The 118,022-nt window shown below is 35.9% G+C and overlaps 1 protein-coding gene and 1 non-coding gene across 29 annotated transcripts; one reads left to right on the top strand and one right to left on the bottom strand.

Annotated features, from left to right (window-relative positions):
* Nucleotides 1-23,133: 23,133 nt before the first annotated feature.
* On the bottom strand, nt 23,134-23,239 carry LOC124962467 (U6 spliceosomal RNA). Its single transcript, XR_007104485.1, has one exon. It is a non-coding gene; the product is annotated as a U6 spliceosomal RNA (small nuclear RNA).
* A 20,117-nt stretch (nt 23,240-43,356) lies between these two features.
* Nucleotides 43,357-117,347, top strand: Crem (cAMP responsive element modulator). 28 transcript variants are annotated; one of them, XM_047521629.1, is made up of 11 exons: nt 43,357-43,574; nt 51,917-52,014; nt 63,304-63,427; nt 81,828-81,974; nt 84,680-84,777; nt 85,130-85,272; nt 95,269-95,457; nt 107,153-107,188; nt 111,550-111,706; nt 114,877-114,908; nt 116,216-116,348. In XM_047521629.1, the coding sequence occupies exons 2-10, from the start codon at nt 51,971-51,973 to the stop codon at nt 114,878-114,880; spliced, it is 942 nt and encodes a 313-aa protein (XP_047377585.1). In that variant the 5' UTR covers nt 43,357-43,574; nt 51,917-51,970; the 3' UTR covers nt 114,881-114,908; nt 116,216-116,348. The 28 variants fall into 28 exon arrangements, with proteins under 28 accessions (XP_047377585.1, XP_047377586.1, XP_047377580.1 ...); XM_047521630.1 differs by lacking the exon at nt 116,216-116,348 and adding an exon at nt 115,597-116,209; XM_047521624.1 differs by lacking the exons at nt 114,877-114,908; nt 116,216-116,348 and adding an exon at nt 116,628-117,347.
* Nucleotides 117,348-118,022: the final 675 nt, after the last annotated feature.

Raw genomic sequence — 118,022 nt, 5'->3', positions numbered from 1 at the left:
TCAAATGTGGTAAGTCTGGAGAAAATCCTATACTTTTCTTTTAGTGTCCTTATCTTGTTTTGGTATTGGAGTAAAATGAGGTGGAAATTTCTTCTTGAATTTTTTGGAGGAGCTTGAGAAGGATTGGTATTAGATATTTTCTCTTTTTTCTTTCTTTTTTAAATCTTCTCTTTTTTTCTTTTTTTCTTTTTACAGACTGCATTTTGATTCATTGTACAAAAATGGAGTACAACGTTCCATTTCTATGGTTGCACACAATGTAGATTCACATCATTCATGTAATCATACACATACATCAGGTAATACTGTTTCATTCTGCTATTTCCATTCACCACCACCCCCACCCCATTTTCCTCTACACCATCCAAAGTTCCTTCATTCTTCTCTCCCTCGCCACCTCCTTATATATCGTCATCCACTTATCAGAGGAAACTTTCGGCCTTTGGTTTTTTGAGTTTGCCTATTTCACTTAACATGGTAGTCTCCAGTTTCATCCATTTACCAGCAAATGCCATAATTTTATTCTTCTTTATGGCTGAGTAATTCCATTATGTATATATACCACAATTTCTTTATCCATTCATCAATTGAAGGACATCTCTTTTGGTTCCACAATCTAGCTCTTGTGAATTGAGCTGCTATAAATATCCAAGTGACTGCATCACTGTAGTATGCCGATTTTATGTCCTTTGGGTATAGGCCAAGGAGTGGGATAGCTAGGTCAAATGGTGGGTCCATTCCAAGCTTCTGAGGAATCTCCATACTGCTTTCCAGAGTGTCTGCATCAATTTGCAACTCCACCAGCGATGTATGAGTGTGCCTCTTTCCCTACATCCAGGCCAACACTTATTATTGTTTGTGTTCTTGATAATAACCATTCTAATTGGAGTTAGATGAAATTGGTATTAGATTTCTAAATGGTAGAATTTAGCAATGAAGCCATCAGGTTTTAGACCTTTCATTGATGGGAGAGTTTTTATTACTGATTCAATCTCTCTATTCATTATTGGTCTGTTTTTATTAGTGCATTATAAATATACATAATAGTGGGATTCATTGTTATAAATGTTCATTCACACAATATCACAGTATAATCTGGTCAGTTTCATTCCCTAGCACATTCCCTTTCTCTCCTCTTCTCCCTCCCTTTGGTCCTCTGCTCTACTGGTCTCCCTTCTATTTTCTTGTCTTCTCCTTCTCCTTCTTCTTTTTATTTTTTTGGTACCGGGTATTGAACCCAGGGGCACTTAACCACTGAGCCACATCCCCAGCCTTTATTATCTTTTATTTCGAGACAGAGTCTCCCTAAGTTGCTTAGGGCCTCACTAAATTATTGAGGATATTCTCGAACTTGCAATCCTCCTGCTTCAGCCTCCTCAGTCACTGGGATTATAGGCATGTACCACCACATCCAGCTCTGTTATTTGTATTCTTGATGGCTACCATTCTAACTGGAGTGAGATCAAATCTTGATGTAGTTTTGATTTGCATTTCACTAGTTGCTGAATATGTTTACCATTCTTTCATATGGTTGTTGACTATCTATACTTCTTATTTTGAGAAATGCCTGTTTAGTTCATTTACCCATTTATTAATTGGAGTGTGTGTGTGTGTGTGTGTGTGTGTGTGTGTGTTGGTGTTAAATTTTTTGAGTTCTTTAGATAAACTGGAAATTAATCCTCTCTCAGAAGGGCAGCTAAGCAAAGATTTTTTTCCCCCTTCTGTTGGTTCTCTCTTTAGACTTTTTTTTTGAGTGGTGGGTACCAGGGATTGAACTCAGGGGCACTCAACCATTGAGCCACATCCCCAGCCCTATTTTTTATTTTATTTAGAGCCAGGGTCTTACTGGGTTGCTTAGCACCTTGCTTTTTACTGATGCTGGCTTTGAACTCTCCATCCTTCTTCCTCAGCCTCCTGAGCCACTGGGATTACAGGTGTGCCCAGCTCTCTTCAAACTTTAGTTTTCTTTGGAGTGTAGATTACTTTTTTAAAAATTTGAGGCCATGCCATTTATTTTTTAATTCTTTTTACTATTTCCTGAGCTTTAGGGGTCTTATTGAGGAGTGACTACATACTGGAGTGTTGACCCTGTGTTTTCATCTAGCAATTGCAAAGTTCTGGGTCTAATTCTCGGTCTTTGATCCATTTTGGGTTGACTTGTGTATAAAGTGAGAGATTAAGATCTTATGAGTGTATGAGTGTGCCTCTTTCCCTACATCCAGGTCAACAATTATTATTGCTTGTGTTAATTTTTCTACATATGTATATCCAGTTTCCCAGCACTATTTATTTAAAAGTGCTTGCTTAGCATGTGTGAGGCACTGGGTTTGATGCTCAGCACTGCATATAGATAAATAAAACAAAGGTCCATCAACAACTAAAAAAATATTTTTAAAAAAAGGGCTGGGGATGTGGCTCAGTGGTTGAGCACCCCTGGGTTTAATCCCTAGTATCAAAAAAAAAAAAAGAAGAAAGAAAGCAAAAGAAAAGAAAAAAAGCAGGTAGAACTGGGTAGTAGGGTGCTTACCAAGCATGAGTAGGAAAGATCCTGGGTTCAATTGCCAGCCCTGCAAGGGAGAAAAATAAATAAATAAATAAACTCCAGGGCAAATAACAAGATTTAATTTCAGTATATCCTAATATGGCCACTTTTTGTGCGTGCCCTTTGTCACAGTATTCTTAACTCTTCTCTTTCAGAATTTTTTTTTTTTTTTTTCCGGTGCTGCTGGGTATTGAACCCAGGGTCTTGTGTTTGTGAGGCAGGCACTCTACCAACTGAGCCATATCCCCAGCCCTCTTTCAGAGTTGTTTATAGATAAAAATTTTTTCAATACAGTATAATTATTGTTTTATGGTTAATGCTTAGGTTACAGCTTAGCTAGAGATACCTCCTTACCTGGTTCCTATACCTGTTCAGTAGTACTCCAGAGGTTTTTTTTTCTAGCAACAAAATGTTCAATGCCCATCTTAAGATTTCCTTGCATGGTGAAAAAGAATCAGAAACTTCCCAAGGATTCCTGGTTCTTTATAGTGGTGATTACTATGAAAGATCAAAATTTGAATATTAAGTATTATTTATTAAAATAAAAATTTGAATATTACCCATGCTAGATTGTTCTAACCAAACACTAGTGGGAGCTGGGGTGGTTTCATTCAAGGACAATTTAATGACAAAGCTAGATCATCTCGTGATCTTTCTGCTCTCCCCAAATTTCTTAATTGGCAGACCTGAAGTTCGGTGATAAAGTGAAGAAAAAACAGCCCTTCTAAAGTAACCAATGTGGTGCTGGAGTTGTGGCTCAATTGCAGAGCGCTTGCCTAGCACGTGTAAGGCACTGGGTTTGATTCTCAGCACTACATATAAATAAATGAATAAAATAAAGGTCTATCAACATATAAAATAAAACAAAAAGTGCCCAAGGGAAGAAAGACCAGGCAGAACATGTTTTCTTAACTTCTAGAAAAGACAGATAAAGTTCAGAGTATAAAATAATGAACATACAAACAAATGCACTTAAGAGAGATTCAAGAACAGCATTTATTAATAATTTTTCTGGCTTGGGAATATAGCTCAGTGGTAGGGTGCTTGCCCGGCATGTGTGAGGCTCTGTGTTCTATCCCCAGTACTACCTAAAAAGTAAAAAAATAACAATTACTTTTCAGTTAAAAATTTCAGTAGAACTTTTCCATAAACAGGACTGGAGCAATTATACTTCTACAGGCAAAAATAATAATATGCCTCAACATAAATCTCATACTGTTATGATTTGGATGTGAGGTGTCCCCCACAAGCTCCTGTGTGAGAGAGAATGCAAGAAGGTTTAGAGGAAAAATTACTGGGCTATGACAGCCTTAAACCTGTCATTGAAATTAATCCCCTGATGGAATTAACTGAGTGGTAACTGAAGGCGGGTAGGGTGTGGCTAGATGAGATGGGTCATCGGGGTTGTGCCTTTAGGGCACTTTGTATTTGGTGAGTGGAGACTGTCTCTGCTTTCTGATCATCACTCAAGCTGGTTCCCTCTGACACACTCTTCCACCATGATGTTCTGCCTCACTTTGAGCCCCAAAGAATGGAGCCAGCTCTCTATGGACTGAGACCTCTGAAACCTTGAACCCCCAAATATATTAACTTTTCCTCAAAATTGTTCATGTCAGGTCTTTTAGTCACAGCAGTGAAAAAGTTGGCTGAAACACATGCCTTATACAAATATTAACTCAAAAATGGGTCACAGAATAAAAAATGGTTTTGAAAAGGTGAAAATCGTCAAGATTTAGGACTAGGCAAAAAGTTTTTAGACTTGACAACAAAATAGGAGAAAAAGAAAAAGTGCTATATGTATTACCAACTTGGTGACAGCTGGGTTTCATAAAAACTAAAAATATGAGGGCATAGGGAACTGAAAATTTGGATCCAGGCATGGTGGTGCACACCTGTAACTCCAGCAACCTGGGAGGCTGAGCCAAGAGGATCACAGGTTGTAGGTCAAACTCAAACTGCAAAACCCTGTCTCAAAATAAAAAACAAAACTATTTATATGTACCTGGGAATATAGCTCAGTGATAGTGCACTCCTGCGTTCAATCTCCAGTCCCATCAAAAAACAAACAAAACAGTAAAAAAACCCTACATAATCTAAAAATTTGGGCTGGGGTGGTAGGGCTATTTGTGAAGTCCTGGGTTCAATCCCCAGTTTTGGGAAAGAAGAACAAGAGGAAGAGAGGAAGGGGGAGGGGAGAAGGAGGAGGAAGAAGAGAAGGAGAAAAGAAAACCAAAACATCCAATTAAAACATCCAATCTTATAAGTTATTAAGAAATATTTCATTAAAGAGGATATATAGCAGGAAAATAAATACTTGAAAAGTTGCTCAATATCATTAGCTACTAGGGAAAGGAAAATTTAAAGCACAATGAGATATTACTACAAAACTTTCAGAATCACTAAAATAAAAATACAATGGTAACACCAACTACTCGTGATAACACGAACTACTGGTGAAAATGCAGAGAAATTCAATGGTTCATACATGACTGATCGGAAGATAAAATGGTTCAGTCACTCTGGAAAATAGTTTGGTCAGTTCTTTAAAACTAAACATGCAACTATCATATAACCTAGCAATCGTACTCCTTGGCATTTATTCAGAGAAATGAAGACCTATAGTCACACACACACACATGCATACAAACTGTGCACAAATGTTTATAGCAGCTTTATTTGTAATAGTCCTGAACTGGAAACGATGCAAATGCCCTTCAATCAGTGAGTGAATGGTGAGACTGTGGTACTAAACTTTATGAACTTGGGACTTGAAAAATGGAAGGGGTAGAGTTAGAAGAGTCTGGGGCAGAGAGAAGAAGAGGATATAAGGGAAATCAAAGTACTCTATAAGTCCTATTTTATTGGGGTGAAAGGATACTCCTTTTGGGGGAAAACTTTTGCTGCACTTACGTAAATAATCAGGTCAAATCTAAAGAAGTTGACCTTATTTTGTGGCGAAGAATAATTTTTCTTCAAAATTGTTTTGATCACAAGATGGAAGAGTGCAGGTTTAAAAAAAATGTTTCAGTGGAAAATGAGGCCTTGTGTAGAACACATTTTTCTTGTTTGTTGGTTTGTACAGGAATTTTATGCTTTTCAAGGTCTTTGTACTGTTTTTTACATTCGGTAATTTGTAAATAATCAATAGCACACATTATAGACATACAAATAATTTCCCTCTTCCTCTTGTTTCTATTCCCTTAAAAAAGCCAGTTTTGAATACATTTGCATGTTCACTTTACTATTCCTGATCTACATGTGTCTGCTCTTTGAATTCTCCTTTGAACCACGAGTAACATCTTCCTGGTTTTCTCATTATTTAATTAATTAAATAAAGCCATTGACACACGTTTATAGGAGAGTCACAATTTTACTTATTTTTCTCAATCATTCCTTAGCACAGGACTTCAGAGGAGTTGAACTAAACTAAAAATTCATTTTATTCTAAAAATTATTTAAACTCATTTTTACTGTAACTATTGGAATTGTATTTCTTCCTCCAAACTATAATTAAGTTAACCCCATTTTTTTATTTATTTTTATACTTTAGTTGTAGATGGACACATACATCTTTTTAAAATTGTATTTATTTATTTTTGTGGTGTTGAAGATTCAACCCAGTGCCTCATACGTGCTAGACAAGTGCTCTGCAACTGAGCTACAACCCTGGCCTCCCACTTATTGATTTATAATTTTCTGTGTCATAGCATCCAAACCTTACCATGTCAGCTCCGGGTACCCAAACATACTCTCCATAGAGGTAGGGTTTGTTATACCATCATGCTAATAAGTAGGGATTCTTTGGATTTACAGACATCTTTGGGGCTTTGCTGAGTTGTATGTGCATGGAAAAATCCTGTAATTGGCAAAAAGACTACCCCATAAGCTGGGCAGTTAGTTAGTTAACAGTCTTATTCCACATTTCCTGAGTACTTGAGCAGTATTTTACTCAGAAATCTATCGCTTCTGGGCTTAGGCACCTTCTGGGTTTAAAACTCCTTCTCACTCCACATTTTCCTGATTTGATAAGTGTTCCTAATTTTAAATATTCTTTAATAGCTTCCCATGCCTATTAACTACAATCCCTTCCCCTATTTATTCTCTACTCTAAATTTCTGCTTTCTTCTATTTCCTTGATAAAAATTCCTGATTACTGCCAGGCACAATGGTGCACACCTGTAATCCAGCTATTCTGGAGGCTGGTAAACTAAAAGTCAGCTTTGGCAACTTAGCACGACCTTATCTTAAAATAAAATTTTTAAAAAGGGCAGAGAATGTAGCTCAGTGCATGAGGACCTGGGTTTAACCCCCAGTACCACAAAAAGAAGAAAAGAAAAAGCAAAGCAAAACAAAAACAAAGAAAAGAAAAAATATTATTGGTTACCAATATTCCTGACTACTCTCTGGGAAACCCAAAACAAATCATTAGTACATGAATAAGAAATATTTTCATACCCTAAAAATGACCGCTTCAAAGTTCATCTCATTCCTACCATAAATGTGGGCTGAGGGCTTGTAGTGTAGCTCAGTGGTCGAGCACTTGTCTGGTATGTGCAAGGTCCTGGGTTCCATCCTCAGTGCTGCAGAAAAAAAAAAAAAAAAAAAAAATGGACCGAAGAACTCCCAAAGCAGGAAAGGAAAATAAAAATTCATGCTAAGTTTTTCAAGGTTAAAACCACATGCTGCCACAAGAACACAGAAGTATGAATTAATTTGTAAAGAACAACCATGAGTCTATGTTATACAATTTTATTCCTGCACCTTTGTGAGGTAGGAAGGACAAGTATTAGTGTCCCATATTACAAAAGAGAAAAATGAGGGGCAGAAAGACTATGAAACTTATCTTAATCAGAAACTAGAACCTTTGCTTTGAGAATACAAATCCAAAGTTCTTGATTCCCTACCCCACAGCCTTCAAAATCTATTGCTGGGTTACTATTTCAAAAGCAAGATGAGCATTTAGGGATGACAAAGCAGAAGAGTGTTTAATTTAGTCTTTTTTTTTTTCGTTGTAAAGGAAACAGGTGTCAAGTCATCGACACGCATTCACCTGATTGCCTTTGAGACAAAGGTTTATAATTGTAGAACAGCTCTTGGCTATAGAGTGAGTTGTTATCAGCATGGAGACAACTGGCCTAAACGGAGACCCAGCTTTGACCTCATTAGTACCAATGTCTAGTTGATGTCTGAGAATGTCTTAATATCATTAGATAAACTCACATCAAAATAGCAGCTTTGATATTTAGGGTCAAATAATTTCCCTGCTTTTCTAGAAGACAGAATGAAGATTTAAGTGACTAAAGTATCAACACAATAGATTCATGCATAATTATTCCTGCTATGGACTTTTTTTTTTTTTTTTTTTTTTTGCTATGGACCTTTGTGACCAAGATTTTGACCCCTCATATTTGAAAGCATGCTAAATACTCTTACAGCTCAGTCACTGCACACAGAAGAACCCCTATTTCCTCTGAATCATCTCTTACTATTCCAAAAACACCTTGGCTCAAAACCAATCTTTTGCATAATTCACTTCTACACGGGTGACAAAAGCATAATTGGTAGATGTGGTTAGCCCAGAACTAGAGCAGTTGCTCTTGACGTTGGTAGTAGTACAGCTTGTGCTCAGCTCATTGAACTAATTCTAGCACATCAAAGGGGAAAGGCTTCTAATTAGAGTAAACTAACAGAGCACGAGAAAGGGGGCTCTGTGGCAGCTGTGACATCACACACATCATTTAAATGTCTGTACTTTTGTAATAAAATAAACAATTTCAACTAGGTGATCATGGGTTAGTTTCAGTCCTAATAGTTGTTGAGATTCCATAAAATGTAAACTGAATAATGCTACCAATTAAGGGAAAGAAATAGTTGTGAATCAGTGTGAAAAACTCCCTAATTTAAGGTTCCTTCATTCACTGTCCAATTCATTGGACATTTATAAATTACCTAATCCAGAAACCAGTAAGTCTTTAAGATAGTTTCATCCCAACTCTACTGGTCTTGAAATTTTGCATCAATGCATGATTTTTTTTTCCAGTTTGAGCTAATATTGCTTTCATACTCTACTCCCCATTCATTCTTCCTCTGCTGTATTTAATCTAAGGTTTCACAATAAAATGCTATCTTGTCAAGGAAATCGGTGCAGAACTTGAGAGATCCACATTAAGAATACAAAACTCCATCGGGTCATGGAAAGGCTATTGAAGTGTCATTAGATTTATGGTAAATTACCTGTCTCCAATATCTGAAAGAGCTTAAATACAGTCTATTAGCTATACAAAAACAATGTTACCGTGAGATAAACACATACACACACACACACACACGTGTAGAATCCAGAACATGACACGAGACATTATTTGTTCCACTGAGATTAGTTCCTTGACTTCCCTTTTCCCTCCTCTTTGCCTCTCACCACTTTTGTTTGTTTCGGGGATTGAACCTAGGGGTGCTTGATCACTGAGCTATACCCCCATGCCTTTTACATTTTATTTTGAGATAGGGCCTCATTAAGTTGCACAGGCTGACCTTGAGTTTGCACTCTTCCTGCCTCAGCCTCCTGACTTGCTCTGATTACAGACAGGCGCTACCATGCCCAGCTCCTTTCAGCCTTTTCTGTCCTTCATCTGGTTTGGTTGCCCAGAGGGACCTTGGTGTGGTGGAAATGGTGGAATTTCCGGGCTTCTTTTCCAGTTTTAGTTGTATTAAAGATAGGTAAAATGTTAGGAAACCATACTAATGTACAAATATTGTGCACCCAATACATCAATGACAAACTGATTCAATTTATGTCAACACAGAATCAAGATACTGAGAGATTACAGTTGAAACAAACAGCATGTCATTTAAATGTGATAGGCCAGATTTGTTTCCAAAAAATTAGATAATCACGTACAACAAAAGAGTACAGTTAATGTTAATCACAAGTTTTATTAAAAACCATGAATTTAGCCAAGCACAGTGGCACATGCCTGTAATCTCATCGACAAATGCTATATAGAAAAAATGCACGAAAATGATATGCTGGCGTGGGACACACAGGTAGCTATGAAAGATGAGAAAAATACAGATCCCCAATAATTTCTGAAATATAAAAAGTGCAGAAAGTTGGAGGATAAATAAAAACGTGTAAATGTTTTAGACTGAAAATCCATGTTGCCCCCAACCCCAGCCCACCCCATGAATTTATACACTGAAACCTAAACCCCAATGTGATGGCATTTGGGGGTTGGACTTTAAGAGGTGATGAGGTCGTAAGGGTGGAGCCCCACGAATGGAATTTGTGCCTTTTTTAAAAAGAAACTCTAAGCAGGGTGTGGTGGTGCACACCTATAATCCCAGTGACTTGAAAGCCTGAGGTAGGAGGATTACAAGTTCAAGGCCAGCCTCAGCAATTCAGCAAGGCCCTAAGCAATTTAGTGAGACCCTGTCTCAAAATAAAATATAAAAAGGGGGGCTGGGGAGATAGCTCAGTTGCTAGAGTGCTTGCCTTGTAAGCACAAGGCCCTGAGTTCGATCCCCAGCACCCAAAAAAAAAAAAAAAAAAAAAAAAAAATATATATATATATATATATATAAAAAGGACGGAGAATGCAATTCAGTAGTAGAATGTCGGGGTACCCGGGACCCCTGGCCCTAGGTGTGGCTAAGATGGCGCCTGGCAGTGAGTCAGAGCAGTTAACTTTTGCACAAACATCTGACATAATTTTAAGGAAGTCTTTATGACTGGTTCTCTGGTCTCATGCACAACGCATGATCTCGGTATGCCCTGCTTGGCTCTCTGTATCTGTCCACGCTTTTCCCTCGTGTGCTCTCCTTTGATTGGTGGTTTTACCTATATAAGGTCTGTAACTTCCCTGCTGGGGAGGGAAATAGGATAAGAAAAAGAAACAATAGAAGCAGAAGGACAGCGCGCAATAAAGCATTGAAACTTCAACCAGGTGTCGTGTTTCTCTGCGGGCAGGGAACGCGATAGTAGAACACTTGTCTAGCATGTGTGAAGATGTGGAATCATCCCAAGAACCACCAAAAAAAAGTAGATAAAAGATCCTGGAGGGCTGGGGATATAGCTCAGTTGGTAGAATACTTGCCTCGCAAGCACAAGGCCCTGGGTTCAAATCCCCAGCACCGCAAAAAAAAAAAAAAAAAAAAAAAAGATCCTGGAGAGCTCCTTTATCCCTTCTTCCATGTAGGGGACACAGTCAGTAGACAGCCATGTATGATCCAGGAAGATTGCCCTCACCAGATATGAAATCTAATGGTGGCTTGATCTTAAACATCTCAAATTCCAGAAATTTGAGAAATTGTATTTGTTGTTTATAAGCCACCCAGCCTGAATGGCCTAAGACAGTGGGCCTGATGTTGTTATTATAACTTCTTTAAGTAATAAAAAAAAGGATAAATATGCCTGCATTGCCCTTAGCTGGTTGGAGAACAGAGTGGTTCTAATCTAAAAAGGGATTGTAGGTAATGGGTTCCAAAGTTGATTGAAAGCCAAGATTTTATAGACAAGGCTAGTTTACTTCAAATATGTCCCATAGTTGTCGATAAACAGATATGCATAAAGAATCTCCAGAAATGCACATTTTGAAGAATTGGCAGTACTTTGGATTAAGATGTGGTAGGAGAGAGGGAGAAATGGGAGACCTAGGAAATACCTATATGACTTCGATATTAGAATTGAAGGACAAAGAAATTGCCAAGGATAAATCCTAGTTTGCCAATTTTAGAATGTATTAGCTAGCTATTACTGTGCAACAAATTATCCCAAAACCTAGTGGAATAAATATTTTCCTGGGCATGGGGGCATACACTTATATTTAGCTAGACCTCTCAAAATTAAAAAAAAAAAAAAAAAAAAAAAAAAAAAAACATCGAGGGATATAACTCAGTGGAAGAGTGCTTGCCTATCTAGCATGCACAAGGCCCTGGAGTCAACCCAGAACTACAAAAAGAAATTTTTATTTATTATCCAGGGTACTCTACCACTGAGCTATATCTCTAGTCCTTTTCAAATTCATTTATTTATTTTTATTTTTTTGTGGCACTGGGGATTGAACCCAGTTCCTTGCACATTCTAGGAAAGTACTCTATCACTGAGATATATCCTCAGCCCTTTTTATTTTATTGTGAGATAGGGTCCCATTAAATTGCCCAGGTTAGCCTTGAACTTGAGATCTTCCTGCCACAGTTTCTTGAATTGCTGGGATTACAGGCATGCACCACCTTGCCCAACTACACATGATTTCTTGTGAGATTTCAGTCAAGGTATCAGCTTGCGCTATCATCATATGAATGCTTGTTTAGGCCTAATCAACTTCAAAACTCAATGTATTGTTTTTGGCAAAAGACCTCAATTCACGTGACCTATCTGGACCTTTCCACAGAACTTCCTGAGTCTCCCTATAACATATTAACTGTCACACAGGTATTCAATCTTTATTGAATTGATTTTGGTTGTTAAACCTAAGCAGGTGTGGTCATGCATGCATGTAATCCCAGAGATGGGAGGTCGAAGCAGGATGGCAAGTTTGAAGTCAGCCTGGGCAACTTAGTGAGACGTTGTCTCAAAATAAAAAATTTAAAAGAAGACTAGAGATACAGCTCAGTGGTAAAACGCCACTGTGTTAAATTCCCAGTACCTAAATAAATAAATACAATACAATAAGTTTTTAAATCCTAAAAATTTCAACCAGGTAGAATTCTATGTTTATTCATTCATTCATCTTTTCTTCATTAATTTATTAATCATTGCATACTCAATGAGTGCCATGCAGTGTTCTAGGTGGTGGGACGCAGCTTTCACAGGGTTGTGTTCTCACTGAACTTGCATTCTAGTGAGGGAAGACTGGTAAAAACCAGGTAGGCAAAGGAAAAGATATTTATTCTTTTTTTTTTTAACCATACATTTATTTAAAACAAGCCAAAATATGATCATTTTTACAGGAAAACAATATAAACAATTATGAATGAGATATTTTGCATTTTTCCCTGTTTATTCAACATATGCATTTGAATCTACATTCCTTTTTGTATGCTAAGTCTTCAAACTCTGGTGTGCATTTTACACTTAAAGCACATATCAATGTGCGAGGTCCTGTCCTGGGTTTGATCCTCAGCAGGACAAAAAGGAAGGAGGGAGGGAGGAAGGAAATCTCAATTAGGGCTAACACATTTCAAAGGCTCCTCAGCAACACATTCCTGGTGGCTTTCTTTTTTTTGGGAGAGGGGTGCAACTTTTCATTTCTATGGTTATACACAACGTTGATTCACACCATTCATGTAATCATACATATACATAGGGTAATACTGTCTGTTTCATTCTACTGTTTTTCCATCCACACCCCCTCCCACCCCTTTTTCCTATACACCATCCAAAGTTCCTTCATTCTTCTCTTACCCCCATCCCCCCTTCTCATTATGTATTTGCCATGCACTTATCAGAGAAAACATTCGGCCTTTGGTTTTTTTGGGCTTGGCCTCTCTCACTTAGCATGATATTTTCCAACTTCATCCATTCACCAGCCATAATTTTATTCTTCTTTATGACTGAGTAATATTCCATTGTATATACATTCCACGTTTCTTTATCCATTCATCTGTTGAAGGGCATGTAGGTTGGTTCCACAATTTAGCTCTTGTGAATTGAGCTGCTCTAAACATTGATGTTATCGTGTTGCTGTAGTATGCTAATTTTAAGTCCTTTGGGTATAAACCGAGGAGTGGGATAGCTGGGTCAAATGGTGGGTCCATTCCAAGCTTTCTGAGGAATCTCCATACTGTTTTCCAGAGTGGCTGCACCAGTTTGCAACTCCACCAGCAATGTACGAGTATGCCTCTTTCCCCACATCCACGTCAACACTTATTATTGCTTGTGTTCTTGATAATAGCCATTCTAATTGGAGTTAGATGAAATCTTAGGGTGGTTTTAATTTGCATTTCTCTAATTACCAGGGATGATGAGCACTTTTTCATATATTTGTTGATCACCTGTATATCTTCTTCTGTGAAGTGTCTGCCCATTTACTTAACCCATTTATAGGTTGGGTTCTTTGTATTTTGGGTGTAAAGTTTTTTAAGTTCTTTATAAACTTTGGAGACGAGTGCTCTGTCTGAAGTGTGTGTGGAAAAGATTTTCTCCCACTCCGTAGGCTCTCTTTTCAATTATTGATTGTTTCCTGTGCTAACAAAAAACTTTTTAGTTTGAATCTATCCCATTTATGGATTCTGGCTTTTATTTTTTGTGTTATGGGGGTCTTGTTAAGGAAGTCTGATCCTAAGCTAACATCATGGAGATCTGGGCCTACTTTTTCTTCTATTTGCGTGGTCGGTTGGAGGTCCAGAAGGCAAGGTGCGGTTGGTCAGGCAGGGGTCCTAGAGGTGAGGTATTGTCGGTCTGGTTGCAGGATCCTGGAGGTGGGGTGCAATCAGTCAGTCGGGGGTCCTGGTGATAAGGTGCAGTCAGTCAGTCTGGCGGTCCTGGTGGCGGGGAGCAGTCAGTCCATGTGAGGGCCCCTGAGGTAGGGAGTGATCCGTAGGGCTGAGGGATCCTGCAGGTATTATGACAGTGAACTTCCAAGCAACAGCGGGCAGCTGGTCCTCCACTGGCGATCTGTGATCAGTCTGCTGACTGCTGTTGGATGATTGGGAGGTGAACCTCGGGTGGTGGGTTATGGGTAGGTGAAAGGCAGGTGATGGACAGGCAAGCAACAGGCAAATGGTGAATGGTAGGCGCTAGACAGTGAGCAATCTGCACTCAAAAAGTAGTTGATATGCTGGCAGACTGCAGATGATTGCAGTAGACAAATGGGGTAAACAGCAGGGGATCTATAAGTTGCAAAAACTGCCTCACCAAGAAACAGATATCCTCTGCTTGAAATCTGAGTTATGGAGCGACAAGAAACTCAGCCTCCCTCTAGTCCGCCATCTTGGATCTCCAAAGATATTTATTCTAGTAGTTAATATTGTAAAGAAAATTAAACATAATGACAGATTAAAGTGATTGGGTGGATGATACATTAGGTAAAGCAATCAGGAAAAGCATCTCTGGAGGAGTGATATTTGAGTTAAAGTTGCAAGAAGAAACCAGTCACATAATGATCTGAAGAATGGTATTTCCAGCATTCTGGAACAGCAAGTGAAGAAAACTTAGAGAAGGAAGGAGTTTGGTGTGTTTGTGGAACAGAAAGAAAGCAAGTGTGATAAGAACATAGTGAGCAAAGGGGAGAGCATTATAGCAATACCAACTCTTATAGGAACTTATGAACCTTAGAAAGAAGTTTATATTTTATTTTAACCCCATGGGAAATCATTGGATGTTTTTAAGCTGGGGTAACTATATAATTTGGTTTACCACATTGAAAAGATTAATAGGACTCTGAGGTGTATGTGTATGTTTGATTACTAGGACTACCAAGACAAAATGCCAAAGACTGGGTGACTTAAACAACAGAAATTCCTCAGTTATCCCTCATAGTTCAGTAGTCAGGAAATCCAAGACCAAGGTGCCAGCAGGATTGGCTTCCTCTGAGGACTATAAGGAAAGGACCTATTCCAGTTCTCTCTTCTAGGCCTACAAATGGCCACCCTCTTGCTGCCTCTCCATGTGTTTCTCTCATTATTCCTCTTCTTATGATGACATTAGTCATGTTGGGTTAGGGTCCCACCTTAATTGCCTCACTTTTATTTCATCACCTCTTTAAAGCTTTATCTCCAAATGTGGTTACATTTGGATGTACTGGGGGTTGGGACATCAACATATGAATTTAAGGGAACCACAATTCAGCCTAAAACAGGGGGCAAGAATGAAAACAAAAGACAGAGTAGGGATACAACTGCAGTGTCACAGTAAGAGTGACTTGGATTAGGGTATTAAGCACAGGAGGCAGAGAGGAGTGGTTGGTATAGGGAATCATTTTATAAATACCATGTATGGTATTTGCTACTTCTAAGTGAGAGGATTATTATTAGATGTTTTGGTCTAAGTAACTTCATTCCTGTTTGCTGAGATTAAGAACACTAGGGAAGGAGTCATTTATAGAGAAAGCAACAATGAGAACACTATTTTTAAAGACGTTATGTCTTAATTATCTATATAGTCTTCCCTTCCTTCCTTCTGTCCTTCCGTCCTTCTTCCATACTGGGGATTGAGGCAAGGACCTAATATTTGCTAGGCAAGTGCTCTACCACTGAGCTACATCCCTGCCCTACCACCCCACAGTAAGGCACTTAAATAGAGACATTAAATAGAAAGTTGTGTGTGTATGCGTGTGCAAAGCTGAGAATAATAGAGATATATCAATTTATTTGGGATTCATCATTATTTCAGATATTATGCTATTCATTCCCCAAAACCTATTTTTGGTCTCTGATTCAATTTCTACAGAACACAAGCTCACAGAAAAAGGATCTATGTGTAGAAAGGAACTCAAAAGCCTAATTATCCTCTACAAATTCTCAACTAATTTCTATTTTCAGTTCCCACTTTTGAAGTCCCTAGTAAATCCTTGTTCTGAACTTCTTAGAAGTTCTTCAGAGTAAATCAAGTTGCTTCTCATTTACATTCCCTTTTTGAACCTTGTGTTTTTGGGTCTTCTATCATTTTGGTCTTACAAAAACTTACTGAAATCTCATCTACTAGAAATCTACTTTCAGCCAAGATAGACCAACCTGAACTGGATTTATTCTCCTATCTATAACAACTAAAAAAGCAGTCAAATTTCATAAAACAACAATTTTCAGACAATGGATAACAAAACAGGCAGTGTAGGACTGTGATCCCTGAAGAAAAGGAAAACAGATAAGTCTCACAATTAAACCAGCTTACTGCCTGCAAACTGTCAGTAAAGGGAATCCAGGGGAAGCATGGCTATGTCCCTGAGTTGAGTATATAGATACCAGAGTTCAGGGAGGCCAAGGTCAACAGAATTTGCAGAAGAGAGTGTTAGAGAGGAAAGAGGTCATAGATATCTAAAGACTTGGAAAACAGTTTCAAGTCTTTGGCTGAGTTTCAGGAAACATAAACTGGGTGTTAGGAATGTAGGTCAGTAGAGCACTTACCTAGTATATGTGAAGCCCTGGGTTCAATCCCAAGCACTGGAAAGATCTTGTATTATACAGAGTATCAGGTAGAATCTTCAGAAGATCATTGCCTTAATTATGGAATTAAAATAGCTTAATTGATGGAATTAAAACATTATTCTTCACCTACACCAGTACTCTTAAAGTTTCAAAAGGGGAAGGGGAAAGAGAAAGGGAAGGGGAAGGAAGGGGAATTCTTGCAAGAACTAAGAGTCTTAGGTGAAAGGGAATAGGAAGAATGAGAGGATGCTTACAGTGTTAAGATAACTTGTAACATTTCATAGCACAGCAGGGTAACTATAGCTTACATAATTAATTGAATGTTTGGAAGTAGCTAGTAGAAAGGATTTTGAATGTTCCCAAAACAAAGATATGATAAATATTTTAGGTGATAGATGTCAATTACCCTAATCTGATCATTACACCTTGTATCTATGCCTATTACACCTTGTATCTATGCCTTGTATCTGTAGCCTATAAATATGTACAATTATTGTATGCTAATTTAAAATAAAAATATTAATGAAAAAAGTAGACTTCTCATCAGAAATTATGAAAGTCAGCAAAAAATGGAGGGACATTTTTAAAGCACTGAAAAAAAAAAAAAAAAGACCCTGTCAATGTAGAATTCTTTAAGCATCAAAAATATCTTTGAAAATTGAAGACATGGCCTATACCCAAAGGACTTAAAATCAGCATACTACAGTGATACAGCCACATCAATGTTCATAGCTGCTCAATTCACAATAGCTAGATTGCGGAACCAACCTAGATGCCCTTCAGTTGATGAATGGATAAAGAAACTATAGTATATATACATAATTGAATATTACTCAGCCATAAAAATAATAAAATTATGGCATTTGCAGGTAAATGGATGCAGCTGGAGAATATCATGCTAAGTGAGATAAGCCAATCTAAAAAAACCAAAGGCTGAATGATCTCTCTGATAAGTGGATGTGATACTTAATGGGGAGTGGGAGGGAGGCAAGAATGGAGGAAGGATGGATTGTATAGAGGAAAAAGAGGGGTGGGAGGGGGTGGGGGGAAAGAAAAACAACAGAATGAGACAAATGTCATTACCCTGTGTACATGTATGATTACACAAATGGTGTGATCTACTTCATGTACAACCAGAGAAACAACAGTTGTACCCCATTTGTGTACAATGAATCAAAATAAATAAATAAATCATAAAAAAAAACTGAAGACAAAAATGAAGCCTTTTCCAGGAGCTGGGTAAAGCACTTGCCTTGCATGTGTCATGTGTGAGGCCCTGGGCAGAGAGAATTCATCACAAGCAATGCATTTTTACATAACCCATTTGGTGAAGAAAATAAACAAGAAAATTAGGAAATATCTGAATGAAAATGAAATAACAGCATGTAAAACTTTGTAAGATTCAGTTGCAACAGTGCTCGGGAACTTTGTAGTATTAATGCTTTAGTACAGAAGCAGATGTCTCAGACCAATGATCTAAGCATCCACCTAAAATAACTAAGAGTGAATTACAACCAATATAAACAGAAGAAAGGAAATGATAAAAATAAGGGCAAAAGTTGATGCAATAGAAAATAGAAAACAAGAGAAAAATCCAATTCAGGTTCTTTGAAAAAAGCAATACAAAAAGAGAAAAAGAAAAAAAAATTACCAATATTGGGCTTAAAAGAGGATAACACTACAGATCCCACTGACATTAAGAGGGGCATTCCTTCTCCACCTTTTGACCAAGTTCAAGTGTAGCTATGACTGGGACAGAGGGTTGTGAGATCCTTCCTTTCTCCCTTGGCCTTCCCCCTCCCCTAGTCCTTCCCCTTGTCCTTCCCCTTCCTTCCCTTCCCATCCCTTCCCTTCCCATCCCTTCCCTTCTCTTTCTTACTAGGGATTAAATCCAGGGCTACTTCAACCCTGAGCTACAGCTCCAGGCCTTTTTATTTTTTATTTTGATACAAAGTCTCACTATGTTGCCCTGGCTGACCTGAAATTTGTTATCCTCCTGCCTCAGCCTCCCAAATCTCTGGGATTACAGATGTGCACCATTGCACCCACTTTTTTTTTTTTTTTGAGACAGGGTTTTACTAAATCGGCCAGGCTGTCCTCCAATTTGCAATCCTTTTGCCTAAGCTTCTGGAATAGCTGTGATTACAGGCATGCACCACCATGCCCAGTTTATTACCTGATCTAATTGGGAAATACAAAGGACATTTTTAACCACATCCTCCTTTTTAGAGGAGGTAGTATCATTCTCAGCTTAAGTGGACCTGTTTTTATCAGTTCAGTTATTTTAACTTAAAAGCAGCTAAACAAAGTTAGAAAACAGAATTTTTTCTTTTTTTTTTTTTTTTTTTTTTTGGTACTGAGGGTTGAACCCAGGTGCTTAACCACTAAACCACATCCTCAGATTTTTTATTTTTTTATTTTGAAACAGGATCTCACTAAGTTGCTTAAGGCCTCACTAAATTGCTGAGGCTGACTTTGAACTCATGATCCTTCTTCCTAGTTCTCCTGTGTTGTGGGGATTACAGGCCTGAGCCATCACACCTGGCTAAAACAGAACTCTAAAGTTCCTTCCCCCCTGATACTTCTATGGATTCATATTTGCACTGTAGAGTTGATTGAACCATATAATTTTATCATGTCTAGTCCCTAGTGGATGTCAGTTTAACATTGACTGAGTTTATTAACTAATTTTTAGTTTCCTATGAAAGTTTATATGCCAAGTCTTTTGGCAAATAGTTTGGTATTCATATATCTAGGCTTACTTGAATTTTCAGGGAGATTATTTTTTGGAACTTTTTTCCTTAAACAATATTGCTCTCCTAATCCAGTCTAAGGTGATTTTTTAAAATTCTTTACATAAATAATCATGTTTTACTCTTATCTTTTCAGAACATAGCAAAAAAGTCTTTGCCCCCAGTTTGTTTTTCACAGCTCACTATCCAGAAATAAAGAAAATAAAGAAGGCTTGGGTATAGCTTAGTGTAGAGTACTTGCCTGGGTTTAATCCCTAGCACTGGAGGGATAGGCAGGTAGGGGAAGACCAAGAAAATTTTTTAGAACAAAGAAAATAGGGGCTGGGGGGCTGGGGAGATAGCTCAGTTGGTAGAGCGCTTGCCTTGCAAGCACAGGGCCCTGGGTTCGATCCCCAGCACCCCCCCCCCCCAAAAAAAAAGAAAGAGAAAATAGGGGCTGGGGTTATAGCTCAGTGGTAGAGCACTTGCCTCACATGTGTAAGGCACGGGGGTCGATCCTCAGCACCACACAAAAATAAATAAAGATATTGTGTCCATCTACAACTAAAAAACATTTTTTAAAAAATCAAGAAAATAAAGAAAACTAAATATGTGTACAGACTGCCCCATTTTTTTTTTTTTTCTTTCTCTCTTAGTACGAGGAATTTTGGGGGATTAAATTTAGGGCTTTATACCCTGGGCAAGTGCTTTACCACGGAGTACATCCCCAGCCTAGAACTGAGGATTGAGCTTCATGCATGCCAGGCAAGTGCTTGGTCCTTTTAAATTATTTATTTATTTTATTTTGAGATAACGTCTTGTTAAATTGCCCAGGCTGGCTTTGAACTTTAGATCCTCCTGCTTCAGCGTCCCAAGTTGCTGGGATTACAAAGGTGTGCACAAACATGCTGAGGTTGCATGTATCCCTAAATTATGGTATTCAGGTTTTTTCTTTTTTTTTCATTTAAGTCACTTTCAAAGATCTGCATGCTCAAAATTCAGATTGAGAAGTCCTTGGGTGAATCTTTACACTGCTAGTTTTAGAAAGCAATACTAAATTATAAGCAGTCCTTCCTGGTATGGGGTGGTTGGGTTTTCTAAACAGTTGTTCAATTTCTATTATAAAATTGTTTCATTTTATTTGAGAAAAACAAAATATCCACATGATGGCACTATAACCTTCAAAATAAGAGATAGTCAAATATGTGAAGGTCTTGATGAATTCTGGAGTGCTTATGAACAAAACATGCTTAAAATGAGGCATACTTCATAAAAAAAAACACATGAATGCAATTCTCTTTTGCTTTTCAGAGACACACTGCCTAATACTTTATTTCCCTTTTCAAGTACATTTTTTCACATGGCATCTCAGTCCTCATCACTTAAGAAAAAAGTTATTAAACATTCTAGTACATGGCAACGAACTAGACAAGTCAAGCAAAAGTAAATAGAAATTTTAAAGCACATGACCTTGTCGGGATTTTTTTCTTTCTGGTGGTGTTGGGGATTGAACCCAGGGCTTCGTGCATGCTACCCAAGCACCCTACCACCCTACCACTGAGTCATATCCTCAGCCTCTGGGAACTTCTTCTTCATGTTTTTCCCATATTGTCATATCTTCCCCCCCCCTTTTTTCCCCCCCCTGTGGGAACTGGGGATAGAACCCAGGGATTCCCTGCCACTGAGCTACATTCCAGCCTTTTTGCCTTTTTATTCTTTATTTTGAGACAGAGTCTCACTAAGCTGCTGAGGCTGGCCTTAAATTATGCAAATCATCCTGTCTCAAGCCTCCTAAATTGCTGGGATTACAGGCATGAACCACCACCACTGACTGTTGTCATATCTTCCTATAGGGGGATTCTAAGCCAGGATTCAAAACCTACTTACAAAACAATGTTAAATGAGATGGATGTTATCATGTACCTTATATTCTGGCAGAAGAGATGGGTTTTAAATACATGTTGGCATAATTACTTAATTAAAATTATAATAGGTGCTATGAAAGAAAAGTCCATGTAAAATAAAAGCATATAAATGACTAAAGGTAATTAATTCAGTCTGACAAATGAAAGGAAGTTTCATTGAAGAAGAGATAATAAGCCAAACTCTGAAGAATGGATAGAAATGTAACTAGGCAGGGCCAAGGGCCCTTCCTGTCAAATATAGTAATGATCTTGGCAAGAAAAAAAAAGTAATTAGGCAAAAGAAATGGAAAAGCATCACAGTCAAAGGAAATAGTGGCATGTGCAAAGGTCCTGAAGTAGTATGTTTCAGGGACTAGGAACATGAACAAGTCTTGATTTTTAGTCCAGGATGTTTTATTAATGTTTCATTAGTCTGAATTTGTATGTCATATTCAATTTATTGATGAACTGCATTCTAAAAGCTTGATGAAATATTATTTGTTTAGAAGGAAAAACATTTTTTCTATGACAAAATAGTATAGATAATAGTGCCATGAAGCCTACTTAAGGCACAATGTGATCACTATATTCTCACTCAGTTGGACTTGAATCACATATGTCCTCAATAAAGATTTCTTTTTTCTTTCTTATTCTTCTTTCTTCCCCCCTGTGTTGGGGATGAAACCCAGAGCATTGCACATGCTAGGCAAGTGCTATATTCCAGTCAAGATTCTTTTCTTCTTTTGTGGTGCTGGGGATTGAACTCAGGGCCTTATGCATGCTAAGCAAGCACTCTATCATCTGAGCCCCCCAGTCAAGATTTCTTAGTGCATGAAATATACGACATTTCTGTATTATTCATAATTAACCAATAGAACAAATATAAAGTAGAAGTTACTTTAAAATTAATTTCGTATGCTGAAGATGGATAGTTGAAAGATTTAAGTCATCAATGGAGATTTTTATGGAAATTCTAAATAGAACTTCTATGCACATCAATATTCTTTAGAGGTTGATGATATGACTTTTTTTTTTTTTTTTTTTAAGCCTAGTTTTACTTTAAAACTCAGAACTTTCTTTTCCCTGCTATAGTAGTATTACTACCTCTATTCTTATGCTCAAGAAACATAATTGGGCATGTTCTCTGGCTTCCAAAATGAAAAAGAGTGAAAGTAAAAGAGAAAGGGGTTTTGTTTTGTTTTGTTTCTTTCCTTTAGAAACCAAGAAGTGGGACGGGGGTAGTAGTGAAAAAAAGAAAGAGGAAAAGGAGAAACTAAAAGACGGTGTAGGGAAGAGAAATTTGCAGTCGCAGCTCAGTGGTAGAATGCTTGCCTAGCATGTGAATCCCTGGGCTCAGTCTCCAGCACCAAACACTAAAACCAAAACCAAAACCAAACCAAACAAAAATCCCCAACTCTCCAATGAAGAAAGTAATAGAAGAACAGGGAGATAGATGAGATCATTCCCCCACCTCTTATATTTGGTATGGTCAGTCAGGGAGAGTTAATGGCTTCTTGAGACTGAAAGGGAGTAAGAAGATTTGGCTAGGGGCTGGGGAGATAGCTCAGCTGGTAGAGTGCTTGCCTTGCAAGCACAAGGCCCTGAGTTTGATCCCCAATACCACAAAAAAAAGAGAAGATTTGGCTATTCTTATGGTATGATATTCACATATTCTAAGTGCAAAATGTAAGAGGCACCTGTATTAAGGGAGTAATCTTTAACAGAGGATTTCTGACTGGGCATGATGGCACAAGCCTGTAATCCCAGCTACTTGGATGACTGGGGCAGGAGGATTGAAAGTTCAAGGCCACCCTGTGCTTTTTAGTGAGAACTTGTCTCAAAATAAAATTTTTAAACGAGTTGGGGATGTAGTGCAGTGGTGGAGTGATTCACGAATTTGTCATCATCTTTAGGCAGGGATGATGCTAATCTTCTCTGTATCATTTCAATCTTAGTATGTGTACTGTTGAAATGATTTCTAACTGTCTCTGCTACATGCACTCATATAACAATTATATAAATGGAGCATATTAAATAATTATTATAGCTAATATTTATTGAACATTTACAATATGATATGTTTTATACTAAAGCTTCTACATTATTTATTAACATGTATTCTTCACAAACATTTTATGAGGTAGTGTTAGGATCCTTATTATATAGTGAAAATAATTGAAGCTGAGAGAGGGGTAATAAAGTCACAGAGCAATAAAGATGCCACAGAGAACTGTCCTAATGCAAAAATGTATTTGTGTATATACAGGGTCTCCCTAAGTTTCCCAAGTTGGTCTCAAATTTAGGATCCTTGGGGTTGGGATTGTGGCTCAGTGGTAGATCCTCAGCACCACAATAAAAAAAAAAAAAAAAAAAAAGTAAAATCAAGGTGTTACAAAAAGATTAGCCTTGCTAATATCCTTTAAAGAAATTTTAGGTTCCTCTGTCTCAGCCTCCTGAGCAGCTGGGATTACAGATGTGCACTACCACACCTGACACGAAATACATTGATAATGGCAATCTCTCCCTGTTCCTCATTTCTTACCTCTCCCTTCCTTTGGGTTTATTTATTTATTTATTTATTGTTGTTGTTTCATTTTGTTGTTTTTTTGGGGGGAGGGGTACTGGGGATCTAACTTAGGAGCACTTTACCACTGACCCCAGCCTTTTGTTTTTTAAATTTTGAGTTGGAGTCTCACTAAGTTGCTGAGGCTGTCCTCAAAATTGCAATCCCCGTCTCAGCCTCCCAAATCACTGGGATTATAGTTGTACACCATTGCACCCAGTTTCTTTAGTTCTTAAAGACTTGAAGGGTGCTGGATATAGCATCCAGCCCTGTGAAGCATGGACACCCCCTCTTCTGTGTTAACCTAGTCTTGGGGTTCTGTCTCTTTGGTCTGCTGAATTGCCTATCTCATAGTCTGAAGTAATTGAACTTGAGACTTTTAATCTAACTTTTGCAGGTTCTTGATGTATTTTCAGTTTGATTCACTTTGAATTTTTCTCTTTTTGATAATTGGATACATGAGTTTGACAGCTGCTCTTCCATTGTTTTTGAGATTTTAGTAACTAGCTAACCATTGTTAGAATGAGCCCTCTTTGTTAGGGGAACTACAGTTGTATTTTAACCCAGTAATATTCTAATCTTTTTATTATAAAATAGTACCGGATTATTTTAAAGTGTATTATATGATAGTCACTGGATTTAACTTGGGGACTATTTATATATATATATATATATATATATATATATATATATATATATATATATATTTTTTTTTTTTTTTTTAATAATTATAGCCAGGCATGGTGGTGAACACCTGTAATCCCAGATCTTGAGACACTAAGGCTGAGGGATCACAAGTTTGAGGCCAGCCTCAGCAATTAAGCAAGGCCCTAAGAATTTAGTAATACCTTGTCTCAAAATAAAAAAAAAATAAAATAAAAAGGGCTGGAGATGAGATGGGGCTGTAGCTCAGTGGTGGAGTGCTTGCCTCACAGGTGCAAGGCACTAGGTTTCATCCTCAGCACCACATAAAAATACATTGTGTCCAACTACAACTAAAAAAATATTTATTAAAAAAAAGGGTTGGAGATGAGTCTCAGTAGTTAAGCACACCCTGAGTTCAATCCTTAGTACCAATAAATAAATAAATAAAAATAATAAGAGATGGATGCCAGACACTGCGCCCACCCGCCCACCTGTGCTGACTCAGCACATCCTCCCTGGAACTCCTCAGCTTCTTTGGAGGCTGGTGCAGGCATTTTGAATTATTCCTGAGGGCATGGCCACCATCATTGGAAGGGCAGTTCCCTTTCAGGGCTGTCTGGTTCAGCGCTGTATTTTCTCTGTATTGGGTGCTACTAATATTGATCTCCCCTTCAAAGGAGGGGTACTGGAAAACTGCAGGTTCACAATAAGCAAGGGGGGAACTTCAGTACCTCATCATCACTGCAAGAGGGGAATATTCAGAAACAATATGAGAAAACAGGGGAAGAAAGTGTCCCTAACAAATCAAGATGCTATTTTGATAGAATCCAATGACAGCATGGCAGTAGGAATGACAGAAAAAGAGTTTAGAATCTGCATAATTAAAATGATCTGTGAAGCAAAAGATGAGATAAGAGAGAAAATGCAGGCAATGTATGATCATTCCAATAAATATTTAAAAGAGCAAATGCAGGAAGCAAAAGAACATTTCAATAAAGATAGAGATTCTGAAAAAAACCAAATAAATACTTGAAACAAAAGAAATAATAAACCAAATTAAAAACGCAATAGAAAGCATCACCAACAGAATAGATCTTGTGGAAGACAGAATCTCAAACAGTGAAGACAAAATATTTAATCTTAAAAATAAAGTTGAACAAACTGAGATGTTAAGAAGTCATGAACAGAACCTCTAAGAATTATGTGATATCATGAAAAGACCAAATTTAAGAATTATTGGAATTGAGGAAGGCACAGAGATACAAACCAAAGGCATGAACAACCTGTTCAATGGGATAATATCAGAAAATTTCCCAAACCTGAAAAATGAAATGGAAAATCAAATACAAGAGGCTTACAGAACACTAGGTGCATAAAATCACAACAGATCCACACCAAGGCACATTATAAGGAAAATACCTCACATACAAGATAAAGATAGGATTTTAAAAGCTGTGAGAGAAAAATGTCAGAATACTTGTAAGGAGAAACTAATACAGATTTCTCAGCCCAGACCCTAAAAGCAAGAAGAGCCTGAAACAATATATTTCAAGCTCTGAAAGGACACAGATGCCAACCAAGAATCCTATAACCAGCAAAACTAAGATTATGATGATAAAATAAAATCTTTTCACGATAAACAAAAGTTAAAAGAATTTACAAGTAGAAAGCCCAGGGGCTGGGGAGATAGCTCAGTTGGTAGAGTGCTTGCCTTGCAAGCACAAGGCCCTGGGTTCGATCCCCAGCACCCCCCCCCAAAAAAAAAAAAAAAAAATAGAAAGCCCGCACTACAGAACATTCTCAGCAAAATATTTTGTGAGGAGGAAGTAAAAAACAACAATGTAGGTCAACAAAGGGAGGAACTACCCTAAAGGGAAAGCCAGTCAAAGGAGAAAACAAGTCAAGTTAAAAACCAAAAATAAGCCAAAATGACTGGGAATACAAATCATATCTCAATAATAACCCTGAACGTTAATGGCCTAAACTCATCAATCAAAAGACATAGACTGGCAGAATGGATTAAAAAGAAAGACCCAACAATATGCTGCCTTCAAGAGACTCAGCTCATAGATAAGGACATCCACAGACTAAAGGTGAAAGGATGGGAAAAAACTTACCACGCACACAGACTCAGTAAAAAAGTGGGGTTTCCATCCTTATTACAGAAAAAGTAGACTTCAAGCCAAAGTTAGTCAGAAGGGATAAAGAAGTACATCTCATACTACTTAAGGGAACCATAAATCAGGAAGACATAACGATCATAAATATTTATGTCCCAAACAACGGTGCATCCATGTACATCAAACAAGTCCTTCTCAATTCCAGGAATCAAATAGACCACAACACAATAATTCTGGGTGACTTTAACACACCACTCTCACCATTGGATAGATCCTCCAAACAAAAACTGAACAAAGAAACTATAGAACTAAATAATACAATCAATGATATAGACTTAATGGACATTTACAGAGTATTTCATCCATCATCAAGCAAATATGCTTTCTTCTCAGCAGCTCATGGATCCTTCTCCAAAATAGATCATATGCTATGCCACAAAGAAGCCATTAGTAAATACAAAAAAATAGAGCTACTACCTTGTATCCTACCAGACCATAATGGAATGAAATTAGAAATCAACAATAAAATAACAAACAAACCTACTACCCCTGGAGACTAAATAATATGCTCTTGAATGATGTAATGATAACAGAAGGCATCAGGGAAGAAATAAAAAAATTCTTAGAGGTAAATGAGAACAATGACACACATATCAAAATCTGTGGGACACTCTGAAAGCAGTACAAAGAGGAAAGTTGGTTGCATCGAGCTCATACATTAAAAAAATAAAAAGTCAACAACTAAATGACCTAACATTACATCTCAAAGCCCTAGAAAAAGAAGAACAGATCAACACCAAAAATAGTAGAAGACAGGAAATAATTAAAATCAGAACTGAAATCAATAAAATTGAAACAAGAGAAACAGTTCAAAAAATTGACAAAAAGTTGGTTCTTTGAAAAAGTAAATAAAATTGATAAACCCCTAGCCACGCTAATGAAGAGAGAGAAAAATCAAAGTACTAGAATTTGTGAATGAAAAAGGAAAGATCACAACAGACACCATTGAAATACATAACATGACTAGAAGCTACTTTGAAAATTTATACTCCAACAAAATAGAAAATATCGAAGACATCGACAAAATTTTAGAGACATATGATCCTCCCAAACTCAGGATCCTTTCCAAAATCAGGAAAATGTACACAATTTAAACAGATCAATTTCAAGTACTGAAAGAGAAGAAGCCATCAAAAGCCTACCAACCAAGAAAAGCCCAGGACCAGATGGATTCTCAGCTAAATTCTACAAGACCTTTAAAGAAAAACAATACCAATACTCCTCAAAGTATTCCAGGAAATAGAAAAAGAGGGAACCCTTCCAAACTCATTCTATGAAGCTAGTATCACTCTGACACCAAAACCAGACAAAGACTCATCAAGGAAAGAAAAATTTAAACCAATATCCCTGATGAACCTACATGTAAAAGTCCTTAACAAAATACTGGCAAATCGCATACAAAAATATATTAAAAAGATAGTGCACCATGATCAAGTTTAACCCAGGGATGCAAGGTTGGTTCAACATCCGGAAATCAATAAATGTAATTGATTACATCAATAGATTTATAGTTAAGAATCACATGATTATTTCAATAGATGCTGAGAAAGCATTTGATAAAATCCAGCACCCCTTCATGCTTAAAACACTAGAAAAATAGGGATAGTAGGAACATACCTCAACATTGTAAAGCCATCAATGCTAAGCCCATGGCCAACATCATTCTTAATGGAGAAAAATTGAAAGCATGCCCTCTAAAAACTGGAACAAGACAAGGATGTCCTCTTTCACCACTTTTATTCAACACTGTCCTTGAAACACTTGCCAGAGCAATTAGACCAAAGAAATTAAAGGGATACAAATAGAAAAAGAAGAACTTAAACTGTCACTATTTGCTGATGACATTATCCTATATTTAGAAGATCCAAAAATCTCCACTAGAAAACTTCTAGAACTAATAAATGAATTATAAGCTAAGTAGCATGATATAAAATCAATACACATAAATCTAATGCATTTCTATTCATAAGTGATGAATCCTCTGAAAGAGAAAATAGGAAAACCACTCCATTCACAATAGCCTCAAAAAAAAAATACTTGGGAATTAATCTAACAAAAGAGGTGAAAGACCTCTACAATGAAAACTACAGAACAGTAAAGAAAGAAATTGAAGAAAAACTTCGAAGATGGAAAGATCTCCCATGTTCTCGGATAGGCAGAATTAACATTGTCAAAATGGCCATTCTACCAAAGGCGCTGAACAGATTCAATGCAATTCCAATTAAAATCCCAATGACATGACTCATAGAAATAGAGAAAGCAATCATGAACTTCATCTGGCTTCAGTTGGAAGAACAAGAGACCTCGAGTAGCCAAAACAAAGTGATGCAGGAGGTATCACAATACCAGACCTTAAACTATACTACAGAGCAATAGTAAAAACAGCATGATATTGGCACCAAAACAGACAGTTAGACCAATGGTACAGAATAGAAGGCACAGAGACAAAATCACATAAATACAGTCACCTCATATTAGACAAAGGAGCCAAAAACATACAATGGAGAAAAGATAGCCTGTTCAACAAATGGTGCTGGCAAAACTGGAAATCCATATGCAGTAAAATGAAATTAAACTTCTATCTCTCACCCTGCACAAAACTCAACTCAAAATGGATCAAGGACTTAGGAATTAGACCAGAGACCCTGCACCTAATAGAAGATGAAGTAGACCTGAATCTTCATCATGTTGGCTTAGGATCAGACTTCCTCAACAAGACTCCCAAAGCACAAGAAACCAAAACTAGAATCAATAAGTGGAATGAACTCAAACTAAAAAGCTTTTTCTCAGCAATCGATACAATTAAGAACGTGAAGAGAGAATCTATAGAGTGGGAGAAAATCTTTTCCACATGCACTTCAGATAGAGCACTTATCTCCAAAATTTATAAAGAACTTATTTACACCAAAAATACAAAGAACCCAATCAATAAATGGGCCAAGGAACTGGACAGACATTTTACAGAAGAAGACATATAGGCAATTAATAAATATATGAAAAAATGTTCAACATCTCTAGGAATTAGAGAAATGCAAATTAAAACAATTCTAAGATTTCATCTTACTCCAATTAGAATGGTTATTATCAAGAACACAAACAATAATAGATGTTGGCGTGGATGTGGGGAAAAAGGCAAACTTTTACATTGATGGTGGAGTTGCAAATTGGTGCAGCCACTGTGGAAAACAGTGTGGGGAATCCTCAGAAAACTTGGAATGGACCCACCTTTTGACCCAGTTATCCCACTCCTCAGTTTATACCCAAAGGACTTAAAATTAGCATATTACAGTAACACAATCACATCAATGTTTAGAACAGCTCAATTCACAATAGCTAGACTGTGGAACCAACCTAGATGCCCTTCAACAGATGAATGGATAAAGAAACTGTGGAATATATACACAATGGAATATTACTCAGTCATAAAGAAGAATAATATTATGGCATTTTTAAATAAATGGATGAAATTGGAGAATACCATGCTAAATAAAATAAGTCACTCCCAAAAAAACCAAAGACCGAATGTTTTCCCTGATAAGTGGAGGATGACATATAATGGAAGAGGGGAGTGAGAGAAGAATGGAGGAACTTTAGATTATATAGAAGGAAATGAGAGGGAGGCAGGTATGGAAAAATCATGGAATGAGACAGACAAAATTACCCTATGTACATGTATGATTACACGAATGGTATGAATCCACATCATGAACAACCATAGAAATGAAATAATGTACCTCATTTGTGTCCAATGCATCAAAATGCAATCTGTAAAAAATTTTTTAAAAAATTAAAAAAATAAATAAAAATAATTACATTTAGGTGTGATGGCCTGTAATCCCAACAATTTTGGAGGCTGATGCAGGAGGATTGCAAGTTTGAGGCCAGCCTGGGTTACTCACTGATACCATGTCTCAAAATAAAATTTCAGAGGGCTTGGGGATATAGCTCAGGGGGATAGCACCCCTGACTTTGATCCCCAGTACCACAAGATATAAAAGATAAAAATAAATTAAACAAAATTAAAACAGTTGCAGTGATTAATGAAGTACTTAAGATGGGCATGGTTGTGTTTGTCTGTAGTCCCAGTTAATATGGAGGCTAAGGTAGGAGGATCATTTGAATTTGAGCCCAAAATTTGAGGTCAGTCTGGGCAATAGTGAGACCTTCTATCAAACAACATTAAGAAGCTGTAAATATGGTCTATGAATTATCATTGATGTTTTTGCCATGCTGCTGTTCCTCTGGCATCCCAGCTAAGTACATAAAATATAAAGATCATAGAAATACTAATTACTGACATTATTCTACCAAAATTCAGAGAACATAATCAAGTCTATACATTAATTCTATCAAATCCTGCAGTTTCCAAGGTTGAATGGAGGTCAATTTGAGGCAAGTTTCACAGTTTTCCAATCTTTATGGCTCTCTCTTATAGTAGCTACAATGTAATTGTTTGGAAAACACTAAATCTGGCAGGCTACTGAATTTGCTGTCAATTAAAAATGTAGAAAAATATTTGAAAGTAGATTTTCATATTTTTGTGATCTTAAAGATTAAGGACTGGGTCAGGCACAGTGGTACACACCTGTAATCCCAGTGGCTGGGGAGGCTGAGGAAGGAGGATTGACAGTTCAAAGCCAGACTCAGCAAAAAGTGAGGCACTAGCAACTCGGTGAGACCCTGTCTCTTGATAAAATACAAAATAGGGCTGGGATGTTGCTTAGTGGTTGAGTGGTTGCTCAGAGTTCAATCCCTGGAACCTCTCCCCTAACAAACAAACAAAAAACAAGATTAAGGACTGGATGTGTAAGTTAGTGGTAGAGCCCTTGGCTTAACATGCATGAGACCCCTTCCTGGGTTTGATCTCCAGTACCACCAAAGAAAAGTTAAATAAATATTAGACATGATAGTTTCATGACTGCAAGTGGTCTCATAGTTTTAAAGAATTCAGGGGCCTGAGGGTTTTTTTTTTTTAATATTTACCTTTGAATTGTGATTCTAAATAGTGTGCTGAGTTCAGAGTGTATCAGATTTGGAAGTTTAAATTTACCAAACTTAAAAAATCAAAACACACAGAACCTTTTCCATGTGGGAACCTAGAACTGTTAACTTTCTACCAAAAGGAAGCATTTCTTGCTGAATGGTCAACTAGAGACATCATAAATCAAGTATATCATACTGACTTGTTTACCTTTCTCTGATATTTAAATTGGGCTTGCAAAATTCATAAAAGTCTCAAACCCTAAAGCTTGAATGGAAAGGGCCTATGAAGGTGGGGGTACAGCTCAGTGGTGAACATGTACTGAGCATGCACGAGGCCCTGGTTTCAATACCCAGCACCAAAAACTATAAAAAAGGGGGAAAAAAAAAAAGGGAGGGGGGGAAGTCCTCTGAATATGTGACTTAAGGTGGCTTCATTTTCAAATTCTTCCTTAAAATAAATTAGTAAAACAAAGAGGATAGTCATTTGAACAAAGTAAAATTCTCAGATCCTTGTGGAAATAGTATAGAATTAAAACACAATTTCTGTAGTCTAGTCCTGATGTTACCATTTACTGGCCAAAGCAAATCTTGGACCCTCTCAGTCTCTACTTTCTAACTTGTAGAACAAAGGGGTTGATTTCGATTTCCATCTCTTAGATTTCATGTAAGTCAAGAAAGGAACTTGTAAAAACATAAAATATTAATGATATCTTACATTTATGATTTCTTTATGCCAGAATTAATTTAATTCTGATAAAACCTATTATTAATATTATTCTCATTTTAATGATGGGAAGCTGAGGCATGGAACAACTTAGAAACTTGCCCCACATATGCACAGTGAGGAATTATCAAAAATAAAAATTTTAACCAGGTACAGTGGGGCATGCCTGTAATTCCACCAATTCAACAATTTATTGAAGCCCTAAGCAACTTAGTGAGAACCTGTCTCAAAATAAAAAATAAAAAGGACAGGGGATGTAGCTTAGGGGTAAAGTGCCTCTGGGTTGTATCCCCAGTACCCACTCCCAAAATTTCAGCTAGGGATGCAGCTCAATGATAGAATTTGAGCTCAGTATGTGCAAGACCCTGGGTTCAACACCCAGCACCTAAATAAATAAATAAATAAAATGATGAAATTGTGCAGGGCATGGCAGTAATCCCAGCCCTGAGGCAAGAGGATTGCAAATTAAATACCTAGCCTCAGCAATTTAGTGAGACCCTCGGCAATTTGGTGAGACCAAATTAAAATAAAAAGTGTAGGGGATGTGGCTCAGTGGTTAAGCACCCCTGGGTTCAATCCCTGGCAGCAGCAGCAGCAGCAGCAGCATCATCATCATCATCATCATCATCATCAAATTGTAACTCAAAATTCTGGTTCTATAAAACTGAAGCTCTTCACTCATTAGAAGTATAGAAGAATTGATTATTTCTAAGGAGGACCAGTAAAGGAAAGCAATACTTAAGTTGAGTCTTAAAGAATGGGTAAGATTGTTAGAAGAAGACACAAAGAATTGGTGAGAAAATAGGATAAAGGCCCAAAAGGTTGGAAAATGTAAGGTAATTATATGGGATAGCAAAAAGTAAGGTTTGGCTAAAGTGCTGCAGAGCAATAATCTGGAGATTCTAAAAGATAGATTTGTAGGCCCTTGGTCTGGAAATTCTGTCTTACAGCTCTTCAGGTCTGGAAACAAGTCTTTTCAAGTTCTTCAGATGATTCTGATATATAGCAAGGTATGAGAAGCAGTGTAATAAAAAAACAGAATAACTAATACAGATTAGTGCTATCAACTTAAGTTCAACCCAAATCATCAAGGACTTATGCCAAACTAAGGTATTTGAACTTTATCGGCTAATAAGATCTCATTGAGGGTTTTTTTTTTTTTTTTTTTTACTTTTTTGTGGTGCTGGGGATTGAATCCAGGACCTTGTGCATGCCAGGCAAGCACTCTACCAACAGAGCTATATCCCCAGTCCCTTTGCTTCACTTTTCAAAATTTTACTTTTAAAATATGTAAAGTGTTCATGAAGTACAAAATTCAAAAGTTCACCAAAGGGAATTCCCAGTTCCTTTCTACCTCTGTTCCCTTAAGTCCCTTCTTTGTTTGCTTTGTTTTATTTGCAGTGCTGGGGATGGAGCCCCAGGCCTTGCTGACGCTAGTCAAACATTCTATCACTGAACTACATTCCCAGGCCCTGCAGATTTTTAAGAAGAGAAATCATATCACTAGAGCTCTGTATCAGCAAAATGAATCAGAAAGAAGTAGTACAGCTGAAGTCTAATGGAGGCAGGGACATCCTCTGCCATACTGGTAATAGTGGGAAATAAAAGGAAGGGATGCAAAGTTCTACAGGTAAAAATATTAGGACTTGGTACTTAGCACATGACCTAGAACATAACTGGTACTTCAAAGTATGTGCTCAGTGGTTCTTAAATGATATAAGCAAAAGAATGACCAAAATGATTTGAAGACTTAGAAGCAGAATGACTAGGAGCTGAATGTCATTAACATTATTGAAACAAGAACAAAATTGCAAGATATATGGAGAGGGAAGAAGGTGATAGATGCAGTTTAGAACCTAGGAGTTGGAAGTGTTCATAAACCATACAAATGGAAACTTCTATCACATGGATAGAACGGTGATTTGGTAACCAGGTGTGGTGGCGTACACCTCTAAACCAAGTGACTCTGGCTGAGGCAGGAGAATCACAAGTTTAAAGACAACCTTAGAGCTGGGGGTGGTGGCACATGCCTATAGTCCAGTGGGTCAGGAGGCAGGAGGACCAGAAGTTCAAAACCAGTCTCACCATTTAGCTGAGCTAAAATACAAAGAAGGGTTGAGGATGTGGCTCAGTGGTTAAGTGCACCTGCATTCAATCCCTGGTATCAAAAAAAAAAAAAAAAAAAAGCCAGCCTCAGCAATTTAGCAAGGCCCTAAGCAATTTAATGAGACATTATCTTAAAAATAACAAATAAGCGGGGGAAGAGAGAAGAATGAAGAAGTTTTGGATGGTTTTGGATGGTGTAGAGGAACATGGAGCAGGAGGGGGTGGGGAAAGGAAAGATAGTAGAATGAGACAGTGTTCCCCTATATACATGTATGATTACATGAATGGTGTGAATCTACATTGTGTACAACCATAGAAATGAAAAGTTGTACCCCATTTGTGTACAATGAATCAAAATGCAGTCTGTAAAAATAAAAATTTAAGTAAAAAAAAGAAAAAAATGATAATAAATAGGCCTAGGGATGTGACTCAGTGGTAAAGTGCTACTGAGTTAAATCCCTGGTAACCTCCCCTCTCCAATTTGGTGCCAAGGAAAGAAGTTGGAAGTTTTGGGTATAAATTTTAGAATGTTCTTTCCACAGATATGGAATGATCAGATAATAAAGGAAAATACTGGAGAAGATGTTCAAGGGCAGGAAACTCAGAACTATCTACATTAGGAAAGAAGACATGTGAAACCAGGAGAGCCAAGTGTCATGGAAATGCAGGAAGGTGACTATATTACAAAGGTAGCAGTAACTGGCAGTGTCTGGTAGGAAAAAGAAGTCAAGGAGAATTAAAAAATGAGAAAAACTGGTCAGATTAATAATCAGAAAGGAGAGGTGAGGGCAAAGTCAGATAAGCAGGAAATAAGAAATAAGTAGATGGTCAGAAAGTGAACATATCAAGTGCCTTCTACTCTTGAGGAGTTAAGCAGGGAGAGGATGGCCACAGATGGAAGTACAGGCGTATGGGCAGAAATTGCAATGCTTATGTTTATCCACTGGTTGGCAACTGAGACCTTCTTTGTGAGGAGAGCAGTGTCAACAGTTTTCAAGAGGTGAAGTGTTAATACATTTTCAGGGATGGGAGAAGGGACAAGAGGAAGAATGAGGCTGACAGTACATGACAGTTGATAATTGAACTGATCTGGGAAAGAGATGACCTTTCTTACGGTTGGATTTAGAATAGAAAAGTGGTGCTCCACCAGACCCAGAAAGAAAGAAATCCTTTGAGATAACGATACTTTGATGTGAGGAGGGAGGGTAAGGGTGTGATTGACAGCCTGTATTCTCTTAGGAAAGTAGGGGCCCCAAGTTATTCCTCTTCAATAGAGAACTGAATATCACCTACATAAGGATCCCCAAAAGCTAGATACTGAACTGACATAAATATGGCAGTACATATTTTAGTAAAGTACTTAACTGTGGCAGAAGCTTTATTAGATCTTTTAAGTAATGTTCTTAAGAGTTATTCTTAACGGACACTTCACAGAAGAACTATAATTGATCAACCAATATGTGAAAAAATGTTCAATATCTCTAGCAATTAGAGAAATGCAAATCAAAAGTACACTGAGATTCCATCTTTCTCCAGTCAGAATGGCAATTATCAATAATACAAGCAACAATAAATGTGGGTGAGGATGTGGGGAAAAAGGTATACTCATACATTGCCGCTGGGACTACAAATTGGTGCAACTACTCTGGAAAGCAGTGCGGAGATTCCTCAGAAAACTTGGAATGGAACCACCATTTGACCAAGTTATCCCACTCCTTAGCATATTCCCAAAGGACTTAAAATCAGCATACTACAGCGATGAAGCCCTATCAATGTTTATAGCAGCTCAATTCACAATAGCTGAACTATGGAACCAAACTACGTGCCCTTCAACAGATGAATGGATAAGAAAATGTGGTATATACACACAATGAAATATTACTCAGCCTTAAAGAAGAATGAAACTATGACATTTACCAAGTAAATAGATGGAACTGGAGAATATACTAAGTGAAATAAGCCAATCCCAAAGAGCCAAAGGCAGAATGTTTTCTCTGATATGTGGATGATAATTCACAACGGAGGGGGCGAGGGAAGAATAGAGGTACTTTGCATTAGGCAGAGGGAAGTGAAGGAAGGGGAGGAGGTATGGGGGTAGGAATTATAGTACAATGAATCAGACATTATTACCCTTTGTGCATGTATGATTACCCGATCTGTGTAACTCTACATCATGTACATCCGGAAGAATGAGAAGTACTCCATTTGTGTATGATGTGTCAAAATGCATTCTACCATCATGTATAACCAATTAGAACAAAATTTTTTAAAAGAGCCTTATTCTTATTCTTTCCGTTTTTAAAAGTCTATGCCTCCAAGCTGGGTATGGTGGCCCACACCTGTAATTCCAGTAGCTTGAGAGACTGAGGCAGGAGGATTGCAAGTTCAAAGTCAGTCTCAGCAATTTATTGAGGCCCTAAGCAACTTAGGAAGACTCTATCTCAAAATAAAAAATAAAAGAAGATGGGGATGTGGATCAATGGTTAAGTATCTCTGGGTTCAATCTCTGGTACAACAATAACAAAAAAGTCTATGCCTCCCTAAACAGGATATGAAACTTGACCACAGCTAACAAACCTACATTCAAACCCAACTCAGACCACATGACTTTAAACTTTAAGAGCTTACTGCAAGGGGATGACACAGGCCATGATCTTGCAGGCACAGGATTACTTTACCCTCCAAAACATTTCTGGACATTGCTAGATAAGTGATGTGATATTCCAATATTAACATCTAATACAAAAAAGAAAGGAAAAGACATAGTCTGTGCCTTCTTGTTTTTTTCCTTTAAAATTTTATTATTTTTGATTGACAAATCATAATTGCACAATTCATTAGATATGAAGTAATGTTTTGTTGTATGCATACAATGTGGCATAATTAAATCATGACAATTAACATTTTTATCACCTCACCTATGTGTTTTTTTTTTTATTTTTTTATTGTAACAAATGGGATACATGTTGTTTCTCTGTTTGTACATAGAGTAAAGGCATACCGTTTGTGTAATCATAAATTTACATAGGGTAATGTTGGTTGATTCATTCTGTTATTTTTTCCCTTCCCCCCACTCCTCCCATCCCTCTTTTCCCTCTATCATCATCCACTTATCAGCGAGATCATTCTTCCTTTGGTTTTTTGAGATTGGTTTATCTCACTTAGCATGATATTCTCCAATTTCATCCATTTGCCTGCAAATGCCATAATTTTATCATTCTTTTATTTGTGGTATCTAGGATCAAACCCAGGGCCTTACGCATGCTGGCAAGCAGTATCTCCAGTTCTTACTTACCAGTTTTTCTGGTGAGAAGTTTTAAATTAGTTCTGTTTTTTGTCTTTTATTTGTTTTTGGTCCTGGGGATTGAACCCAGGGCTACTTTACCACTGAGCTATATCTCAGTCCTTTTATTTTATATATATATATTTTTTGTTTGTTTTTTTGTTACAAGAGACTGAACCCAGGGCACTTAACCCATTTTTGAATTCTATTTAAAGATAGGGTCTCACTAAGTTGCTTAGGGCCTTCCTAAATTGCTGAGGTTCGATTTGAACTTGCAATCCTTCTACCTCAGCCTCCTGAGAGGCTGGGATTACAGGTACACGTCACTGTGCTGTTTATTTTTTATTTTTTAATATTTTTAGTTGTAGATGGACTCAATACTTTATGTGGTGCTGAGAATTGAATGTGCTAGGCAAGTGCTCTACCACTGAGCCACAACCCCAGTCTTATTTTTTATTTTGAGACAGGATCTCACTAAGTTGCTAAAGGCCTCACTAAATTACTGAGACTGGTCTTGAACTTGTGATCCTTCTGCTTAGCCTCCCGGGTTTACAGGTATGTGTCATTGCACTGGGCCATTCTCAGTGACTTTGATAAATAGATTATTATTGACTATGGGGTCTGTGCAACAGTTTCAAAAAATGCTCCTCCTGTCCATCTGAACTTTGTATCCTTTGATCAACAACTCCCAGTTCTCTCCTCCCTCCCATCAGCACTTGTTAATAATTGTTCAACTGTATTTCTATGAGTGCAACTTTTTGGGATTCCACATAAAAGTGAGATCATGAGATATTTGTCTTTCTGTGCTTGGTTTATTTAACCTAGGATATTATCCTCTAAATTCAGAGATGTTATCGTAAATGACAGGATTTCCTCCTTTTTGAGCCTCAATAGATTCCATTGTGTACATGTGCATGCACACTTACAAACCACCTTTTCTTTATCCATTTGTCCCTTAATGGACACCTAGGTGGATTCTATGTCTTGGTTATTGAAAATAGTGCTGCAATGAATATGAGGCACAGATATCCCTTTGACATATCAATTTGAATTCTCATATACGTATACTCAAAAATGGGATCATTGAATCATATGGTAATTCTACCTTTGGTTTTTTATTTTTGTTTATTTATTTATTTATTTAGTTGTAGTTGGACACGATACCTTTAATTTATTTATTTTATGTGGTGCTGAGGATCAAATCCAGTGCCTCACTCATGCTAGATAGAGCTCTACCACGGAGTTACAGCGCTGGTCCAACCTTTAGTTTTTTGAGGAATTTTCATACTGTTTTCCATAAAAGTTGTAGTAACTGGGCATGTGGCACACATCTATAATCCCAGCAGCTAGGGAGGCTGAGGCAGAAGGATTGCAAATTCAAAGGCAGTCTCAGCAATTTAGTGAGACCCTGTCTCTAAATGTACAAAAAAGGACTGGGGATGTGACTTAGTGATTGAATCCCCTGGGTTTAATCCTGGGTACCCCCCCAAAAAAAATTGCTTTTCTCTGATGATTACTTATGCTGAGCATTTTTTCATGTACCTACTGGCCATTTGTATGTCTGCTTTTGAGAAATGTCTTGTTCAGGTTCTTTGGCCATTTTTAAATTGTTTTTATTTTCCTTTCTATTCAGTTGAATTCCTTATACATTTTGGTTATAACTTTTAATCGGATGTATGCTTTGCAAATACGTTCTCTCATTCTGTGGGCTGTCTCGATTTTTTTCCTTTGCTTTGCATAAGCCTTTATTTTCATGTTAAACCATTTATCTATTTTTGCTTTTGTTGCCTGTGGTAATCTGGGCATTCTGAGCTCCATAATTAAGAGAATAGATAGATATATGGCATATATATATATATACACAATACTGGCAGTGAAGAAAGCATAGTAAATATTTTGAAGGTAAGAGAATTCCTTTGCCTTGATTATTTTTGGTCTGATGTAAACTCCTATTCTGTGACAGAGAAAATTGTTCTGAATACAATTCTTCTTGAAGTGATGCATGAAAATTACCTTTGAATAAAAATATAGCTTGGGTTTAGACTAGGTCCTCCTTAGTGCCAATTATGAAACTTTAACACTACAATTGGCCATTTGTATAAATGAAAATACTCTACAACTATGCTGCTCTTCTTTATCCCTGCTATTGCATTTTAAAATTTTATAATCTTCACAGTAAGTATAAATACAAGACACTGAAAATAAGTTAAACTTTTCTTTCTTAGTCACTGGCATTCTAATCAACGCTTGAATGATTTGCAAGGAATGATCCTAAGAAGCAGGGATTTGTCTCAGTAGTTCAAGTTCCTTTTGGAATTCATCACTGCAGGTAGGCAGAATAATGACTCCCCCTCCCCAACATTGCACACACCCCAAAAATGTCCACATTCTAATCCCTGAGACCTGTATTTAGATTATGGTGGCAAAGAGAAATTAAGATTGCAGATGGAATTGGGGTTTGCAAATCAGCTGATTTTGAGATGGGGAGATTTTCCTGGATTATCAATGTGGGTCCAATGTCAACAAGAGTTTTTATAAAAGGAGACAAGAAAGAGAATCAAAGAGAAAGACATTTCAGTTGGCTCTGAAGATGAGGAAAAAGGGCTTTGAGTCAAGGAATTTGGGTGGCCTCCAGAAATCAGAAAAAAGAAAGACTTGTCCATAGAACCAATCCTTTTTTAATGTAGATTTTGGTTAGATTTGTGTCCAATTTTTGACCTACTGAACCATGAAATAATAAATTTGTGTCATTTAAGTTTTGGGTAATTTGTTACAGCAGCAATAGAAAACCACCTATACCTCTTGCTATCTCCTATCTTTTTCCTGCAAACCCCCAGTATGGTCTATCTGCCCTGTTCTGATGGATTCATGATGATTTTTTTTTTTTTTTTTTTTTTGGTACCAGGGTTCGAACCCATTGAGGTTTTTAAACACTGAACCACATTCCCAATCCCTTTTTAAAATGTTAAGATGGGGGTTTCAGAAAGTTCAGTAAGTTGCCTAGGGTCTCACTAAATTGTTCAAAGGCTGGCTTTGAACATGGAATCCTTCTGCCATCACCCTCCCAAGTCACTGGGGTTACAGGCCTGCCTGGCTCTTGTTCTGGTACTTTTGTTGAGTAATGTTCTTATTTCAAGTTTTTTGTCTAATGAAGTCTAACTATATAAGGAATGTATCTTTTGTCAAAGAAATTTAGGGATAAACAAGTAGGTGGACAACATTTTCCCCTAAATCTCTGGTAGTAAAACTCTATTCATCTAGCACATGGGAAAACTTTTTTTTTTTTTGGTACTGATATTGAACTGGGGATGCTTTATCACTAAGCCACATCACCAGAACAAGAGCCAGGCAGGCCTGTAACCCCAGTGACTTGGGAGGGTGAGGCAGAAGGATTCCATGTTCAAAGCCAGCCTTTGAACAATTTATTTTTTTAAATTTTGAGACAGGGCCTAAGTTGCTGAGTCTCCCTAAATTGCTGAGATCAGCCTCCAATTTGCAATTTGCCTCAGCCTCCAGAATTGCTGGGATTACAGGCCACAGTGTACACGCTCAACCTTAACCACAGTGAAGGGTGTGATTTTTTTTTTAAGGGTTGATAATCTTGTTTTCTTCTCTTCTTTATGAACTCCTTTTACTCAGCTTGTGATGGGCTGACAGATCTGGCTCCATGAGAATGTTATAGGCCAGACTCTAAGGGAAATGACTAAACAGACTCCATTTTGCTCTGAGACTCCATGTTATGTAGAAAATAAGCTTCTCCCACGGGAACACCCCTCCTGTGTACCCATCCTCAGTTACTTATTGTGACATGTTTAGCGATACAAAATGACAATTCTTCTGTAATGAAAAATTGCTCTCTTTTGACCTCTATTGCTCTTAACTAATTACCATGTAAATGATAATTGTGTGCATATTAGTAACCTTTTTTTTTTTCTTTTTTGTGGTACTGGGATTGAATCCAGGGCCTTGTGCTTGCAAGGCAAGCACTCTACCAACTGAGTTATATCCCCAGCCCAGTAAACATTCTTTAGTTTGTACCTAGGTAAGGGTCATTTTGACCCACTTCCCCCTGTTGATGATCTCATGATGTTAGTTTGAATTTTGAACCATAGTAACAGACACTTATGATTGATGTAATTTTTGGTATAAGAATCCTATGGTCAGGGCTGTTCTCCCAGTAGCCATTTTTGGGGGGCACTGTGTGAGACAGTCAGCCAGCTGGCTTAATAAAGAAAGACTCTCAAATTTGGACTTCTGAGTGGTGATCGGTCTGTTCTTAAATTGCGCTCCATAACAAGCTAAATGAAATGTATTGATTACTTATGAATAACTATTCTGTGGAAGCCTTGCCTAACTACACACACAAACAGGACCTTAATTTTTTATTTCTTGTAACTATGTTTATCCTTAAGAAATTAATCAAAAAAGGTGGAGATAGGCGACGCCTATTACATTGGAAGGAGAAACTTCGCAATTTTTCCTCTTTGACAAGAGGGAAGTGATTGGTCAGGGTTTATCCTGACCTCTGCTAGCACATACTACAACTGAAGAAGACAGAGTTGGGTAAAATCGGGTGTTCAAGAGTAGAATTTTCTCACTCCACGGGGGTTCTAATATTTCGCAAAACATCCCTTCTCTATTTGCACTACCTGGTTAAATATTTCTTTTTCCTCAGCAGCTTTACAAGTTGTGCCCTTGCCAACGGTTTCCAGAGAAACACATTCTCGAATAACTTAAGGTTGGATTTTAGTTCACTGTTTTGACTTTCATTTTCCTGTAGAGATAAAAAACAGAGTCCTATCTTTACTCCACCTTAGGATGACTTAGCATGTCCTGGAATGTTTAAATGGCTGCTAGTTACAACAGGTGACAACTTTACATTCCAGAAAATGGTTCTGTGATCCGAAAGCCCACGATTTCGGTCGGATGAAAATTAAATCCTCCTCCTTACAGGCGGTTTTGGTTTGCTTGTTATCAAAAGGCCTTACTATCCTCCTTCACGGGTACGTGACGACTGTCGCTGTTTCTCCGCGACTCTGACACAGACATGGTTACGGGGAGCAGCGTCAGCTGGGACTAGGGCAGCCAACAAAGAACGCCAAGAGGCACGGTACAGGGACGTCTGGCCAGTGGTTAGGACAGTGGGGTATCCCGGGCGGTCCACAGCGTGTGCCTCCTGCCGTCACCGAGCTGCCAAACTCGCTGACGGTAACCAGGTGTTGAAGCTGCCTCAGCTGGCCCATTGAGAAGGAATCGAGGCGAGAACTCAAACCGAAGCCGTTATCCCGGTTTGCAATTAATTGGCTTTTCGGCGCACGCGCGGAGAAGGCAGCTTCCGGTTTACAACCCCGCTCCCAACCCACCCAAGTTAGCCCCTCCTCCAGGCCCCACCTCCCGACCCGTCCCTCCTCTCACCTATGAAGCCCCGCCCCCTACTCGCTCCTTCCCCCGCCCCCCGTTCCATTTAATTGTTGGATTGTCAGTGCTGCACTCCCGCTGACGGCCGGCAGGGGGCAGAGTTCGAGTCTGGATTTTTTTTCCCCCCCCTCGGGGCGTCCCCGGGGAGGCGGTCGCAGAGTGGGGGAGGGGAGGGCGGGGCTCGTGGACGCGGTTCTGTCCGCTGCTGCGCTACTTTTGGTCCGGACTCGGCTGGGAGGCCGCGGCTGCCGCATCAGAGCTGACGTGGGGGCGACGTGGGGCCGCGGCCGGCGCCGGCGCCGGGTTGCTGGGCGGCGGCGCCGCTCTTGAGCGGCGGTCGGGCTTGGCGGTCTCCACCTCCTCGCGTCCGTAATCAGTGACGAGGTCCGCTACGTAAACCCCATCGCGGCGGGTAAGTGGCGCGCCGGCAGGGCCCGGAGACCAGGAGCCGGCGACGCGGCGCGGGAGGCGGCGCAGGAGTGGGGCGGGGCCGGGCCGAGCCGGACGACAGGACCCCGGGTCGGCGGCGAGCGCCTGAGGACGCGGTCCTCCGGCTTCCCCGCCCGCCTCGACTAGCCGCCCGCCTCCCTTCTGCCGCCCGCCGGGAGTGCGGGCCGCCCGCCTCCGCACCCTCCCGATCCCTCCCGAGCTGGGTACAAGTTGGAAAAGCCTGACTCGAAAAAAAGCCCTACGCCTCTGAGTACATTTCTGTCTTTGACAGGAAAAAGGAAACGAGAAGGAAGGACGTTGGTTTTATTTACCGCAGCCGACGATTGGTGGCACCTTTGTCCCAGTTATCTATGCAGTTAAGATATAAATTAACGAGATCCATTTCTTCTAAACGTGGGTCGGGGGGACCTTACTGTTGAGTCATGTTCGTCCCCCAGACACGATAGAGCTGATGAGATCAAATAAGGGCAGAGATGGAATAAGTGACAGCTCATACAGGATCGCGGTGTCATTCTTTGATTTTTGCCTTTTTAGGGCCATCTAGTTCCCAGAACCTCTGAATAGGTTGTAAACATATTATTCCACATAGTTCTTAGCCTGTTGCCGATTACACGTGTATCAGATACCTAGGCTTGAATTGAAATCGCCTGGACGTTTCCCGCATCCGCTCAGTAAAGCACTATAGGTGTGTAATCAGAATTTTAAAAAAAATTGTATTACACGACCAGCCTGAAAGTCTGACTAAAACTGAAAGAGCTCCGCATAAACTATGCAGCTTACTTAGTTAACTAATAAAGTTTCTTCCTTTAACTGCGGGGAGGATGGAAGTGCAACCATCTTCCATTGAAACAAAAACTTAGATGCATAGTGATAGAGGTCCAGTGTATTAGATTACATTCATGATTCATATTCTATGTTTTTTCCCTTGGGTACCACTTTTTTTTTTTTTTCTAGTCTTGAACCTCTTTTTGGATAACAAACTTGTTTCCCTTCCTAGGTTACTGGTAGTCTTTAAATCTTGAAATACTGTTTTCCCCGAATGAAACACAATGTCAAAAAATGTTTTGGCCAATAAATGCTGAGTATTGAAACTGATGTTTAAAGAAACTACTTATTGATCTAAACATTACTTTGGAAAAGGTATTCAAATTATTTTGATCCTGGATGAGTAAACACTATGCATTGTCTTATTAAGTATTGATAATTACATTATTTTGGTGAATCTGTAAATAGACCAATGTAACAAATCTTTCCCAGTGACTTGGTTTGCATGGAATCATTTTGGTAGTGTTAAAGTTGTAATTACAGTGATGTTTTGTGTACATATTTTTGTAAGAGTATATGAATAAATTTTTATTGACTGTATAAACACAGGAATTTTTTAGTCTGTTTTTGCCTTGTCCTAGAAAATTAATGAAATTTGCCTCTACAGGTGAATTTTAACAAACCCCAGACATCATTATGTATTCTGGTTTCCTACTGAGGCAAGTCACTGCATGATTAAAATATAAAATCTTGTTTTCCAATAAATCTTTCATGAAAATGAGGGGAGAATTTTAGATTATTAACGTACATAAGAAATCCTGACTGAATCTTTACCAATATAAACATGTATTTCTGATCTTGTTTCCCCTAGTTTGATATTCTCTACAAGTATTGGGCCAGGGTAACTGTTGAAGTAGGTAGCCTACTGGAAAACTCTCAATATTCTGTCCCATTGCAATGACTTCTTAAAATAAAACTGAACAACACAAACAACAGCTTAAAATTCAGAGTCTTTATTTTTTAGATCAGTTTTAGAACCATTGGTTCTCCCCTCTCACGGTGGCTCCCCCACACTAGGGATTGAACCCAGGGGCACTCTACCACCTGAGCTACATCCCAGCCCTTTTAAGTTTTTAAAATCTTAGGTTCTCACTACAGGCTGGCCTGGAACTTGGAATCCTCCTGCTCTTCCTCAGTAGCTGGGATTAGGTTGTGCCACTGGACTATGCTGGAGGAGTTAAATTAATTTAGATGTGCTTCTGCACTTATAAAGAAGCCAATTTTGTTCCAGATAGGACCACTCTAGGTGAATTGAAATGTTGAAATTCTTTTCTCTGAACTTTAGCTAATTTAAGTATCTTATCTACTTATCCTGATTTACTAATTAGTAGTCAGTGCCTTTGCACTTACTGTTGATAAGTGTCTTGAAATGTACTTAGTGCAGTCAAGAAGCATGCTATTAAAAAGAAAAACCTTACAGTGAGCCTGGTCAAGTAACTTTCCCCAGAATTTTAAAATTTTGTTTTCTTTTGTGAAGTGGTGTGGTAGTCAGGAGTACTTGAAGGGTGGAGTTGGGGGAAGGGACTGGGGATACAATTGAGTGGTAAGTACTTGCCTAGCCAGTGTTAGGCCCTAGGATCGATTCCAGCACTGTGGGGGAGGTTAAGTTGAAGGGTGAGATGGGCCATAATTAGTTGAATTTCATTTTTTCAATTCCTGCTCAGTTTCTGATATTGCTGTTCAATGAATAGCCATAAATAATTTTAATGAAAGTTAAGATTTCTCAAAAAACAAAAAACAAAAAAACAAAAAAACAAAAACAACAGGTATCTCAGCTGGGTGTGGTGGCACATGTCCTCCAATTCAAGATACTTAGGAGTCTGAGGCAGGAGGATTACAAGTTTGAGGTCATCCTGGGCAATTTAGCAAGGCACTGTCTTAAAAAATAAAAGGTCTGGGAATGTAGGTCAGTTGAAGAGCACTTGCTATGGGTTCAATCCTCAGTACTGCAGAAACAAAACAAAACAAAAATAACCCAGGTATCTCAAGCAATTAAACTGGAGTAGTTTTGAATCTATATTAGAAAGCCTCCTGATTATGCATAATTCATGTTTGAAATATTAGAGACATTATTTTACAAATGTTTGGAATATTATGAGTATTCTTCCTGACTTTTTACATGTAAGTGTACAGATTTTTATTTCAACGTTACTGTAACTTGCTTTCACAAAGAGTATGACACTTTAAAAGTGGCATGATTTTCTGTTACTCCCATCTCATTTTTCCTGTATTCATTTCATTCACCCAAAATTCATGATGACCACAGACTCATGCCTGTTAATTTCAGATACATGGCTGTTTATAATATAATTACTTCTCTCTTCTATCTAGTTCCACCTTCTCCCAGCTTTTTAATTGACTTGGTTGAGATGAATCAGCTTACGTGTGGGCTTCATGTTCTCCCTTATCTTTCAATCCTACTTACTGTTGCTACTTAAATTATAGTTAACCTGTGAAGATCTACTTGAAGAACTAAAGCTTACTTTGTTTCAGAACTAAAGAAACAGATTGTGCTTTCCTCTGTTTTTCTTTTCTTCCAGTTTCTGTTAAAAGGTACATTGCCTTTTATTCCACATTTTTTATTTTTCCTTTGGCTGTGCTAATTGCAGTGTTTTGGATTTTTTTCCATCTTTTTTTTTTTTTTAATTTTAAACTTTCTTGCAAATACCATCTCAGTAGTGCTTACTTTGCAGATCCTATTTTTGGGTTTTCAAAAGTGGAACAAGAACTTAGATTGTTTTTATAAGCATCTCATAAAGAACTCTTCATTTTTGTAATATTATAGTTATCTACAACTGTAATATCTAGTCCAAAAACTGTTTAGTTTTTTTTTTTTCTTTAGTACCATTTGCAAGGCATTCAACTTAGCTTTCAGAGGAGCAGTTCTGTTTTAAAATTGTTTCATCTCTTTATACAATTCCAAAATTGCAACAAGTATAGCTTGTATACTCAGGTTTGGTGATAAACACAACTTGGAAAGCAACATCCCTGCTGGTAGGAATAGAAGCACTGGCACACTAGAGAGGTAGTAATTAACTAGACCAATTTTTATAAAAGGAATGGAGAACATTGGTTAATACAGAGAATTGGATGGTGAGGTGAAACTGGTTAGGTAAGTGTTCATATTGTAGTAATATTACCCAACAGTTTCTTATGTATACCTAATTTTTCAGAAAGTTACATTATAATTAATGCAATTAACCATAGTACAGTATGTGGTCAAACCCAAGTATAAATTTAATACTATCTTTACTCTGATTAGCATATTTTAAGTATAATTTGGATAGACAGTTATATGTTAAAGTTTGATGGCTAACAATGAAATTAACTGAAACTGTTAATGCAGAAGTTGAAAAAATCAATATCCTGGTGAAAAGTAAGGTGAATGCCAAATGTTATTTTTGTAATCAATCCTAATATATGAAAGAAAGTTTTTATCAGTATGATAGGTGGCTGCCCACCAAATGCAGCACAAAAATCCATACCCAGACAAAATTTTAACTAAATTTTCTCACCTAATATATACATTATTTAACTGTAAGAAATTAATTTAAAAAATCTCTGTCTGCTCTAAAAGATAATCTCAAGAGTCCCTTGGCAGATAGGATTTTTAAACTATTTGTGTAGAAAATTGGTAGAGGGCTGGGGATGTAACTTGGTGGTAGAGCTCTTGCCTAGTATGTGTGGGACCCTGGGTTTAATCCTCAGTCCCTCAAAAAAAAAAAAAAAGAAAATTGGTATCAATAAAGGTTAGTACATCAGAATTGTTTGTGGTTTTAGCTGTAAAGAGATCTGCTTAAAAATTAAAACCTCAGTGGCTCAGGAAGCTGAAGTAGGAGTTCAAAGCCAGCCTCAACACACAAGTGAGACCCTAAACAACTTAGTCCTCCCCCCAAATTAAAACCCCAGACTGGGGACTGTGGTGTGTGCCTGTAGTTCCAGATATCTGGGAGACTGAGGAAGGAGAATCACTAGTTGAAGCCAGACTGGGCAACTTAGGCAACATTAATTGGGGATCCTGTGTCAAAAAATAAATAAATAAACTCCTCAGACTATGCTGAAGCATGATTATAAATTCATTCAAAGGGCATGTTTTAGGCTAAGTAGAATATTTTATATTCTATAAGCCAATCAAGAGAACATATTAGGACATTTGAGCTCTTAACCAGTTGGTGGGGATGGGGCATAGGGTGCTGGATTCAGTTCTGTCTATCCAATAAGAACATGTTTTTAAGACATTAAAACCAGATTTGGCATGAGATCACTAGTATAAGAAGCAGTTGAGTTTTTCAAAGTATGGTTAGATTATAATCAAATAAACTGGGACCCCAGCTTTACAAATCCATACAAAGTGATTTTGAACCTGGGAAACATGATACAACAACAAAGTGCCTTAAAATCTGAATACTTTTACGACAAACTGTATTATAGAAAGTCTCTTCTTAAGTGCCTCAAATGAGAATGCTTAGAACTTTGGATTCTTAAGTCAGGGGGAACCATTGGAGGATTTTAAGTGAGGAAATAACATGTTTGGATTTGTGTTTCAAATGCAGTGTTGTGGTCAAGTGGAGTGCAAGATTACAAGAGGATGAGAAGAGGTTTTGAGTGAGGTGAAGTAATTATAGGGAGAGACTGTATATTTATAAGGAGGCCGTTATTGCTTTAATCATATCAAGAAATTAGTCAAAACTAGAGCAGTGGCAGTGAGGTGGGAGAGAAAGAAGCAGAATCAAGAGACATTTAAGAGGTAGTAAACTGATGTTCTAATATTTCCACATACAGCTAGACATTTTGCATTCATTAATGTGCTTTTTCATCACATGATCTGACAGGAAGTAATATGGAAATGTTAAATAATTGTCTAAAGTTACATATCAAAAAAATGATAGAACTCAAGTTCACACTGAGATCAACCTCTGTATGCCAGTGTTCTATATACCACTTTACTACTGTACTATTACCATTAGGCCACCTTGCCACCTCAGGAATTGGGCACAAGGGAAGTGGGTCGTAAATAGAGGCTAGGTCTCCTGGAGATGGGGGTTGGGCTAATGGTGATGTCAGTCACTGAGATAACTAAGTACCGCAAGAGGAGATTTGCAGGAAGAGGGAGGTTTAGTTTAGTTTTGAACATTTTAGTTCTAAAGATCTGTGAGCAGGCCATTAAGAGAGATCTGATAGGCAGATTGTGGGTTTAGAGCTCAGCAGAGATGTGGAGGCTTGAACTGAAATTTGAGAGTCATTTAAATGAAGATGAAGTGGTCCAGGGAGAATAACCTGGAGGAGATCCTTGTGCCTTGAAGCCTGGGAATACCAGAAGACTGAACAAAGGGCTAAGTAATTTGGAAGAAAAACATGAAAGTGATGTCATAAAGAATTGAAGAAAACTGGACATGGCAGCACACATCTATAATCCCAGGTGCTTTGGAAGCTGAGCCAGGACAATCCAAGCAAGTTCAAAGCCAGCCTGGGCAATTTAGTGAGCCCCTATCTCAAAAAAACGAAAACCAAAAACAAACAAACAAACAAAAACCAGTTGGAGATCTAATTTAGAGTGCTTTCCTAGCAGGAATGAGGCCCTGGTTCAATCCCCAGAACTGAAAAAGTAACAAAAATAAAAAAAAGAAAGAAAAAGAAGAAAATTTGGGGGAGTAGGAAATGCTGTAGAGATGTCAAGATGGGGATTAAAAAGCAATTTTTTAGATTTGACAATAGGTAGTCAACCACTGATGACTTCTTAGTAGTTGAAATATTTATCTGGCAATCCAGAGTCAGGATCGCTTTTATCTTATCATTATTCTATATGAGGCCAGTTTTTCTCCCCTTTTGACACTCTGTGGCTGGGGTGGCAGGAAGCTGGTACTTTCTTCAATGCTGGTCACCTCTGGGAAGAAGTGGGTAGCTGTTTCTGGACTTCACTGAGTACCTTTTTCTGTTTTTTAATTTTTTGAACTATAAGAATGTATTACAGATAAAATAAAACTAAAAATATTCCAAGAGAAATGTACAGATTAGTAGTTATTTCTCTGTTAAGTGGTGCTGTGATCATTATTGCTCAGATGATATTATCACTATTCTTTGTTTACAAGTCTGTTTCCCTTTTTAGATTGCAGCCTCTTGGAGAGCAGTATGTCCCACTGTTTACCAGTGCTTAAGAGCCTGGTACATAGTGGGTGCTGGTTATTTGTTTAATAAATAAATGATCCTTACCCTCTTGGTTATACAACTTTTAAGATGTCTCCAGGTAAAATGCTAGCATAATATAATAGAGAATAGGGTTAATAGGGAATGGCACCATTCTTGCTTTTTATTGTTTGCATTGTGGGTAGACTGGTTAAAATGTCCTCTAACTTTTCTTGTCCCTTTGCTAGGGTGCCAACAGAAGGTGGCAACAGTAACCATTGCTTTAGTACCTTAGTGTTGTCTGCTGTTTCAGAATTGGAAGGGTATAACACTATTTTAGAGAAAACCACTTGGAGCAAAGTCTGAAAGCATCATGTCCATGATAGAGCACTGCTTGTTGCTGTCATAGGCATCTTCAAAGTACTGAGGGATGGTCATAACTGTACTTTCTGACTCTGAAAAAAGCAAAGATTCCCAGATACTCTTTTTGTCTTTGGCAGTCTTACATCATTCTGCAGGTCAGATACATGTTTGGGGGCTGAGTATACAGCTCAGTGGTACAGTACTTGCCTAGACTAGGTTCAGTCCCCAGCCAAAATAAATAAATACATATATGAAATATAAGTGTGGGAGCTCAGTGGTAGAGTCCTTGCCTCAAGCACATGTGAGGCACTGCGTTCAATCCTCAGTACCACATAAAATTAAATAAAGATATTGTGGCCACATACAACTAAAAAAAAGTGTGCGTGTGTGTGTTTATATATATATTTAAGAAGATATTGTTTAAAAAAGTGAGGCTTAATTAATAGTGTCTCAACCAGCTTTTTGAAGTTGATGAAGGCTATCAGAAGATTTGAATGAACTGTTGTTATTTTGTTTAGAATTAAAAATCTTTGACAAAACTGAAGTTTGAATTAGTGAAAAAATGGTTGGAAAGTTTGTTGCAATTGAGTTAAATTTAAGAAAATGATGAATACATTGTTTATTAGGTGATCATTACCTTTTAAAAAACAGAGCTGATCCCCAGCAATACAAAACATAAGCAAACAAACAATAAATGGAGCTGATAACTGAACTTAATACACTTAAATGTTTTAGATCTGGAAGCTGCATGGCTTTCTTTTCTGTAGAAATAATCTGAAAATAGCACATTGTTTAAATTTTGTGGATTCCCACCCCCCAGGAAGATAAGAAAAATAAATAATAGGATTGAAAAAGATCCAAAGTTATTTCCAGTTGTCTTTACTTTTTAGTTTTATAGAAATTTGAATATTCCTGGCCTAGTTTTAAGAGTTTTTAGTTTTTTAAAAAATAAATGTTATGATCTCCCAATTCAACATTATAATTTTACTGCAGGATAAATAAAGAAGAAAACAGAGGAGCAAAGCATTGATTGCAAATGTCTTAATAATGAACAAATGTGGCAGGAAAAAATATATTAAGACAAATGTAAGGTAGGTGGATGTTTTTCTGTTTTTTTTTTTTTTTTTTTTGAAGTTTCTACTTAGCTAAAAGTTAAAATAATGAATAACAATAAATATGTACATACATGTGTGTGTGCATATGGTATATATCTATTATATACACAGAGTGATTATAAATATGTACATATAAGTAAATATTCACATTTGACTTTTTCTGAGTGCTAGGATCCTTTCCAGTTAGAAAATAGATCATTGATAAGGATGTAGGCAATTTAGTGGAATTGTAGAATCAGAGGAATCTCAAGAGCTTTAGTCCTCTTTCTTGCCCTTAGACTACTTGTGGCTAACTTTGTGAAACAGAAGAAAATCTCTACCAAATTTTTTAAACAGTATTTTCCCTTTATTACCTTTTTTTTTTTTTGGTACTATGGATTGAACCTGGGTTGCTAACCACTGAGCCACATTCCTGGCCCTTTTTATTTTATTTTGAGACAGGCTCTTACTAAGTTTCAGTAAATTGCAGAGGCTGCCTTTAATCTTGGGATTCTCCCACCTCAGCCTCCTGAGTTTCTGGGATTATCGGCATGCACCTCACCTGGCTCTACCAATTTTTATAGTAATCTATTCAGAATTTTTTTTTCTATTCAGAATTTTTCAAGTTTTTTTTTTTTGGTAGTTTCAAAATGTTCTGTTTCATCAGTTGGGTTTAGCTCTAAAGAGAAAATAAATTTTCTATGACATTTTTGTAAAGCTATTTAAAAATAGAGACTAGAAACAACTTTAGTAATCTTTCCTTTACCAAATGGACTCTTTAAAAGTGGAAAAGTTTTTGCAAAGGTAATATAGTTGCAGTGCCATGTAATTTGTCTTTAAAAATTGAAAACACCTGAGATTTTAGAAGTTTGTTAGTTAATTGAACACATTAATTATAACTAATAAACTGCCTGTTTCTTATTTTTCACTTACTTTTTTTTTTGTCCTGTGTTTTCCTTTCCCTTCTTTGCTTCTAACTCTTTAAAAACCACTTTCCTGGAGGCCAGCCTCAGCAACTTAGCATGGCCCTAATCAACTTGGTGAGACTCTGTCTCAAAATTAAAAATTAAAAAAAGTTTGGGGATGTAGCTCAGTGGTAAAGTTCTGCTGGATTTAGTCCCTGGTACAAAGAAACAATCACATTCCCAGGTACTGATAGCATTCCTTTAAAATGTTTTTGCTTTTTCCCTCCTGCTTACATATTTGTTATGGATATGTAGACTTGCCTAAATTGCTTTCATGATTAATTGCTTTGGTTTCTGTAATTATAAATATTTGTATGAGTATATTCCTTCTTCAAAGTATGTTATAGTTGTCTACCTATTTTGTATTACACTGTACAAATAGTACATTATTGTTGTACCTTAGTATTTTGGGGAGTTATTACTGTATGGTATAGATGTTCTTTTATAGTTCTAAAAAAATAAGAGAATAAGTCATAGAAGACAGCAGGATAACAAATAAAATTCTACCCCTAGAAAGTAGTTCTCCCTGGAAATCTTTTAAACTAGTAATAATGGAGAATGTTGTTTAAAAAAATTTATTTTAACCATTTATTAAATTGGATCTCAGTATATTCAAACAGGTTGGGATATTTGCTTTTCCAACAAAGGAGAGAGATATCAGAAGAGATATTTAACTCATAAGGAAAGAATATTGCTGAGGTGGAAGAATTGCAAGTTCAAGTTTAAAATGCCCGTTTTAGCAAATTCTTACCTGTTTTTTAAAATTGTGGAACTAAATGTTTGCCAGTATTCTACTTGATGTTAGTTATAATACTTAATGAACTTTTGTATATTTTATAATTTCTTTTATTTTATTTCTAAGTATTCTTAGAAATTTATAATTTATAATTGCTAATTGGTCCTTTCCCCTCTGATATTTTGTTTAAGATTTTAAAAATTGTATAATTTATTAATTTAAAGATTACTCTGCTGTTATAGAAAGTGAGATTTTGGCCAGTATAATTCTATGTTGCATCTCTTCAATTTTGGTACATTTAGCATAAAGTATCCAATGAAAAATTATAATAGATCTTTTCTTACACTCTGTAAATTAATTTTTCTTGGAACAGTTAAGACTGATTTGCAAATGTTAATGTTGTATGTTCATCATTTATAACCGAGTTCTGGGTCTTATATTGCCTCCTGAGATATTGTTTGAAAATGCCTGATAAAGCCAGGCTGGGTGACATGAACCCAGATACTTGGTCAAGGTGGGAGGACTGGGCAATTTAGCAGGACCAGTGTCTAAAAAAAAAAAAAAAAGAAAGAAAGAAAGAAAACATGTTTATCACAGTGTTTAACCCATGTTATGCATTTAAGAAAAAAATTTTTTTGAAATAGAAATTGAACCCAGGGGTGCTATACCCCTGAGCTACATCTATAGCCTTTTTTATTTTTTTATTTTGAGATGGTCTCACTAAGTTATCCAGGCTGCACTTGAACTTGCAATCTTTCTGCCTCAACCTCTGCAGTTACTAGGATTTCAGGAGTGCACCACTGTGCCTAGAACACTTTTATATGTTGAATATTGGTCCCTGAGTCCTGTCTTGGGCTTGATTTTCAGTGGGTTTAGGAGGTTGTTCTGAAGAGCAGTTTGATATATACTAGCACAATAAATTTGATTGAAAATAATAGGATATGTATTTTAAATAGCTAGAGTTGAACTTATCTTAAAATAAACTGATTTTAGCATCTGAGCACCATACAAGGTGTTCTAAAATACAACAAATTGGGTGAAATTGGAGTCTGTATGTCCAGTGTGAACAACAAAGCATATCTGAATGAAGATTATGATAAGTTGCAGCATACTAAAAGCACATCATTATTATAAAGTGTTATCTAAACTGGAATACTCAGGGCACTGACTGTAAGAGGAACCCTGAAGTCATGTCAAAAAATCTCCTTTTTCATCCCCTCTGATGCTCCCTAATAAGTGACCTACAGAAGTACCTTAATCTTCCTTAAGTTTATTTTTATCTTTGTAGTACCATCTGACAGTTGCAGAGTAATTGATTTATTATTTTACTTAACACTTATGTAGGTACTTTACTATGCACTGGGCATACATGCAAATCTCAGATGTGATTTCCATTCTTATGTTCATACCAGTGTACTGTGCTAACAAAAGTATACGCTAGGCAAGTGCTGTAATGGAAGTATTACATGAAATGCATTGGGAACTCAGAAGAGTAACTAATTCTACCCAGGGCTATTGGAATAGGCTTTTGAAAGATGTGTCTTGGACTAAGCCAAAAAAAAAAAAAAAAAAAAATAGAAGGAATTTGCCTGTTGGACAAAGAAGGGATGAAGGCCATTCCAGGAAGAAAGCAGGTAACATGTCAATGATTAGAACTGGGGGAATAAGATGTATATTTGAAAAAAATGACTTATTAGGAGAATAGAATGCAGAGTGTGGGAAGGAATTGAATGACTGGATATGAGGCTATGAAAATAAAATGGGGGGCTGGGGATGTAGTTCAGTTGAGTGCTTACCTCTCAAGCATAAGGCCCTGGGTTCAATCCCCAGCTCCACCAAAAAAAAAAAAAAAAAAAAAAAATTGGAGTCATATTGTGAAAGGAATTGAATGGCATTTGGTCTGATCCAATTCCATATGGAAAAAGACTTTGGTTCAAAATCTGGCTATGTCACTTTATGCCCCTATCATAAGATCAGATTCTTAACCTCCTTAGGTCTCCTTTTCCTCATCTCTAAAAGAAGAACTAATCATATGATTTAATAGAGTTGTTGAGGACCAAAACTCCTAAGCATTTACCACATGGCAAATACTCAATTAATGGCAGTGATGATTAAAAGAAGTTTGGATTTTATCCTGTAGTCATTATAGCACTTCTGAAGTTTTAAGCAGAGAAGTGTTTTAATTAAAAATATATGTTTTAGGGCTAGGGATATAGCTCAGTTCGTAGAGTACTTGCTTCACATGCACAATCCATAATCCCCAGCACTGCAAAAATATGTGTGTGTGTGTGTGTGTGTGTGTTTTAGAAAGATAATTATCTTTCTAAAGAAAGAAATCAGGAGATAAAATAGTGGCAGTGGGAAAGGAGTAAGAAAGGGGACTTAATTTTTCTTCAGAAAGTAGAATTGTTGTATCTGCTGATAAAACTTTAGGGAATAAAAAGGAGGAAGTTTCAGGGATGACACTCAGTTTTCTGGGTGGTGGGGTCCCCTTTCCTGAGAGAGGAAACACAGGAGATAGAATGTGTGTTCAGGAAGAAGAGTTTTGGATTCACTGATTTTGAGGCACCTGCGAAACATCTGCATGTGGAAATGTTAAACAGACATTTTAATTTTGGAATTCAGGAAAGACCACTGAGCTAGAGATGTAAATTTAAGAACGATAGGTTTAAAACTAGTATTTAAATCCAAATAAATGAATGATATTAACCAGGGAGAGATTTGAAAGCCAAGAAAACTAGACAGATCCCTAAAGATTGAAGGATTAACATCAAGTAAGGGAAGGCAAAGAAACTTGTAGAGTAATTGTCGGAGATTTGATAAGAACAGGAAAATGCAATCTAAGGACATCAAGATAGAGTTCAAGAAGGAAGATGTCCAATATTTATAGCAGCTCAATTAACAATAGCTAAACTATGGAACCAACCTAGATGCCTTCAACAGATGAATGGATAAAAAAAAATGTAGTATATATATATATGATGGAATATTACTGAGCCTTAAAGAAGAATGAAATTATGGCATTGGTAAATGGATGGGCCTGGAGAATATCATGTTAAGCAAAGTAAACCAATCCCCAAAAAACAAAAGCTGAATATTTTCTCTGATAAGCAGATATTAATTCACAGTGTGAGGGGCTACTAGGGAAGAATAGAGTTACTTTAGATTAGGTAGAGGGGATTGAAGGGAAGGGAGGAGGTATGGAGGTAGGAAGAATAGTAGAATGAATCAGACATTGTTATCCTGTGTACATATATAACTATATGACTGGTGGTATTCTACATCAAGTATAACCAGAAGAATGAAAAATTATACTCCATTATATATGATGTATCAAAGTGCATTCTACTGTCATGCATAACTAATTGAAACAAAAAAAATTTTTAAAAAGAAAGCGAGAAAAAAGAAGGAAGATGTTAACAGTTTAATGCTGCTGAGGGACCAAACAACATAGAACTTAAAATGTTCTATTGAATTGAATTCAGTGACAAATGAGTTATGTTTTTAAGAGAGTTTTTAGAGAGGCAGAGGCAAGTGTGGGGTTGTCCAGCAGGAGGTAGGAATTGAAGAAATGGAGAGAGCATTGGTAGTTCTTTGAAGTAGGTCAGCAGGGAGAGGTAGAAGAGAGGTTCAGAGGGATAGCTATAAAAAGACTTCTGGTCCATTGAATTTGTGAATGTGGGGTATGTGTGTGTGCAGATATGTATTTGAAGGTACTTCAGTCTTACAGGAGGAAACCACTAGTGAGGTGAGAGGATAATTTATAGTATGATGCACCAGAAGAGAGCAAAAAGGGCATGTGATCCAAAGAATAGATACAGAAATTTTAGAGTGGGAAGGAAGCAGGAGCCAAGGAAAAATGGAGGATGTTGATGTAACTGTTGATTTGGTGGCAGGGAAGTTGAGGGGGTTCTGATTACAGTCAGGAGACAAAATATTATTTTAAGTATAATTAGGTAAATTCAGGGATTTGAGAAGAGAGAGAAAATATGAAATAGTTGTGGACAGTGAGAGATTAAGCCGACTAGGGAAGCTTAGCAAGATTACTACCCATTTGAAGTTGAAAACCACCAATTCATTAGCTTCAATAATATTGTTTTATAATTTTATTAATTACTATGGACCATTCTTGGTGCAGGGATACAGGTGACAGTTAATTTTACCCATATTGGTATTTCCTAAGATACAGCAAGAAGATAAGGGACAAGATAATTTAGGGATCTGGGAAATAGTAGTTAAAATGAGAAATCATGCTAGCTGAATACAGAGAGAAAGGAAGAAAGGAAGAGAATGGAAAGGGAGGAAGTTGTCTGGAGCTCTTAATGTGGTAGAATAACAGGTGTGGAAGGAATAATGGATGAAGGGCATAAGCTATAAAGATAGGAAGTTGTAGTGAGAGTGGAATGTTGAAATTAATTATTTCAGGACTGGAACAGTTTTGCCCACTGACAAGGTCCAGTGTCACCAGTCATTTGAATAGATGACTGAAGTGACATAGAGAGTCATTGATTTGAGGCATCAGAGTGAGAGGGATGAATCCTTCATTTGAATGTTGAACATACCCAGAATGGTGTAGAGGAAGACTTCTCAGTTAGGGACCAAAGTCTCCAGTTTATATTCTGGAAGTGAGTAAAAGATGATGATTATTATATGGATAGGTACAAGATAGCACAACTGACTACTTTGAGTCTTAGTGGGATAGGGTGTTATAAGGGAGTAAAGGAGGAACTGCTGGGAAGCAGTAATGAGGAAACAAGTCCACAGTGGAAGCCAAAGTCAACATTCTGATCCCGAGTATGGAGGTTGAGCAGTTCCCTCTTGAGATGACTGTAAGGGGCCTTTGGAAGTTCTAGATAGTACATTACAATGGTATGGGAGAAGAGAAGTAGTGAGGGATTGTTATGGGGGAGGAATAAAGCACTAGTTATGAAAGTGAAGATGAAATATGGAGGAACTTGTATCTTGGACAGTGATGGAATGTGAAGTGTTAATGGATGTGATTCTGGCATAGGTGCTTGGGGCATCACAGTTTAGTCATGACTTAGAAAGAGACTCATGACTGTGATTTATAATCTTCACAGTAGATGGCAGCAATTGTGAAGAGCAGCAATTTAACTGTGTGGTTCATCGCTGGGGTAGTAGGTTGTAAAGAATTAGTACAAGTGGTAGTCTTCTAAGGAAGATGAATTGGCATGGCTGCTGACCTTCCATTTCTGCATTTATTCACTAGGAAGCTTGAGGTCTCTTTGCATCCTGATTTGGTTAATGTTTAACTTTGAGGGGGTTTGTATTTTTTTAGTTGATCTGGTTCTGACATGGAACATGATTCTAGTTTTGGAGCTTAAAAGCATGGTAAGGAATATAAGGGAAGAGATAGGTGTTGTGAAAACACCAGTTTTGAGAAACTCAACAGGAGGAAGGTATGCATAAATACAAATTTGATAATTACCTGCATTTGGGATTTAAGAAATTATATTATGTAGGTTGAAAAAAAGGCAGAGCATAGAGCAAAAGATTGAATTCTGGGACATACTCAAGGTGATAATTAAGGTGAGTACATGAGATAGTATATATGAAAACATTTTCATGTGTCAAACATTTGAAATCTGCTTGATAAATTATAGTCTTTTATTAAATCTGAAAAAATGAGTCCTGAATAGTCTAACTTTATCTTCTTAAGCACTAAAACTTATTTTTTGATGGTAATTGTCTTAGATTCTATTATGTGTACCACCCTGCCCTTAAAGTAAACTAAGCTTTATTAGCTTATGTGTAAGTGTGTGTGTGTGGTACTAGGGATGAACCCAGGGGTATTGTATCTCCAAGGAACATCCTCACCTCTATTTTTGAGATAGGTTCTCACTAAGTTGCCAAGGCTGGCCTCGAACTTGGAATTCTCTTGCTTTAGCCTCCTAAGTTGCTGGGATTGCAAGTATGCCCCACCATGCTGGGCTAACATATTCTTGATTATTCAAGATAGTTATTGCAAGGATGGTAGAATGAGACAGACATTATTACCCTATATACATGTATGATTACACTACTGGTGTGACTCTGCACCATGAACAGCCAGAGGAATGAGAAGTTGTACTCCATTTGTATACAGTGTGTCAAAATGCATTCTGTCAGGTATAATAACTAATTAGAACATATTTTAAAACTTTTTTTTAATAGAAAAAAGATAGTTATTGCAAATATAAATTATTATATGGTAACTCACATCCTTCAATTTCTTGAGTATAAAGAACTAGGCAGCTGGTTGTGGTGGCACATACCTATAATCCCAGCCAATCAGGATCAGGAGACTGAGGCAAGAGGATGGCAAGTTTTCAGCAACTTAGTGAGGCCTTAAATTAGCAAGTTAGTGAGACGCAGTTCCCCCCCCCGAAAAAAGGGTTGGGATGTAGCTCAGTGAGTTTACTTTCTGGTACCAAAAAAAAAAAAGGACTATGAAACAATTTTATCTTACATGGACTCAAAGTGCCACAGTCACAGAGTTGGAATTCTTGATCCATTAATTATATGCCCTATAATTTTCCCCTTCTCATTGTCAACTGTTACTTCTTATATCCGCTCTAGTTAAAAATCAGATAAATGAGAGTTTTATTTGAAATGAGTTATGCATGAACCATAGGAGGTTCTCATTGTTTTTAGAAGTTTTAGTATATGGACTTTGAACAATTTGTTTTGCCTATTAAAGGGCAAATTTTTGTTTCTTTTTTAAAACACGCAACTTTTTTTGTATTGTTTGGTCCTTAATTGAATTCTATGTTGATACCACATAGTTGACACTTTATACAATATAGACTGACTGTAGATATTGAAGGACCTAGAGTAGAGGAGGCTTCTAAAGTAGGAATTTTTTTTTCCTAAATCAATAAAAGGTATTCCTATCTGGTTCCATCCACCCTGTCTAGCCTACTTCTACCAGTCCTACTTTGTCTCCTCCCTGGTGAGTCTAATTAGTGTTCCTCACCTGTCACCCAATTTTTTTTATTCCAGTCAGCTATTCTGTTCCCCAAAATCTAGACTTTCCTTACTGTCATACCTATCTGTCCTTTTCCACTTGGTGAAATGTTCTTCTGTATACAACTTGTGTGGCCCCATCCTCAGGTAGACTTCATCATTCCTGCCTGTTTTCCTAAGCATTTCATGCTGCATAACAGGCTTTACCCAGTTTAAGCATTTTAATATGCATTACTTAGCTTATTACCAATAAGCTAAGTGATTCTCTTACTTGTTGGAATCACGTGGACATAAAAAAATTAGATTTCCCCAGGAAGTTTGATTAAGTAAGTTTGGGGTTGAGCATAGAAATATGCATTTTTAAAAACAAATAATTTGGTTAATTCTAATGCAGCTTATCCAAGGACTTTGAGAAATCAAGGACCATCTAGTAAATTAATTCCTTTAGGACAAGGTCCACAACTTAGCCACTTTTGTACATAGAGCCTATTATATAGAGGATGTCGAATGAATGGAGTTTACTCGGCAAGACCTTTTAATATGTAATTTTGGAGTTGAGAATCAAGTGTTGGCTGAATCTTAATAGAGCTTTTAACAAAGTTGTAAAAATAGTACATTTCTTAGATTGTTGCCAAAATACTCCTATAAGGGTATGCTTTATGGACAAAGAGTTTTTTGGGGTGCGATACTTTTGGTAAATGCTGCTCTTCACCCTCTACCTTTCTCAAGGCACTCTAGCATGTTCACACTTCTGAGATGTTCTTACTGAAATGAAACTCTTAGATGGGGCCATAGTGCACACTTGTAATTCCAGTGACACAGGAAGCTGAGGCAAGAGGAGTGAAAATTGGAGGCCAACCTTAGCAACTTAGCCAGACCCTGTCTCAAAAAAAAAAAAAAAAAAAAAGTGCTGGCTATGTTGCTCATTTGTAGAGAGCTCCTGGGTTTAAAGGGAGAGAAAGAGAGAGAGAGAACGAGAGGAGTGGGGGGAAGGGGAGAGAGGGAGGGATAGAGAAACCTTTAAACTCTAGAGTTAAAGCATTTTGAGGGCTAGGGATGTAACTCAGTGGTAGAGTGCTTGGGTAATATGTATGAGGCCCTGAGTTTGCTCTCTAGCACCAGTAAAATAAACAAAAAACAAAAACCCTCCTTTCATAGGTAATACCTTTTGTATCCTACAAAACTCATGAAGCATTCTCCTTGGGAGCTACTCATATTAGCAAAAATAGAACAGTAGGAATTAGCATTTTATGCATGTTGAGAACTTATATGTACCCAGAACTGGAGAGGTCATGCCAGGAAATAATAAGAAAAGAGGTAAAGGAATTGGAGAGTATTAAGGGACATACATTTTTTTCCACCATTGGGTATAGGTTTTTATTTTGGCATAATTCCTGCAAATTGTCATGGTCAGTTGTAAGTATTAAAATGACTGTAGCATAGGCTATAAGAGACAGGTTTGAGAGTGGAAGACTAGCTTCAGGTAATGCTTACTGATATGCAAATGAAGGTAGTAAATGAAAGACAGTAGATGAAGGATCTGGTAACTAACTAAATCTGGAAAAAACAGTTTGAATATTTTAATTCAATGTCCTAAGAAGGCTTCATACTTTTTAAATATATATTTAGACTACTTAGGTGAAAAAAATGCATCATACTATTGACATTTAAAAAGATATGGCAGCAGAGAATAGTTCTGTAAGTTTAAAATTTTTAATTTATTTTGCTTGCATTTTACATTTTTCTTTTTATTAAATTTACTTTTATTTTTACAGACTGCAGTTCCTTCTCTTCCCCACTGCTATATTTTTCTTTCTTTCTTCTTCGTTTTTTTTTTTTTTTTTTTTTTTTTTTTTGTGGTGCTGGGGATTGAACCCAGGACCTTGTGCTTACAAGGCAAGCACTCTGCCAACTGAGCTATCTCCCTAGCAGTTACATTTTTCTTAATAAAATAAAATTTGTTATTATACGGTTTACCTTCTAGACTCTACATAGAAACCGTTAAATTGAATTCAGAAGCAAACTAAAATCATGTCAGAAGTTTTTCCTGGAAAAATTAGATTCTTCTCTTTAAATAACTGGGGAACTGGAGGAAAGTGGTTAGTCCTCACTGATTCAGTTTGTTTGGGAGGCTTGTTTGTCAGAAACTACTTGCTGACAAAGCAAGACACATTGTTATGACACGTTTAACTTAGAAAATGAGTAATTTTCCACACCATATTATAAATCAGTTATGTTAGACTTTGAAACTCATAGGATATTTATACTTTCTATGTAAAGTGGAAAAATCTAGTGTTATCACTCTTTCATACTAAATAGAAAGCCCAAAATAATTATCAGGGAGTCTTTAAGACTTTTAATTTTTAAAATAAGCTAATTTCCATAAAATGCATTCCCTTGGTTCCATTGTTATCCATTGGGCAGAGAATGTGCCCTTAAGTTTGGTGAGTTAAAATTCTGCTACTGAACCAATTTCTTGAAAGAGGGGGAAAAAACCAGCACAACAGGATGATTGGCTGTCAGAAATGAATATCAGAAAGCTAAGTAAAAACAGCACTGAGTATTTCCTGATACTTCAGATGGAGTCTTAATGCTTCTTCCTTTTTATTGTCTTTTCAGACAAATGACCATGGAAACAATTGAATCCCGGCAGGATGGAAGTATAACTGATTCTGTGGCAGAGAGAGAATCTGCTCATATGCAGACTCAGACTGGCCAAAATTCAATTCCTACTTTAGCTCAGGTAGGCCATATATAGGCAGGCACTAACACAAATTAAAATTTGTGGAAAGGAGAATTATGTGCCAATTCTATTTGTAGTTACCCTTAAATTTCCCATGCTCTCTGATTATTAGCCATTCTTATTAAAATTGATTCTGAAGAGAAGATAAGTATTCTAAATACTTTACATTGTAACAGTTGTCTACTACCACCACCATTGTGGGAAAGAAAAACAAAAACCCCTCCATAACATGTATTCCTCAAATTTTTATTTGACTAGGTTGCTAATTCCAAATTGATATAGTTCTGATATTCTTAGCTATAACAATGGCAGAAATCTTACAATTTGCAAGTATATATTTGACCTATTCTTTACTTTTTTTTTTTTTTTTTTTAAGTTTGTTCTTAAACTTTGAATTGGTTTCATTCAGAGAACACAGTGTCAGGGCTGCAGATGGGTCAGTGGTAGAGCGCCTACCTAGCATGTGCAAGGCCCAGTACAGAGGTTGGAGAGTACTAGAATCAGTTAGTGCCTGTTTTTCAGCTCCTAAAGGATATTTTTGAGATATTTATAAAAATATGTAGTGCAAACAAATATATTATTTCATTAGTTTATCAAATATTTATTGAATATCTATTGTGTGTCTGGGCACTGTTCTAGATGCTCAGGGATTTGTATAGTTCCTGGCTTTAAACATAGGGTAGATGTATGTTTTAATAATAATTCCAATAAGAAATGCTGTAAAATGGTACATCCATAATAAATAAGGCATCCAGAGGAGGGAACAGTCTGTTGACTAGTAGTACATTATCAAGGATTTTTCATTTGAGCTAGACACAAAGGGTAAATAAGAATTTGCCAGGCAGATCCTAGGATGGAAGCATGTTCTGGGTTGCAGGACGAGTACAGACAAAGGCACAAAGTTAGTATGGGATGCTCAGGGGAAATACAAGTATCTCATTTACTTGAGCCTAGTGTCTGGACTGGGAAGTGGAGTTTGTAAAGGTCAACAGAGGGTTGTAGACATTTGAAAGTTTAGAGTGTCCTGTTCCAACTATTCTTTTTTTTTTTTTCCTTAATTTTTTTTAGTTGTAGATGGACATAATACCTTTATTTTATTTATTCGTTTTTATGTGGTGCTGAGGATCGAACCCAGTGCATCACGTATGCCAGGCAAGTGCTTCTGCCACTGAGCCACAACCCCAGCACTCCCACATATTCTTAAAATATTCTCAGATGCTCACTGTGTTTAGAATACTAGTGAAGTGGAAGTCAGGGAACCAGTAAATAAGGACATCATTAGGGTGCCCGGTGGCGCCAGGGTAGTGTGGGATATAGATCTGTAGTGGATTTTAGCAGAATCTTATGGGGAAACTGAAAAGGACTCAGTGGCTGACTGGAAGGCCCAGGGGAACAGCAGGTCCTTAATACATTGTTGCAAGCCAAACTGGTTCCTCTGAGATACCTTCTTTCCCAAGATTGGGCCCCATGCACCCAGCCTGCTTTACTTTCCCTCTTTCAAGCTGCCAACACCCACACATTCTCTCAGATTTTCTCCAAGTGTTCTGTGGAGCTGCATCTCCTTAGCAACACCCTCTTTGTTACCCTGAAAGACAGGCATGTAGGTCTTTGTCCTTAAAAAAAATAAAAACATGACATTTTTCTTGTTAAAAAAAATGTATGTTTGTTGTATAAGATTAACAAAATAAATATTAAAAAGAACATAAAAACGATCCATAATCTTCACATTTAGAGATTTAATCATTAGTTAATGATTTAATCATTAACATTTTGGTATATATCCTTTAGTCTCTTTGTCTGAGAATAGAATAGAATAGAATAAAATGTGTGTGTGTGTGTGTGTGTGTGTGTGTGTGTGTGTGTGTGTAAATATATATATAAAATGATTTGGGATCTTCCAGAGGGTTTTTTTAAACCATATGTTAGATGTTTTATTTTAACCTAAATCCCATAAATGTATATTCATATCCTAATATTGTTCAGAGTTTTTATAACTATATTTCCTGGCTTGTAATTCTGCTTTTCTTTGCTGTTGCTGAAAGCAAGCCTTCTTTCTGCCTCCAGTTCCTTTCTTTTTGGTACTGGCCCACTAACTTCCACACATGTCATTTTTCTCCACACTTCTGGGCCAGCACAGTCAGAGCAGTAAATCTCCAATGTTGAAAAGAGATCCCTATTATTGAAAGATGATAATTTGCAATTCTGAAAACTTTCAGGCTGGCAACACCCAGCTCTCTGAGTCTGTTATAAGTTGCTGAGTGGTCCAGTAATAGAAAACCTGAAAAGCATTCTTGGGTTTATGAAGTTTTGGAATTGAATAGGAGTTCAGTGGACAGAAGATAGGTTGCAGTAGGCTAGAAAATAAATAAGAGAAAAGAAGTGGTCATGGGAGTATAGATTTTTGAAGACATTTCTGTGAAATAATAGAGGATAGGTTTGTGAGACAAAGTATAAGAACAGGGGTATGAAAAGTTGGGAAAGTTTTGAATAAAGTAGAAGAGTAGATAGAGCACTTGTGAGAAGGCTGAATCAAGGAACTAGAAAAAACTGTTTACATTTATAATGCTTCTTTTAAAAACTCAAATATATCAGATGCTGGTATTTATTAAATCTGGATGGCAAGGTAATGGATTTTTCTATTTTTCTATTTTCTATATGTTTGAAGTATTTGATAAAAAACAGGTTTTAATCTTTGACATACTAGAAATATAAAGAAATTAAAAGGTAATCTGTGTGCTAATTAATGGATTATTTTAGTAACTAAGAACTATCCTCTATGCTATGCATGAATCATGATTATTTGATGAATTAGAACACAATTCTTAGCAGCCAAAATTTCCTGAACATACTAATTTAGATACTGTATGTGGTGTCTGAAGCATGTTACCCAAGTATTTGTTTTTAGTATACAACACTATATATCTATGAATTATTAAACCAAAGTGACATCTTTATTAACCCTATGATGTATGGTTAAAGTGACTGATTTTTAAAAATAATTCCTGATGGTACCATAATTTATTGGCCACTTGTCTCATTTTCTTCAACTCAAGGGATATATAATTCCCTGATGTTTTAGACTTATGTTCAGTCTTGTATAAAGAGGAATTTATTAGCACTTATTTTACATGATCAAATCATCCTTGTTTACATGATAAAATCATCATTAAGCTGTGTGGAAACTAAAGATGTTACCAAAAAAATCATGTGGGTTTGATCTGTGTGTCTGAAGTAATTTGATACCAGTAGTTCTGACTGCTCTGGCTTTTCAGAGCTTCTGCTAATCAGTTGTATGGTTAATGTACATCATCCTGTTTGTACAAAGACCTGACAAATGTTGAGCCTCCTGTTGGTCCTCCAACCTTTGTTCTACCAATGGAGGTGGTACACAAGGGGAAGCTGGATTTTTAAGTTTTTCTATTTTATAACTTTCCAGTTATAAGTGGCACTTTTCTTGTCTATGTTCTAAAGTAAAATTGCAGAGGTGATAATTAGAATCAGGGGTTGCCATTAACAAACCCTGAGTGACAGATAATCGGGGGTTAAATGTTGTGATTTGACTTTCTTCTTGCCTGAATGACTTTGTGTGTTGATTTATTTTTAATTGAAGCTGTTAACTTGCGTGTTAAGTGTGTGTTTTGATATATGGAACTAAAATCCATAGAACCCTGGAAAAACTCTTAGAGAGTCTATTTTAAATAACCAGCCCAGGAGGAAATCCTTTCTGAAAACCAAAATGCTGAAAAACAAAAATACTAATATATTCAAGTAGTTTTAAAATAGTTACACTTATATCATCTAGAAATAACATAATTCTAAAATGGGTAAGTAATGGGAAGTTTTTTAAGTTCTTTTGATATGAAAGATTTCAAGTATATATAAAGATCGAATAGTTATTCCTACACACACACACACACACACACACACACACACACAGTAATTATCAAGATTTTGTAGTACTTGCCTCATCTGTCTTCCTTTTTTTTTCTTTTCATTGAAGCGTTTGAGCAGCTCTGCAGATCTCAGACATCATGACTTTTTACTCCTAATTACTTCTGTGTATGCAACTCAAAAAATTATGGACATTTTCTTATAAAACAAAATGTCAATGTCATACCTCATAAAATCAAGTATAATTCCTTGGGTTCGTATTCAATCTATATTCCTATTTCCCCATTTCTCTCACATATTGTGACTTACTCTGAAAGCCATAGTGATGCCACCTTGAACTTTCCTTCTTCCAAGTCTTTTGGGAATCCATCATGCTGCCATGAAGATCTAGATGTATGGGGTAATTCAGATGGAACCTTTGGAAAGGATGTGCTTAAAACTGGCTGTCTGCAGTATGATTCCTTGTTGCTGCTGATGAAGCCTTTAGGCCTGAACATGACACCTTGACTCTGAAAGCTAAACTCTTCATAGTAAATGACCAGTTCTCAAGGTTGCAGCAAAGAAGGGAAAGATGAAAGGAGCAGAATCCCAGGAGTGAGAACTGGAAGGAAACTCTGGAGATCATTAGGCTCAGCATATTGCTGGAAATTAGTTCTAATATAAAATTTAACCCATCTGAGTACCTTTGTATTTTTGGAAATGAGATGCTTGGGAGGCAGAAAAAGGAACTGTTGTTAGTGATTATGCCTTGCTAATCTCCTTTCTTATCTCCTGTCTTCTCAATGCACACAGTGTGTACAGAAGCACCTCAGAATAAAGCAGGCCTGGCATGTAGTGAAGGATTGAAGAAGGAACAACTTAACAAGGGATACTTGGAAATATTATATTTTAGTGTGTAAATTGTAAATTTTCCTTTTCAATTTAACTGAAAATTGGAATGGCACTTCTCATTGTTTTGGCCAGCTGAGTCAAAAACCAATCTTCTTGGTTCTAAGCAGGATCAGGAAGAATGTAGATGGTTCTCAATAAACAAAACAAAGTAATAATAACAATAATAGAATTCCAAGCAATATTTGCTATTGATGATAGGTCAGCAGCATCATATTTGTATATGAAAAATAGTCTGTATCATTTTAGGTTGATTTATTTACTTTCAATAAGTAGAGTTAGCTTGAGTCCAGTGTTTCATTGAATTTTTTTTTTTTTTTTAAACTTCAGAATAGTAATCCTTTAGCTGAAGATCTCTTCCTAAAGGAGAAAACTGTTCCTCTTAAGGGTTTGGGGAGGGGCTGGGTTGTGGCTTAATGGTGGAGTTCTTGCCTCACTGAGTTTGTTCCCCGGCACTACATAAAAAAACTAACTAAGTAAAATAAAGGTAATGTGTCCATCTACAACTAAAAATATTTTTTAAAAAAGAGTATGGGGAAAAGTGTTTTACTGGTCATTTTACTACTGTTGCTTCTTCTTCAGTGTTAAGGATGGAATGCAGGGCTTGTGCATGCTGGGCAAGTGTTGAACCACTGAACTACACACTCAGTCCCGTTGCTTCTTTTTAAATTATATTCCTTCCCCCCATTCTTTTTCATTGCCCTTATTTGTATTCACTTAGAATTTTGTCTATAAAAATAACATAAACTGGAAGAAAAATTAAGTGTTTTTTAATAAATGCTAAATCTACATTAAATGTGTGGTTCTTCAGTCAACCTATTGAAAAAATTATGCTGTGAAATGTAACTCATTTTTGTAGATAATGCAAGAATGATAAATCAACAAGATAATTTCAAGGTTTGAAGACCATAAGAAAAAAGTCAGAAATGTAAAAATAAATGATTATTTTTTCAACTTGAACAAGAATTTTTTGTTAAACATCTGTATTGACACAAGACAGTTTGTACATAATACATAATAGAGCTGGGCATGGTGCAGCATGTCTATAATCCCAGCAACTCGGGAGGATCTCAAGTTCAAAGCCAAACTCAGCAACTTAGTGAGACCTTGTCTCAAAAAATAAAAGGGTTGGGGGTGTGGATCAGTTGTTAAGCATCCCTGGGTTCAATCCCATACCAAAAAAGAAAAACCCTAAGAGATTTTCTTAAAGATTAGTTTTTGGCTTTTGAATGTACTCTTGTTTTCATCAAAATTAGTGTATTAAAGTATGTGAAGTACTTTGCCTTGAATAATTTTTTTAACACATTAAATATAAACTTTAAGGTTCAAGTTAAAAATTTACCACTGATATTTTATCATGTGTCCTTCAGCAATACTAACCCAAATGCATCTAAAATATTATCTATCATCCAATACCATGTCCTTCCATATCACTTCTGTCTTCTCTAGTCCAAATTTTAGTTTTTTAACTAATTTAGTGATTTTAGGCATGTAATTTATCCACTTAAAAAAATAAATCCAAGAGTTTCTCAAACTTCTTGACATCAAATACCTTTATCTCTACTTTACCTCGTTGCCCTTACTTAGCCTTGAATAAATTTAATGTTTCAGGAGGCACAAAGTAATCAAAGTCAAATTTCAGAAAAAGATTGTTTTTGTACTTAAAATTAGAACAAATACATATACATACAAAATTTTTCTGTCTTGTAAAATTTTTTTTGTAATTTTTTTGAGGTTTGGGTACTCTGTTTAATTTTCAAGTTCCCTTTTTTTAAGTTTTAATGATGGGTAGTTTGTCATTAGCAGTAATGGGAAAATAAATGAGTATAACACAGTTGTTCTTTTCATCTTTTTCACTTTTTTTTTTTTTTTTTTTTTTTTTTTGGTAAAAGAATAGGCTGGGCTGGATACAGTGGCATACCAATGTGATCCCATCGACTCTGGAAACTGCAGGAGGAGCACAAGTTCAACGCCTGACAGGGCAACTTGAGACCCTGTCTCAAAATAAAAAATAAAAAGGGCTTGAGTGAATCTCAGTGGTAGAGCCCCCCAAGTTCAATCCCTAGTACCAATACAAAAATTAAAAAAATAAAAAGTAGGCCGGAGGGGGGAAAGAGTTGTTATTTAGTGGATATGGAATTTTAGATGGGCAAGACAAAAAGTTCTAGAGATCTGTTTCACAATAATGTAAATATATGTGACATAGTCAATTTTATGTTACATGTTTTTTGCCACAATACAAAATTAGCAGCAACAAAAAGAATAGGCTAGATGTTGACATTTGAAAAAAAAAAACAAGAAACATTGATTTTTGTAGTTTCTTCTTTGAATAATTCAGAGATTATTTTTTGCCTTGTTTTATTCTTTGTTATTTTAAGTGTATAAATCCCAAACTGTTAAAGGAATTACATTTGAAAATACAGAGGCTTTTGGAAATTTCAACTTCATTGAGTAATTATGGTGACAACATCTTCATTGTGCTATTCAGAAATGTGAATTTTCTGAGCCATAAGAGATCAAATTCTAGTGTTTTCCCAAACAGGCATGAAAGAAAAAAACCTGGTTATGCTTTGAGTGTGTTAAGTAGTGGCATCACATGAAGATGATGCAAACAGACAGTTCAAGAAACACACTTGCTTTAAACAGGTGTTTTCTGTTTAGAAATAGATCTCTATTTTTACTGGGTTTTGTTTTATTTTATTGCAGTGCTGGGTATAAAACCCAGGACCTCATGAATGCTGGGCAAGTGCTCTACCACTGACCACTGAGCCTATAAAAGATTGTTTTTAAAAATAGCAGGCATATATTTGCTGTCAGATATGCTTATATGCAATGGTACTACTACCAGTTTAAGTTGATTTCCCAATCTCTTGTCCTTAGAGCTTTCTTGCTGTATCTTTTCTAAAGGATTATTTATTGCTTTGTACATGTAAAGAGCATAGAAATTTGAAGCTTTGTCAATTTTGATGCATTAATACTTGTTTCCATATAATTCCTGGGATCAGTAGCCATTTAAATGTCTGTTCTAGACCAGGAGTGTGTGAGTGTCCATAGCTTTAGAATTATATTTTTAAGATGGTAAGGGGGGGACTGGAGAATGTGATTCAGTGGTAGAGCATTTGCCTGGAGTGTTCGAGGCCCTGGGTTTGATGCTCAGCAACACACACACACACACCAAAAAAGATAAGGAAATCATTCTTGTTGTGTTTTCCTGGCAAGAAACTGTTATCATATCCACCAAATGAGAAACCATAGTTATTAATATTTTTTAATTGTGGTTAAAAAAATATAGTCTTAGCCATTTTTAAGTATACCAAACATTTTCATCTTGCAAATCTGAAACTGTGTACCCATCACACAATTTTTCACCATTTTACTTTCCCCTAGTCCCTGGTAACCCCATTCTACTTTATGCTTCTATGAATTTCACTAGCTTCCTCCTATTTGTATAATCATAGTATTTGTCTTTTTAAAACTGGTTTACTTAACATAATTTCCTCTAGTTTCATCCCTGTAGCTTGTAATGAGATTTTCTTCCTTTTGTAGGTTGAATACAATATTCCACTGTATATATACATTATATTTAATTATCACTATTTTAAGGTTATTTTGTCAAATCAGTAGAATAAGTGAAATGCAGTGGAATAACTGAAGTGCAGTAGAATCACTCAAGGAAATAGCATTTTGACTGTTTCATATACATGCCTATAAACAGTTGATTTAGGTCAGAAATAAAGATTAACATGAAACTTTGGACAAGTGGTTTTTAGGTATTATGTGGTTTCTGGCTTTGGGCATGCACATTTTCTATACATTATTAGAAATTATCTGTATTATTATTAAAAGCAATTTTAACATCCATTGGCCTTATAAAGATGTTTGCTGCATAATAGCTGTTTTGGGCTCAGGATCAGATGACAACCCACTTCTCTATGTACATTTATTACTCTGTAATACATTTGGCTAGTAAATTATGATCAGTTTCAGTCTTAATGAAATCAAATACAAGACTGACTTTTAAAGGTTCTAGAGGGCCAGGCATGCTAGTGCATGCCTGTAATCCCAGTTACTCAGGAGGCTGAGGCAGGAGGATCACAATTTCCAGGGTAGCCTGAGCAATTTAGGGAGACCCTGTCTCAGAAGATTAAAGGAGGTAGGGATTTAGATCAGTAGTGAAGGCCCTTGGGCTCAGTTCTGCAGTACCTGAAGAAATACAAATTCTGAAGGGCTCTCAGTGGTAAAATGTTTGTCTTGCATACCTAAGGCCCTGGGTTTAATTCCCAGCACTGCCAGAATAATAATAATAATATGATGATGATGATGATGATGATAATATAAATAAATTAAAGTTCTAGAGTTAAAAGAGTTTTGAGTTATATAGGACTATGTGCATTTTCAAAATACTTTTAAAAATACATGATGTAGGGGTTAGCATTAGGTTTAGGGTTAGGTTTAGGGTTAGGGATAAGGAGAGCGGTAAGAATGAAGGAAAGAAGGACTGTATAGAGGGAAAAGAGGGGTGGGAGGGGTGGGGGGGAAGGGAAAAAAAATAAACATCATTGCCCTATGTAAACGTATGATTACACAAATGGTATGCCTTGACTCTATGTACAAATAGAGAAACAACATGTATCCCATTTGTATACAATAAAAAAATAAAAAAAAATACATGATGTACACATGAATAGTATGACTCTACATCATGTACAACCAGAGATGAAAAGTTTGCTTCATTGGTGTACATGAATCGAAATGCATTCTGCTATCATATATAACTAATTAGAACAAAAAAATGTGGTGTACACAAAATGTCTTATAGTAGTTAGAATATAAAATGATGCTCCAAAAACTATAAATAGAAAATTCAAGATACTATAAGGATTGGCTAGGGGGAAAAAAAGCGGGGGGGGGGGATATATATATATTAGCCAAGAGTATTGTTTTTCAAAAGATAAAAACTCTTACTCCTTACTGGACATATTATCAAAGTAGAATCTTTAAACTATGTATAATTAAGACTAGCTTGATGATGAGTTTTGCTTTGATTTCAAAAGGTGAATTTTTTAGAGACATAAAATTGTCCATTTATAATACCAGAAACAATGACCTCCTTTCCCATTTTATTCAGATAATATTTATGTAAGCCCTGTCTGTACACACAAAAATGTTTGAAGGGCTGAGGTTGTAGCTCAGTGGTAGAGTGCTGGCCTAGCTCATGTGAGGCACTGGGTTTGATCCTCAGCACCACATCAATAAATAAATAAAAATAAAGGTATAATACATTCATGTACAACTAAAATTTTTTTAAAGTTAAAAAGTTTGAGGCAATATCTCTTTAGAATTATTACAGACAATAGATGTAAAATATTAGTCTTACATGTCTAGTTTGATTAACAGATATTTTCAGTTGATATACTCAAGGTAAAACTAAGTAAAATTTAACTCCATTGATTTTGCAGTTTATTAGCCATACTATCAAACAAACAAAAACTCCAAAAATTGCTAAATAGGAAGGAAATCACTTAACACACTGAAATGAGGACTAACTCTACATTTTGGGTTTCCATTTTTTTTGTGTGTGTTCATTTGGCCCAACTAAATATGAGTGTTTTAGAAAGCAAAATGTTTTTGCATCTTTGTCTAAGTATTTAATTAATAATAGTTTTATTTTCCTGTTTTAACCTTAACATATTTGAGGCTTTTTTAAATATTGTTTTTTTTCAAAGAAGAAGATAATTGAATTCTCTTTTAATACACTGAAATCAAGACAGCTTTCAACTTCTTGCTTAGATTGTTAATGGATTTTCATTATAGTCCTTGACATTAAACTAGTTGATCTGCAGATTTGATTTCGCTGGCAGCAGAGTTGGTAGAGCAGTCTGCTATATTGTGAATTCACATCTTTTTAGTCCTTTATTAACTGTCTTGAATGCAGGCCCAGTAGCTCTGTGACATTCACAGCTATACTGTGACATCATAAACCCCATCATGAGGGAACCTAGCTACAGACTGGAGCTAGTCTACTAGGTGCTAATCAAGTGCTGTGTTACAACATTGTGAGGTTTTCCCAGTTTTAAGCGTCATTATTAGGATTTTTTTTATTGCAAAGCCAAGTAAGGCTGTCAATTGCATCATCTTAACCTATTTCTTCAGATTAACTATTGTCTGTAGTGGGATTTTCAGTGGATGTGGTGGCATCAGCATAATCTATGTTTCAGGCATCCTATAGAAGAAGATTATTCTTCAGGGGATCTGGAAAAAAAGGTAAATAGTATCTACTATGAATTCACTGTACATACTTTTAAAGCCTCATAAGAAGAGGTTTAAAGTTATAAAATATAAAATATGTCCTTCTAATGTTTTTAACTTCTTGTCTGAGCAGTTGCCTACTTGGTTATTGGAATGTGATGAATACACTTCTAGATCTTCCTGTCACTTTCTCCTTCTCTTCAGACTTTTTGTGCAGATGTCTACCTCTTCTGACATGCTTTTCACAACAAATAGCCTCCTTACACATTTCCCCTATCTTGTCACTTTCTAATCCCTTATCCTGCCTTATTGTTCTTTGAAGACTTGAGCAGCACCCAAAATTATGTATTTGTTTCTTCATGTTTTCTTTCTCCTGATCTGGAAGGGCAGGGACTTTTCATGTTCACTACTAAATCCCCACCGTCTAGACATGTCCATAGCAGGCTCCCAGGAAATATTGTTGAATAAATAAAACAGTGGGTCAATTCATAAATACGGTATATTCCTGTGAAATTTTTACTTACAAAAAAGTCTTAGGGTGACTATTTGTAAGTGAGAGTTCTCCATTTCTACCAGTGGCAAACATGTTTTAGTTCAACTAAACTTTTTTTTTTCTTCCTATAAAAGTAGTGTTTTTAGGAAAAACTTTTTAACTAACTCTTCTGTTTCCAGAACTTTTTTAGAACCGTCTTAGTACATTACAAATAAATTATCATATTCCTTATAGATAGCTTTTTGTCGGTATTATTCAGATCATTATTTCTTTTCTGAGTGCTAAGCCAATAGTCAGTCCCTTAATTCTCCTTATCTAGTAAACATTTCTTCCTGGTTGTCCTACCTTGCTTTAATCCTCACCTGCCCAACTGAATCTATCACCTTACCCAAAGCAAAATGATGCTTCTTTACTTACCCTTTTGTTTGACTTTTGGGCATCATGCATAGTCTTGAATCATCACCCTTATTCCTTCTGTGCCATCTATGTACCATACCTTACTTTGAGGGCAGCCCAATATTCAGTTGTAGCCCATGCAATCAGCATAATAATATAATAATAATGCTAAGATGTTAAGGATAGGAAGCCATATGAATTTTTTAATGACCAATAATGATCAGCCTGTAAACTCTATCAATAAAGTTATAGGCTTAATGATTATTGTTTCATCAGTTTTGGCAAAATCAGTGAGAATACAGAATGACAGTTTCCTTTTTTAGAAGGATACACCTGGATTCTAAGGTTTAGGGTATGTTATTTGTGCTGTTTCTCAGAATTGAACAGTTTAATGAAAGTTGTTGTCTCATGAGCCTCTACACTGTACAGATTTGGACATAACAAGTTTCTTTGCAGTTATGGAATCCATATAGCTTTATTTCCAGAATTCTAGGAGTACAGTCTATGTTAGAAGCACATCCTTTTCTGCAGCAGGTTTTTTGTGACACTAGCCAGTTTGGTAGACCTATTGTTTAATAAAGTAAGTCCTGAGAGTTCAAAGACAGTTAAAGTAACTGAAAGTAGGATTTCTACTTATCAAGTCTATGAGTCATTCTTGAATTATTTGTAGTTCTTCAAAGTAATCTCATCTGTTTGAAGCTAAAGCATTTCCCCAGAGAAATTTAATAAGGGCACTCCCTGCCATCTTAGTCCACAGGTTTACTTTGGGGAATACTCATAGTATTCTTGGGTCCCCCCTATAGATATTTATTCTCTATATGTATTTTTTCAAAGAAAAAACATTAATTCTACAGAGAAAATCTTTTACTTGGGAAAATGTAATGTCTTAAAATTTTCTACCACTAACCAGGCACATTGAGAGGTTGGGATGGGAAAATCACTTGTACCAGTTAGCTCAAGACCAACCTGGGAAATATAGTTAGACCCCATTAAAATACATCCAGGAAAGGAAAAGCAAGTATTCATCCTTTTTACTTCCCTCCAGATGACCCATACACATGGTGGTAGATAGGGCAAGAAGAGACGCACACCATATCCTCCAGGGAGCTAGGCCACACATCTAGTTGTAAAGTTCATTCCCTCTCTGAAGTGATATGACAGAAACTGGCAGTCAAGCTTTGTGTGTGTGTGTGTGTCAAAATCTTTTTGGTCTATTTTCTATTTTTTTTTATATAAGTTAGAAAGCTTAATTTATATTTTGCCAGTCTCTGACATATGAGCTTCTATCAGGTTTACTGGACATGAATGTTGTGGCTTTACTGCTGCATTGGAACTGAAATCTCAGCTTTTGGCACTCTTCTGTAAGCTGAAAGCAAGGATATAGGGGATATGTTAGTATAGAGCACCAGTTTTCAAAGTGTGATGCATAGAACCTTGGGTGAGATGCTGAAGATGCTTTCAGAAGGTTTGCTAGGACACCACTTTTTTTTTTTCATAATAATGCTAGGATATTTTCCTTTTTCTCTTTTTTGACATTTGCATTAATGATACAAAAACAATAGTGGATAAACTGGTGGTCTTAGCTTCAATCAAATCAGTGGCACCAAACTGAGTATGCATCATATTCTTTTCTTTCCCTTCACTCCCCCCTTCTTCTTTTTCTTCTATATATGTGTGTGTGTGTGTGTGTGTGTGTGTGTGTGTGTGTGTGTATGATTTGTAATACTGGGAATCCAACCCAGGGTCTCCTGTGAGCTAGGCATGTTCTCTACCACTGAGCTCCAACCCCAGCCCAATCATTGTATTCTTAACTGCCATTCACTTGCAGTTAAAACAAAGTCAGTTTCAGTTAAGAACATCCTTGATGAAGCAGTAAAAATTGTCAATTGCATTAAATCTTGACCCTTGAGTACATATTGTTTTAATATCTTTGTCATGAAGTAGGATGTTCACAGAAAGCACTTCTGCTATATACTGAAGACTGATGATGTTCTTGAGGAAAAGTGCTTGTGCTATTGTTTGAATAGCAAGGTGAACTGACTGGGTTTTGCCTATACATCATTTTTTTTTTCTAAAAAAAGAACAAAGATAACAGCCAGATTATGGCTATTCATACTTGAAGACATTTTCTTAAAAATGAGCAAAGTGAGCTTGTCACTTTAAGGAAAATGACTGTCAGTGTTTATTGGGTTTTAAGCAGAAATTTTGAATTTTGGAAAACCTGCATCTGCCATTGCAACAGTATTTTCAATTTTCTGATGAAGTTCATGCTGTTTTAGTGAATTGATTTCTGACAGCATTTCATAGAATATGTCAGCATTTGGACAATCTACTTTACTCAGTAAGCCCAAGTTTCCCCAATAACTAGTGCATGATGTTACAAAATCATGCATGAGTAGAAGATCCATCCAAAGTACATGATAGACTTGTGGGTTTTAATGTAACTGATAGGGCTTCAGATTGCACATTGCAATTAAACTTTAAAAAACTTCCACTTGTCAAGTTTTGGTGTTTATCAAAAAAGATTATGTTTTCTGGAAAAGCCACTATAAGGCTGCAGTGACACATGCCTATAATCCTAGCAACCTGGGAGGCCGAAGCAGAAACATCACAAATTCAAGGTTAGCCTATAAAACCTAGTAAGACTGTATCTCAAAATAAAATTTCAAAAGGGTTGGGATTGTGGCTCAGTGGTGGAGCAGTTGTAGAATATGACTGAGGCCTTGAACTCAGTACCCAGCACCACATAAAGAAAGAAAGAAAGAAAGAAAGAGAGAGAGAGAGAGAGAGAGAGAGAGAGAGAAAGAAAGAGAAAGAAAAAACATTTTTAGTATTCTTTTAAAATCATCTTATGTACATGAGACCAAGATTTTTTCACATATCAACCAACACAACATGTAACACATTCATTGCAAAAGTAGATATGAGTCTGTATCTTCAGTTAATCTAGACATTAGAGGAATTTGTAGGGCTGTGGTTGTGGCTCAGTGGGAGAGTGCTTGCCTGGCATGTCTGAGGCACTGGGTTCAAGCCTCAGCACCATATAAAAATAAATAAATAAAATAAAGTTATTGTATTCATCTACAACTAAATTTTTCTTTTGTACTAGGGATTGAACCCAGGGGCACTTAACCACTGAGCCATATCCCCATCCCTTTTTAATATTTTTTATTAGAGACAGGGTCTCGCTGAGTTGCCTAGGACCTTGCTAAATTGCTAAGTCTGGGTTTGAACTCTCAATCCTCCTGCCTCAGCCTCCTGAGTCACTGGGATTACAGGCACGTGCCACCATGCCCAACTAAAAATTTGAAGGGAAAAAAAAAGGAATTTGTAAAAATATAAAAACAGTGCCTTTCTTCTCATTAAATATTTTTTGTTTGCTTTGGAAAATGTGGTTATTTTTCTTAAATGTTATTTATGTTAGCGTGTAAGGGACTTATTATTTGGAAATGAGTTACTAAGTATTTTTGAAATAGTCTTTTAATTTCTATTGTGGTATTATATATCTATAGATAAAATCAGTGGAAGCCTGGTGTGGCAGTGCATGTCCCAGCTGCTAGGGAGGTGGAGGCAGGAGAATCGTAAATTCAAGGCCAGCCTGGGCAATTTAGCAAGACCCTTTCTCCAAAATATAGTATAGGTTAGGGACTGAGAATGTAGCTCAGAAGTAGAGTGCTTGCCTAGCATGCACAAGGCTCTGATCAATCTCCAGTAGTGCAAACAAACAGACACACCAAACAAAAACAAAACCCAGTGAAGCAGGCTTGTAATGTCTTGCACAAGCCAATTTTATACATCTTTTTCCAATTTTGTTTCCAATATCATTCATTGGTAGCTTGAAGTACTCCGTAGTATGAGTGTTTACATCACAGAAATCAACAAAAACAACAAAGCAGGGTTCCCCTTCCCAAGATCCGGTTATTAACTATTATTTTTTTAAATTAGGGATCAGAGACCCAGGGCATCTCACATGTCAAGCAAGCACTTTACCACTGAGCTACATCCCCAGCCATTTTAATTTTATTTTGAGACAGGGTCTTGCTAAGTTGTTGAAGCTGGCCTAAACTTGGTGATTCTCCTGCCTCAGCCTCCTGAGTAGCTGAGTGCACAGGTGTGCACTACCACACCTAACTGTAGTTATTAAATGTTTACCAACACTTAACTGGATAAATCATATAAATAAAAGTTCCTTAAAATTGTTAGCAAATGTTAAGTGTAAAAGTGTTCTGATACTAAAAAGTTTGAGAACTAGTTCTTTGGAGAAAAGGGAGACCTTTGGAAAGGGAAACCTTTTTATTATTCATGCAAAGTTGCTTTTTGTGCTGAGAACACTTGTAAAATATAGCAATTCATTTCTTTTTAATTTTTAATTGTTAAATCTATTAGTTCAGTAGTTTAAGATAGACAACAATAGGGCAAAGCAAGCTGAGATTGGCTCTTGGACTGTATAGAGCAATGGAAAGAAAGCTCCTGCTCTGCCCCCTCATTTTTCACTTTCTGTCCAACTGTTAACCGAGTCTCAGATCAAGGTCTAGCTCAAGCTGTGGCTTCCACACAAAGTCTTCACATACTGTTCAGGTCTACACTGATCTTTCAATTCTATACTCTGAAGACATTCATGGTCCATAAAGAGGATCAATTCCTTCTATACTCTGTGGTGTGCTATTGTTTTTTAGATCATATCAATTCTATGCTCTACCTTAGTGTAACTAGTATAATACTCAGTACATATTTCTCTTGTATGGATAAAAGATTTTTAACTTTTACATTGCCAGAGAAATTTGCTTTCTAAGTGAATAATGATATAAATAAATTTTATAACAATATATTTTTACTAATATTAAAAAAATTAATATTTTTTGAAGTACTAGTAGATTGTAAATCATTGGTGTTCTTTAAAGGTGAGGTCACACACACACAGGCTTCCTTCAAAAATGAATATCCCGTGGTTCTACTACCACTCATGGTAGAAACAAATGGCTTGCCAGGCATGGTGCATGCCTGTAATCCCAGCAGCTCAGCAGGCTGAGGCAGGAGGATCCTGAGTTCAAAGCCTGCCTCAGCAACTTAGTGAGGTCCTAAGCAACTTAGTGAGAACCTGTGTCAAAATACAAAAAGGGCTGGGGATGTGACTCAGTGGTTAAGTGCCCCTGGGTTCCAATCCTTGGTACAAAAAAAGAAAGAAGAAAGAAACAAGTGACTTATTTCATTTTCGAGGTCTTTGTTTTGAATTAGTCATAGTAAATAGTAAATCTTAGAGAAATGAAGCAAAATTTCTTTTTTTAAAATATTATCTATTTTATTTTAAATAACAATAATAATGATGATGTTAGGACTAACACAGAAATTTTTCAACATAAAACTGATTTCAGTTATTCAGGAAAATATTAACATAGCCTCTTAATTCTCTACCTCACAAGCCTGATAAAATATAATCCTTCAATAGAAAATAATGAAAAAAAAAATTTTTTTTTTGTAGTACTGCGAATTCGAAACCAGGCCCTTGCACATGCTAGGCAAGTACTCTACAAAATGAGATATATCCTCAGTCCCTGGAATTTTTAATGAAAGATATTATGATGCATAAAGGCATTTTTCTTGAATTATAGCAATTTGGATTTCTATAACTTATTTTAATTTAGCATAATAACACTTATTCTTTCCAGAAAGTGGCCTATAGGAAAGAATTGTTTACTACTTAGAAAATGTAGGAGGTTTCAAGTTCAAGGGAGTAGAGATATTTTGTGTTGCTGGTGGGGATCTCTACTGAAAACACTTAAAATAGTAGCTTAATATGTGCTTTTCTCTGCTCAAAGTTAAGTGACAGTTCTGGTCCTCTCTCTAGATGCTCCATCTCTGGGGAAAGGATGAGTGCCAGGGGGCCACACCAGCTCTGAGGCAGGAGCTTTCTCTCCGTCAGAGATACTAGGGGTTGAAAGGACCTGGAATTTCTTTGGTCTGTACCTTTTTTTGGTGTGATTATAAGGGCATAAAACTTATTGTGGTTTATTATCAGAGTAGAGACAGGGTATCAGCTTGCATCTAAAGTAGTATTAGAATTATTATAGATATTATTCATATATGTGCTTAAAAATTCACCATATTGAAATTTTATCTTCAATTTCTCTTAAGAGGGTAGTTTATAGTTTGGCCTCAAAAAGATGTCACTGTTAGTAGTCATGAGGTCGTAGTGAGGTAGTTTAACTGCTTTAGAACTTTGTGCTTGGAACATTCTTATCCATCGAAGCATGGGCACCAAAAGTGAGGAGCATGGGTTCTTTAATATCTGTCACATCAGAGAATGACAGTTCCAGGACAGTGACCAACTCCTAATGGTAAGTACCCCAGCTGATTTGTCATTTCTTAGAAGCAGGAAAAAGAAAAGAGAAGTCAGTCAGTCATAGTAGTGAGTGGTATTTCCTAAAAAAAGACAATAGCAAATAAAGGTTCAGCTTTAATCCTCAATGATGATCATTTTTGCAGGTTTCTGTAGCTGGATCAGGCACTGGAAGAGGCTCCCCAGCTGTAACTCTAGTGCAGTTACCTTCGGGCCAAACTGTACATGTCCAGGGAGTAATTCAGACACCACAACCATCGGTTATTCATTCACCACAAATACAGACTGTTCAGGTTAGCTTCCTTCCTAGATGATTTGTCATTGATTTCTCATTGATTTTTCTTGAGATTTTTCTGTTTTTCTTTTACTACTAATTCACTTATTTTTCTTTATGTAGTTTTTATACTCAAATCTTTTAATTAGTTATTTGGAGGATTTTTTTTTAACATATGCTGTACATTGTACCCTGCTGAGTTTTAAATTTGACTTAAGAGTTGAAGTTTTGTTGTCAATTCATAATTTGCAGAATTAGCAATTGCTAGATAAGCAGTTCATATCTTCTTCAAGTTGTTCTGTGCTCATAATCAGATTTATTTAACAAAACTCTCCAGTGGTGCTTAAAAGTATTTTGAGGGTTCTTTGGTAAAGATGTCTGATCAAGTAATATAAAGATTTTAGTACTAATATTGTGTTCATGAATGTTCACATTGATAGGTGGGTAAAAATTTAATTTTTTAATTCAGTGTATGTAATCCTTAGAAAGTAATAATGATGTTTTGTATTATTTTGGTGCTGGGGATTAAACCCAGGACCTAATGCATGCTGATCACACACTCTTCCACTGAGTTACACCCCAGCCTGAAAGTGATATGGTATTACTGTCACTTGAGTAGTATATTATATGTCATGTACTTTGTTCAGAGTAGACCTTGGTTTTGTACATGTAGTTCTTAATGTGGTTGTGACCCAGAGATATATCTTACTATTTATCCAAATTTGTCACAAATCCTTAACATTTCTCAAAGGTAAAAAATTTTATAGATGTGAATATAAATTTTTAAGGCATACTATTCTTATTTACTGAACTTATTTTATTAGGTCAGTTTCTTATTATTCTTTAAATTTCAATTATTTGAACCCAATCAATGGCAAAAAAAATTCTATGAGGAAAATAGAGATACACCTATTTAGTCTTGTCCTTTACCTGTACATTTGAGTAGGGTGTAATCACAGAATAAGAATGAGGCTTACAGCATGACATTTGATGTGATAAATCCACATGATTTAAAAACTTGGTTATCTTTTCAGCATAGGTATCATTTCTTTTTTGATTTAATTTTAATTTTTTAGTTGTAAATGGATACAATACCTTTATTTTATTTATTTTTATGTGGTGCTGAGGATAGAACCAAGTGCCTCACACATGCTAGGCAAAGCGCTCTACCACTGAGCTACAACCTCAACCCTAGGTATCATTTCTAGTTGCTCAAAAGTATAATTCTTATCACTGTCTTTTATTTTCTAAAGTGACCCTTGATTCCAAGAGTTACAAATTCTTTCTGACCCTAATTATAAAATAGGAAGATCATTCCACACTCCTCTTTGTATTATGACTTTTATTTGGTTCAGATATTTCAACTGAGTTTCAACCTGATTGGTATTGGAAGAAAATATTATAAATAGACTTTTTAAATTTTTGTTGAATTAATTGTTTTAATTGTCTTTGTAGAAATAAGTACTGGTGGATCTTGTCTTAGAATTTTTATATGTTGGACATTGGGAAAGACAATTTCTCTGCATGAACTTTTTTTTTTTTTTTTTTTTTTTTTTTTGCGTTGCTGGGGATTGAACCCAGGGCCTTGTGCTTGCAAGGCAAGCACTCTACCAACTGAGCTACATCCCCAGCCCATGAACTTTCTAAAATGGGCAAAATACCTCAAGGGAGTTGCTATGGTTATATGATAGATGTGTGAAAGCCCAGTATAAAATGGTAAATATTTAGTAGTGAAATTATGACTGTCTAGTGCAAAAACATATTTTTTCACTATGATCTGCTTGTGTGTGGGGTATCCATGACCAGAGGTTGCTTGGTCATATGTATAAGCGAATACACACACATACTCATGTGCTTTGACAACTACATATTCTTGCTTGCATTCTGGATATTTTAGTAACCTCTTGATTTGGCCCAAATCAAATTCTCAGGTAATTGTAGTATTAAGTAAAGTGAGTTTTGTAAACTCAGCTACTCTAGGCCCTCACAGTTAAATGAATGAATGTATTTACAGCAGACATGTTGTTTGTAGCAATTCATTAATTTTCTGACTTTCTTTACCAATCAATTATTGTAGTTTTTTCTGACTTGAAAAATGAAATCATGCTGAAAATTCTGATCCTTCTTTTTAAGAAATTCCTTATTTTGACTTTTAAGACTTAACTTCATTAAACCCTACCCTACTCCTTGTAATATAAATCCTAACTTTATTCTGGTTTATACTCTTGTTTATTTAAATGTTCTTTCTCCTTTGGGCTTATCTAATGCCTAATTTGAAAACCCAGCTCAAGCCATCTATGGCTATCCCATAAATAAATCCATAAGAAAACAGTGAAATTGAGGGCTTTTTTTTTTTTTTTTTTTTTTTTTTCCTGCCTCTGTCACTGGCTCATTTGCTCCTTGCTAGAATTATAAGGGCACTTTCAGGGTTAGGATCTTGAATCTTATGTATCTTATGTTTTGCTCTTCCCTGTGAAGTCTCACTTGACATTTGAACCACTTTCTGTTGCATTTCCATAGTATTTATTATCAATACCATTTCTTGTTTGTGTTTGTGTTTGCTTTCTTGAGCCAGATCATGAACTATTTCAGTTCAGGTTCACTGTGTTTTTGGTGCTCCACAGCACCTGGCTCAGTGTTGTACACGAAGACCCTTAACTACCATTTTTTGAATGAGGAAGATCTTATATTTTGTGATGCATTTCAGAAAATCTTGTGTTATAGGTAGCAACAATTGCAGAGACAGATGAGTCTGCAGAATCAGAAGGTGTAATTGATTCTCATAAACGTAGAGAAATCCTTTCACGAAGACCCTCTTATAGGTGAGTAAACTGTTTCCTACTGAAATGGTACTTTGTCCAAGAGGGTAGAAAAATTATATTTTATTTTTATTTTTATTTATTTATTTATTTATTGGTACCGGGGATTGAACCCAGGGGCACTCAACCACTGAGCCACATCCCTAGCCCTTTTTTATATTTTATTTAGAGATAGGGTCTCACTGAGTTGCTTCACTAAATTGCTGAAGCTGGCTTTGAATTTGGGATTCTCCTGCCTCAGCCTGAGCTGGGATTTCAGGCGTGTACCACTGTGTAGAAAAATTATAGATCAAAGTTATTTTTTTAAGTCTTATTCATGTATCTTAATTAGTTATGTTTTTAAATTATATTTTAGAAAAATACTGAATGAACTTTCCTCTGATGTGCCTGGTGTTCCCAAAATTGAAGAAGAAAAATCAGAAGAAGAAGGAACGCCACCTAACATCGCTACCATGGCAGTACCGACTAGCATATATCAGACTAGCACGGGGCAATACAGTATGTATGCTGCAATTCAATATGATACAGCGCTAGCTTTAATTCTTCTCTAGTTATATTGAAGCAATTCTGGTTTTGGTATTAAATTGTTTCATTTTAAAATCATCATTAATACCTAAACTGTATATCTTAGAATGAAGAGTACATGTGAAAGAAGTGACAGATTTGTATTGACAGCTGTCATATGCTTTTGAAAAGTAAAAATTTTTATTGCTGAATATAGAAAAATTGGGGGATAAAAATAAAAGTAGTTTTTTCTATTTATATGTTTTTATTTACCTTAAGTAAAAGTTTGAAAATTATTGCTTTTGTTGTCTTTATGATGGATGCAAATGTAAGAGTTAAATGTTTGTATTTCATTCTTGTTGGCCTTTGTTACCAACAACATAATTATACTTACTAATCTAAAAGAGGTTCATATTTTTTCTAAATTATGTTTTAATGTAATTCTGTTTTCACTACTCTCTACTGTGTTAATTTATGCTTCAGTTTTTTCTAAAAGAGAATGAAAAAATGAGTTAATTTTTAAAACTATAACAAATGGACAGATCATTTTATTGAGATTTTACACATCAAAAGCTCTAAATAAACAGATACATTCACAGTCTTGTGCATTTTAATGGATTGTTAATTCTGTGATTTTTGCTCTAACTAAAGTTCTAGTTGTTTTCCCTCAAATGAAGATTGATAGATACACAAAAATAATTTTTAAAAAGAGAGGGTAAAGACAAAGAAAAAGGGGAAGGACAGGGTGGGGTGGGGAAAGCTACTTCAATATCAAAAATGATGTGATATTAAGTAGTGTTTGTCCAAATAAGGTGTTAAGATTATAGATTTACTCTCTGTTTTCCCTTTTAAAAGTAGCAATCCCTAGAAAACTCTTAAGTCTATTAAATTATATTCTTCTTTCATACATGGGAAGTTCTCATATAGTTGTTAGTTTTTAAATTTTTTTTAAAATTTTTCTTGTAGTGGTGAGAGATTTGCAGTATTAAACTGTCGAAGTAATTCTCCTTTCGTGACTTTGGGTAGCTTCTATCAGATACCTGTCAGTATTGGGGTGTAATTTGTCCACAGCCCCTGTAGGACTGAGTGGGCATGTCCAAAATCAGTGTTAGGAAAAGAAAACTTGGGCTGGGGATATAGCTCAGTTGGTAGGGTGCTTGCCTTACATGCACAAGGCCCTGGGTTCAATCCCCAGAACCACAAAAAAAAAAAAAAAGAAAAGAAAACTCCTCATTGCCTGTAAGAATTAGACCTTGAGGTTTTCACTATTATTTCTCCTTTATTACTTCTCACTTGTATACTTTTCTCATCTGGCCCACTATATATGTGGTGGGAGTTTTAGGACTATATATCAGAGTTGCCAGCTGGTATGTCTCTAGAGTGTGGCACCAGGCTCCAAGAGTGCAGAACTTCTATCCCTCAATCCCCAGGAGGGCGGAGCAGTCCTGGGAGCTGCTAGAGAGTCCTTACTGGGCAACCTTAGCCTTTAGTAGCTTTATCCATTTACTCTGAAAGGCTGCATACATGTTAACATTTTCTGTTTGTGTCATGAAAAGGAAAAGATAGAATTACTGCTGAAATAATGCTAAGACTTTTTAAAGTTTGGGGATAATCTAAGAGGCCATTATCCTGACATAACTTTGGCATATCCTAATGCAGCTTAGTAATTCTTATAGAAGCAGTGATCTGTTTACAATACAAGGTAACAGGGAAGTGGATGCTATAGGTTAATTTGCCTATTTTATTAGGTGAAAGTTTGAAATAGTGAAAACATGGGATTGAGACAATGTTGAAGCTAAAAATGATGTGGGAAGGCACCCTCTTTCTACCATTTGCTAACTCAGTGATTAGAGCTGAGAGCATTTTTTTTTTTTTTTTTGCATACCAGCTTTTAGTCTCAAGTGGTAGTAATTTAAGTTGCTAAATTCTGGGGTTAGTGTGAAGACAAAAAGTGATAACAGGTAAAAGTAATAGGGAACAGACACGCAACTATTGAAATATAGGTTGACTGTGATGGAGTCTCATTTATATTCCTTTTTTCAAATTATTTTTAGTTGTAGATAGACACAATGCCTTTGTTTATTTAGTTTTATGTGGTGCTGAGGATGGAACCCAGTACCTCACATGTGCTCGGCATGCACTGTACTACTGCTTGCCAGCCCCAGCCCCATCATTTATATTCTTTAGGCTTTTCCCTCCAGCCAACTCCTATGCCTTTGTTCCTAGTGCTCTTGGTGCTACCTCCTAGCAGGGGACTCAGCATTAAAATTCACCATGTATATGCAATAGGGGGAGGTGGGGTGAGGAGATCTGGTTGAGAACTAGAAAACTGCACGTTTAGAAATTAGACAATTATCTGTATGCCATGTAAGCGGTCATGGACTCTGTCAGCTATTTTAATTTGGGCCTATACAGTATGATCTTGATGATTATTTCAATGAGAAATTGTTGTTATTCTTTATGTCTGGCCTACTGATAAAATTACCACACAAAGCAACATTGCCTTTGTTTAATACATTTTTGGGGACATTCAGTGACACTTGTTTATGTAGATAACTCATTAAGAAGTAAATACTAACATTTATACTTTTTAGAAGTCACTTATGGACTTTAGAGAATAATATATATTTATATGCATACAAGATCTATTTTCATTAATCTTATTTCTTACTACAAAAAACTTAATAGATATTAATACTTTAATGCTGTATCTAAAGATCTAGAAATAGAAATAGTTACTAGCATCCTTGGGTTTTTGAAATAAAGGAGTCTGTTTTACTAGAATTTCTGAATGTTTTTCTTCGTATGTTTTTGAGACTCTTCATAACCCTTTATTTTATATATATTTTTTTCTGGGGGTGGGTAACAGGGATTGAACTCAGAGACACTTAACCACTAAGCCACATCCCCAGTCCTTTTTTTTTGTTTGTTTGTTTTTTGGGTGCTGGGGACCGAACCCAGGGCCTTGTGCTTGCAAGGCAAGCACTCTACCGACTGAGCTATCTCCCCAGCCCCACCCCCCTTTTTTTTATATACACTTTTTTTTTTTGTAGATATAAACATACCTTTATATTATTTATTTATTTATTTATTTGATGTGGTGCTGATGGTCGAAGCCAGGGCCTCACACATGCTAGGCCAGTGCTCTATCATTGAGCCACAACCCCAGTAACCCCAGCCCTTTTTATATTTTATTTAGAGACAGGGTCTTGCTGAGTTGCTTAGAGCCTTGATAAGTTGCTGAGTCTGGCTTTGAACTTGTGATCCTCCTACCTCAGTCTCCCGAGCCACTGGGATTACATAACCTTTTCTCGATTTCTTTTTTTGCCGTACTAGGGATCCCACAGCCTTGCACATGCTAGTCAAGTGCTCTCCCACTGAGCTACATCCCCAGCCCTCATAACCTTTTATTATAAAAGTGTTCTTTTCCGTTTAGGTTTAATTCTTTCTTCAATATTCATCCATGCATGACTTTTCCTCAAACTTTGCTCTTGTTCCTTATTTCAAAAATATTATTTTATTATTTTTAACTTGGTATAATGAGCTGACTAGTATTAAAAACAAAAAAACTAAACGTGTTTCTAAGTTGAAGAAATAAAATAAAAATAAGTGTACTCAAGTTTTCCCATATAAAAGTAATTACATTTTTAATAGTTGAAAGGTGGTATTTGACAGAACTTAACCTTCTTAATTCCAGCTTTTTTTCCCGTTTTTTTGAGTAGCAGAGGAGTGAGTCACATCAGCTTATTTTTTATCACAAAAACTAAGACTGGAATAAGTTTAATAAGACTCAAATAAATTGGGATAGGATACTACCAGGTCCAGACTTAAGGCAGAGACTTAAAATAGGTTTTAAAATTTTAAACATAAAGCCAGGCATGTTAATACACACCTGTAATCCCAGGTGTGCAGGAATTTGAGGCAAGAGGATTCCAGGTTTGAGGCCAGCCTGGGCAGTTTAGCAAAACCCTGTCTCAAAATAAGAAGGGCAGGGCATGTTCTTTAGAGTACTTGCCTAGCATACATAAGGTTCTGAGTTTAATCCCCAGTTACTTGAAGAATAACAATTAAAATAGGTAGGGTTTTATTATTGCAACACCAAGAGAGCTAGACTTGATGTAAAACTTTTACTGAAAGTAAAGATCATAGTGACAGATTTGCTGTCCAATAGTTAAGTGGAACTGGGGGTGTGGCTCAATGGTAGAGGGCTTGTTAAGCATTTAGCCTTGGGTTTCATCTCCAACACAGCAAGCAAACAGTAAAGTGATTCTGGTCAAAGAAAATCTGTTCTATCTCAGGGGAATATATCTGAAAGATGGCTATTGAGAGAGTCTTAAAATTAGCAGAGAATGTTACTTGCTGCATCAGACGTTTAATATATGCAGTAGATGAATGAATTCATAAAAAAGTAAAAGCAGCTAAAGAAATTTAAATTTAAATATTTGAAGTTTCTTAAATCATTAAGTTTTCTCTTAAGAGAAAGGTGTGCCTGCCACCATACTACACCCAACCTCTTTCCTTACCAGTTATTGAGGAAAGTATTAATGTTGTTTGCCCCTACATTATTTTACTAGGAATCTTGTTAGGTCTCTGTTAACTCATCTGTACTGGAATTCTTGTACATGAAAGGTAAGTAGGTTAATACAATATCCACTATTATGAAAAGACAAATGTGAACTTTTCTTAAATAATTCAGAATTCTTAAGAGACTCATGAATCAACACCATTTCTTCATGAAAGGACTTGGCACATGACAGGCTTATACATTCTAAAGTAAATGCACTTGCATTTATTATTCTTAGTAGTGACTTAAAGCTTATATTCCCCCAGTGTAACTGTTGGAAAATCACTTAAAATACTACTTTATGCTCCAGCCTGAGCAAAATAGTGAAGCCCTATCTCAAAATAATAATGATAATAATAATAACAGAACATTTATATGGTTTATTTGAATTAGCTTATATGTACAAGTTTAGAATTAAAAATATAGCATCAAGGGGCTGGAGTTGTGTCTCAGTGGTGGAACACTTGCCTAGCATGTGTGAGGCACAGGATTTGATTCTCAGCACAGCATATAAATAAATGAATGAAAATAAAGGACCATCAACAACTTTAAAAATATAAAAAAAAAGCACCAAAAGAAAATATATTTTCTCAGATGAAATTTTAAAAAATATTTTTAGTTATAGATGGATACAATATCTTTGTTTTATTTACTTTTTAATGTAGTGCTGAGAATCAAACCCAGTGTCTCACATGTGTTAGACAAGCATTCCACCACAGAGCCACAACTCCAACCCCCTTAGATGAAATTTTAATTTGGATAAATTCTCTTTCCTCCTTTGTTCATGAACTCCTTTTTTCTCCAGTTTTCTAACCTATTGATTTTATTTATTTATTTGTTTATTTATTTATTTATTTATTTATTTTTGGTACTGGGGGATTGACTTGGTGTGTGTGTTCATAGTATGAAATCACTTTACCACTGAGCTACATCCAGCCCATTTTATTTTTATTTTGAGACAGGGTCTTGCTAAGTTGCTTAGGGCCTCTCTAAGTTACTGAGTCTGCCCCTAACTTGTGATCCTCCTGCCTCAGCCTCCCAAGAGTCACTGGGATCACAGGTGTGTGTCACAACACCTGGCTCTGCCCTTTTAAAATTCATCTTATCATATTCATTGATTACATAGGGCTTAAAATACTACTTTTTCAGTTAAAATTTTTACTAAGATGATGAATTTTCATCCCATTAAATAATATTCTCCATATTTTTAATGATATTAATAGCTAGTAGAGAAAAGTGCTTAATGGCAGTGAATAATGGAAGTAGCAGATTTCCAAGCAACTTTGTGTCACCAGGATTTTTAAAAAAATTTATTGCCTTAGACTAATTGATATGTATATGCAAGAAATATGGCACATTGGGAGGAGGGAAACCATTCTTGGGTTAATACTGATTTGAAACTAAGTATCACTATATAAGGATATGTATAAAGATGTTTGTATAATCAGCTAAAACTAACTTAGAAGGAATACACTTAGTAAATTAATGTTATGCTTTTCCTATCTAGACAAAAATCTTAATTTAAGGTCATCATGTCCAACATTCAACCAGTAGGTGTTGAGTGACCTACTTACTTCTGGGGTATAACTCATGTTAGACTTTAGCCAAAAAAAAAGAAGTTTAGGTACGTCCCATAGCAATTAGGACAATAGCAACCTAACCTCTGTCTACCGCTATTGTGAACTGATAGCATACTAATAGGCTTGGATTAATTCATAATGGAAATTAATATAGAATTTAATTAATTATGTAATCTTATTATTCAACTTTAATTCAATTTAAATTATTTTATGAAAATTTTATTGTTTATTTTAAGTAATATAATTAAGGATTACTTAAAAGAGGAAAATAAGTGCGTAGATAGACATTTACTTCTGTTTGAGTTTCCATCAATATCATAGACCAGTGTAGACTCTTCACTATCATCATCAAAAATGTATGTGGTCATAGATACAAACCTTTTTGCCTTTGTTGCACGTGTCACTCCAGCATTAAGAAAACCTAGGTCCCCCGAATAAAATGAATAGGAAATGCAAAGGTATTTTATTTTCATTGGTCACTAATAACTTTGATATGAACCAATCGTTTTATTTAAAAATGATCAGTCAGATATTCAGGATTTGTTTTGAAATATTCCAAGGGAAGGGGGAAGGCAGGGGAAATGAATGATAAAAAGTTCTCTTTACTCTTACATTTGCTGGAAATTTTTTCACTTTAAGTTTTTTTTTTAATGCTAAAATAGAACATGTCCAAATTCATTCAGTTAATTTTATCTTATTTTTTTTCTGCTATTTATCTTGATTTATGTTTACTGAAAACAGATTATGCTATCCTTGAATATTTTGAAACCTAAGAAGTTTCCTACTCAACTCTTTGAATACAGATAGGCACATACAAAGCCTGTTTCCAGGATCCTGAAGCATTGGTAAATCTTGTTTATTATCAAACAAGAGATAACATTTTGAAAGGGAAGTTCCTCTGCCATTTGATCATGTCAGAATTAAGAATCCCTTCAGTATAAAAAATGAAATTCGTTTCAAAGTATGAGAATTATCAGTAGAAATATATCCCCCTGGAGCCCACTTGGGGTTGGGGGGCAGGCTCTTATTTTCCATATCTAATTATATGTTGAGTTCATCAGCAAATAAAATGTCAAGAGAAACAGAGCCTTGGTAAAAAACAAAGTAGTTTGGGTTGGAACTTTAGAGGAAAAATTATTGAAAAAAAGGGGAAATAAGAAAAAAGAAAAAGGGAAAAAGTAGATTTTTGTTATCTATTCCATGACTCTAACTACTACTCCAAAAGCTTCATAATTGTATTGGTGTTGAAAAATTAATTCTGTAATTAGAATTAGATATCATGTCTCATTTAACTCTTCCAGAGTCACAAGTTTATAAAGTTGTGAGAAAATGGTAGCCATTCATTCTATTTATTGAGCTCCTGCTCTGTTAGGCTTTGTTCTTCTAATACATCGTGGTTCTGATGCCATGGCGCTTCCCTTTAAAGCATTATTTCTATGGCACCAAACTAATTATCAACTGAAAACACATTCAAATATATGACAACATATTCATTCATGTCCAGCCATGAAGATCTAAAAAAGCAGTATCTCCTGCTTTTTCATACTTCTCTTTTAAAAAGTTAGGTCTCTCCCCAAACCCCTTATATGCAAGGGCCAAATCCTTGGACTCTTTGGAAAGTTTAGTTTGAAAATATTCTATTTTTATTTTTATATTATATGATATTATATTATTTTTTGGTAGTAGGGATTGAACCCAGGGTACTTTACCATGAACTACATTCCCAGCCCCCCTTCCTCCCCCTTGCTCTTTTTTTTTTTTTTTTTTGATACTGGGAATTGAACCTGAGGGTCTTTACTAAATTGCTCAGGGCCTTGCTAAGATGCTGAGACTGGCCTTGAACTTATGATTGAATTCAAATTCTGCCTCAGCCTCCTGAGTCCCTGGGATTACAGGAGTGCACCACTATGCCCAACTCCCAGTGCTTTTTACTTTTGTTTTGAGACAGTGTTTGGCTAAGTTGCTGAGAGTCTAAGTTGCCCAGAATGGCCTCAAACTTTCCATCCTCCTGCCTCAGCTTTCCCAGTTGCTGGAATTACAGGGATGTGCCACCATGCCCAGCTGAAGATATCCTATTTTTAAAATGTGTACAGAATATAATGTCCTAAATAAGCCTGAAAAATTAATATTACCACAGGAATTTTCAGCTTCAGTACTATCAACATTCTGTAACTGATTCAGTTCCTGTCAATCCTACTCTTAATAGTAAACTGTCAGTGAATTAAAAAACAGCATGCATTTGTTTTGAAATATTTTTAAAAACATTAACCCATTTTTCTGTATTAGGTACTAGGTGAAAGATCTGAAAATTTGTTGTTGTTACTTTTACTCTTTCTGTAGTTCTAATAGGCTTATGTTATCAGATTATCACCTCAGTGGTCTTTGCTTAGATGCCATTAAAAATGTTTGAAAGTGACTTGAACATATTTGGAATATATTTTAAATACTATTATAATATTCCTGTGAGGCATACATTTATCCTTTCATGTTATTCTGATAATGTGCTTTTAAAATCTTCTTTGTAAAGTAGTTGGCTAGTTTATGAATGATATTTTTAAAAAAGGATAGCCATTGATTCTGATTAATTTCTACTGTTTAAAACATGCAGTTATAATCTTTATGTTAAAGTACAACAGACCTCTCAGACATTTTAAACAGTACTTTTTTGTCCATTAGAGAAATTTAGTAAAAAAAAAAAAAAATTTTGTAGTTGTAGATGGACAAAATGCTTTTATTTGTTTACTTTTATGTGGTGCTAAGGATTGAATCCAGTGCCTCACACATGCTAGACAAGTGCTCTGCCACTGAGCTACATCCCCAGCCCCCATTAGAGAAATTTTAAAACAAAACATTTTAGCCTTTTTAGCCTTTTTTTTTTTTTTTTTTTTTTTTTTTTTAAGAGTGCTGGGGATGGAATGCAGGGCCTCACACACACTAGGAAAATGCCCTACCGCTAAGCTACATCCCCAGCCCTAAAACAAAACATTTGATCATTTATTCTTTTGAAACTTTAATATGTTAACTGTTAAGCATGACTAACTAATCTCAGTATTTAGAGGGACTTACCTCATATTTGTTGTATTCCAGACATTTAGTAGAGGTAAATATTATAGCACAAATTCTTTCAATTACAGTTAACTGGAAAGGACCTTTTCAACTTAACATTTTACATTTCAGGATTCTCCTGCTATAGTCAAAGTTGTAGTTTACAGTTTTGTAGTTGTGAGCTTTTTGATATATACTACTTTAAAAGCCACTCTCTTTTGATGATAAATTAGAAAAGTAGTTAGCTGAATGAAGGTACAAATTCATTGTAATTACAGTGCTTAATGGAAATGTCACTGAGCATTTCTTAAGACTTAGAAGAATGTTATTTATAACTAAAAATATAGGAGAGAATGGAGAACACCAAGAAGCTGAATTCTCTCCCTTCTGTCTGTTCACTCTTTCTCTTAAATAATTTTAGTTGGATAGATGCCAGGGAGGAGGAAAATTTTGTGGGTTCCAGGAATTTCCAAAAGTTCTAAATATTAAATATACCCAGGGGTTGGTAAACTTTTAAAAATCTTGTCCCTGGCCTAGGAATGTAGCTCAGCATTAAGAGCACTTGCCCAGCATGTGCATGGCCCTGGGTTCTACCCCCAACATCACAAAAATCAGTCAGCCAGTCAATATCTTGTCCCATGATGAAGCTGATGTTCCTTATTAATTTAGCATAGAAAAATAAGAGTGATTTGAGAATGAGAAACAATGGTAATACATAGACCCAAAGTATATTCTCCCAATATGGGGTTTTAAAAAATGAATTTTGAAATTCTCTAATATTTCTTTTCTTTTTCTATTAAGTTGCTATAGCCCAAGGTGGAACAATCCAGATTTCTAATCCAGGATCTGATGGTGTTCAGGGACTACAGGCATTAACAATGACAAATTCAGGAGCTCCTCCACCAGGTGCTACAATTGTACAGTATGCAGCACAATCAGCTGATGGCACACAGCAGTTCTTTGTCCCAGGCAGCCAGGTTGTTGTTCAAGGTATATTTTATTAATCTAATACATTTAGAATACCTATGGATTATTATATCACATCCTTTAGAGTGATTTTAGAGTTTGGTGAAATATACAGGAGGTAGATTTTTTGGGGGGGTGGGAAACACTTATAAAAAGACTTGAAGAAGAAATAATTTTAATACATTAAACAAGTGAAAGAAAATATTAACTTTCACTTTTTAGCAGGTTTTACTGGCTCTAAATAAAGGCTAAATTCAGAGTAACATGATAGAAAAAGGGAGGTGGAAACATTAATGAATTTTTAATTAAGTTAGTATTCTTCATTTGGAAGTCACAAATTCTGTACCTTCTATATTTCTTATACCTATTTAATGAAGATTTGAGTATATAGTCCACAATGCCCTGAATTTGGGTCTTTCTTCAGCTATTACATTCAAATCTAATACCTAAACAATTCATTTCAAAACAAATGCTGGGTGCGTATATGTGTATGTGTGTATGTGTGTGTTAGTCTGTTCTTAGCACATTTGAATTCTTCTGTACCCATTCTAGTACTTCTGAAAGCTGACAACAGTGAAATAAAAGTTGGGGTTTAGCCCTAAGCTTTTAGGATTACCTAAGATTTAAATTAAATTTTAATTAAATATTAACTTCATTCATTTTTGCTTATCATAACCATAATACATGTATTTAATACAATTTCTTAAAATTCTGTGTTTTAATATAATTGTTTTTCTTGGGTTCATTTGCTTAGGCAGTAATTTTAAGGAAAGTGATACCCGTTCTTTAGTTTGAAAGTCTTGCAAGTATGGGAAGAAACAGGTTATAATTAATGAATCCCTATATACATAGCTTTATTCTTATGTATTTGGGGAGTTAATGTAGATTATGATAAAAGTATGTGAAGAACTGAAATAGTAACATTTATAGTAAAAGAATGCATTGTATTTACTTACTACTTAAATGTTTTCTTTTAAATATAAAATTAAAGCAATCTGTTATAATTTTCCCTTACTCGTGAATCCTATGTCTAAATGAATAATCTTAAAAGAATAGCAATTCTTCTCATATCATCTTTTTACCTGAAAAAAATCTGAAAATTTGAACTTTAGCAAAGAGTGTTTCTATAATTTTTTTTAACATAATATACATGTAAGTCTTGTGTTTTTTGGTAGTTGAAGAGGATTGAACTCAGGGGCACTTGAACACTGCCTCACATCCCCAGCCCTAGTTTGTATTTTTATTAGACACAGGGTCTTACGGAGTTGCTTAGTGCCTCACTTTTGCTGAGGCTGGCTTTGATCCTCTTGTCTCAGTCTCCTGAGCTGCTGGGATTACAGGCATGTGCCACTGCACCCAGCGGGAGTTTTATGTAAGAATTTATGTATTTATGTATTTATGTATTTATTTATGTATTTATTTATTTATTTAGATGATTTGGGGTAATGGAAAGGTGAATGCAGTGGTACTCAACTATTAGGCCATTAGGCCACATCCCTAGCTTTTTTTTTTTTTTTTTTTAAAGGCAGGGTATCACTAAGTTGCTTAGAACCTCTCTAAAATTGCTAAGGCTGATGTTGAACTTGTCATCCTCTTGCCTCAGTCACCTGAGCCGAATTCTTTTTCTTCTACAAGTCAAAAAGTTATTTTTCTACATTGGCGTCCATGAACTTTATAGTTTTATATCCTTGATCCATCTAGGACCCACTTCTATATGTAAATAGCTGGAAATTCATTTTTAATGTTTTCTCTCTATACTGTGCCCCAAACTATTGGTTTGTTCTTATCTCATTAATTTATGAGGCAACCTTAGTTATACAGTAGTTTCTCATGTAATCTTGGATCTGTCTCAGAACTCTCTCTTCTGTACAATTTATCTTTTTCTGTATGCCAGTACCATACTTGCTTGCTGTCTTCCAGAACAAGTTCCTCTTTTTGTCTTCTTTCTTTTTTCATTGTTGATTTAGCTATTTGAAACATGACTCTTTCATATGTTTAGTATAACTTTGAGTTTTTAAGTAACAATAATAATAACACCAATGATGAGATAGCATTTAATTTATAGATTAAGTTAGGAAAAGCTGAAGTTTTTATAATGTTGTTAAAATGACCAATCTCAAACTACAGTTTTTCATTTAGTAAGATTTTATTTTAACAGTTTCAAATTTTTCTCCATAGAGGTCTTACTCAATTGGTTCCTGAATGGTTTGTGGTGGTTGTTGCTGTTATGATTTGTTATTTTATTTTTCTGTTACATTTTCTAGTTGTTACTAGCATAACTAGATATTGATTTCTAAAAGTTGATCTTTTATCTATCAACCTAGCTAAATCTAATTACTTTAAATAATATATTGATTCTTTGTGAGTCAATTTTGTGAAACTGTGAATATTTATACTATATGTAAATAATGTTGTTTCTTCTAGTTCAATTTTATAATTCTTCTTTTTATTATCCTTTTCTTTTCTCCTCCTCTTCTCTCCCTCTCCTCTTCCTTTTCCTCCTCCTCCTCCTTTTTTAACAATAGTATTTAGGAGCTTCAGTTCTGTGTTAAACATAGCAAGGTCAGTGGGCTTTCTTGTTCTGAAATTAAAGACAATATTCCCTGTCTACCTTCTACCCTATCATCTCACTGAAAGGTAATATCGATTTCATTTTGAATTCTCAGTCCTTATCTTGATTGATCCCTCTGCAGTACTGTTGACTTCTGCCTCCTTCACTTCCCCAAACTACATTCTCATTGTTTTTTCTTCTCCCTTTTCTGCCTTTCTTTCAGTCTCTTTTGCTGAACTGATCTTCCTCTGCCAGTCTCCTCAGCAGCATACCTTAGGATTGTATCCTGTGCCCTCTTCCCACTGGGTTTGAGCATTCTTCCTGGATGGTCTCCATTCCCACACATGGCTTCTGTTCACTGTGATGATCCTCTTACTCCAGCTGGCTAGTGAGATGTCCACACTCATCTTTGATTCCTTAAGTCCAAACTTGACTTCCATTTTTCCCTACCACAAATCTCCTTTTGTTTTCTCTATTTCACTATTGCCCTTCTTTGCTTTAAGCCAAAAACCTGACTTACTCTTCCTGTACCTCTCCACCCAAAGTCACTTTGTAGATTCTTCCCCTTAATTAAATCACACAGGTTTTCTTCCGGCTTCAGGGAAACCACCTGCCAGGTTTTCTACTCCTCCCCACCCCCACTCTCAACACCCTAGTTCAGGCTGTCACCCCTGTCAACCTGGCAGGTGGTTTCCCTAAAGCTGGTAGTTGTATTATTTTGTTTTGTGGTACTCGGAATTGAACCCAGAGCCACTTTACCATTGAGCCACATCCCTAGCCCTTTTAATTTTTAAATTTTGAGACAGGGTTTCGCTGAGTTGCTTAGGGCCTCACTAAGTTGCTGAGGCTGGACTTAAACTTGTGATCTTCCTGCCTTGGCCTCACTAGGATTGCAGACCAATCTGCATGTCTGGCTTCTGAAACTGGTATTTGTAAAAGAGCTTTCAGATTTTTCTAATCATGCCAGAGGCAGCATCTTCCTTATTAGTTCAGTTTTGTTTTTTTTGTTTTTTTTTTTTTTTGGGTGGGGGACAGGGAGAATTATTTCTGAAAGCTCAGCTAGACTCTCTTCATTCCCTCCCAATGATTCTAGAGGCTACCAATCTCTCAATTTTTTTGAAAAAATATTTTTAGTTGCAGATGGACACAATAACTTTATTTTATTTTTTTTATGTGGTGCTGAGGATCAAACCCAGTGCCTTACACATGCTAGGCAAGTATTCTACCTGTGAGCTACAACCCCAGCTCAATCTCTCTTTCTTTTGAAAAAAAACACATAAAAAAATTTTTTTATTGGGGAGCTACTAATATTTCTTATAAACAAGTCTCTATCACCGACATTATTTTCTTCCATAATATGCTTTCTATGCTGCAGTTTAGAGTGGTGTTCCTAAAATTTACATCTAAACACGTATCCTAATCCATTTGAGCCGCTTTAACAAAATAACCAGAGACCAGGTAGCTTTCACATACATATTAATTTGTTTACATTTCCAGAGGCTGGAAAGTCCAAGATAAAGGTACTAGCTGAATTAGTGTCTGCGCAAGGTCCACTTCCAGGTTCCGAGATGGCCATCTTCTCATTGTTTCCTCAAGTGGCAGAAGAGGTGAAGGAGCTCTCTGGTGTCTGTGTTGAAGGGCACTAATCCCATTCATGAGGGCTCCACCCTTAAAACCTAACCACCTCGAGGCCCCAATACCTTTGCACTGGGGCTTAGGATTTCAACATAGAAATTTGGGGTGGGCGGGCATAAATATTCACTCAATAGTGTCATTTCAACTTCTGCTTGGAACCCTTCACTGAATCCCTATTATTTGCAAGACAGAGCTCAAAATCTCTTATGTGGCCCAAATCTTAGTTTGATCTAGGCCTTGCCCCTTTACTGGCCTCTTATCTCTCTCCTTCTCCCTCTTTTGTAATGCAGCTATTTCTTTCATTTCCTCTGATAGGCAGTACCCTTTCTCCTGTCTAGGGCCCTCATACTTACCTTTTGTCCTTATAAGAACACCTTCCCCAATTGTATGCATTATTCAGATTTCATCTTAGATGACCCTTCCTCTAGGAAGGCTTCCCTGATCCTCCATATCTGCCTTAGGCAACCCCTGAGTTTTCACTGTACCTTCTTAGACAACATATCACACTTGTCGTGACTTTCTGTATCCTGTCTATATGGTAAGTTCTGTTTGGACCAAGGATCCTTAGTACCTAGCAGAGGCCCTGGCATATGATAAATGTTCAATAAGTGTTTACTGAATGAAATCACAAGTCTTCTTAAAAATGTTTTTAGTTCCATATGCTGATTGACTGAGTTTAACTAGTATAGGGAATCTATTAAAACTTCACTAATAGCAGTAATCAATTAAGCAATCAACTTCCCTCCTTCCTTACCTTCCTCTACTCTTCTTTCCACTGAGCATTTATGTAGGTTAAAGAGACATTTGGCTAAAAATCAAATTGAAGTTTTTTAAGTTTGAAGTAACATTTACTGGTAGTACTCTTTGACCCAAACCCTTAGGTATGACTGGGATAGAAAAGAGTCCTTGATGGAACCCCCTGATTGAGATTGATATCTAGGGCTTTCTTACTTTGTCAGGTCTTCAGTTGAGATCCCAGGCACCTTTGTAGGGTCTCTGGAAAATTACTAGTAACATGGATACTCCCTGACATGTCACATCCAGAGCACCTTAATGTGAAGTCCCTGCCTGTCTGGAAGATGCTTAATTGGAAAAGGGAAAAATATGGTGGAATGTCCTTTCATTGTCATAAGGTCAGGTTGAATTCTAATCATATGAGGGAATGGGTTTTATACAAATCACTGATAAAAATAAAAGGTCTCAGTGACATGTCACTTATTTTTGTGCATTAGAGCAGATTTTTTTTTTCCAGGCCATGATCTGTTATTACTGTTGAACATTTGCCAGTTTTGTGTCTAACCATGCTAGTGGTAAATTTCCTATAAAAAACCCAGCTCTTCATGTGCTAAACCTTCAAGTTATCCAAATAAAATTTCACATTTAAAAAAATTTATGAATAGTAATTGTGATTTATTTATGAATTCTTAAAATCACAACACTCTTTTTCAAGGGCTTTAATCAGTAAAATAATGAATTAGGTTGAATTACAAACTGCTGTTTATGTGGACCAAAATGTGCAAATATCAGCAAGTTTATATAATTAACAGTTGTGGAAGAATGTTACACAATACTACACTGGCACAGTGAATTTTTAAAATTTCTGTATCTACTTCCTTTAAGTAAAATTAGCAAATTCTGTGTCACTTTAGGAACAGCTGGATTTTATGGTGTTGTAGCATATGGTTCAGCAAATAAAAGTGAACAAAGGCAACTGGAAGTGTCTAAGGACAGACAGTATTTCTATGCTGATTGTCAGTGTGTTTGTGGGTTTTTTTTTTTAATCCCCATAGTTTAGATGTCTAAGTACTTTTTCCCCCACCTCTGAATTATAAGAAACATATTGGGTTTATTCCCTTATGTTTACCTAGAAACCTTGGCACAACAATAATAATGAAGTAGTTCCATAAGATACAACCATGTAACTTTTAATGCTACTGAGACATTTTTTGCCAGAGCCTATCTCAATAGATTTTTACTTAAAATGAGAAACAAGAGCATTAAGATGGTTTATTACAGGAAGAGTTTTTATAGGGCTTTGGTTTCAGTGAGCTGGTCTGTGACAAAGCAAATTGATGGCTGTGATAGGCTAGTGATGTCATTGTGATGTCAATACTCCTACTTATCTTGCACATGCTTGCTAGTTTGGAACACTTTATGTTGAACTGTGATAGGGAAAGAAGACAGTTCTATATGCAGAAACCCATCATGGCTGTAACTGGAGATGAAACAGGTAAGAATTTTAAAGTGGGATTTAAATTAATTCTGCAGATTTTTTGAAGTTTAGAAAAAAATATTTAACAACATGAGTTTTAAAAAGTGTTACTTTCTAGTTGCTTAAGAGTAAGAAGTTTTAAAAAATATGTATCTGTACGTTCAGCTCACTCCGTTAAGGCATCTTTGTGTAATTGCTTCTTTGCTCCGTACTATACTGCTTGCTTGACTAAAGTAGTAGCCCTCTGTGCTTCTCTTCCTCCCTTCACCATCTGTCTCCCTCCTGCACGCAGCTCTGCCCTACTAAAATAAGCTATTATTTCATTTGCAACCTGTTGCGAATTCAATCTAGCTACAAGTTAAACATAATGTTCACCGCTGTAAAAAATTAAGCTTCCGATTTCATTACTGCGAACAAAGGTAGCTCCAAACAGGATAGGAGAAACCAATGTGTTGTGAAGTTTGCGTGCCTACTTGTTTCTTTCCTCCTGTATTTAAAATGGTCTGTTCCTCAGCTAATTGAGTTCAAAGAGCTGACGTCATTACATTTCCTGGAATCGTGTTTCAGCAGGGAAGTGGAAAAGTTAAACTCCAAGCGAGCTGCACATTGACGTCAGCTCCTAGTCATGTTGTGATTTAGTCAGTTCCTTTCTGCTTTGTCAAACGCTGCTGACAGATTGAGTTAACTAGCTGACCACTACCTCTATCTCCAAGATCACCCTTAGACTGAATAGCTTTACTTGTAAGGCTTTCTTTAACATTTCTCTTGAGGTAAGTATCTGTTTGAAGAGGGGGAACACTTTATGCCACCTGTACTGCTTGCATGAGCAGAAGTTGGGGGCTGTCAGGAAAGATTAAAGGGTAAGGTTGTGCCTCCCGATGAGGCTGTCCCTGCACGTGCTTGGTGACCTGTAGCCTATATATAGCCTGGAGGAGTTCTTTGGCTCTTACTGGATCTATAAGAACTTGGGATTCAGAGTGCTCTCTAGTGCCCAGTGAGGGAAGTGTTTGTCTTTCCCCACCCCCCATTCTCTGGTATGTAAATTTGCAATCAGTAATTCTCTTCATGTGGTTTGTTTTTCTTAGTTACAGATAAGTGATTTTGGAAGATTTAGTTACTAGTGACCTTTGTGTGCTTGCAACATTGTTTATTCACTGTTCTTATTTGTAACCCAGTTCTGAATTTGCAGTTGAATTAAAAACGAACGGATGATTACACAGCTTCACCACAATTTAGCTCTTTAGAGTTAGTTGGGTCTCAGCCCTCTCCCTGGATTGGAACATTCCATTGTCTTGAGCAAGTAAAACCTGCATTGAATTGCTGTTTGTCTTACGGACATTGTTTTTAGAAAAAGAAGTTTTGTGAAGTTATGGAAGTGCTGTAATTGCAGAAGATCTCAAATGATAAATTTATTATGAGATATAGATGAACTTAAAATGATCTCAAAACAGTGCCTGTCATGATTTTCAGAAACAAAAGGCATGTTTGTGCATATATTTTCTTTCTAGACATTATTGGTTTATTTTTCTTTCTTTTTGGAGGGTAGGTACTGGGAATTAAACCCAGGAGTGCTTTATCACTGAGCTATAGCCCCAGCCTATTTTATTTTTTATTTTGAGACAAGGTCTCACTAAGTTGCTGAGGCTGGCCTCCAACTGGTAATTCTCCTGCCTCAATTTCCTGAGTTGCTAGATTATAGGTTTGTGCCACCATGCCCAGCTGGTTTATATCTTTCTTTTAACTAAACCTTTAATTCCTATTCCCCATTTGATTTGTCTAATCATGAGAATTATAGCAATATAATAAAATAAAATGATAAAAATACTGAATATATTGAAAGATGAGTGTTAAGGCAATTATTTATGTAAAGACTTTAATCATTGGTTATTAAACATAAATTAAACAAACATTTTTATACAGAATGAACATACCATCCTTGAGATTTTTTTCCCCACAGTTTTAACCAGTAATGCTTAGCCATGATTTCCCTTTCCAATTTAAAATTTTCAAAATACTGAAACTTAAAAATATCAAGCAATATATAGCATTCTATCACAAATCCTGATTGTGCTTTTGGAAATAATTATTTTCCCAAATCTCAATTCTCATAGAATCAATGCTATTTGAAAACCTCTTTGAAAATGAAAAACCAATTCTATTGCCCCCCCGCCTTTTTTTTTTCAAGAGCCAAAAGAGCACACGATTTAAGGAAATTTTCAAAGGTACAGCAGAGCAGCTTCTAGAACCAGGCCTTTGGACTGTGGATTGGCAAACCAAGGGGATTGATCACCCACATTTTATATTATGACACAATGGATATGTGTGTGTGTGTGTGTGTGTGTGTGTTTGTGTGTGTGTGTTTGTGTATACACTCTACATTTATATAAAACATATTTCAAACAGAATACTCATACTTCCTTTTCCATTCTATTTCTTCTTTTAATGCTCTTCTTAATTTGTTTTTTCTTTTTGTGGTACTGGGAATTGAACCCAGGGCCTCATGTATGCTAGGCAAGCTCTCTACCACTGAGCTATATTCATAGCTCCCTTGACATACAGTTCTTGACTCATGAAATTTATTTTATGACTCACTAATGATCTATAACTTAGAGTTTGAAAAAAACTGATCTAGACCAAAATCAGGCTGGCCTAGAAAAGATTTTAGCAGCATTTACTTAGACGATCATGGAATTGAATATAAAAAGTGTCTGTCTATAGTTTAGATTATTGATTCTGTTGGGTGTCATTTAAATTTTATCAGAAATTTTTTGTTTTATTAATAAGTTGATGTTAGGAGCATAATTTCCTATCTTTTAGACTCTTGAGTTTTAATAAGTTGTATTCAAATTGAATTTCTGATTTGTTAAAAACAAACCTTCCATCAATTTTGGATAATGGTATCTTAATTTTCACCTTTGTGAAAGGAGACTATTGGCAATGGTTTTTAAAGGCACTTTAGACATAAAAGAATAAATTCAGTCAGGTTTAACATCTTCTCTTTTTTTTTTTTTTTTTTTTTTTTTGTGGTGCTGGGGATTGAACCCAGGGCCTTGTGCTTGCGAGACAAGCACTCTACCAACTGAGCTATCTCCCCAGCCCACATCTTTTTGAAGTTTAGCAAAGCAAGTTATAATTATGTTGGACATGAAAATAAATTACTTATCTACCTTGAGTTTAAATAAAACTTGAAAGTTCTATGGAGGGTAAAACAGAAAATGGCTATTATGCTGTTTTCCTAATATTAAAAAAAAAAAAAGAAAAAAAAAAAAAGAGGGTAGTGGTGGTGGTGCTCCTGGGGATGGAACCCAAGGTCTCATGCGTGCTAGGCAAGTGCTCTACCACCAAGCTATAACTCCAGATCCCCACCAAAATTTTAATTTGAGATATTTATTTTATTTTGCCCCTACCCTTTTTATTTGCCTATATGAATATATTGCCTAATTAAATAATTATGATACTACTTTGCATTTATGTAAATAGCAAAATTTAAAAATCACTCAACATTACAAATAAGTATAAATATAAATTGAAGAACGTACTATCAAAGTAACAGATTGTGTACACAGAAAGCAGGAAATATAACAAGGATAAGTGTGGATCTCATTAAGGAAACCACATTGAAATAGTGAAATAGAGAAGCACTTTACATGGGTTCTCACTGATATACACAAGACAGATACTGTTACATTCTTGTGTATACTGAACACAGATCAGAACAGGTAAATGACCTTTCCAAGCTTATAAATGTAGCAAGTGGTGAACCAGTTTGGTTCTTCAGATTCCCTCGGTTCTGCTCATACTATATTACATTGCTCTCAAATTTTACCTGACAAGGCCCAGAATGTAGCTCAGTGCTAGAGTACTTCCTACCATGCCCAAAGCCCTGGGTTTGATCCCCAGCACTGAAAAAAATAATTCACCTGATACTGATAAATTACTATCAATGTAAGATGAGTTATAATAGCATACTACACATTGGTTATAAAATATGAAAAATGAAATTAGCATTCTTTTGAAGTAGTCAAAATGGAGTTTTTTCTAGAATATTTATTATTACTCTCAGGATAATAGAGCATTTATTTGACATTGTATAGAACATTAACTTTCAAGTATTCATAACTTTCCATCTTTTACCCAGACTTTCAAAGATTTTTTTCACTTAATAAACAACCTAAGAAGGCTCCTTATGTGTAACTTAGCTTGATTGTGATAATCATTTCATGATATATATATCAAAGGATCACTTTGTATACCTTGAATATATATAATTTTGTCAACTATACCTCAATAAAGCTGAAAAATTTAATGACAATTCTATGTGGTCTATGTGTCATAGTAATTGTAATGCATTTGAAAATGTTTAGTACTTCAATAGTTATTTTTAGTAGGATTTAATTTCCCCAAAGAAACCAAGCAATGGGGAAGGAAAATATTTTGACAGTATGGGACGCAAGGCATAGATAAGTCTGATTTGGGTATTAGGAGCACTGGTGTGGTGGTAGGAAGGGAGAGAACTGAAGACCAAAAGTGGAGAAGATGCCAGTGGCTTACTGGAAAAAGGAAAAGCCCTCTCCTCTACATTTATGACTTTTAAGTTACCTCTATTGCTTTCTTAGGTGTATTTTAGATTACTGGTGCATAGTGAAATGATACATGAAGGTAGAATCTCTCTATAGAAATATTTTACTTTGGTTAATGTGCTCAGTACTACAGATACCTCAACAAATAAATAGTCAAGATAAAATCACCATCATTTGGGAGTTGACAAATTGTTTCACTTTGGTAGTTATCAGGATAGGCATTTGGCTGAGTTTCTTATTTATTTCTTTGTTTCCTACTCTGACTTGTGGGGTTTTTCAGTTTTCTTCTTAACAGTCTGACAACAGTGTATCATTTGGTCATTTGTGATTCTTCAGTTCTGAGGTTCTGTCTTAATTGATTATATACACTGAAAGGGACATTTTATGTTATCTTTTAATAGTTTGTTGTCTAAAGGGATATAACTATGTTACAAATGTAAAAAGTTTTTAGGCATATTTTTAAACAAAATAAGGAATAAGAGCAATACATTTTGACTCCTCAGGTTTGTTAGAAGGGAAACTCCAGGGGAAATTTATTTATGGATGTTATAAGCCTTTTAACTAAAATACAGTATAAGCATAATTTGGAACATTGTCTTTCAGAATTTAAGGAAGGGAAGAAGAAGGGAAATAACATTTGCTGAATGCCTACCATGTGCCAGGCACTGTGCTAGACACTTTGACATACATTACAGGGTTTATTGTGAGTATTAAATGAGATAATGTATCCCCATTTTACAGATGAGGAAACTGAACTTGCCCCAAGTCACATGGCTGGTAAGTGGCAGAGCTGGACTAGAACCCAGACTCCAAATCCCATGTTTTTTCTGCTGTACCATGTTTAAAGCTTGCAAATAGAGGTATGAAGTTAATGATCAGAATTGAGAGTTCTAGGAATTTTCTTTTCCATGAAATATTTAATACCAAACCCCTCTAAAATTCGTTCATTTCAAAGATTAGATGGTTGGAAATACATTATAATTAAAACCCTCTGCTTCTAAAATGCTGTGTTAGATGTATCTAAGGGAAGATTTAGGAAAATAATGCCTTTTATCAAGAAAGAACACTTTGAAAAAAAAAAAAAAAAGAAAGAACACTTTGAATACATAACTTGTTGCTCTTTCTGTATCTTAGTGATAAAGATTTAACTATCATAAGTAAGTCTATAAGGAAGACTACTTATTTTAAATATTCCAAATACGTGTACAATACCCTAGGAAGTTCACCAAGGTAAAAAGATACTGCCCCTGACTTGTCTGAAAGTTTTTACTTTCTTGAGAAAATTAGTGTATACATAAACATCTTATTATTATTATCTATCTTCAGTTTCACAACTTTTAAGCCCTACTGATGATCCATTTATTTCCCATTTTGGAAATAAAAATGAAATTCTAGAATGAAAAATGTTTTGGACACTTTTAGCAGCTAAATGGGACAGTAATAAGAGTATAGGAATAAGAATTGCTCATCAAGGAATGTAGGATGATTCTTTGAACTGTGATCCTTGGTATCTAATCTGCTTTAATTGACCACTGAATTCATAATATCAGAAACCAAAGCCTACTAAGATAAACACTTTTTCATAACTCACTTCAGAAATAAAATGTCTTGACATTTGATTTCCTCAAAACAAGAAAGTCTCTTTGCCCATATCTTTTTAACAAACTTTACTAATAAGATTATATTTGAATATATGGAATTCATCCACTGACCTCTATAAGAATACCATCATATAGATTTTTCAGGCTATTATATAAATTTATTCTAATTTCTACTAATTTATACTAATTCATATTTCTGACTTGAACTAATAAACAATCTTTGTGTTAAGAATAAAATTAACATGTGACATGTCTGGAACATTATAATAAAACCCTGTTTACCTAACATCCCAGAATTAATACATCCAGAAATATCATCCCCTTCCACATTATTTTAAAGTGATCTTTTTTTCTGAGCTATTACTCCAAAATGTTTTAAGAATGCTCCACTTGGAATTGCCACTATACTTCATGCTGCCAAATTTGGTCCTTCAAGGGTGGCTGTGGCTTTTCGAATCAGGCAGAAGTTGTTTGGAACCATTCCTGGCATCCATTTTCATCTGTGAAGTATTTCTATCCACCCTCCTATTTTTCCACTTTTTAAGAAAAGTTGTTTGTTTTATTGGAGACTCTTAGCTTTTGTATATCATGTAAGCATTCTGTTCTAACTTCATATTACAGAAAATAGCAAATATACACAAAACTAGAGAGTATAAGGAACCCTTCTGTACTTTTCTATTAGATTTTTTGTTTTTTTGTTTTCACTTCTTTGTGAGCAGTGTTTGTAATAGCAAGCTTAGAACCAGTTCTGCTGCCTGCGGATGTCAACAGTAACATGTAAACTTCTCATTCCTCACTGGCTATTGTTCCAATTTTAGAAAGCCTGTAGCCTCCAGCTGTTGCATTGTTTAAGCTTTTATTTTCCCATAACCTTCTTCCTTCAATGTGGGTAAAGAGAAAAGAGGGGAGAACTATGTTATTCTATGTTCCACTCCATCTCCTCTGACATTATGATCAAACTGTTTAAATTATCAGTGCATTATAATTTCATATATGTATATATATGAATATGTATATAATATATAAACTTTATTATGTGCATATGATATACATATCAATTTGTGATATATAAATAGATATGTATATATGTGTGTATCTACATATCAATTTATAATATATACATAGATATGTATATATGTGTGCACATATATATATATATGTATATATAAATATATCAAGATTCACTGTGGTATATTTGTACAATGGACATAGCATAATTCAGTAGATTTCATTCTCCAGTATGCCCTCCCCTCCTCCCGTCCTCTCAATTCCCTTCCTCTATTGGTATCTCTTTTATTTTCCTGAAATCCCTTTTAAAATTCTTTTTCTTTTTTTTCCTCTCTAGCTTCCACATGAGAGAAAGCATTTCGCCTTTGACTTTCTGGGCCTGACTTATTTCTCTCAGCATGATGTTCTCCAGTTCCATCCATTTAAAAATAATAATAGGGAGATTAGTAGAGTATAGATCATGGGTCTGGGAGAGGGAGGAGAGGGAAAGGAAAATTACTGGGGAATGAGATTGATCAAATTATGTTATGTACATGTTTAAATATGACATGAAGAATTACACTATTATGCATAATTATAATGCACCAGTAAAAAGTAAAAAAAAAAATAAAAGATTTTATAAAAATCTTTAGTAGTTAGTTTACAAGGGGTTTTCTTCTTAAATATTTCAAAGCTATAAAAATTTCAACAACATATAATGAGGCATCTATATATAAAGTATTTTGAATAGCCACCAAAACAAATTTAGGGCTTTTCCCAAGTCTATTAATAGAGATCTATCTGGTGATCATTCATCACAGTTACTATTTATCACCATTTTTAAAAATATTATAAAAAGAAGTGGCAGTACTATCTTATAAATAGTATTTTATAAATTCTGCGAAGACCTTTAGATAATCTTCCCTCAAAGACATGTTTTTCATTTGTTTTGCTTTTACCTAATCCTCAAACCCTACGGGGAAAACTGGTATTCATCCAATTAAAAGAAAATAGAGTATTTAATTTTTAATTTTTAAAAACTGCTTGTCTGTTTTCAAAGATGGTGTCACATTTAGGTGAAAAAATATCTTCTCTCCTATACTGAAAAAAATTTTGGTTCCTATTCAGTGATTATGATACTTTTTTAAAATATGGAAGTACCATATTTCCTTTTTTGAAAGGCATTTGGTTCAGATCAATTTTTATGAGATTTAATAACTTTAAAACATTTTTCTTGCATTAAGCTTTAAGAGAGTATGTATTTTGTAATATCAGAGTATCAACTGACACTGGACCATATGTTTTCAAGTTGAAGCATTGGTGGTAAAAACATATTTCATCACTCAACTCCATCTGTCTTCTCTAGGAAGCTATGTTTAATACAGTTGATAGACTATTTTGAATACAAATAAGGAAACTTTGAGAATATTCTTTCAGTATTCAGTCTGAATACTAAGTCAATATTAAATCTGTCTTTTAACTATATGATTACACTAAGAAAAATTTTTAAATGAATACTTAGAAATGTATTACTAAAAAAAAAAAAAAAACCTAAAAGGCAAAAAAAAAAAAAAAAATCTTTCCTCAGGGTAGCCAATTTTAATGAAAGCTTTGTTGGTTTTTGTTTGTTTTGCTTTGCTTTTGTTGTTTTTAACTAAAACCTCAGTGAGTTAGATTCCTTCCCTTTTCTTAATCATTTTCTGGTAATAGGACTTGCACTTATAGACTTTCAGTAACTGTTTTAGGCATGTTATAAGGCATAGAGAAATCTCTCCATTGGAATGTTCAAGGGATGGAGATGTTCTGCTTAATTAAAATTTTTGTAGTGCTGTGCTAGAGCTAGCACCCTCTGGCTTTCTATAGCCAATTTTATACTTTAGCATCTTTATGAACTGGTTGTTAAAGCAGCCATTGTTAAAAGTTAAATATATATGCACACTCTCTCTCTCACACACACTAATAAATTACATTAAAAAACAACATTAGTACTCAACACTCATCATTTCTAATGATTTTATCTGACCTTTTGAGATTATTTACATCTATTTTATCTGAATGATGTGCTACTTCATTGTGTTTCTTCCCAACTCTACATTCAGTAAAGTCACACTGGTATCTTGACATTGGCCATTGTGAAAGTATTTTCATCATGGGAATCATCAAACACTACAAACACTACAGATTAGGACTTTCTCTCCCCACCCCGCAGAGAGCTGTTTCTTAAATACTTTATCAATACACCCGCCCACTGATTTTAGGCTAAATGAACTGTGGTTAAAAAGCTGTGATAAAACATGTTTAAAATGTGTGAGGACATTGTTCTACCTTAAATGTAGTCAACATGTTGAAATATTCAAGTCATAGTTCTAAATGCTGAAAGAGATCTTTGATATTTAAGATCCCTGTAATGCTCAGAGTAATTATTATCTTCAACATTATAAGATCATCTCTGTTGACATATAAAAAGTATGTTGTTTTCAAATTAGTTTTATATAAAATGTCAACTTGTGAATTGTTTATATAAGCTTGCTATATTTGATTTCATTGCAGCTGCCACAGGTGACATGCCCACTTATCAGATCCGAGCTCCTACTACGGCTTTGCCACAGGGTGTAGTGATGGCTGCCTCACCAGGAAGTTTGCACAGTCCCCAGCAACTAGCAGAAGAAGCAACACGTAAACGAGAGCTGAGGCTAATGAAAAACAGGTAGGCTATTTCACTAGAAATCAGGAACCACTTATAGGACACATAATTTATTATTGTGGGACTTTAAAAAAATTATACTTTTCCTAAGCTCTTTCTCCCCAGTTGTTATATGGCATTGTGTGTGGGTTTGTGCTCTGCATGTAATGATAATTAGAATGTCTTCTAGAGTTCTAAGCCATTAAACTATTCTATTAGAAGGTATATCCCAATGTGTTATAAGGGTAATGTTCAAAATACATTACTTTAAAAAAATAATAGACAGTAATAGAAAGACTTTATTACAAATAAAGATTTCCTTTGTATATGGCTTTTACTTTGTGAAGCAGTATTATTATAATTTTTTAACTTCTTTATTAACAAAATAAATTAAGTATTGAAGCATTTTTGAAGTTTTTATCCTTTTAGCTATTTCTAACTTTGTTTTTCATTATTATAATGAAATATGTGTTATTTTGACAAATTCTAGTCAAGTACAAACACAAAATAGCAAAAATAATCATCCATGGCTTCACTACTCAGAGATACCTGCTAACATTATAGTTCCAGTTTGCTGTCTCATTTTCTCTCAAATATTCTTGCTTGTTGTCTCTGTAAATCTATTTTTTAAGCTTCAGTATATCATCAAATGCTATTTTCCAAAAAAAGCTTTAATTTAAACTTAAACAAAAATTTATTTTAACTTGCATATTTTGGAGGGGTTATTTTAGTTATTATTATGGGGAATGGTGCAAATTAATTTGTTTTGCAAAATGAACAGAATTACAAGAGTTTCCTGGTAGTCTTGTCACCTCTTTCTTTTTTTTTTTTTTTTTAGTTTTTTTTTTGTGTGTGTGGGGCTGGTAATTGAACCCAGTGCCTTGTGCATGGTAGGCAAGCACTCTAACAACTGAGCTACATCTCCAGCCCCACCTGTTTCTAAGTGTTAAACAATGTCCTCATTTTAAGAAAACAGAACATCTGATGGGATCAGGACCATAGGGTGGTATTAATCATCCTAATTAACCTACAGATTGTGCCTTCTGGATCCCTAAAATTCAGATCTGAGTTTTTCACTGTCCTTTGCAACATGTGAATCAGAAGTAGCTATATTCACTTTATTTGTGGTCATTTAAATTTCATGATTTGTTATATTATGGGAATCATTGAATTGGCTACTTCTTCCCAAACTTATCAATTTCACAAATCATTAGATGGAGTTTTGTATACTGGAAAACTCAACAGATACCAGAAATAAGGTCTGGTAAGGTCTGAAATAAGTAAGGTATATGCATCTTTCTTGGTGGTTTTCCCAGATTTACTAAGTCATGCTAGGTTCCTGCTTTTCATTGTCAACTCTTTGCTGAGAAATCCAGGAGCTGAATGGGTGGGGCTCACACAACATCACTGTTGTTTTATGGCAGTCCTGTTTTCACAGATGTGTAAACCTGGCAGGGTGGTACATTCCTGTAGTCCTAGCTTCTTGGGAGGCAGAGCACACAGAGATGGAGACCAGCCTGGGCAACATAGCAAGACCCCATCTCAAACAAAACAAAAACCTCAATTTTGATCTGATGGAGGAATATGGATATTTTTAAATGTACTTTCTGAGATTTCTGGAGCTATGAATATAATTGCTTCTGTGGTCATAGAATAAATGAAGTTCAGTTTAGAAAAGTAAAGTACACTAATAATGTAAACTATAAAATTGTTCATTGATGTCTTAATTTACCCAAAGAAAATAAAACACAGAAACAGTCATATTTCCCTTTTGTAATTATTCTCTACCCTTATTTTTTATTTCAGAATACCAATGTGAAAAATAAAATATTAGGCAGTGGTTTCCTATAAACATGCCACACAACTATCTGCATATACATGAGATCTCCCTGAGGGAATAAAATCACAAAATTCATATTTAAAAAACATCTAATAAATAACAACTGTTTGATTTGTGTTTGAACTGCAAATAACCAAGGCAAATGTAGGTTTAAAATTGTAGGTGGTTTTGATCTTATGTAGCAGATCAAGAGGTATGTATAGCCAGAACTAAGGCTCAGGGGTGTCCTCCTTGCTCTGTCATCTTCAGCATGTACCACTTGCTCTTAAGATCACAATATGACTGCTGTACTTTGAGGCATTGCATCAGATGGGAAGAAAGGAGAAGGCTAGAGCCAAAAACGGGCTAGCTGAATCTGCCCCTTCTGAAAACCTCCCAGAAACTTTCTCCTACATTTCATTGATTAGGTCTCTAGCCCTTAACTGTAAGGAATTCTGAGGAGAGTTTATTTTAACTTTCTAAATCTCAATTTCAGAGCAACACAAGAGAAAATCAGCTGATAAATGGCTATTAGGTTGCTCACTTTCTGTTTAGCAGATTTCAAGTCCTTTATTCCTACTGTTTCTTTAACTTTCACATAACTTCCTTATGAGAAAGGGTCTGGTTATTATCCCCATTTTACAGATGAGGAACTCTAAACTTCATATTTGACTTCATGGGAAGTAGGTAGGTTGGTTTTATAATTAGTGTGAAAGATCCCTTACACATTCTCTCTTTTGATTCCTTGGTGGCATCTACAGAAGATATTTAATTTCTAGCAATACAGTATCAGTTTTAATTCTTTATAGCTATATCAGCTTTTCCACTTTGCTGTGTTAGTCCCTCTCCATGTGGAAGATAGATCCAGTTAAATACAAGGCCTTCGAAGTGAGCTAGCTATTAATAGAAGAAACAGGTGTTTTCCATAGCTAAAAGTACTTAGGAATGTACCATCCACTGGTGTGATCATTTAAAGCTTTGTGCTTGGAACATTTTTACTCTAGTAACACACACACACACACACAAATGTAAAATATGAAATATGGATATTTATATGAAGCAGCTTGGTAAATAAAATTTTAAAAATTAAATACCTCTCTATACTGCTCTTTAACTTTCATTTAATGATAAATTGCTCTATAGAATGTTATCTTCCTTCTAGACTTAGAATTTAATGATTGAATAATAAAAACCTTGGTATTCATAAATGAATTCTAGTTTCTTTGTGGAAGAGAGTTGAATTATATTACCAAACAGCAATGTGAAAGTGTTTGGATTTATTCTTAAGTTTTCCCTTGTGCATCATTTATATTAAATCGATCACTATTTTATCAGGTTTAATTCACTCTACATTTTTTATTTTTTCATTAACCAGTTGAGAAGTCCAGAACTTTGTGAGTTCACAGGGTGAGTGCATTGTTCTTGGCTAGGAAGTAAGGGTTGTTTGTCCTTTTCCTGCAGTTTATTGGGTTTTCAAGGTTTCTTTTCTGCTAACTCTTGCCTTCCCATAGATAAAACACATATCCAGTTCATGAGAGTCAACTATCCTAAAAATAGAATAATTGATCAAAGGCATTGTATGCGTCATCTTAGCTCAGGATTACAGCAATGCTAATTGGCCTTACAGTAACTAGTATTTAGACATGCAACATTACTTTCATTAAAATATAGTTGAATGATAATATCTGGCAGTTTTTCTGGAATTGAATACTCCAAAATAAAACTGTTATCAGAGAGCTCCTATGAGGATTTAAGTGAAATAGTTGCTATCCCCTTCTACCCTGAAGAAAAAAGGAGAAAGAAAATTGTTTTTTAGTGGAATTATGCATGAAAATGACTAACTCATCTATTGGTGTTTGTTGCTTTGGCTGCTGGTTTGTTCTTTCCTTTGGGCATGCTTAAAGTGCTTTAAAATTCAGTTATTGCATATTAAATGCATGTGAGTAGAGAACAGTCTCAAAATGCACTTTTGAGTTATTCAGTAGCTTCTTTTTCCATAATTTCAATTGTGTTTTTTTCACATTTGTGCATTTAAATTGCCTGAATTATTGAGTGTTGCATTATGTAACCATGTTTTTCCTTTTTTAATTTTCAGAAACAGTATCCATTGAAAGTGTCCATTTTATTTTGGTTTATAAAAATGTACAAGCTTTGTTTATTGTTGTAATTTATCCATGTTCTGTTTCTAGCCAAAAAATTGTTTTGTTTTGTTTTGTTTTGTTTGCAGTCATGAATGATCTTGTTTCATTGAAATTTAGTCTTGACAAAGATCCTCAATATTGACATTTAAGGTTTCTGAGGAATAATTCTTCTAATCATTTTGACCAAATAAAAATTTACCCATTGTGATGGAATATGTGTAGCTTTTGGCATGTAAAAATAATTAAAAGGATCGAAAGGATCTATAAATGTTTTTGTTGAAATTCCACTTGGGAATGTGGTCCTATTGTGTAGTTTACTGAACACAGTTCTGGTCATTGTTATCATGGAAAGTGTGTCCTAAGAAAATACCTATTGGGCGAATTGATTGTGCTCTCAAGTTGTTCCTGTTGTTTTATAAAAAGGCATGTGCTTGGTTCCATTTGTTGTGTGACTTTTTACAAACTTTTCCTAGGCTTGATTGGCTATTGATTTTGGGGGGCAGAAGTCATTGAGCCACTCTGGATTGTACTGGGAGGTTGTTCCTGTAGTCATTTGCCTTGTGTTGGTTCCAGGGAAGCCGCCCGGGAGTGTCGCAGGAAGAAGAAAGAATATGTCAAATGTCTTGAAAATCGTGTGGCTGTGCTTGAAAACCAAAACAAGACTCTCATTGAGGAACTCAAGGCCCTCAAAGATCTTTATTGCCATAAAGCAGAGTAACTGTCTTTGACTTGGACCTTGTTTACTCTAAACTCTAATCAAGGCAGGCGTTGCACCAGTTCTACTAACTGCCATGTGGACTTGTGGAAGGGACATATGTGACCCTTAACTAAGAATCCAGTTTGGCTTAGTGTTTGAAATTGAATTGGGAATATTGTTCCAGGATTTGGAATGCAACTATGTTCACATTTACCAAGCTTACTTCAATCTGTTTGTCAATAGCATGCAAAAAATGTTTTGTTTGCCCTTTGCTTCTACTTTTTCCAGGGAAGCTGCTAAAGAATGTCGACGTCGAAAGAAAGAATATGTAAAGTGTCTGGAGAGTCGAGTTGCAGTGCTGGAAGTGCAGAATAAGAAGCTTATAGAGGAACTTGAAACCTTGAAAGACATTTGCTCTCCCAAAACAGATTAGTAGAAATATTTAACTATGAACTGATTACAACATGTACAGTTGCTTTTGAAGGCAATACAATATATAGCCGGCAAGAATTATGGCTTTTTTCCTTTGTATCATTCATCTTACTTTCTAATCTCTAACATTCCTAAAATGCTTCCCTGTACGTAGTTAACTCTTAGGTATAACTTCAATTTTTTTAAAAAGAGACAAACTGTAAAAAATGTATGTAACAGATTCTTAAAATGAAATATTTGTAAGACTTGTTCCAATGCTACATATTTGCAGTTCCCAATCTCTGTGTCATGAATAGTGTCCTATGCAATAAAATTTTTTGCAGGTCTTTAAAAATCATTTTAGGAAAGGATGATCGAAGATAATGCATCCAGCAGTACAATAAAGTTAAACGACAAAAATACCTCAGGAAAGAATTGAAAGAAAGTATATCTAATGACATGCCTATATGAGAAGAATAGCCTAGAAATGAATTTTTGGCAAATTTTTATATTAGTCGCTTTGTAAAGAAAATATTATACAGCTGTCCTTGAATGCCATAGTTGAAGACAGTTTTTAATAGAACCATGTTGGTTGCACTTTGTAGTATTTGGTGCTTATTTAAATTTCTGAACATTTATTACAGTTTTTTACTTTATTGTATAATATAAATTATCTTTCAGAAGTTCTTAGTGTTGGTTTGATATTACCCAATGAAAGTGACAAGATATTTTTAATATTCAGAAGGTCTTTAATATCCATAAGCCTATTAGAATTGGATTGCATACCTTCAAGGGTATGAACTGATACCTACACTGGGTCATGATCCTTGCTTATGCTGCTTCTGCCATCTCATCTAAGGAGGACCCAGGGCTGGGGATGACTCAGTGGTAGAGTGCTTGCCTAGCATGTACAGGGCCCTGAGATCCAATCCTAGCTCTGCTAATTAAATAAATAAATAATTGATAAAAAGGATAGCCCCAGAGATTTGCACAGAGGAGTAGAGCAGAATGACCAGAGGCCAGCCTCTGTGATGAACTGGCCCTTCCTGTAGATGGTCTGGAGATCTGCTGATGGCTAACAACTGCAGAATTTTGAAGTAAAACCAAAAACAACCCAAGATTTTATTTTTCATTTCAAAACAGCTTAAAGTCCATATCATATCAAATATTCTTCCGTCATTTTATTCAGATGAAGTTCCTTACAATTGAGACAGCAGTGTTGTTACTGGTACTCACAGTTCATCTTATTTTTATAGTAAAAAGCTTCAAGGC

Source organism: Sciurus carolinensis, chromosome 12 (genome assembly GCF_902686445.1).
Source record: "Sciurus carolinensis chromosome 12, mSciCar1.2, whole genome shotgun sequence".
In the NCBI taxonomy this organism is placed as follows: domain Eukaryota; kingdom Metazoa; phylum Chordata; class Mammalia; order Rodentia; family Sciuridae; genus Sciurus; species Sciurus carolinensis.
This window is presented reverse-complemented; position numbering and strand designations above follow the sequence as displayed.

What these genes read in the sequence shown, in the direction of transcription:
- Crem (XM_047521624.1), top strand. Translation starts at nt 51,971, where the DNA reads ATGAACAAATGTGGCAGGAAAAAATATATTAAGACAAATGTAAG. An exon ending in TATATTAAGACAAATGTAAG is followed by an intron (nt 52,015 to 63,303) that starts GTAGGTGGATGT and finishes TTGTCTTTTCAG; the next exon opens with ACAAATGACCATGGAAACAA. An exon ending in CAGCCAGGTTGTTGTTCAAG is followed by an intron (nt 95,458 to 107,152) that starts GTATATTTTATT and finishes CCCATTTTACAG; the next exon opens with ATGAGGAAACTGAACTTGCC.